This window comes from Macrotis lagotis, chromosome X, assembly GCF_037893015.1.
Source record: "Macrotis lagotis isolate mMagLag1 chromosome X, bilby.v1.9.chrom.fasta, whole genome shotgun sequence".
NCBI classification, from domain to species: domain Eukaryota; kingdom Metazoa; phylum Chordata; class Mammalia; order Peramelemorphia; family Peramelidae; genus Macrotis; species Macrotis lagotis.
In genome coordinates, this window is record NC_133666.1 from 567,190,001 (window position 1) to 567,334,179 (window position 144,179).

Sequence of the window (144,179 nt, forward strand, 5' to 3'; positions counted from 1 at the left end):
TTAACTAATTTGTATATATTTATGCCTAATGTCTCCTGCATTAGAATGTAAACTTTCTTTTGGGAATTATTCTCTGTATTTAATTTTGAGCACCTAGAATAGTAACTGGCACAAATAATAGACTGATTGATTCACTATCTAAATCAAAATGTTATGAGGATCAAATGAAACATACATAAAACACCTTATAAAGTATAAAGTACCATCCAAATATAAGATGTTTTTGTAGAATGAAGACTTTAGTAAGGATAAAAACTTTAGTATACCTTCTAAACCAGAAGTTTTCATTTTTTTTTCTCCTGATAATTTGGTTGAAATACTGAAAGTAGTATTTTGACATAATTTATTTTCTTCCTAATTCTCTATATCTTATTTTTTATATTTAAACACATTTGGAGAAAAGGTCCATCCACAGGCTTCACCAGACTACCAATGGGATCCATGACACCAAAGAAGTTAAGACTCATTCTCTTATTGACACATTTTGCATAACAATAAAACATGAGTAAATAGATTTTCATAAAAAAGGACTAGGGAGTAACCTCAATATATTTCCACTTACCTGGATTGGTGGTTGGGAATATGGTTTTTCTGATTAAATGAACATTCTGATCACTGTGTGTACCAACCATGAACTGCCAATAATCAAAGAACTAAAAATACAATAAAATATACTTTGAACCATGGAATCTCATAGCCAGAAGGAACCATATGTCCATCATTTAACACCAAAGCTGCATTGAACATAATTTAATCTTTCAGTGAGCCAGAAGGTCCTTAGGGATCTTTCAGTGCTTCAGCAGCATCATTATGATATTCATAATGTAGAATGTGGATATCAACTGTGTAGGAGATAGAGTAGTATAGGTTCTAAGCCTAGGGCATATCCTCAAAACACCTTAAAATAATAATTTACTGGCCTTAAAACTAGAATAGATTAAAACAAGACAACAAGACAAACCAAAAAACCCCAGCTAACTAACCTTTCCATTTGTTTGTGTTCTGAATAAATGGGAACTCTGATTTGTTTGCCCAGTCAGTGGCAGCTTTTAGTCTATTATTGCTTTCATCACTGAGGCTGATCTGACTCAGCAAGCAATTGTTCTTTTAAAAGCCTCAAGAAATGAATGGGGAGGGGAGATTCCTGCCTTTAAAAAAGGTCTTAGAAATGATTCCAAATTTTTCTAAATGAAAACCCACAAGGCAGAGAGAGGAACAAACCCAAGTGCTACTTAGACTGAGCAAATGATAAATGCAAATCCCAGACTTTCCCCTCACTTCCCCCAATCTCCCTTCCTCTCCCTGCCTTCAAATGTCAAAAACGCTTGGCATCTGAGTGGATTGCTGGGGTTTATGCCTTTGTTTTTTTTTTTTCCCCAAACAGCTCAGTGTGGAAAGGTCAGCCTATCCCTTTGGGAAAATTCACTTATAAATTAGAATGTTTGCACACACACGGCTCAGGAAACATTTAAAACATCCTTTCTCTCTAATGGAGTGACAGATTCTTCAGTAGTGCAAAATTCGCTATTTTTCACCCTCTTACCTTGTTTATACATTGCCATTGCTGAAATCTATGAGAGGGCAACCAGAGTGTTGTCAGAAGTACCAAATCATCCTGTCAAAACCAGCCAACGCCTAGATTTTCTGAAGGAAGGGCAATCTGTGTTCCATTCCTTATTTCCTCCATGGGATTTATTTATAGCAGCCTTTGTTCTGACTCAAAGGTTTAGTTTTCCAAGTATTGTAATAGAATCTGTAAACCCCCCGAATAAGGGAGAACAATAACTGGTCCGATATGTCTTTTCTTCTTAGCTCTATGAGTCTAAGATAGATAAGATGTGAAGTTGCCAAATCTCTTATAAGTGATTTGCTTCCATGATTGCAGGAAAAAGTTGAACTAATCATCTGTAAAATTCAGATTCTAACAAAATGTGAGAGAATATATTCCTGTTACCATTTCAATTGTGACACTGGTTTTTTTTTTCATGAATCAAAAATTTTTTCAGAATTCAAGGACAATGGCAAACTTGGCCATACCCAAGATGGTTGCAAGAAATTATTTGAAGGAGAAAAATTTGGACCTCTCATAACTGACTTTATAGGGGTTTGTGGAGAATTCTTCCCCATGAGAACCCATCTTCCTTTTCAGATTGTGCCAGGGAGATTCAACTCTAAATATGAATGATTATAATGGTTCCCATACTACTTTGCTAAGCAGAAGTCTTAGTCCAAAAGAAAAGAAAAAAACAGCTTTGATCCAGAATTGAATAGAAATAAATTCACCAAAGGAAATGTGAAAAACAGTACATTAGTTACCTCTCTGTAGATCCAGCTATTTTTCCTCCTTTGGGAAGGACAGTGACTCATTCATGGGATACTTCTAGAACCATCCAGTTTTAAGAAATTTGAAGCTGACACCAAAAAGTCTCCTGTAAAGAGGTAGATCCCTTCAAAGCTATCAGAATTATAAATTACAAATCTTTTTCCTGGAGGCAAAAGCAACTGAATAGGGTTGGTGGAGTACAGAGTAATTTTGAGGTAGAGGACAGCCTTTCCATAACAGCCTTTGACTTCATGGGATTTCAAAAAGGAGGATGCCTCTAGGAAAGAATGCCACAGTAATGGCATCTTTTATGGGGAGTTGAGAAGGTTGTCCTGGTCAAAGAAGGAAGAACACCCCACTCCCCTTGTCAGCCCACTGGGACAAAACACCTTTTTGTCTTGCTCTAATTATAATTCTAAATCTGTTAATGAGAAGTAGGGGTGTAAACATAATTGTATAAGAACAGAGATGGGCTCATTTGAAATCAGGTAGTATAGGAAAAGTTGAGCTAATCATCTGTGAAATTCAGATATTAACAAGGTATGAGAGAATATACTCCTGTTACCATTTTATTGTGGCACTTTTTTTTCTTGTGAATGAAAAGGTTTTTTAAAATTCAAGGACAATGACAAGCTTGGGCATACTCAGAGAAAGACATAGCCTCTGGCTACTTGAGTTCAGTTCTGCCTATGATGAATCATTATTCAGACTTGGGAAAGCAAGGGTGGAAAGAAAACAAAAATTTATTAAAGAAGTTACAATGCATAAGAAAATGGTAGATAAAGAAAGAGACAAAAGAGCAATCAAGCTGAGCTTGACAGGACCAGTAAGTCAGAGAAGACTGGTGGTCCTAGAGGAGTTCTACCCAGGTTTTTATGTCTTGCCTCTCATCCAGAGGGCAAAAGGTAAACTCCCTTCCCCTAACTGGACCTGGAATTAGGTAGAAGGTGAAGCCTAAGGAGATCGGGATACAAAATTTACATTAAACAATGAATCAATGACAGTTGATTTACATCAAGAATGGGGATCTCCACCCAATTTGGCAAGATTAGCAGCCTTTAAGATTACAAATTTTGTTTCTGATACAATCATAATTCTCAATATCTTTTCCATGGTAGTCAATTTACATCTCAAGAGTAGGTGGTAGTCAACTTACATCTCCTCCCAATTTCTACTTTCACAATTCCCTTCATCTTTCCCCTGTATCATTTCCCCCCTCAAAATTATTCGGGACCTAGATTCTTCTGGACCTTTCAGAGTCCATTTGGAGATGAATGCATTACAGTGAGGACTTCATTGAGGCAGGGGTCCAGAGAATGATCAGCTGGCAAACCTGGCTGGCATCCTGCAGAGGCTGGTCTCAGAGATATACAACTGGAGAAACTAAACTCAAGGAAAAAATTGAGCAAGCAAAAACCAGAGAAATTGTAACAGAGAAGGCTATTTAAAAGAGGTCCAATAATTAGGAAAAAACTAGAAGTTCTATAACAGGCAAGAATTATACTTTGTGATCCTAAGCCAGTATCAAAATACCTTTTATAAGAACATGGGTTCTAATATAACACAGATTTGTTGATGGATGTCACATAAGTTGTGAACAAAAGCTCAAAAATAGTATAAACAAATGTACTGAAAAAGTATTTTAAAACTACACATGTCCAAAAGGTAATTTGCAAAAAAATTTTTTTCTATTTTTCTTTGGTCATGTTTAGAATGAACAAAAATTCTAGTTGAAGAATGGATCTCTCCTTTAAAGCAGTTAAAAAATATACCAATAAGGCATTATCCTGATATAAACAGCCAAACTGATATTTCTTTTCCTTAAGGGAACTTGTGGTAAAAAGTCACATCCTTTGTTAAAAGGCCAAGACAAAAATCCTCACCAATTATTTAAAATTTAGAAGATAGAGTTCCAATGACTCACTCTTTCATTTAATTATAACGAACTTGGAATGATCATGACAATTTGCAGGGCTGCCAGTCTTCTCTGACTTGGACTGTTCTTTTGCCTCTGTCTTTCTTTACCTACCATTTTCTTATGTGTTGTAACTTCTTTTAATAAATTTTTGTTTTATTTCCACCCTTGCTTTCTCAAGTCTGAATAATGATTCCTCATACATAGGCAGATCTGAACTCAAGTAGCCAACGGCTACATTAAGATGGTGAGAAGACCAGACACCATATTATATGAAGATTGATTGGAGAAACAGGAAAGTTTTGACTAAAAATGAGATCTGTATTGTATTGAAATAATTGAACAATTGTCATGAGGAAGTGGCTTATTTCTGCTTGGTCTAAGAGACAAAACTAGAATCAATGAGTGGAATGTTTTAGAGGAATTTCCATTGATATAAGGAGAAGGAAGCTTCCCAGAAATTAGCATGGTTTATGTACGGAGTGATATGTCTTGGAAAAGTGAGTTATAGGCTACTGGTGAAATTAGATAGCCACTTGTCAAGGATTTATATTGTACCAGGGATTAATGCTTTAGAAAGGAATTGTCCTAAGTGAACTTTAGGTCCTGACAAAGTGACTGTTCAGGTCTTTCACTTCCAGTTAAGAACCACTGAACTTTGAAAACCAGGAAGAAAGCCTGTATACCTCTTTCTTTCAAAGAGTAACAACCAACATACAGCAGGAAACCCCAAGACTTCTGGCTCTAATGAAGCCCTGGAATTTGTGGATTTCCTCCTTTTTCTTTCTTTCCCATCTGAAGATTCAGTTCTTCACTGACTGATGTGAAATGCAATTACTTTTATGGGAGATTAGGATCCATCATTTCATTGGCATGGGTGAATCAGTACAAAACTGCCATCATGAAGGGAAATTTAATTTCCAGGGCAGTTTTAATACGTTTTCACATGACCTAATGCAACTGGGAAGTGAATGATATTTATTTTTATATAGTAATTTTTTCCAATTGATATTTTATTTTGTTTTTCCAATCACATGTTATAAAAGTTTTTTTGACATTCATCACATGCATATGCATATTTTTAAGTTATATAATTTCCTTCACCCTCCCTTCCCACTTCTTCCCCTCAGTGGTGGTCAGGTGAATATTGTACCTACATATTTGTGTTTAACATGTTTACAGATTAGTCATTTTCCATATGAGGGATTAAGATTAAAGGAAAAGAAAGAAAACTAGAATAAAAAAGAAATGTATAAGAGAAATTTTTAAAAATTTCTACACAATATCCATTCAGATTCTGAAGGGGTGTTTTTGCTTGTTTGTTTTTAATTTTTCTTCCTCAGCATGAGGATAGCATTTTTTATAATAAGTCTCCCAGGATTGTCCTAGCTCTCTGAACTGCTGAGAAGAGCTGCCTCCATCAAGGTTGTTCATCTCACAATATTGCTGATGTGTGTACATTGTTCTCTTGGTTCTACTCCCTTTGCTTAGCATCAGTTCCTGTAATTCATTCCATGCTTCTCTAGAGTCTGATCATTTATGGTTTCAATAGTATTCCATAAAATTTATATACTATAACTTGTTCAGCCATTCCCCAATTGATGGGCATACTCTCAACTTCCAATTCTTTGACACTATGAAAGGAGCTGTAATGAATATTCTGGAACATGTGGGATTTCCCCCATTTTTTATGATTTCTTATGGATAGAAACCTAGTATTGAAATTACTGGGTCAAAGGGTTTGAACAGTTTTATCGCTCTATGGGCAAACTTCTATTTTGTTCTCCAGAATGGTTGGATCAGTTCACAACTCCACCAACAATTCATTAATATTGCAATTCTCCTACAACCTCTCCAGCATTGATCACTTTCCCTTTTTGTCATCTTAGCCAATCTGATAGGTATGAGGTTGTTTTACTTTGAATTTCTTTAATCAATAATGGTTTAGAACATTTTTTCATATGATGATTATATAAAACTTTTATTTCTTTATTTGAAAACTGTCTGTTATATCCTTTGACCATTTATCAATTGAGGAATGACTTATAACCTTACAAATTTGATACAATTCTCTAGAAATGAAACCTTCATCAGAACACCAAGCTGTGAAAATTGTTTCCCAGCTTTCTGTTTTTCTTCTAATTTTGGAAGCATTGTTTTTATTGGGGCAAACTCTTTTTAATTTAATATAGGCAAAATAATTCATTTTGTAATATATAATTACTCTACTTCTTGCTTGGTCATAAATTTCTCCCCTTTTGCATATCTTACATATAGAGTATTTTTTGCTCTGTTAATTGGTCTATGGTGTCACCATTTATGTCTAAATCCCATGTGTAGAATAAACTAGGAGCATTTACAATAAGATCAGGGGTACCCAGGGTGTGAGATGTGGGTATGCCCAAATTTGCCATTGTCCTTGAATTTGCAATATTATTTTCCAACTTTCCCAACAATTTTTTGTCAAATAGTGAGTTTTTATCCCAGAAGCTAATGTTTTTGAGTTTGCAAATAGTTGATTACTGTGGTCATTTACTACTAGTTTCTTTTGAACCTATCCTAATCCACTGATTCATTATTTTATTTTATTTTATTTTTTAAATTTATTTTTATTAAAGATATTATTTGAGTTTTACAATTTTTCCCCAATCTTGCTTCCCCTCCCCCCAGAAAGCACTCTGTCAGTCTTTACTTTGTTTCCATGTTGTACCTTGATCCAAATTGGGTGTGATGAGAGAGAGAAATCATATCCTTAAAGAGAAGAGAAGTCTAAGAGGTAACAAGATCAGACAGTAAGATGTCTGTTTTTTTCTAAATTAAAGGGAATAGTCCTTGTGCTTTGTTCAAACTCCACAGCTCCTTATCTGGATACAGATGGCACTCTCCTTTGCAGACAGCCCAAAATTGTTCCCGATTGTTGCAACTGATGGAATGAGTGAGTCCTTCAAGGTTGATCATCACTCCCATGTTGCTGTTAGGGTGTACAGTGTTTTTCTGGTTCTGCTCATCTCACTCAGCATCAGTTCATGCAAATCCCTCCAGGTTTACCTGAAATCTTGTCCCTCCTAGTTTCTAATAGAACAATAGTGTTCCATAACATACATATACCACAGTTTGCTAAGCCATTCCCCAACTGAAGGACATTTACTGGATTTCCAATTCTTTGCCACCACAAACAGGGCTGCTATGAATATTTTTGTACAAGTGATGTTTTTACCATTTTTCTTCATCTCTTCAGGGTATAGACACAGTAGTGGTATTACTGGGTTGAAGGGTATGCACATTTTTGTTGCCCTTTGGGCATAGTTCCAAATAGCTCTCCAGAAGGGTTGGATGAGTTCACAGCTCCACTGACAGTGTAATAGTGTCCCATATTTCCCACAACCCTTCCAACAATGATCATTATCATTCCTGGTCATACTGGCCAATCTGAGAGGTGTGAGGTGGTACCTCAGAGAAGCTTTAATTTGCATTTCTCTAATAATTAATGATTTAGAGCATTTTTTCATATGACTGTGGATTACTTTGATCTCCTCATCTGTAAATTGCTTTTGCATATCCTTTGACCATTTGTCAATTGGGGAATGGCTTTTTGTTTTAAAAATATGACTCAGTTCTCTGTATATTTTAGAAATGAGTCCTTTGTCAGAATCATTAGTTGTAAAGATTGTTTCCCAATTTACTACATTTCTTTTGATCTTGGTTACATTGGTTTTATCTGTGCAAAAGCCTTTTAATTTAATGTAATCAAAATCATCTAATTGGTTTTTGGTGATGTTCTCCAACTCTTCCTTAGTCATAAACTGTTCCTCTTTCCATAGATCTGACAGGTAGACTAGTCCTTGATCTTCTAATTTGCTTATAGTATTGTTTTTTATGTCTATGTCCTGTAACCATTTGGATCTTATCTTGGTAAAGGGTGTGAGGTGTTGGTCTAATCTAAGTTTCTTCCATACTAACTTCCAATTATCCCAGCAATTTTTATCAAAAAGAGGGAGTTTTTATCCCAATGGCCATACTCTTTGGGTTTAACAAACAGCAGATTACTATAATCATCTCCTGCTTTTACACCTAGTCTATTCCACTGGTCCACCACTTTATTTCTTAGCCAATACCAAACAACTTTGATGACTGATGCTTTACAATATAATTTTAGATCGGGTAGGGCTAAGCCACCTTCTTTTGCACTTTTTTTCATTAAGCTCCTGGCAGTTCTTGACTTTTTATTTCTCCATATGAATTTACTTAAAATTTTTTCTAACTCATTAAAGTAATTTTTTGGAATTTTGATTGGTAGGGCACTAAACAGATAGTTTAGTTTTGGTAGAATTGTAATTTTTATTATATTAGCTCTACCTATTGAGATTAGTTGAGATTTGCCCAGTTATTTAAATCTAATTTAATTTGTGTGAGAAGTGTTTTATAATTGTTTTCAAAAAGATTCTGAGTCTGTCTTGGCAAATAGACTCCCAAGTATTTTATATTGTCTGAGCTTACTTTGAATGGGATTTCTCTTTCTAGCTCTTCCTGCTGTTTCTTGCTAGACATATATAGAAAAGTTGAGGATTTATGAGGGTTTATTTTATAACCTGCAACTTTGCTAAAATTGCTAATTGTTTCCAGTAGTTTTTTGGATGATTTCTTGAGATTCTCTAGGTAGACCATCATGTCATCTGCAAAGAGTGAGAGTTTTGTCTCTTCCTTCCCAATTCTAATTCCTTCAATTTCTTTTTCTTCTCTAATTGCCGATGCTAACATTTCTAATACAATATTGAATAGTAGTGGTGATAATGGGCACCCTTGTTTCACCCCTGATCTTATTGGGAATGCCTCTAGCCTCTCCCCATTGAATACAATGCTTGGTGATGGTTTCAGATAGATACTGCTAATTATTTTAAGGAACAGTCCATTTATTCCTACACTCTCTAGTGTTTTTAATACAAATGGATGCTGTATTTTGTCAAAAGCTTTTTCAGCATCTATTGATATGATCATATGATTTCTGATAGGTTTGTTGTTGATATAATTGAGTATACTAACAGTTTTCCTAATATTGAACCAACCCTGCATTCCTGGAATAAATGCTACTTGACCATAATGAATTATCCTAGTGATGACTTGTTGTAATCGTTTTGCTAAGATTTTATTTAGGATTTTTGCATCTATATTCATCAGGGAAATAGGTCTATAATTTTCTTTCTCTGTTTTAACTGGTTTAACTGTTTTAACTGGTTTCATTGAAAGAGTTAGGCAGAGTTCCATCTTTCCCTATTTTTCCAAAGAGTTTATATAGGATTGGAACCAATTGTTCCTTAAATGTTTGGTGGAATTCACTTGTGAATCCATCAGGCCCTGGAGATTTTTTTTAGGGAGTTCAATAATGGCTTGTTGAATTTCTTTTTCTGAGATAGGGTTGTTTAGGTATTTAATCTCTTCTTCATTTAACCTGGGCAACTTATATTTTTGTAAATATTTATCCATTTCACTTAGATTATCAAATTTATTGGCATAGAGTTGGGCAAAATAATTTTGAATTATTACTTTAATTTCCTCCTCATTGGTGGTGAGTTCACCTTTTTTATTTATGATACTAGCAATTTGGTTTTTTTCTTTCTCTTTTTAAATCAAATTGACCAGAGGTTTATCAATTTTATTGGTTTTTTCATAATAGCAGCTTTTGGTTTTATTCATTAATTCAATAGTTTTTTTTGCTTTCAATTTTATTAATTTCTCCTTTAATTTTTAGAATTTCTAATTTGGTATTTAATTGGGGATTTTTGATTTGTTCTTTCTCTAATTTTTTTAGTTGCATGCTTAGTTCATTGATTTCCTCTTTCTCCAATTTATTCATATAAACATTTAGAGCTATAATATGCCCCTGAGAGTCGCTTTGAATGAATCCCATAGGTTTTGGTATGTTGTTTCATTATTATCATTATCTAGGATAAAATGTTTAATTCTTTCTATAATTTGCTTTTTGGTCCACTCATTTTTTAAAATTAGGTTATTCAGTTTCCAGTTTGTTCTGGGTCTATATCTCCTTGGCCCAGTATGGCATATGACTTTTATTGCATTGTGATCTGAGAAAGATGTATTCACTATTTCTGCCTTTCTGCAATTGATCATTAGGTTTTATGTCCTAGTACATGGTCAATTTTTGTATAAGTTCCATGTACTGCAGAGAAAAACGTATATTCCTTTCTATCCCCATTCAGTTTCCTCCATAAATCTACCATATCTAATTTTTCCAACAATCTATTTACCTCTCTAATTTCTTTCTTGTTCGTTTTATCATTCAATTTATCTAGATTTGATAGTGGGAGGTTGAGGTCTCCCACTAGTAGAGTTTTGCTATGTCTTCCTGTAGTTCTTTCAGCTTCTCCTCTAAGAATTTGGGTGCTGTCCCACTGGGTGCATATATATTCAATATTGGAATAACTTTATTATCCATGGTACCTTTTAGGAGGATAAAGTTTCCTTCCTTATCTCTTTTAAAGCTATCTATTTTTGCTGCTTCTTTGTCTGAGATAAGGATTGCTACCCCTGCTTTTTTTTTACTTCAGCTGAAGCAAAATATATTTTGCTCCAACCTTTTACCTTTATATGTATCTCTCTGCTTCAAATGAGTTTTTTGTAAGCAGCATATTGTAGGATTCTGGTTTTTAATCCACTCTGCTATTTGCTTATGTTTTAAGGGAGAGTTCATCCCATTCTTATTCAAGGTTATGATTACTAATTCTTTATTGCCCTCTGTGCTATCTTCCCTCTGTTTGTATTTTTCCCCCTTTCCCCCCTTTTATCCATATTCCCCAGTCTTTTGTTTCTGAATACCACCCCCTTCAGTGTGTTTGCCCTCCTATATCACACCCTCCCCTTTCTTTCCCCTTTCCCTTTTTCCCTTTTCCCTTCCCTTCTTTTTGTTGTTTCCCCTTATTTTCCCACTCCCCTTCCCTTTCTCTGTCCCCCCCTCCCCTTTTCCCCTTTTAATACTTGAAAGGTTAGATGTTTTATAAGTTAACTGAGTATGTGTAGGTTGACTTTAAGCCAAGTCTGATGCGAAGAAGATTCAGGTGTTTCTCCTCTGCTCCCTTCTTCCCCACTATTACCACAGGTTTTTTGTACCTTTTAGTGTAATGAGATTTACCCCATTCAATCCCCTCCCTCCTCCCATCTCTTTCCTGTCCCCCTTTTTAGGGAGGTAGTGTTTTTTTTTAGATCATTCTATCTAAGTCATAGAAAATTCTGAGTGTCTGTCCCTTCTAGTTCAGTATATTCTTTCGAATAGAGTCAAAATTTCTGAGAGTTATTAGAGTCTTTCTCCCAAGTGGGGTTAAATCCAGTTACATTCCATTAGATAGTAGTCTCATGGATAGGTCATGAATGTCCATCATTTCTGGCTAGGTGTATTCTCTCTGTTAGAGATACATTTCTCAAGATTTATGAGAATCTTCCCCCCCACCATGCTGGGATATAGCCAGTTTCAACTTACTGGATTTTTTTCCTTTTACCACCCCCCCCCCTTTTTTTTTAACCTTTTCATGTTTCTCTTGCACCTCCTGTTTGATGTCCAAATTTTCTGTTTAGCTCTGGTCTTTTCATCAGAAATTTTTGGAATTCTTCCATTTCGTTAAATGTCCATCTTTTTCCCTGTAAGAGAATGCTCAGTTTTGCAGGAAAGTAGATTCTTGGCTGCATTCCAAGCTCCTGTGCTTTTCAAAATATCTTGTTCCAGGCCCTTCGATTCCTTAAAGCTGATGCAGCCAGGTCCTATGTGATCCTTACTGTGGCTCCTTGATTTTTAAATTGTTTCTTTCTGGCTGCTTGCAGGATTTTCTCTTTTATCTGATAGTTCTGGAGTTTGGCCACAACATTCCTTGGTGTTTTCATTTTAGGATGGTTTTCTGGTGGGGATCAATGTACTCTTTCAATAACTACTTTGCCCTCTGATTCCATGATATCAGGGCAGTTTTCCATCATTAGATCCTGTAATATGAAGTCCAGGCTTTTTTTCTCTTCAATGTTTTCAGGAAGTCCTATAATTTTCAGGTTGCCCCTCCTCGATCTATTCTCAAGGTCAGTGGTTTTGTTGATGAGGTATTTTATATTTACTTCTATTTTTTCTATTTTTTTAATTTTGTTTAACTGACTCTTGCTGTCTCATGGAGTCATTAGTTTCTGTAGACTCCATTCTTTTTTTGGGGGAGGAGTTTTCTTCATTAACCTTTTGCAACTCCTTTTCCAATTGGTCAATTCTACTTTTGAAAGAGCTTTCCATTTGACCAATTGAGGTTTTGAGAGAATTAATTTCTTTTTGCATTTGCTCATTTGAGGATCTGAGAGAATTATTCTCATTTTGTATTGGTCCAATTGATGATCTGAGAGATTTATTCTCATTTTGTAATTGTCCAGTTAATGATCTGAGAGATTCTACTTTTGTGTTTGTCTAATTGTACTTTCTAAGGTTTTGTTTTCTTGTTGCAAGGTATTAATTGTCTCTCACAAATTTTTAAGCTCCTTCCTTATTTCTTCAAGGAAGTCTTTCTGTGCTGGAGACCAGATTGTATTCTCATCAGAGTTTCCAGGTCTCTCTGAGTTGGGGTCTTTCCTTTCCAGGAATTTTTCTATGGATCCACCTTTCCACTGACCCTTGTTCAGTATGCTAAAACCTTGAGTTGGCAGAGAGGGGGGCCTGTTTCACCTGGGCTTGGGATTGCTAAAGGCTTTATTGAGTTCAGTTTCTCTGGCTGGCCAATAGGAGGTGCTGGTTGCTTTCTCCGGAGTGTCTGTGACCTTGATTGAGAGGCCTTCTCCCTTTGCTTGAAGGGAGGAGCTGGTGCTATTGAATTCTTCTGCCTTCAATCAATGGTGGGCTTTACCCTGGCCTGAGGTCATTCCCCAGCTGGGCTGGTTCCTCTGCTCACACACCTTGGCCTGAAGCAGAAGTAGTTTGCATTTGTTTATTTGGGAAGAGGCCTCTGTGCAATGGAGGCGTGGACTCAGAGTTTCTCAGACCTGAGGAGCCCAGGGATGGTGTCCGCAGCTCTCCTGCACCAGAACTCTCCCCCCGAGCCTGGTCCCCAAGCTCCAGGGGGACAGCACCAACATCAGTGCCTCTGCTTCCCTGCAGACCCAAGCCCCTTTCGGCCAGCCCCACCACTGATCCAGTAGGTCTGGCTCTCCGGCCCTTGGCCCTCAGACTCCCAGTTCCAGTTCAGCTGTTAATCTGACTGATCCGGGGTTGATCCTCCCTCTGAGCCCAGACTCACCCACCCGAATTTGGCCAAAGCTGCTGCGGGAGACAAATCCTGAGGTAGATGTTCTTTCTTCTGGCTTTTCTTTCTGGTTTTTTTTCGGTTGGATTTCTTTTAAGAGGTTTCCTTCATGTGATAGATGGGGAAGAGATCAGGAGACTTTAGAACTGTGCCTGTCTTCTCTCCGCCATCTTGGCTGGAAGTCAATTCATTATTCTATTTTTTTTTAAGGATTTTTTGTAAAGCAAATAGGGTTAAGTCCCTTGCCCAAGGCCACACAGCTAGGTAATTATTAAGTGTCTGAGATTGGATTTGAACCCAGGTACTCCTGACTCCAGGGCCGGTGCTTTATCCACTGTGCCACCTAGCTGCCCCTCATTATTCTATTTCTTAACCATAACCAGGCAGTTTTGATGCCTGCCGCTTTATAGCTTTAGATCTGGTAGAGCTAGGTCACCTTCCTTTACTTTTTTTTTTCAGTTCCCTTGCTATTCTTAACCTTTTGGTGCTCCAGATGAATTTTGTTATTATTCTTTTTAGCTGAGTAAAACAGTTATTTGGTATTGATTGGTATGGCACTGAATAAGTGATTAAATTTGGGGAAAATTGTCATTTTTAATTATATTGGCTCAACTTAACCATGAGCAATTGACATTTTTCCAATTGTTTAGCTCTGACTTTGTGTGAGAAGTGCTTTATAATCGTATTCATACATTTTCTGGATTTGCCTTGGGGGGGTAGATTCCTAAGTATTTATGTTATCTGCATCTGCTTTAAATGGAATTTCTCTTTCTACCTCTGCTCTTGGGCTTTGTTATTCATATACAGAAATGCTAATGATTTATGTGGGTTTATTTTATATTCAGCTACATTCCTGAATTTAATTGTTTTAAGTAGTTTTTTTAGATGATTTACTCCAGTTCTCTAAGTATACCATCATATCATCTGCAAAGAGTGAAAGTTTTGCTTCCTCATTGCTGAATCTGATTCCTTCAATTTCTTTTTTCCTCTCTAATTGCTAGCATTTCTAATACTATATTGAATAGTAAAGGCTATCGCCTTTACTTTCCTAGTGTTTTTAATAGGAATGGATGTTATATTTTATCAAAGGCTTTTTCAGTACCTATTGAGATAATCATATAATTTCTGTTGATTTTGCTATTGATATGTTCAATTATGTTGAGTGTTTTCCTAATTTTGCACCATTCCTGCCTTCCTGGTATAAATTCTATCTGATCACATTGCATCATCCTAGTAATAACTTGTTGTAGCCTCATTGCTAAAATTTTATTTAAGATTTTTGCATCAATGTTCATTAGGGAGATTGGTCTATAATTTTCTTGGTCTATTTTGGTTCTTCCTGGTTTAGTTATCAGCACCATGTTGGTGCCATAAAAGGAATTTGGCAGAACTCCTTCTCTTATTATTTAAAATAGTTGATGTAGAATAGGAATTAATTGTTCCTTAAATGTTTGGTAGAATTCACATGTAAATCCATCTGGATCTAGAGACTTTTTCTTCAGGAATTTATTGATGGTTTCTTCAATTTCTTTTTTTCTGAAATGGGGCTCTTTAAATATTTTATTTCCTCTTCTGTTAATCTGGGCCATTTCTATTTTTGGTACATTTTTATCCATTTCACTCAGATTATGAAATTTATTGGCATACAGTTTGGCAAAATAGCTCCAAATTATCTCTTTAATTTTTTCTTCATTGGTGGTTAGTTCACCTTTATCATTTTTGATACTGGTAATTTGATTATCTTCTTTATTTAAAATCAGATTAATCAAAGGTTTACTTATTTTATTTTATTGGTTTTTCATAATACTCTTAGTTTTATTTATTAGATCATTGGTTTTCTTGCTTTCAATTTTACTTATCTCTCCTTTGATTTTCAGAATATCTTATTTGGTATTTAATTGAGGATCTTTGTGCTTTTTTCTAGTTTTTTTAAATTGCATAATAAATTCATGGATCTCTTCTTTCTCTATTTTATTCACATAAGCATTTAGAGATATATTTCCCCTAAAAACTGCCCTGGCTGCCTCCCATAAATTTTGGTATGATAACTCATTTTTATCATTTTCTTGTAGGAAATTATTATTTCTATGATTTGCTGTTTGATCGGCTCTTTATTTAAAATTAAGTTATTGTTTCCAAATAATTTTTGGGTTATCTTTCTATAACCATTTATTACATATAATTTTTATTGCATCATGATCTGAAAAGTATGCATTTATTATTTCTGCCTTTGATTATAGGATTTTTATGCCCTAGTACATGTTTAATTTTGGTATAAGTGTTATGTACTGCAGAGAATGCAGAGAAAAAGGTATATCTATCTATCTATCTATATATATAGTATACACACACACACACACACACACACACACACACATACATATATCTTTAGTTTTTGCAAGGCAATGGAGTTAAGTGACTTGTCCAAGGCCACACAGCTAGGTAATTATTAAGAAATCAGGTATTCCTGATTCCAGGGCCATTGCTCTATCCACTGAGCCACCTAGCCACCTGTATATTCTTTTCTATTCCCAAAACATATCTAAATTATTTTTTAAGATTTTATTCACTTTCTTAACTTCCTAATTATTATCTATCTATCTATCTATCATCTCTCTGTCTATTGCAAGGCAATGGGGTTAAGTGACTTGCCCAAGGTTACACAGCTAAGTAATTATTTAGTGTCTGAGACTGGATTTGAACTCAGGTCCTCCTGGCTCCAGGGTCAGTGTTCTATCCACTGGGTCACCTAGCTACCCCCTTCTTATTTATTTTGTGGTTAGATTTATCTAGTTCTGAGAGAGGGAGGTTGAGGTCCGCCATTATTAAAGTTTTACTGTCTATGTCTTCCCATAATTCACTCAGTATTTCCTCTAGGAATTTGGATGCTATACCACTAGGTCCATGCATATCTAATAATGATAGAGCTTCGGGGCAGCTAGGTGATGCAGTGGAATCAGATCTAGTTGAGTTCAAATGTGACCTCAGACACTTAACAATTACCTAGCTCTGTGACCTTAACCCCCCCCATTGTCTTACAAAAAAAATAAATAAAAAATAATGATAGAGCTTCATTACCTCTGGTGCCTTTTAAAAAGATATATTCTCCTTCCTTATCCCTTTTAATGAGACCGATTTTTCCTTTTGCTTTATCTGAGATCTGACTCATTACCCCTGATTTTTTTTTTTTACTTCAGCTGAAGCATAATATATTTTGCTCCAGTCTTTTACATTTACCCTATGTTTATGTCTCTGATTCAGATATGCTTCTTGTAAACAACATATTCTAGGATTCTGGTTTTTAATCCCTTTTGCTAGCTGCTTCTGTTTTGTGGGAGAGTACATCACATTCACATTTACAATTAAGCTTACTAATTCTGTATTTCCCTCCATGCTATCTTTCCCCATCTATATTTTACTCTTTCCTTTCCTCTTATTCCTTCTCACTAAAGTTTTATTCCCTTTCCCCTTTAACTTTTCTTTTAAAATTTAACTTTGAATTTATTTTCACTTTACCTTTACCATCCTTTTTATTAGTCCCTTCTACTCTTTTCTTCCCCGCCCCCCCATGCCCACTTCTCTGTAGACAGGATAGATTTTTAAACCCAAGTCAGAATGTATCTTATTCCCTCTCTGGGTCAAATCTATTGAATAGAATTTACTCAGTGTTCACACTCTTCCTTTTTTCCCCTCTAATAGATCTTTGTGTCTCTTCACCTCCTGCTATTTATTGATAGAAGTACTATCAATCAACTTCTATCAACCAAGTACCATCAATTACAGATTGATAAATTGATTGCTTGATTGCTTGATAAGTTCAAAGTACTATCAAAGTACAATCACAGATTGATAGATTTTTTGATTGTTTGATAAGTGGGATTAACTCATAGTCACTAAGTACCCTCCCATTTTCTGTCTCATTAGAAATACACTTCTCATGAGTCATGAATCACACCAAATAATAACCAGTGTATACCTTATCCCCATTTTAAGTACACAGCAAGTACACACAATTCTCATGTTTCATTCAAAACCAAATCATTTCATGAACCATTTGTACTCCCTCCAAGCATACTCTCTCCCACATTCCTCCCTTTAGTTCCCCACCCAGAGTACTTAAACCCTTATTAACTGAAGTATGGATTAAGTCCAATCCTTCTAAGTAAATTTCCACTCTCTGCCCCTAAACTCATTTCTGATTTAGTCAACCATAGAGTCTCTAAGTGATGAGATACTCTGAAGGTCTCTCTTGGGAACTATACAATTGATTGTAGGGTATTGGAGACACTGGCTTCAGACTGCCCAGTATAGTATTCCCTCATCAGAGAAAGTGCTAAGCTTTATGAGCAATGCAGAATTAAAGTTAAGTCAAAAGAAATTGAGACATAAGCTTAAACACCTCTGCTTATCATCTAACTTTTGTCTCAAACATAGTAATGTCATCTTGGTCTTCCATTAAAAATGGAAAGACAAGAATCATACTCATGTCCACTAATCTCTACAATTATATTCAAACCTTTAAGTATCCTGAGAAAAATACAATTCCTCAAGAATTACAAGTTTTATGTCTTCCCTTATAGAGTTGTATACAATTTGATGTTCTTGACTAACTTGACTGTTTCCTTTTGTTTTTTTCTTCCTCTTTTTTTTACATTTTTTATGCATCGCTTGAGTCTTACATTTGGATATTGAATTCTCTGTTCAGTTCTGGTCTTTTTATCAGGAAATTTTGGAAGTCTTCCATTTCATTGAACATCCGTCTTTTCCCATATAGAATGTGCTGAATTTTACAGGGTGGTAAATTCTTAGATGTAATCCAAGGTCCCTTGTTCTCTGAAATATGGCATTCCAGGTCCTCTGGTCCTTCAGTATTGAAACTGATAAATCCTGTGTAAGTTTGATTGTGTTTGCTTTGTATTTAAATTGCTTCTTTTTTGCTGTTTGCAGTATGTTTATATAGACAGGATGCAGGAAGGAGCTGTATTAATCTATCTTCTGTGGGTTCTGCCCCTCTAAATTTTGGCTAGAGTCATCCTTTGTTTTTTGGGGGTTTGGGGTTTGGAGTTCCCAGGATATGCTACCTTCATGCCACCATCTTGGCTCCACCACCCAAACATCATACTTTTTAAGAATTACATGGGAATGATCAATCTTAATGAATTTGCTCACTCCATCAGTGCAATAATCAGGACAATTTTAAGGGATTTGTGATGGAGAATGCCATCTGTATCCAGAGAAGGAACTGTATAGTTTAAATGAAGACCAATGCTTATTATCTTCAATTTTTAAAAGTCATCTTATGTATTATGTAATTTTGCTATCTCTAACATTTTCTTTCTTCATTTTGCATGTGTTTCTTCTCACATAACACATTAAATTTTGATTCATGCATATCATAGAAGCAAATGTAAATACTATATCAGATTGTTTTCTGTTGGGGAAAGTCAGAAGGGGAGGGAGAAAAATTGTAAGACTCAAAACCTTGCAAAAATGATATATAGACACTACCATTGTGTGTAACTGGAAAACAAATAAAATATTTATATAATAAAAAATAAAAGAGTTGATTTTTTTGGTCAATTTTTCATAATTTTCCTGTATGACTCATTTCTCTCTCTTCCATTTTTTTCCTTCCTCTCTTCTTTGGTTTTTAAATTTTTTTTAAAGTTCTTCTATGATCTTTTGGATTTGAGTCCAATTCATAGACTCTCTTGAGACTTCCCTGTTGGCAATTTTTCACTGTTTTCTTCTTTTGAGGTGGCATTGTTATCTTTATCTGCATAGGAGCTTTCTATAGTGAGCACTCTTAGCTTTTTTGCTCATCTTGAAATGTCTGAGTTCTAATCCTGGGGTCTAGGAAGTATAGACCCAAACTTTTGTACTGGGCCTGTGATTTAATTCTTGGCTTGTAGATGATCAAGATGTTGCCTATGCAATCAAGACATTGTCTTTGTAGGGGTTTGTTTCCTCCTTTTTGTCTAGGTTCTGCCTATGTAGTGATTTGTTCCTGACCCTGTCCCGTCTTTTGCCCCGGTGTTTCCAGGGTTCAGATTTTTGGGGGTTGGGAACCCCTCCCTGCTGCCTTGCTTTATAGCTGCCAAGGCCTATGCTGTTGTTAAGCTTTCGGGACCTGGACTGCACTGTGGCTAAAAATCTCCCTCTGACTTCCCAGCTCTCCTGCCTCACTGGGCTTTACTTCTCCTTTTTCACTCAAAGAGACAGATCTTTACTGAAGATCCTCCATGATGTCTACTTTTGAAAACTTCTATGGATCTTGTCTTTTTTTTAGGGATGGGGAGTAGGATCTGTAGCTTTAAATTGTGCAGAGGCTTCATTCAGCTTAGTATAGGGAAAACCTCTGAGAGCATGCTAGCTTCATGCCACCATCTTGGCTTGTCCCAGGAAGGACCTATATGGTAAATTCTATGAGGCTTCTTACTAAATAGAGAGCAGAACCTTAAATGCTACTTCTGCTGATAAGAGCAACTTTAGGACAAGGTACCCATGGTAGTCCCTGTACATTTCAATCTAAACTAGATCAGAAGGCAGAATGGAGATGGAATCCTCTAAATCTGTAGTGTAACAAATAGGCAGTCTTTTTATCTTCCAATTTTATGTTTGATATACAATCTTTAATGGTATGAACTATTTTCTAAACATAATCTAGGGAGAATCCACCTCTAATAAGAGGCAGATATCTGGAATATTTTGTACCTTTTTGACCTAAGGGGGAACAGGATTGGGGTAAGCAGTATTCATTTACCTCTCTCAGCATAGACCTGCTTCTTCCCCAGTAAATAAACAAAACCTAATATATATCAAAAGTGAGCTTCTGCTCTTTTAACTTTGGAGATATCAAGTTCATTTTAAATTTATATTTAGGAAAGTGGATGAGAATGTATCCTCAGTATACTTCTTCCTTCATATATTCATAGTTAATTTGAGTATTTATAATAGTCAAAATTGCTTATTCACTCAAAGTTGTTCTTAAAACAATTTTGCTATTACTATATGTGACATTCTTTTGGTTCTGCTCATTTCACTCTTCTTATTTTATGCAAATCTACCCATATTTTTCTAAGATCATCAAGTTCATTATTTCTTATAGTGCAGTTGTATTCCATCACAATCTGTGACTTGTTCAGTCATTTCCTAATTAATGGGCATCTCCACATATCCAGTTCTTTGCTACTACATAGATTGCTGCTATAAATAAATGTGATCTATTCATATTTTGATTTCTTCATCTGAAAACTGCATGTTCACATACTTCCCCTCCCCCTCCCATTCTCTGTTTTCCTTCTAATGTTGGCTACATTTGTTTCATTTGTACAGACCCTTTTTAATATAATGATACAAATTATCCATTTTTCACCTCATTCTGCTCCCTTGTTTATTCATAAATTGTTTGCCTATCCATAAGTCTGATAATTAATATGTTTCAAGTCCTTCCAGTTTTCTTGTAATATTGTTTCATATCTAGATCTGCATCCATTTTTTTACTGTAATCTTGGTAAATATTGTTAGCTATTGATCTACTTTTTGCCATACTGTTTTATAGTTTTCCCAATAATTTTTATCAAATAATCTTTATGCTTGTCAAATTCAAGATTACTATATTTATTTCCTAATGTAAATTGTATATCTATTGTTCTAATTTATCATTTCTTAGTATCAGTTTTGATAAGAACTGACTTATAAAATAGTTTATGATCTGGTACTGCTAAGCCTTCTTCTTTTACATCTTTTTCATTAGTGCATTTAATTTTCTTGAGTTTTCTTCCAAATGAATTTTCTTATTGTTTTTTCTAATTCAGTTAAAAAATGTGATAATTTAATTGGAAGGCATTGAATATATATATATATATATATGTATGCATTAGTTTAGATAAAACTGTCATTTATATTATATTGTCCCTACCTACACATGAACATTTAATATTTTCAAGTTATTTAAATCTGATTTTATTAGTATAATTTTTTTATGATTTTGTTTATATTGTTCCTGGGTTTGTTTTGACAATTTACTTCAAGGTATTTTATACTGTCTAGAGTTATTTTAAATGGGTTACCTCTAGCTATCTCTTCTTTTGGAGTTTTGTTTGTTATATATAAGAATACCAATGACTCAAGTGGATTTACTTTATATCCTGCTAATTTGCTAAAATTATTAATTCTTAGGCTAGCTTTTCATTGAGTTTAGTATTTTCCAAATATACCATATATCATCTGTAAATTAATAGTTTTATTACCTCATTCCCCATTCTGATTCCTTCTATTTCTTTTTCTTTTCTTATTGTTAGCATTTCCAATACAATATTGAATAATAGTGGTGACAGTGGGCATCCTTGTTTCATACCTGATCTTAATGGGAAAGCTTGATTCTTATTACCTTTACAAATAATACTTACTGCTGGTTTTAGATGAATACTTTTTTAAAATAAATTTAAAGGAAAGTTCATTTATACTTATACTTTCAAATTTTTTTTATTGAAGTGAGTGTGGTACTTTATCAATTTTTTTCTGCATCAGCTTATATAGTCATATGATTAAAAAAAACTTTTTTATTGATATAATCATTTATGTTGATAATTTTACTGAATTCCTGGTATAATTCCATTCTATCATATGTATAAGTACATACATTGTTGTAATATTTTTAGCTAGTAGTTTATTTAGAATTTTCCCATCCCTGTACATTAATGGAATTGAGATATAATTTTCTCTTTTTTTTATTAGATCTATAGTTTTTCTTTTTCTGTTTTTATTCTTCCTGGTTTAGGTATCCATATCATATTTGTTTCATTAATGGAGTTTGGTAAGATCCCCTCTTTGAATGCTTTAATATTAAAATTAATTGATCTTTAAATGTTTGATAGGATTCACTTGTAAATTCATCTAGTCCTTATGCTTTTTTTTTAGGAAGCTCATTTATGGCCTATTCAATTTCTCTTTCTAAAATAGGTATCTTTAGATTTTCTATTTCCTCTTCTGCTAATCTAGGCAATTTATATTTTTATAAATATTCTTATGTTTCACTTAGATTGTTAAACTTATTGGCACATAACTGGGCAAAAGAAGTCCTTATAATTGCTCTAATTTCATCTTTGTACATTGTATGATCACCCTTTTCACTTTTAATACTAGAGATTTGGGTTTCTTCTCTCTTTTAAAAATCACATTAACCAATGGCTTATTGATTTTATAGGCTTCTAGTTTTCTTTTTTTTTTTTTTGCAAGGCAAATGGGGTTGAGTGGCTTGCCCAAGGCCACACAGCTAGGTAATTATTAAGTGTCTGAGACTGAATTTGCACGCAGGTACTCCTGACTCCAAGGCTGGTGCTTTATGCACTATGCCACCTAGCCACCCCTAGTTTTATTTTTCAATTCAATTTTTTTTTGGCTAGGCTAAGTGACTTGCCCAAGGTCACTCAGCTAGGTAATTATTAAGTGTCTGAGGTCTTATTTGAACTTAGGTGTTTAGGGTTGGTTCTCTATCCACTTTGCCACCCAGCTGCCCCACAATGGTATTTTTAACACTAAATTTTATTAATATCACTTTTAATTTTTATTATTTCCAATTTAGTATTTAATTGGAGATTATCATTTGTTCTTCATCTAGTTTTTTAATTGCATACTCAATTCATTCATTTGCTCTTTCTCTATTTTTATTGGTGTAAGCATTTAAAGATATACATTTTCCTCTCATCACTGTTTTTGCTAATCTTATGTTTTGATATGTTATCTTGCCTCTTTATTGTCATTTTCTTTAATAAAATTGTTTCTATGATTTTTTTCTTTTTTTTGACTTCTTAAATGTTATTTATTTTGAGTTTTACAATTTTCCCCTAATCTTACTCCCCCCCCCACAGAAGGCAATTTGCCAATCATTGAATATGATTTGCTTTCTAACACTCTCATTCTTTAAGTTTCAATTGTTTAACTCTGATTTTTTATTTGTTTTTATGTCTCTTGTTAAATATAACTTTTATGATATTGTTATCTGAATATAGATACTTTTAATATTTCTGCTTTTAACTCTAAAATTTTTATGTCCTAATATAGGGTCAATCTTTGTAAAGGTACTATGAGTTCTTGAGAAAAAATGCATATATTCCTTTCTATTTTCCATTATATTCTTTCCTGATTTTTGGTTAGCTTATCTAAAATTCTATTCAATTCCTTGACTTCTTTCTTATTTTTTGTTAGCCTATCTAGTTCTAAGAGGGATAGATTAAAGTCCCCCACAATTATAGTACTACATATTACCACCTTTATTCATTTAACTTTTTTTAAAAAATTAGATACTATATTATTTGGTGCATACAGGTTCAATATAGGCATTGCTTCATCATCTATGCTACCTTTTATCAGAGTGTAGTTACCTAGTTTATATTTTATTGAGTAATGAAGGTGACCTGGTGTTGATGAAGGTGACATTGTCAGTGTAACATAAGATATGGCAGGTGTTGATATAAAAGCTTCAAGTACTGATCCAGATACTGATCTTGTATACACAAGACATATATAATAAAAAATAGAATGTCATGTCAAGGGAAGGCACAGGGGATGAGGGTGCAAGAGGCTTCCTGCAGAGGATGGGATCTGAGCAGAGCTGGGTCTTGGGTTTGTCTGGGGTCTGGACATGTCTGGGGCTTGTCATCTGAATGCCAGCTAAATTCAGAAGGACTTATAACCAGTTGATTGGAAGGTAATGAACTGTTTAATTAATTTTCATTAATGGGTCTACTGTTAATACCTATTTTTTTTTTGTCACAGGACCCAAAGCAATTTCCCTTTTGTAGGTTCCAAATTTTTGGTTTTTATATATTTATGGTATCTGTAGTCCCAGAATATGATTGCCATTTCCATTAATTATTAATCCAATCGGGGTGGCTAGGTGGAGCAGTGGATAGTGCACTGACCCTGGAGTTAGGAGTACCTGAGTGCAAATTCGGCCTCAGACATTTAATAATTACCTAGCTGTGTGGCCTTGGGCAAGCCACTTAACCCCATTTGCCTTGCAAAAAAACCCCTTAAAAAAACCAATTATTTATCTGATCAACTTGCACAAGTTGATATTGATATGAATATTGGAATATTTGGAAAAATATATTTTATCTATTTCTTTATATAGAAGTTCTTAGTTTTGAATCTAAGTGGCTAGACCACTGAACCATGTTGCTTTTCTAATAATTATTCCTTCTTTTTCACATGTGGGATGACTTTCTTTTGATACCTTGCAAATGAATCTAGAAAATTAGCCAACCCACAGAAAAAAAAACCCCAACAAAAAAGACACTAACTTCTCTCACAAAGACACAGGCAGTTGTAAAGAGAGAAATATGTGAGAGGGAACATACTATTGTGGATAAAATGTTTAACTTAGTATCAGGAAGACTTGGATGTGAGTATGGTTTCCATCACTTTCTAGCTGTGTGATCCTGGGTAAGATACTCAACTTCTCTGAGAAGTCTCATAATCTGAGCATGAGAATATTAATAGAGCCTTCTTCACAAAGTTGTAAGGATTAAATGAGAAAGAGGACAATAGGTAAAGCTATCAGAATTTTTTACTGGCAACAAAAGAGCTTCATAGAAGAATTCTCTTTTGTTTGCACTTTTATTTGTCCTTAAGGGAAGTTCAAGTAGTTTACCTTATATACCTAAAGAAGAAAGAAGAAGAAATAAGGTACTTAGGCAATTTATTGATCCCTACTCATAATGAGGGTTACATCTGAAACTTCCCATATAGGGTAAATCATAAAATTCCCTTTCATTGGAATTGGGACTAGCAACTTCAAAGTGGGACTTGAAAGGGAAGGAATATATATATATATATATATATATATATATATATATATATATATATATATATATATATGGATATGCAAGGTAGCCTCAAGGAACACGGTCTTTAGAACATGGCAGGAAGAGGGAGATCTCCACAATCAAAGACTTCTTGGTCTATTTTTCCAGAGTAGCTACCATTGAGGAACCATTGCACCTCTTAGATCAGGTCTGATCTAAAACCAGATCAGAGATAGCAGCTTTTATAGGAAAAGGAGGGTCTTCCTGGGCAGAACTCCCTTGATTGGTTTTCTGTTCCCTGAGATCAAAGGAAAGAAGACACCAATTTAACCTGGAATTTGTCAAATATCTGAGTCTATATATGGGGTTTCAGGGAAGGGGTAGCACACAAGGGAGGGAGTACAAGTCATTCAATCAACAAGCATTTATTAGGCAATTATGATGTGCCAGACATTATGTTAGGTATTGGGGGGTACAAAAAAAGGGCAAAAACATGGTTCCTGCCTTCAAGAAGCTCAAATTTTAATGGAGAAGACAATATGCAAATACCTTTGTATATACAAGACATATATATATATATATATATATATATATATATATATATGTATATAATAAAAAATAGAATGTCATGTCAAGGGAAGGCACAGGGGATGAGGGTACAAGAGGCTTCCTGTAGAGGATGGGATCTGAGCAGAGCTGGGTCTTGGAGGAAGGCAGGGAAGCCAAGAGGCAGAGGTGAGAAGTGGGAGAATTCCAGGTAGAAGGAAAAAAACAAAACTGCTTCGCAAACCTTAAAGTGCTCTATAAATGTCAGGCAGCATCATTCTCATTCAAGTTGCTTGCAAGTTTGCTTTAAGATAGGGTAAAGTTTTTTCACCATGAGTTGCTATTTTAGGGAGTTATTTGAGCAAAGAGAAGCTCCCTGGAGGAAAACACCATGGATTCAGCCCATTTTCTGTTAATCTTAGCAGTTAAATCTCATATGCTATGTTAGATTGGTGTGGGACATTCTTTCTATTCTCCTAAGGGGATCAGGAGAAAATTCATTTTGCTAAATTAAAACACTAATTTGCATTTTCAACATGCTTTTAATTTGTGATTACAAACATAATTTCCAATAAAACACTATATATATATATATATAATAGGCAAAAAATAAGTTAATACATAGCAAACTAGAGTACAACTTCATTAATTAATAGGTTTAATAACAAACAGATCATTTAAGACTCTGGAATTACATTTAATATAAACTTTGTCCAATACTCACACCTTTTCAAATCTAAGTAAAACACCAAAAGAGCTATCAAGACTTCTCCAAACCAATTACAAGAATGCATTTTTATTTTTGGTTACAATCCCCTGCTATGCACAAGACCATTGAAATGCTGGGACAATCACACATTTTAAAACGGCACAAAGCAAAGCGAGGAGACACATGCCAGCCTTATGTAAGCTGCCTTGAAAGTGCAAACGTTTATTTATTTTTCCTCTTCCTGAACCACTAGTATAAGAGCTGGTACCTCAGACGACACCGCAGGATCATTAGCATGCTTTCCATACCACAGGTAAGGGACATTGACTTAAACCCGGTCAGGTCTCCATGCCTTTTGAAGATACCTCCGGTTTTTAAACAGTGAATAGGCATTCAACTATATATAGTGCAAATCAAATACCAAGAAGCAAAACGACAGGACAGAGACTGTCATTAGATAAGACACATTCTTGGACAGAGCATCACAAGAGATGCTACTCTTCTACCTGGCACAACACCACACAAAACGAACTGGCACAAGATAAAGACAACTTCTGTTTAGGTTTGAATATGGAATGGGGTTCGGCGGAGAGAATGCAGGGCGACCAGACAACAGCCCCGGAGCAATGCTCCAATATTATAGACTGGATCAATGCCTCCTCTTTGAGTACTAAATGCCCACATGACTGTAGGGATGACAGGGGCTGCTACAGCCAAAAGATCCACCAGGAAATTGTTGCTCCAGTACTGCTTCACTATTCCTGCCTGAGAGAGATGAATGACATTGCCCAACCTTTCTTCAGGGTAAGCCATGAAATCTAGTTCCCTCATGACTCGGTTTTCATGACTTCCACCTTCCATCTTGGTGTATGGTGTCTCCATAGGAGACAAAAGAATGGCAGAGTTTGGATCACTTGGTGTGAGATCAACCATTAGAGAAGATGTGGCCTCTGGGAAGTTTTCTATCAGGTCAGCTTCAGACTCATCAAGGGATGATGGACTTGAGGGACGGGGGTCTTGTAATTTGAGCATATTCTGAATGAGCTGCTCTACATCGGGGCTATATGGCACCACATCAGTCTGAATGGCCTGCTCAATCACCACATTGCCTTCCTCCTGACCCACTGGGGCCATTTCAAATACCTTTGTTTTATGCGGGGAGGAAATGGTTGTAGACTGTAAGAGGGACAGGTCACCAGCTTCTGTAGTGGTGGCCATCATAATTTCTTCAAACAAATCTGTGCTGTTCTCCATGTTTTCAATGACCAGTAACTCCTTCTCAGCTCCTTCCTCTATGATTTGGTCTTCCAAAGCCTGTGCATCTGCCATTTTGCCATAGGCAGTGCTGGGAGGTAAACTTTTCTCTGGGGAATCACAGAGATAGTCTAGACTCTGCTCATCCCTCAGAGATCCATTCTGGGCCATCTCCATACTCTGAAGTAAGGATTCTAATTTCTTATTCTGGATGTTTATATCTACAAAGTATTTCTGTATTCCCTTGTCTTTATCAGCCAGGCTGCTCCTCATCGTCTCAATGACCTGCTTCAGTTGCTTAATCTCTTTTCTTGCCTCCTTTAAGGCCAACTGAGCTTCCACTCGATGGCACTCTTCTTCAATCCAATCCTCTCGCATACGAGCTAACTGAGATTTGAGCTCTGCAATCTCTGTTTCCCTATTCAAAATTAAAAACAACCACAAATTAACAAGGTAAAAACAAAAATCTTAAATTCGATTTCTTAGATATTACACTCTCTCAGTCTATTATCATCCCTTTATTCACATAAAGGCTAATACTTTCAATTTTCTTTTTTTAAAAAATTGCAATTCACACTGAAAAATTGTTGATATATTTCAAAAATGATTATAAGATGTTCAGATTGAGTTTGTGGGATCTGAAGAGAAACAAGAGTATTAGAAGTTACTTATTTCATCTTCCAAACTCAGGTTTAATTTTAATTTAATTTAATTTTCTCCTGATTTCAGGGGAAAGATTAGGTATTCATTTTTAAAACTTTGAATTCCGGGGACAGCTAGGAGGTACAGTGGATAGAGCGCCGACCTTGGAGACAGGAGGATCTGAGTTCAAATCCAACCTCAGACACTTAATTACCTAGCTGACCTTGGGAAAGTCACTTTACCCTATTGCCTTGCAAAAAACAAAAATAATCCCCCAAAACAAAAAAATTTGAGTTTCAAATTCTCCCCCCTCCCTCCCACATCTTGAGAAAGCAAGTAATCTGACACAGGTTAAAAATGTGTAGTCATAAGATTTCCATAATAATCATGTTGTGAAAGAAAAGAAAGACACCCCCCAAAAGAAATCTCAAGAAAAATAATGAAAAAAATATATTTCAATCTATATTTAGACACCATCAGCTCTGTTTCTGAGGATGGAGAGCATTCTTTATCATGAGACCTTCAGAGTTGTCTTGGGTCAAAACACTGCTGAGAAAAGCTAAGTTATTTACAGCTGATCATCCTACATTTCACACTGTATCTGCTCATATAAGTCTTTCCAAGTTTTACTGAGAGCATCCTGTTCATCATTTCTTACAGCAGACTAGCTTTCCATCATGATCACATTCCACAATTTGTCCAACCAACCCTCAACTGATGGACCTCCCCTCAACTTCCATTTCCTTGCCATGAGAAAAGAGCTGCTGTACATATTTTTATACATTCCTTCCTGTTTTTCATCTCTTCCTTCTAAACTCTTAGGTCCAAATTTTTCCTTAGGAAGAATGGCATTTAAAGCATGGGAAAACTATCCTATTTCTCTATAACAATTTGTAGGCCATGCTTCTAAAATGAAGTATTTTTAAAAGAAAAAATATATTATAAAAATTCAGAATTTAACAGGAATAAAAAAAATCATTGATTCAAAGCCCTGACCAAAGCATGAATCTTGTCTTCAATATCCCTGCCAAGAGATCTTCCAGTATCTCTGATTGAAGAACTTGAATGATAGATAACTTATGACCTCTCTGGGTAGCATGTTACAGAGTTGATATGCTTCAGGTATATGATTTCCCCCCTTATATTGAATATAAATCAGTACCTACTGTTCCTAAATCTGTCCTCCATGGCTAGAGAGAACAAGTTTAATCACTTTGACACCCCAATGGGTAATGAATGAAGATTCTTCTACATTACAAAGATCTAAGATTTGATCACAGTGGACCTTCCTTTTATTGATACAAATTGCAAGTCCTTCCATGCTTGGGTGGATAGGCTTCATTGCAGACTATAGCTTTAAAAAAAATCATTTTCTGGACACTAGCCCTCTAAAGGTGCCTTTCAAGAACAAAAAAGGTAAAATGAAAAATTATACTCTGAGGAAAGTTTCATATGAAATATATTTAGAAAAGATATATTTAGAAAAGATATAGCTTTATTCACCCCAATATGGAAACCTCTACCAAGGTTCTGCTGCACTGATTCATAGAGGTTCTTGACGACTTACCAAGGTAGAAAGGCTTTGAGTACTGTCCCAATGATGAACATATTTCTATGGAATGAAGACCAATCTAGTCAAATTCAGAGAGGCTTAGCACAAAGTTGGTTGTCATGAATTTTGGAGATACAGCTTTCTGGATGGCTTCCAGAAATCCAAATACAAAAGAATTGTGATCTGTCTAGGCTGATTGGTTGAGGTATCTGTCATATCACTGAAATCACAGATTCTTCCAGTATTGGCATATGTCTACTTCAGAGCAGGAGATAATGCCGTTTTCCTCCTTAGAATCATAGACCTAGAGTTGGAAGGATTCTTAGACACCTTCTCATCCTTTCCTTTCAACTTAGAGTTGAGGAAACTGAGACTCAGGGAAAAAGTTAAGTGACTTGCCCAAGGTCATGAAAGCCATATCAAATGTAGGAGTTGAACCAAGAGCCTCTGATTCTAGAGTGCTCTTCCTATTGCACAGAACTACCTCTGTACTTAGGAAGAAAATATTCTTACAGTTAACCTAAATTCTTCATGCTTCAGTTTAAATACATTTATTGTCACTCTAACTGATAATGCACAACCCCTGGCCTCAATCCTCTTTATAAGTTTCCTTCTTAGGAAGACAGTGCTGAACTTTTTCTTTTCCAGGATAAATATATCCTGAGAGTAATATATCAAATCTTTCCTCACAGGCTTTACTTTCTGTCTTTAATTAAATTTGCCATGAGATGAATATTTCTAGAAAGTTGTATCTATTCCTCAGTTTCTGTGGATCAAAGATCATAGCTCTAGGACTGAAAGGGATCTCAAAGATCATCTAGTCCAATCCCTTCATATTTTTTTCAGATGAGGATAATAAGAATCAGGACAATTGATTTGCCCAAATTCAAATTGGAACATGTCCTATCAGATACAAGATTTTAACAAATCCAGAGCCAATTCTCGGGGGCGGGGCGCTACATTGAGGCAATCTAGTAAAGAGTCTAGTCTATGATGGAATGCCTTATTTTATTATAGTCATTACAAATGCAATTAAAGTGTTTAGATTGTCTATATAAAAGTTAAAAACTGACTTGGGTCCTTGCATTCAGTTTAAAATGAACCTAATTCTAAATTACCTCTCTGGTCTACAGTTCTACTAAGTCCTTTTCCCATATGTTTTAGGGAAAAAAATACTCAAGTGGGAAACAACTGGAGTGTCTAACATATCAGAGGCTTTTATTTTTAAACTTTTCCTTAGAATCTCTTAAATTTTTTTTAATCAGAAGTTTGGTAACAAATAATGAGCCTCTATTCTTTAGCAGAGAAAGAATTGACAAACCCCCAAGGGAGTCCCCAAAGATGTGCACAGGACTTAAGGTGGGCCATAATATACTCAGGCATAATATGTTCCTTTCCTAGTACAGGGTTGTTCCCTGCAGTGTTCATTTAGTTTAAAAATAGCTTTACACTAACCTATCATTTGGGGTTTGGCAATGTTACTCAGTTGTACATACCCAGAAAAAAACTGAGAATTTTCTGTAATAAACTTTTAAAAGTGGAATCAAGCAAATGATGCAATAAAGAAACGATTAAAAATTGTAGCTAATTTTAGTATTTCAATAAAAGAGAAAGTTGTTTTTGTTTATTTTTATGTTTGTGATTTGTGATTTGCCATTTATAGATTTATATAAATGATTACTGAACACTTTGCAAAATAAATGATGATCCTACTTTACCTCTCTTGCAGTCGGCTCTCAGATTCTTTCAATCTAGTTTTGAGGTGTCTCACTGTAACCTCCTTCTGCTGCAGGGGAGTCAAATATTGCTCTGGGTTTGGGGGTTTAACACCATGATTTTCTCCACAAGACATATACCTCCCTGGCCTCCTGAAATAAACCAAGTAAATATATGTTAATTTTGTCCTATTTACTTTCCTATAATTTTTTTTTACATAAAAATGTGAGCTTGAAGAAACAGATTTAGCATGTTTACCTCTTTTACTGTAATGATGATGACTTCATCTGGAAAGGTGGTATACAATTTATGCATTTAAAGGTCTTGGGACAATAAATCTTTCTACTTCCTTGGTCAATATCTACTAAATTAAGGCTTAAGAGGCAAAATAGGCTTTTCTCATACAAAGAAATGATCTCATTCAAAATAATGTACAATTGTCTCAATGCCAGCACTATCAGTTATGCTAAGTAATATGCCACTATAGTAAGAGGACAATGAGATATAAAAGAAAAGGGGTCAGAGAGGAGGATGAAGTGCTTGTGCAAAGTGTCACTTCTTAAAGATGTAATGCACTAAATTCAAATGACTCAGCAACAGTTTCTTGGGGTAGGTACATGCTGTGGTCAGAACTGATTTCTGTTAGAAATGATTTTTTTCCCCTTCTACCATGTGAATGCCCCTTTATTCTGAAGGACAGCAATGATATTTTCCTCTCACAATGGGCTGATTTTAAAAGGAAGGCATGGAGTGTCCTATGATGCATCTCTGGACTGCAAGCCAAGAATCCTCAACTCTGTTCCTATCTTCTCCATGCTTGTGGGACAGCCGTGGGTGAGTTCAGGGCCTAGATCCCAGAGCCAACACAAAGCTGAATATTTCCTTTGTGAGTTTAGTGCCCACTGAGCAGAATCGGGAATTTCAGAGGGAGAGAGACATGCTGGCTCTTGGATACTACCCATTCTACTTCTGGGAGGGAAAGTAGGTACAGGCTACTCTACTTTCATGAAAAGGAGTGGGATTCATCTGATTGTAGTGTTTTCCTGCCTCAAGTCTTTTCTCATTCAAGTCTTTTCTATATCTATGACTACCCAAAGGTTTCCTTATGTATAGATTTGATCTTATCAATCCTTTATTTAACTATAATGGGTCCCTATTGTTTCTACAATAAAAAAATAAACATTTCTGTTTGAATTTTGAAGTCTTCGTTACCTAACACCAGCCTAACTTTCTAATCACTCTGGACATTACTCCCCCTCCAACACTCTTGGTATGATCCAGTCAATCTATATCTACATCTATATTTTTATCTGTATCTCTCTCTCTATATATATATATGCTTTTTCCTTATTTCTGCCTCACAGAATTCTGTCTTCCAAGACACGACTCAAGCACTTAGCACAATGACTAATATATATTATTATATTATACTATATTATGAATCAGGAACTTCATAAATCCTCATTGACTGTTGATTGTCTCTAGGGCCACCTTTTACATGGAGGGAGCCTTTCTCGATTCCCTCAACCATTAGTACCTTCCCTTCCAAACTATATTTTACTCAACTACTTTGTATTCTCTTTACATTTCTTTTGTAGATATTTTTATATGTAATTTATTTTCTTTTCATTAGAGATCACGACTATTTCATTCTCTGTATTTGTATTCCTAGCATTCAGCCCAGTGTCAACCATATAATAGATGTTGAAAAATGTTTGTTAATTGAGTGACTATTGCTTGACATTCACAATCCTCACCTTCACTTTTCTTCCCTTTTCATTAAACATTTTGCTACCCAGGTGTTGGTTTTCATCGGCTGACCCTCCAAAACATTTCATCATGGAGAGGTAATAGATTGTGATTATTCAGCTATTTTGGTTAATATAGAGCATTTTAAAGAAATAAAACAAAGGAAAAGGAAAGTAAAAAAGAAAAAAGAAAAGAAAAAGTTCACTCAATAGGATAAATTATGAATTACAATATGGCCAAAAGAACTTACCTCATGATGGGGCTACTATCACTTCCTTTATATGAACCAGAATTACTGCTACTGGGGGATGAAGGCCCATAATTTGGATGGGCATTAGCAGGGCTCTGTTGATTCCTGCACAATACAGATATAAGATCTTTCTCACGTGAAGGTGGGCTGTTGCCAGACTTGTAAGATGTAGATCCATTATTCCGTCCATGAGAACCACGGCTACAAAAAATAATAATGAAAATATCAAGTTACTTGGACAAAATTCTGTTGTTTAATTCTTCCATTAAGGTGGAAGTTTTTCTACTTGGAAAAACAGCAACTGCTAACAATACATTGGGAATATATATCTGTCAAGTCAAACTGGCCTTCTTGGGATCCTTTTACTCATTGTGCTTTCTCCCTGAGCCTTACTCCAAGGAACTATTTATTATGTGTTCCTCCTTGAGATCAGTGTAGTGGAAAGAGAGTTAGATTTGAAATCAAAGGACCTTGGTTCAAATCCTTACTCTACCATCTTACTACTACATTACTAATGGGAAAAATAGTTACTCCTCTTCACTTCTGTTTTCTTGACTGCAAAATGAGAGGGATGAGAGTAGATAACATTGAAGATTCCTCCTACCTGTAAATCTGTAATCTGATGATCTATGATATAGTGCTTTAAATTCTACTACCTCCAAGAAACTCTGAAATGGACACTAATCCAGGGACTCTAACAAAAGGAAAAACAATGGTTCTTCTATCTGAAGAGTATATTGATATTGGGATTTTGTTCCATTCATTAGCTTCAGTAAAAGCAAAGTACATTTGAAATGGCTCAGTTTAAAATTTAGCAAATTATTGGGATACATTTTGGATTAATGGTCTTATTTTTGTTCAAATCCCTGCACAAATCCTGAATCACCTATCTTTTCAATGTCCTGTTTATAGACAAAGATTTTCTTTGCTTCTCTTGTTTCTATTTTTTTCTTTAACATGTCCATGTTTTTTGTATTTTCCAAATTGAAGTATAATGCAAACAAAAACTACATTCATGTGGTTTTTAGTCAGACCTCTCCTTGGATAAGGAAATTTGAAAATATTATTCACATTATAAAGACATGCATAAAGTGGGATTTATTCCTGAAAAAAATACTTAGGGCAGCTGCTTACATTTCTCCCCAAAGCTATCCATTTTGCAATAATCTTCCAATTCCTATGATAATCAGGGAGAGAGCCTCTATTAGCTGTTAATCTCTCTTTAACACTTGGTGGTTTCAGACTGCCCCCCCCACCAAGGAAGACTTCTAAATCTGCTAATCTTTCTTTTCTGAAACAGGACTGTGCCCTAACTTTATAAGCCTCTCCCAGAAGCAGCAAGGCGTATAAGAAGGGGGCTGGGATTGTATTGGCAGGCAGTTGATGCCATTATAGCTTGGTTGGCAGCAAAGCTTTGTATAAAATCATATAGTTCTTTATTAACTTATAAGACAAAGTACATATTGATGTATTTCTCAGTTGCTGTCATTTAGTTAAATGAGTTCTAGGAGTGCTGGAATATATCTGTATTGATCCAATGAGAAGAGTTTTTAGTAACTAATAATCAAGAAGTTCCATTTTGTTTTTTTCCTAATTTTCTAATGTGTTGATTTCAGAAGTTATCCTTTTACTTCATAAGCAGCAATACTTGAAACCACTGTGATCTTATTCATAATGTTGAAATTGTAAGAATCTCTTATGGAAATTATTTCCCAGATCATGGAATGTTAAGAGTTGAAATGGTGTTCCAGTGGTTTCCAAGCTATAGGACTCTTAAATTTTTGGAAAAGGTTCCTCTGAATTCAAAAATAAATCTATGAATAGCTGAACATGATTTGGGTGAACCGAATAAATATGTCATACACTTATATGTCTGCAGATTTTCTCAGTCCAAATCTATGATTTCATTGATGTGGGGAATTCCCATTGTAGAGACTCCCTCTAACAATGCAAAATGACAGTTTTTTCTATAGCTTATAGTCTTATTTTTGGTTTTTGATTTTTTCAAGGCAATGGGGTTAAGTGATTGCCCAAGGTTACCCAACTAGGTAATTATTAAGTATCTGAGGCTGGATTTGAACTCAGATCTTCCCAACTTCAGGGTTGCACTATCTAACAGCCTCAATATAGCTTAGTCTTAAGAGAATAGAGATAATGGTGTAATTAAAAAATAAAGTTCATTTAAAACATTACTGAATTTATAAGACTTTTTTTTGTCATTACCAATTATCTCAATCATTATACAGTAATAGTGGAACTACCAAAATGTATGTGGAAGGTGGGAGGAAAAGAAGAGGTTATAAGATTTTTATTGTAAGAAAGGATTTCAAGTACTCAAAATTGTTGGGGACCACTGAAATAGTTGAATGCTCTCATTTTATAAGTGAGAAAACTGAGATCCTGAGAGTTCAAAATACTTGTCCATAGCCATCCAGATAATGAAGTGGCAGATTTGAACTCAGGGTTCCTAACTCCATACCCAGTACCATTTGTAGTATATTATATACAAACTAATTCTGATTATGTACTGACTCTCTGAGATGGTGTCATGCGGATGAAGAAATAATAGCAACCTCTAAAGTAGAATCACAACTTCAGTCTAGCTTGCTTATTGCTTCACAATCCCCTTTCCCCATCTTGGTCACAAATTTCCCTCTATTTATAATGTGGCTTCTGTACAAATCCAGAAATAAATGTGTTAAAAGACAAAACAAAACAATTATATACTTAACTACCTAGCAATGCACAACACACATAAATGAAAATATCACCAAAAAGGAAAACAAAAAAAGCTCTGTGCTGAAATCAGTCTGAGCAAACCCCTCCTTCTTTCTCATGAGAAGGGACATTTTATCTATAACAGATGGCCTGATGGCTTTTTTACAAACTGACTTTAAGAGTTCAGTGATGGGAAGTCCTCTTCATAAGTAGCAGAGAAGAAAAGAAAAGCACACTCTGGCTTAGGTTATTATCCCTGTTTCAGTTATAATTTGGCATAAATAAGCCCAGTTCTTTCTTAACACAAACAGGATAAGTTTCCAGGCAAAATCATTTAGAGTTAGGAAAGAAAGCTGATGACGACCATGACTTTGAGTTCTGCACAACACATTATTGATGGCTTTTTTGTCCTTCATTCTCAAGGAAGACTAGAACATCAGGGAGGTGATGCCATGACAAGTACAATAATTGGATTTGAGTAGGGGGCTGTGCTAAGTCTAGCCTCACTTTCTCCTCCAGAGTCATCTGGTTCCAGTGGTCAGATATAAATCAGAATGAGTGGAGGTGACCCCGGTCATGAGGCAATCAGAGAAAAGTGACTTGCCCAAGATCACACAGCTAGTCTGAGGTCAAATTTGAACCCAGTGCCCATGTTTTCTTCCTGTTCTCCAAGGTCAGGAAGAACAAATTTGATTCATTTTCCTATCTTTCCAACTAATCCCTTCCATAAACTTCAGTCACTTGTCTGTCAGTCAACCAACATTTATTAAGCACCTACTTGTGCCAGATACTCTGTTAAACCTTGGAGATACAAAGAAAGGCATCATTAATTGTCTTAATGGACATTTCAAATTGGAAACTCCAGAGCCATCTCAAATTCAACATGTTCAAAACTGACCTCATTTTCTTTTCCCCTAAACTTACTCCTCTTTCAAATTTCCCTATTTCTGTAAAGTTCAGTCTCTCAGGTTCATAACCTTAACTTGGTTCCTCACTTTCCCTCATTCCCATATATCTGATGGGCTGCCAAATCTTGTCATTTCTAACTTCACAAAGTTTCTTGCATCTGGCCCCTTTTCTCCACACGTGTACTTACCATCTCTGTTCAGACCTCATCACCTCTCAGGTAGGTTACTACAGTAACCTCCTAATTGGTCTCTCAGCCTCAAGTCTCAACTCTCCAATCCATCCTACATATAATTGCCAAAGGGATTTTTCTTAAGCAAAGATCCAACCATATCACTCCATTCTTTAATTAACTCCAATCAACTTTATCGCTTCTAAAACAAAAGTAAACTCCTGTTTACCTTTAAAAAGTTTTTTGCTACTTGTATGTCTTTTTTATTCTCTGTGATCCATTTAAACTAACTTCATAATATCTATTTGCCATTTCTATGCCTTTCCACTGGCCATCTCATATTCCTAAAATGCATATCCTCCTTACTTCTTTCCTAACCTTCTCTCAAGCATTTGCTGTCTTCTATATGAAATTTTTTTCTGATCTCCTTCAGCTGTTAGTGACTATCCACTCTCTTAATTATCTAGTTTGAAATGACTTTCTATTTATGTATATTGTATTATATTATATATGTCATATTAATTATATTACATCACATTGTATTATAACATATCAATCATATATTATATTATGTTTATTACATTTATTATATTATATCATATCATTATATATCATATTATAGAATAGATGTATATATATCTTCCCAATTAGAATGTAAACTCCTTGTGAATAGGGATTGTTTCCTTTTTTGGACTTGCATCTCCAATGTCTAATACAGTATTGATCATGCTTAATAAATGTTCTGGCACTGACTGATTCCAAATAGCTTTTCAAATCTCAGGAAGAGCAAGTTTCATATTTCTATTACTAGGCTAACCATTCCTAATTCCTTCAGCTTAGACTCATGAGATATGAACTCAAAGCTCTTCTCTAGAGATTATCTGCTTAATCAATGTCCCGTCTAAAAATGTAGAACCCAAGTCAATACTTCAGATGTGGCCTGACCAAAATACCTCATTTCCAGCACTAAACCTCTCTCAGTGTGGCTTGGCTGCCATTGCATCATCAATCAATCAGTAAATCAATAAGTATTGATTAAGTATCAGGCACTGTGTTACATTCTAGGAATAGAGAAAGAAGTAAAAAGCAATCTCTGTCCTCAAGGCTCATATTGAGTTTTAAGTTCATTAAAATCCCCAGATTGCTTTCAGGCCATTCTCTCTGTCATGATTAGCCACATAAAAATTCAACATGTTGGAGTAGCTGGATGACTCAGTGGATAGAGTGCTGGACCTGAGTTCAAATCCAGCCTCAGATACTGACTAGCTGTGTGATCCTGGACAAGTCATTTAACCTCATTTATCTTAAATGAAGGAGGAAATGGAAAACCACTCCAGAAACTTTGTCGGAAAACCCCATGGAAAGTATGATTCATGGGTCATGAAGACTGGTCACAACTGAACAATAACAGCATTCCTTGTTAGAAATAATCTTGTATAAATCTAAACAAAATTTCCATGGTACAAAAGCTATCTTCTGTAGTTTAATAACAATAGCTGGCATTTATATAGCCCTTTAAAATTTGAAAACTGCTTTATAAATATTATCTCATTTTTATCCTCACAATAACTTAGAAGAAAAATGCTATTTTTTTCCATTTTACAGATGAGGAAACTGTGACCAAGAGAGTAAAATCCTGACTTACCTATTAAATTCAAATAGTTAACAGATGTCTAAGATTATATTTGAATTCAGGACTTCAAGTCCAATGAATTATCCAGTATATCACCTAGCTATCTTGATTCAAATTTCAAGAATCATCACTGCATGATTTGTAATGACCGGTAGAAGCAATTAGATAGTTTAAAAATGCCACATTTACCATTTGTCTTCAACTAAATACACTAAAATCTTCTATATTTATTCTTCCTACATGCACTACAGCTCATTGTAATTTATCAATTTATATATATATGTTTATATATATGTATATATATATATGTATATATATATGGGAAGAGGAATATTTTTACTTTTCCCTCTCCTTCACTCTCTAAATACAATTATTTGCCTTATTCCTCATCCCTCAAATTCATTCAGTTCTTTTAATTTTTTTTTCAGAAAGCCTTAGAAGAAAGATATATATAGATTTAGGACTCACTGCATAGAGATGATAACTGAACCTATGAGAACTGATGAGGTCACTAAATAAGAGGCTATAGAGTGTGAAAACAAGAGGGCCCCAGGCAGAGACCAGGCCCGCCCTAACTTGTGGTTTGGGGTGGGACATGTTGATCTAGCAAAGTTAGCAGAAACAGAATGGACAGGCAGCAGGCAAAACAGAAGATAGCTGGAAGGAGAAACAGAGAAGGAGAGAATGAATGAATGCATAGGAGGAAGGGGTCAATACTTAGAGCCAAGAAGAATGAAGACTGAAAAAGACTGAACCCTGTACATTTACTTATACAGTTCATCATGAAGATGATATTTTGTTCTTTGTTCTGAAAGAAGATCATGACATGAGGTGAGGCTGTGACAAGCACATGGGTTGGATTTGAGTGAGGGGATTCTGGGATAAATTACCAGCCTCACTTTCTCCTCCAGAGTCATCTGGATCCAGTGGCCAGATATGAATCAGGATGACTGGAGATGGTCCTGAAAACGAGGCAATCAGGGTTAAATGACTTGTCCAAGGTCACATAGCTAGTGAGAGTCAAATGTCTGAGGCTGGATTTAAACTCCTGTCCTTCTGACTCCAAGACCATGCTCTATCCATTGTACCACCTAGCTGCCCTACAGTCCATCATTCCTGAAATATAACTTTGTCTCCCACTTCATGTGTCTCTCCTTCCTGAAATCCCTTTTCTCCATCTACTAGCTTCCTTTTACATTTATCATGTTCTAATCTGTTTTAGTTATTTATGCACATATTTCATTATTTGAACTTCTGAGAGGTCACATAGGATGAGACTTTCCTGGACTTCACTCTCTACTCCCTCACATTCATCTAGGCCATCTCCATGCTTCCTAAGGGATCCTATCTCAGTCTATTGCACTCTTCCCAATTCTATTGTTAAAAATCTGCCTTTCATATCAGACTTTTCAGGGGGAAAATATACATATATTTACATATAAATATATTTACATACATTATATATATATTATATATATATATATATATTTACAGCCTGAGGGTACACAGGTAGTATACTTGAAAGCTGGTGAAGAGGACACCTCAGAGATAGCTAGGTGGGTGGCACATGGGACAGAACACTTGGGAGTAGAAAAGACCCAAGTTAGAAATCTATAACCTAATATATACTATGTGACCCCAAGGAAATCACTTAACTTCTTTGTGCCTCAGTTTCCATATATGGAAAATGAGAGACTTGGACATGATAACAATTAAGGTCCCATTCAGTTTTAAAGCTATGACACATATTGGAAGATATAACTTAGATATGGGAAGAGGTTTATGTCTGTTCAAAAAAAAAATCCCTTTCCTAAAACATCTACCTGTACTTACCACTTTTCTTTCCTTTGGTTCCATTTACCTCCCATAACTATCTCTTCTCCTTAGTCCTAGTCTAAAAAAACATATTGCTCTGGAATCCAATGAAAGGCAGCAGTTTTTCAAAGGAGAGATGAATTATACAAAATATTCAGCTGTGCTTTAATGGTTTAACTACAAAAATCAATCAATCAGTAAGTTAGTCACCTAGTATTTACTAAGAGCCTAGTATGTATCAAGTATTGTGCTAAGTCCTAGGTATATAAAGGCAAAGACCAGTTCGTAGTCTCAAGGGCACTGTCTAAGGCAGAGGCAGTTTGCAAGTAACTAAGTTCAAATAAGATACATACAGGATAAATTGAGGGTAGTCTCAGGACACACTAAGATGAAAGAAGTCTGGGAAAAGCTTCTTACAGAAGATGAGAGTAACTGAGATTTAAAGGAAGCCAGGGAAACTTGGTGGCTAGGTACCATTCTAAATGCTCAGAATTGGGAGATGGGAGTGAATCAGAAAAGATTTTGGTGCTTAAAACAATCTCAATGATGCTTCATTTGACTGATTTAGCCTTGACATTTAACCCAAAGTACAAATACATTTGCAAATTTTCAAAAGAATAGTAACAACAATAGCAAAAGAAGTAAGAGAAACAAGGTCTCAATGGAGATATGTGAATTTCTAGCATAAGTTAAAGTTAAGTGTTATGGTCCAAGAATAAGCTTGATTTATAAGTGACACACAGAAAAGTTTATTTTCCTGTCCTGTGACCTCAGAGGCACTCTATTTCAAAAGCATAGGGTGTTTGGGGTAGTGAGATAATGTTTTCTTCTCCTGGAGACTACAATCTCTTGTTACAGGTTTTGTCTATTCCCAGCTTTGTTTTGAACAATAATACTCTGCACTTGGGATCTTAACTTCCTTTAAAAAAATTTACCGAATTTCATAATCACCATTGGAAAACAAAAGATACAATTTTCTTACTGGGTATTGGTAACTGAAGTCTGAGAAAGTCAATCATTTCTCTACATCAAATGGAAATATTAGGATGACAGTCACAGAAAAGGAGGGCTAGAATATAAACCTTTGAGTTCTTCTATATGATGTTCCTTTTAGAATATGATATTCATGTTTAAAGTCATTACAATCATTTTACTACTTAGGTCTCTCATCATCTCTGCCTTCTGTCCCTTGCCAATTACCCCTTTTAGTGTGGTTCTGACTTCTACAGGATATTTCCATCTTATTCTTTCTGGTGGTCCACCTCTTCTGGACTACTGAATAGACAGCAATGATGCCTTAATGTTTCTAAGGTCATGTATCCAGAACTACTGAATATTAGAACTAATCTTTGCTTTATTGACTGTTTGAATCTTTTTTTGTTCTAAATCACTAAATCTCATTGTTTTAGGCAACTCTCTAAGGTTATGAGTTACACAGAAGGTGCAGATCTGTATTGGCAGAAGATGTTTCTTTATCTAGAAGATTCCTGAAATTCTTAGATCCATGAAATCGCAGTTCTAGTTCCTTTCCTATTAATATTATTGTCATTACTATTAATTATTGTCATTATAATCACATTATTATCATTACAGAGAGGACACTAAAACTCAGAGGGAATAAACAAACTCACACAACCAAACTGATGGCAATCCAGATCTTGTTCCAGTATGGTATTTTTTCCTCACTTCACTATGATGCCTTTCTCTTTATATATTCCATAAATTACTAATGGATGGTTTATAAGAACTCTGAATTAAACTCATATTTTTCAACTCATTACTTTATAATTTCTTTCAAGTTATGGGGGGTGATAATGGTGACAATGGACTTATAGCTATTTTCTACCATCAGAAAATCCCCAAAATGGAAGGGATATCAGAGAACTCTTAGTTCAGTTCCAGCACAAAGCATGAATTATTTCTACATTACCAGTTTTTACCCTAGAGTCTATGTCAATGTACACACAGACCCACACCCACACACACACCCACACCCACCCACACACACACACACACACACACACACACACATGTATATTTATTTCAGAAGAATTGACTTCCTTTTAACACAGTCCCCCTCATCTTTCACTTTTTTTTCTAGGTCATCACTGCCACCATTGGCTGCACTCTCTTTCCTTTGCACTCTTTTTCTCTTGACTGCTTGGTGAACCTTTTCAATTCTACAATATCTTCTGCACTTTAGTCTCTGACCCCCTTATTGTGTGATCAAGCCTTGCCAAGTCTTAGTCTTGGATTACTACCATCATCCACTGCCTTTGCTCCTATTCATAAATTGCTGAACAAAACTGGAGAAATCGATTTGATTAGAACCATCACAAATTTGTTACCTAATTTCAATTGAACCCTCACTGCAGCAAAGCAATTTTTAAAATACACTCCATGGACCAAAATGGCTTTTCCCAGCCTTCTTGTCCCACCTCAAGTCTCCCTTGGCACTCCTTTTCTCCAATTCTCTCAACTGAGAACCTTACCACTGCATTCTTCACTGAAAAATTTTAATCGGATCATCAAAAATTCTATCTTCTCCCCTCATTGTCATTTTACATGACTCCAGATGTCTTCATTCACTGTCTCCTTCAATTTTATCTCACATCAAGAGTTGACACTTCTCTAAATCTTAATCCTATGTTATCTCATCTTCTCCAACAAATTGCCCTTTCTATCATTTCCACTCTCTCACTAAAAGATTAGTGAACAAGTTCTCTCTGTCTGCAGGCTGTTTCCCCACAAACACACACACACACACACACACACACACACACACACACATGTTTCCAGTCATTTAAAAAACCTTGTTCTGTCCATTTTCCATTGGCTACCAAAGCTCTTCAAGAAAGCAGTCTACAATCAATTAGTACCTTCACCTTTTGTCCTTTCTCTCCTAAAGTCTTTGCAGTCTGCTTTCTAATCTCACTGAAACCACTCTTTTCAAAGTTACCAGTGATTTCTTAATTGCGAGATCTAATGACCTTTTCTCAGTCTCCATCTTTCTTGATCTCTTTAAAGCCTTAGACCCTGCTAATCACCCTCTTCTTCTTATCTCTTTGAGGAGCTTCATGTAGGTCATGATCAGTGAGTGGTGAGTATTCCTCAAGGCTCTAGCCTAGACCCTCTTCTCCCAATATATTATCTCACAGGGCAAACTCTTCAATTATCATCTCAATGCAAATGATTCTCAAATCTATTTATCTATCTATCTATTCATTCATCTATCTATCTATCCATCTATTTATTTATTTTTCAAGGTAAATGGAGTTAAGTGGTTTGCCCAAGGCCCCACAGCTAGGTAATTGGATTTGAACTCAGGTACTCCTGACTCCAGGGTTGGTGCTCTATCCACTGAGCCACCTAGTTGCTCCTCAAACCTATTTAAAAGTCCTAATCTCTCTCCTGACCTCTAGTTTCTCATCTCCAACTGTCCATTGGACATCTTAAATTCAACATGTATGAAACTTAACTCTTCTCTTTCTAATACTATGGAAGGTACTTCCATATTCCCTGTCATATAAGATCAAAACCTAGCTATCATCCTATTACTTCTTCTCTAGTTTATCCTCCATTTATTAAAGTGATCTTCCTAAAGCACAGATCTAATTATATCACATTATTCCTTTTCTGATAACTCCAGTGGCTCCTTATTAGCACTAGAATCAAATGTAAAAGTCATGGCCCCTTCCTAACTATCCTGTTGTCTTACACTGCTCTCTGTATACCTGTAGATCTAGAAACACTAGCCTTCTTCCTAGTCTTTCAACAAGATGCTTCATCTTCCACTCTGGGCACTTTCTCTGTTATGCCTAGAATACTCTTCCTTCTTATTTCTGCTTTTAGTTTCCTTTTGGTACCAGATAAAATTCCACCTTTTGCAAGAAGATCTTCAAACCCCTCTAATGCTAATGATTTTCCTCTGTTGATTATTTCCTATTCATCTTTTACCTAGCTTATTAGTAAGTAGCTGTTCTCATGTTGTCTCCTGAATTAGAAGATGAGTTCTTCAAGGGCAGAGGTTGTCTTTCCTTTCTTTGTATCCCTGGTGTTTAGTGGTGTTTAATAATACTTATTGACTTTACCTAGAACTCTCCATTTCCAGATTCTCTAACTTTTCACTGGCTTTCCCTCATGCCAGAATGCTCTCTCTTCTTCAGTCTGCCTCAGCTTCCCTGGCTTCCTTCAAGTTTCAATTGAAATCCTATCTTCTGCAATACGACATTCCAACAATGGCTTCCCTTTGAAATTATATCTAATTTATTTCCACTTTAATATATCTTGTTTATATATAGTTGTTTGCATATTGTCTCCCTGTTAGACTGTGAGCTCCTTGAAAATAGGGGCTAGTTTTTGCTTTTCCTTTGGATCTCCAGCACTTAGAAAAGTGCTTGGCTCAGGAACTTAATAAATCCTAATTAGCTTGACTTTAGATTTAATATTTGGATTTTATTTGTAGATTCGGAAAATATTATTCTGAGAAGTGATGAATAGACTTCACCAGACTGTGGGGGTGGGGGTCCATGGCACAAAAGAAGTTTAAAAATGTCTTTTCTAAAATACCCTCAAAAAGCAGGAGGTATGGAGAAAGGAAGAGAACAAACATTTTAAAACACCATCTATGTAACAAACACTGTGTTAGGCCCATTGCAAATATAATCTCATTTGAGGTAGGTGTTATTATTTTTTTCTATTTTACAGAAGGGGAAACTGAGGCATGCAGTGGGTTAAGTGGTTTGCCCAAGGTCACAGAACAACTAAGTGTCTGAGACTACATTTGAAATCAGGTCTTCCTGAAATCAGGTCTGGTGTTCTATTCACTGTGCTGTGATCAAGAGCCTCTCCCTTAGCCTTTCACCCAAAACAAATAAGAGAAGTGAGTAGAACTACTTACCTGATCTTTCTACTTGTGGTCAGCACTGACTTTCTTATTCATACTCTCATACCCTTCTCCCTACTCCCCCACCTCTCACTCCCTTACAAAGCTATATAGGTGAAAACTTGAGCCAGAAAATTCTAATAAGGGACTAAAGGAAATGAAGCATAGGAAGGCAGTGAAAAATTGAATCTATGATTAAAACAAGGTTGGTAGGAGGCAATGTATGAAGTAGCTAGCTTGCATTAAATAGAGGAATAAACAAATAAGAGAAAGAACATAGGATTCTCTGGTTGACAGTCACTGAGGGAGTAGATAGATGGAAGACAGTTATAATCCATGGATAGGAAGAATGGAGTCAAGAATGACAGTGTTTATAGTGAAATGTATATTGTTTTTCAAAAGCCCTCAGAAACCTCAGGCATCATAAGGAAAACTAAAACCCAAAATTTCAACAAGAAAATTGTCTTGATAGCTTCAGAGAGGCAGTGGCTGCTACAGGTGAGTAAACTGAGTAAAGACCCATAATAACCGAGAAAAAAAAGGGCGGGTGCCTACTTGCGTGGAAAGGAGGCTCTCTTGTTTCCGGCAGTGGAGGAGGACATATGGACCTCGGGGGCTGAGATGCTGCCAGTGCTTCCTGAAGAGCTAAAGTCAGCCTCACTACCTGAAAAACAAAAGGGAACAGGGGGGAATATGAAGGAAATTGCAATGTGAGCACACTCAGCCTGGTCTTGGCCAAAGAAACAACTCCCCAGGGCTGCCTCTCCGGAGGCCTGTCAATGGGCATTCCGTCAGTTCTTTCTTTCCCTGTTTCTGTTTCCCTGTGTTTTCAAAGTGCAAACACAGGCAAATGGCAAGAATCCAACCTCTTCCAGTCTTTCAGTATTCTGTAGAAAGCAGACAAGTCAAGAAGAGGATACAAGACGATTTCACTGTGAAAGGCGTAGCAGCTATAAAGAGGAGCGCTTGACTCATGTCCTGAATATATCGATCTTTCAAAGCTCTCACCACTGAAATCAGAATTTCCTTCTTTTACCACCCTCCCGTACTCCCCACCGAGTGTCAGAATCTCTCTCATCGCCAGCAATAAACTGCCTCCCCTCCCTTAACTAAAATGAAAAACATACTTATCGGTCAAAGAGTAAGAGATCCCCCCTTAGTTTCTCTTCAAGCTGTTATAGCCCCTGGACCATACTTTAATCTGGAACATTAGGATTTGGACACAGAGCAGATAGTTAAAAAGCAAGCCAGTAACAATGTCTGCACTCTAGATAGCTCTTCTGTTGTCAGTCCTGAAACAGCACTATCTGATTATGACTTTCCCTGACTGGTAGTGTCTTTTTTTTCCCTCTGACTGGGTTCAGTTCTTTAAAGGAAAACTGTTGCTATTTAGCCCAAATTACTACAATGAATGCAAAGTTTAGAACTAGTATAAACGAGTAAATAAAATAAAAGTGAAGTTGCTAAGTTGTTGCTGGTGGTGCTAAGTGATGGTGTTTGGGGGGAATAATGAAGGGGGATAGGGAAAAGTTAGTTGGACTTGCTTTTTTTTTTGGTGGGGTCATCAGAATTAAGTGATTTACCAAGCATCACACATTTAATAAATGTCAATAAATGTCAAGTGTCTGAGGCCATTTGTTTTTGTTTTTGTTTTTTAGCTTAAAAAATGCATTATACCTTTCTTCAAGCACTAAGCTAGTTGGGGTTAGAGATGTCTTATTGTGATGGAAATAATGTGTGGTACAATAATGAAAACTTAAGAGTCTATGGAGAACAAAGTAATTTTTTGAAATTATTATAATAAAGTTTTTTAATGGAAAATCTCTCTAGTTAAAAGTTAGGGAAAAGATATAGAAGCATGCTGAAAAGCAAATGCAATTGCCAAGACACACACAAAAAGATACTTTTTAATCTTGTATGTTTCTTTCATAGGTAGATAAATTGACATATACCTAGTACTGAGCTAATGTAACATTGTTTTTAGTACCTTGGACTTAGCTTCCTCTTCTGAAAAATGACACAACCACCTACCTCATAGTATTGTGTTGTATGTAAATAAAGTGTTTTGGAAAACTTTAAAGTGATATTCTCAACTGCCATCTGGAGGGTTATGGGTTAGGTTAGTGGGAAGGTGGGCAATGAGAGAGAGAAACAAAAGATTAATGACTCTCATAATCCAAAATTAACTAGAAAGCTCATGAATAACCAAAGCTTAGGCAGGCAAAGTTATAATTAGGCTAACTGAAAGTTGTAGAGCTGAATAAATCCTGTTGCCTTGACTTTAGATTTAATATTTGTAGTTTGTGAATTCTTAAAATATTCTGAAAGTGTTAGAAAGCAAAGTGAAGGGGACTGCACTAAGGCAAGAGAAAGAGAAATTGTTCTTCCCTTCAGTACCTTTCAGAGAGGTCCAGATGGCCCAGGAGAAAAAAGATCAAGACAGAACTGAAGCAGAGGTTAAAGTAATAGTCACAGATCACATTTTGTTGATGCTTTCAATTGACAGAGCAATTTTTGTCTCATTAACACTGGGAAGTAAAAAGTACAAAGATTATTAGCCCTATTTATAGGTAAGGAAAACGTAACTTACATAGTTTAAGTGACTTACTTGTTGGGAAAGCCAGACTAGATTCTGAATTCAAGTTTTCTAAGTATAGCTTAGGGGCAGGCCTCTGATGTTTGCCCTCTGTGTGCTCTTAGTCCTCATTTTTCTCTTCTGTAAAATGAGGCAGTTGAGTCAAATAACCCCTTTCAGCTGCAGATCTATGATAATGGGATCCCAAATACAATGTATTTCTTCTGCTACATCAAGGAACTCATAAACTCTCCTCCCATACTTCAGGAAGGGAGAAAACTAAAGTGGGAGATTACAAAGACTGGTTCTTATCTCCCAAATACCATGTCTATTCTGGTTTTGTAAAGTGTCCTTCAAGGTCCTTGCTCTTTAGGATATACTTAAAAGTTGAGATAATCAAATAATATGGAGGCAATTTATCATTTACCTATGAATAATACCTTGGCAAAAGTGAAAAATCTTATAATTTCAATGATTATAGATTTATGGCAGTGTCAGAAATCCAGCAAAGCATTCTGAACAATCTAAGTGTCCTGTGTCTTATGTTACTGAATTGATTTATTAAATGAGAGATACTGGTTCATTTGTATAAAGCAAATTCTATAGGCATAGCTAAGGAGCAGGTTTGTTATCACTTTTTTTTTTTTTAAAGAATGTCAATTAAGGATTTGGACACATAGTATTTGGCATTCACTGGCTCTTTCTCTGAAAGATCTCACAGTCTAGTAGGTTAAAAAATACAGGGAAACAAGTAATTATAATCTTGAAATATAAGTGCATTAGAAAAGTAAAGAGTGTTTAGAAGAGAAAGGGTGACCACTACTGATAGGAAAGGAAGAGATGAGATGGCAATGGGAAAGGATCAAGGAAGGCTTAATGAAGAAATAGAATTTCAAAAAGTAGATAGAGAAGGGAAGAAAACACTATAAGCATGGAGGTCATATAAGCATAGGGTAGGAAAACATGGGCTAGATCAGTGATGCCAAACTCAAAGTGAAGAGGCCATTAAAAAGAACATAAAAGTATCTCATATGTAAGTAGATTAACATTATATTTTACTGTATTTTTATTTTTTAAAGATTTCTCAATTGAATTTTAATTTGGTTTTGGAGCAACACTTGCACTCTGAAGTTTTGTGGAACATGAACCCATTGCAATAAGTTTGACAACCATAGATAATACTATATGTAGTATGGGAGAAGAATGGATAATGTAAGATGGGGCTGGAAAGGGAGACTCTATAAGGACTGGAAAGCCAAACTAAATTCTTATTCAGAAGGCCATCTAGGGCTATGATAAGTTTTTGAGCAATGGAGTAATATGACCAGAGCTATGTATCAGGAAGGTTCATTTGTGAGACTTGAAGAATGAGGAGTGAGCCATTAGAAGTAGGGAGAATATGGTAAGGAGGGAACAGTTCAGGCTGAGAGGTAATCAGGGCTTGAACATTGCTTACAATCTTAAGTAAACAGAAGTTCAAATACCATAATTTAACTGTCTGCAAGAAAATGAGAAGCCCAGTACAGGAATAGACAAGTCCTGAAAATCCATTATTACCTCATCATTCCCCTGATCTGCCATCAATTGCAAGCCCTGAGGATATAAATTGGCTCTACAACTATATTATTACTGGAACTCAACATAGCTTTACATATTTTTTTGGTCCAAGATCATTCTGTACTACTATTTTTTTAGTTTATCCTCAGAATATCTGAAAGAGATTTATAACAAAAATCAGTCAATAAACCAAGAACTAATTTTGCTATGATTTAGTAAAAGGCTGGGGAGAAATCATGCTAATTTTAAGCTACTTTAGCCTCTTGTATTAGAATAAGTGAAACATTTCCAGTTCAGAAGATAATAATTCTTTAAATTTTCATATCACCTGATAAGTTGGCAAAGCACCCTTAATATCACAAATGTCATCTTATTTGATCCTCAAAACAATTCCATAAGGTAGGTAGAATAGGTGTAATCACCACTGTACAAATGAAAGACCCAGATTGACTTTGAGTGAACATAAATAGCAATCATTTCTTATTTGACCAGAAATCCTGAGGGTCGTTCCCTTCCAGATTAATTTTTTTGACTAAGTAAAAGTGGTCACTCTTGTACCTAGCCTTAATCATTGAATGGGCATTGCTTCATTCAAACTAGTTCAAAAAGGTCAAGGATGCAAAATGGACCTTGCTAAGTGAGAGCCCTCTCTTGGTTTCAGCTGAGATCCTGGTTAAACTCGTTCAACCTTCTATATTCCTGGGTATATTTTAATTTGTATAACTTCTCAGGTTTCTATTTGCAGTTTTCTTGGTTAAATGGATTTATTAAATATCCACTATCTGTCATGGTCTTTTATGTAACCATTATTAGGTGGAAAAGAACTAAGCTGAAGGGTAAAATCCATCTTTATCTTTAAGATTAACCAGGGAAGTGGTTTGCCTTCTGGATCAAACTCATAACCTTAGACTAGACCAGCAATATTTGAGGAGACAAAGAGATAAAATCTTGGACTGATACTCCTTTGGGAGATAGGTGAAGGAAAGAATAAGGACCTAGCTATGGCCTTTCATAGGGTTATTTCAAGATGGAAATTATAGTCTCCTTTGGAGAGGAGTGTGCCAGATTCCAGAGGCATCTATTTACATCACCCATGAACTATTTCTACATATTTAGATAATCCAAGGAATACACCATCTTACATGATTATACACATATTGCAAATATTAATAGTAAAAAAGGATCTTTTTAGTCATGGGAGAAAGTTGATGTTATTTAAAACAACACGTCATTTCCCAAAGGTGTTCCAGACCCCTCTCTTCCTCCTGCTCAGTTCTATGATTTATTGTTCATGTTCACTATTTGGGGCAGCTAGGTGGAATAGGGGATAGAGTACCAGGCCTGGAGTCAAGAAAACTCATCTTCCTTAGTGACCTCAGATTCTTGTTAGCTGTATGACTCTGGGTAAGTCATTTAACTTATTTTCTTCGGTTCTGAATCTATAAAATGATCTGGAAAAGGAAATGGCAAGCTACTCCAGTATCTTTGATGAGAAAACCCCCAAAATGGGGTCACAAAGAGTTAAACATGACTGAACAACAACAACAACAACAACAAAAATACTCTCTTCCCAAATATATGGATCAGTTCTATGGTTTGTCCATTTAAATTGCATTCAGTTCCGCCTGACCTTTGTCTCTTGAGCACCCCATTTCACACTTTGGGTCAATGAGTTCACAGTAGAGAATTTAGGTAGTTTGCTCATCTAAGGTGCAGTATAATTTTCAATGGAAAGTATTTGTCTAGGTGATCTCTAAAGTCACTTTTAATACAAGGTGCTTTTTAAAGCACAGAGTAGAATAGTTTCCTGGCCTTCTGGGGAATCAAGGTAGGTATCCCCCCTCTAATTTAGCAGCTTCCCCTTGGGGTCCCAGTGCAAGATAAAGACATAAACAAATAAAATTATCTAGAATATGAAACACTGTGTGCTCAGTGCAATTCTGTTCTGACACATAGTAGGTCCTTAATAATGTTTCTTACTTAACTGTGTGGTACATTTGGCAAAAAAAAGTAATGCATGGTCCATAAATTCAATTTGCAGGTTGGAGAGGCTTCCTCATGAGAATATTATCACATCTGCCACTTTATATTCTGTCTTCTGGATAGAAGAACCTGACTCTTGCTCATCAATCTCCTAAATAATTAAGGTGCTTTATAAAAAATTCTAAACCCTTCCTTTCCCAAGGTCTTAGTTAAGGCCATCAGATTCATCTAGGGTAGCTATACAACTTCAGGAAGAAAGAACATAAAACAACCCAGTTTTCTGCTGATCCCTTATTTAAGGGTCTCTAGGGAGGAGATAGGACCCATTTGCATTGAAAGATTCAAGAATAACCCATTAAGGAGCAGCTGGAGTGGTGGTCAGACTCGTAATTATCAGTGGATGTTGCTATAATGATTTGATTTTAATGTAGATTCAATAGTCACTCTTAGCTACAAAGGGTTCTGGGTAGCATTCTGAGATTCTGATTAATGTTTTGCAGCATAAAGAGCTGTTATTTGCTGTCTCTCTTTGAATCCTCTCTTTATGAATACAGACTTGAAAGGGAATATTTGAACAAAAGATCAGTGAAACATAGGAAAAGAGAGATATCATTAAATAAAGGCATAGAGGTATATTTGCTCTACGGAACAGATATACCTTCCTGAAAAACTATATTTGTAGCTAAAAATTTTCCTTCCTTTTAAATGAGCATATTAGATACTTAATGCCACATTGCTCCTCTCTCTCTTTTAAAGCCTGAGTTTTTCTGACTTCATGTCCAGGAGGCCCTTCCAACTTCCCTGTACTTCTACTTGATAAAATTCTAGCAATATATCAAACTTCAATGGAATAATGTCCTTAGAAAATCTTTTCCCACCAATCAGAAATTATTTTCCCTTCCTTTTGTTGCTTACTTGTTTTCAGTTGTGTCTTACTCTTCATGACCCCATTTGAAGTTTTCTTGGCAAAGATACGGGGGTCATTTGCCATTTCCTTCTGCAGCCCATTTCATAGATGAGAAAATAGGGGTAAACAAGGTTAAGTGGCTTGCCCAGGGTCACATAACTAATAAATGTCAGGCCAGATTTGAACTCTGGAAGATGATTCCAGGCCAAACACCCTATCTATTGCACCAATTAACTACCATTTTCCTTCCTTGAACTTTGCATTTTACTCAGGAACTAATTATGCTTTACTCTTATTAAAATAAATCAAGTCTACACTTCAATTTTGTCTCTTTCTGAGCATCTTGTTCTCTGTTTCTGTATGTTACACCCACACACAAACACTGCACCTGTGATATCATTGGATTAAGGAGTGCCAGAGGAACAGGATTATCAATTCAAACCAACACCTGCTCTGCAATTAACCTAAGGTGTTAGAGCATTTCCTGGGGCCTTGAGAAGTTGTGATACACCAATATGTGTTAGAGAAGGGATTTGAAATCACAGATTGGACTTGAACTCATGTCATACTGATTTGGAGATGGGTTCTTCATCCCCTATGCCAGACTATTTCTTCCTATTTCCTTTACTAAAGTATGCAGTTCTGGAAGACAGGCAATTTTATTTATTTCCAAATCTTGAAACACCAGCACCAAACCCCTGAGCACAGTGGATATTTAATAAAAGTTTGATGGATTGATAAAAACCCTTTAGCTTGAAGTTTCTTTGGAGAGCTCCTAATCTGCAAAAAAATGCATGAAAATAAAGGAGTGCAGCTTATTTCAACTATTTAAAAGTGATCTTTAAAAAATAATGCAAATTACTATCTCCAAATTGATATATACAGAAAGTTAATTTTCTAGTTTTCCCCTTGCCCAGTGAAGGTAGATCAAGCACATGTAACTTCATAATATTCATTTCCATCTCATAATAATAAATGTATTTTCTGATTACAAGATAACTGCTTATTTATCCAATGAATGAAAAAATAGCTAAAGGTACAATAGTATATAGATGTATTAGAATATTAAGGAACTGGGCCTATGATTTAATTGTACAGAGAATTGCCATTACCAATAGCATTGAGGAGTTAAGTGACTTGCTCCCAGATTCTCCTGGCTTTGACTACACTGGAATAAAATGGAGTATTAAGAATGATAAGATATGAAGAACACATGGAAATATGCAAATTAATTAACATGAAGTTAATAAGATCAAGTACCTACTCGATACCAGATACTGTGCAAGACACAGTGAATATAAATTAAAAAAAATGAGACAGTTCTTACCCTCATATTCTACTGCCCTTACATTCTACTGAATACAAAATGGGACCAACAGAACTAAAACTATTATACAAACTAATAAATAATGTAATGACTTTTGTAGTTGTTTGAAAGAGTTGCTACAATAATATTCAAAAATGAAAGCATAACAAAGATAATAATGGCATTTGAAATGGAACATCATAAATGTATTGTTTGTTGCTTATTAATAGACAAATTTATTGCTCTTTTGTCTGGATGCTCATTTGATTTTTGTTGTTGATTCAACACTTTTTTTAAAGAAATAAAATTCTACCAATTTTATTTAAAGAAATAATTTTTCATTATTGTTTGTAGAAGATTACTGTCTCTGATCAAATGGAAATAATAAAAGAATTTGAGGATGGGAAGGAACCTTAAAGAGAATTTGGTTTTGACTATTCATTTTACATGTGGAAGAAAAGGGAGTGGCAGGGGAGAGGGGATTTGCATATGATTACACAGACAAGTAATAGCAAATTTGAGACTAGATTTCCCTTGCAATAATCTCAAAGGGACCTCTAATTCCTCTGGAGTTATTGAAATGTTTTCAGACTGACAGTGCCTTGATTTTGTTTTTCTTCAGGTTGTCCCTAAGTTTTCCAAATGCATATATACCTAATGATGAACATTAATTTAATCTTTCATTCTGGGCTGATTCAGAATCATAAATTGAACATTAAATCTCAACATATAATACCATATAGATATAAAAGTAAAAGATATAGGAGTGGGGTTCAGAATGTGTTGAACTGAGGAAACATTAGAAAATTTTGTTATATCTGATTTTCTTAAAAATCAAATCTCTTTTATGAATTAAAAATGATTTGGCCTTTTTAACAAAGTAGAGTGAAGAACTCTCTCTCTCTCTCTGTCTCTTTGTCTCTGTCTCTCATCTCTGACTCTCAAACACATGCAACATACTTACAGACACAAGCATACAGCGTCAAAAGTGACAGAAGGAAAGTAAACCAAACTAGTTAAACCCCAAATAATCAAAGATCAACTGTATTCATTTATGTAACAATAAATTTCATAATGAGGACTTGAAGATACAAAAGAATAGACTTAATTCTCTTCCCAGTCTTTATCAAGTTGCAGGATGCAGAATGGGGGCAAAAAAAGTCTGTTAGAGCATTCAGCTTAATTTATAAATGGAAATTCTCATAGAGATTTCCTACCTTTCCACAGCTGCTCTGGGACAATAGCTTCTAGGAACTGCAGGGTAGAGGAAAAGTTTTTGGAATAAAGTAGAACAGGGGAAGAAGTATCCATTCTTTCCAAGGCTAACTTTTTCACCTCAACTCCATTCCTTCTCTTGGTGCTTACCCTCCCCCCCTTCTCATTATTTGTATTTCCCTCCTTTGGCTTGTTCCATTGCCTCTCTTCTGACCTCCTCTGAGATCTGTATTACTTCTTAATGTGAGATAAAGTCTGAAGTTTTGAGCTTTATTCTGGGCTCCACCCTTTAAAAGGAACAATGACAAACTGGCATATAGCCAATGGGAAGTGACGGGGAGACTGGGTCATATGAGGAACTTGAAGAAACTGGAATACTGGTATTGAAGAAGATAAGACTATTGTATGCTGAGGAGTGGAGAGGGGAGGAAACCAGAAAGAAGAAAGCAGAGGGAGAAAGAGGAGGAAGAAGGGAAAGAATGATAGAAGTATTTTACAATGTGGACAACTTAAGGAAAGGACTAGACCTTATATTGTGTTACTCAGGAGATCAGAATAAAACCAATGGGTAGATACCATAGGGAAACAAACTAATGAAATTCTAACAACAAATGGAATGAACTGTTTTGTAAGGTAGTGAACTTGGATTGCTATCTGAAGATGTTAGATGATCACCTATTGAGGGATAATAAAGAGGAATTGCTGCATGTATGGAAGATTGGGCTAGACCAAGGTCTTTGCTTTCAACTCTTGTGATTTTCTCATGCCTTTCCTTCTGCCAGTGTTCCAGTTCAAGTTCTCAAGGTCTCATGCCTGAATGCCTACAGTAAGTCTCCTGAATGTTCCCCTGCCTGTAGATTCCTTTCCATCCCAGTACACATCACATACATCATATACCCATGATAATTCATTTTTCTTAAAGCACTCCTTTGATCAACACCATTAATAACTTCTTATAGTTTACCAAATAAAGTGGAGTCCTCAGAGCAGCATTTAAGCTTCTTGTGCCCAAGCTATTTTGGCTACAATTCTCAGTTATCTAGGAAAACCAAAGTGTTTACTTTTAAAGCACTCAGAAACAATTTGCTTTTCCTCTATTTTTTTGCCTTTGGTTATGCTGTCTCCTCCTTTAAGAATTTCCTTTTCTTACATTTTTACTATATCTACATGTTGAAATCTGCCATAATTCAAGTCCCAGTTTAAATATTACTTTTCCCACAAAGTCATCCTTGATCATTTAATCTAGAAAGCCTTTCTCTGAATTCCTGCATATTTCAGTTATATGAGGCATTCATCACATTCTGCCTTGAACTTGTTACTAGTTGCTATTGTTATAGATCTTTTCCCCCATATCTAAGTGTCTCAAGGATTAAAAACTGTTGGTTATAAACCTTTGTACTGACTGCACCTATCACAGTGCCCTGAGGAGATAATCAATAAATATTTGTCCAATGAATGAATGAATTCATAAAATATTAATGAAATAGCATGCTAATTGACAAGGGCTCTCAGTCTACAGTCTCATTCTAAAATGGTAAGACAAACTCTCCACTTTATGAAGCCAGGCACCCAACAAAACTGTAACATGTTTAGGACTGGAAAAGAAATCAGAACCAACATTGACCAACAGCTGATAATGGCAGATATCTGTAGGTCATATCAAAGAACAAGTTAGCATGTTTAAAATTTGAGTAGAAACAAGAAGAGGTAGAAATCCCCCCTCCCTCATCCAAATTCCTTTGGAATATATATCAGCAAGTAAGCATGCTTAGTGATTGATAGCACATAAGATTTCCAGCTCAGCAGGGAGACTGTGAAGTATATTAAATAATGGACATCAGATATTTAAAATTTACTTTGGGGGCTTTGTGAGTCACACAGAAAGAAAAGCTCTAACTTTGGTAAATATGATTTCCATGTGGGTAAGAGCTGTAGGTTAAGTACTAATTTAAAACCCCTTCTTAGGCTCATGCTTCAAAACTTAAGGATTATCAATCAATCAATCAATATTAAAGATTCTCCCAAACCAACTATAACTCTTCACCTTGGCACTAGATAGTTGTTAGAGTAATCCATAGCAGAGAAAAGGAAATATAATTATTTTAGGTCAAAAAAGGACAAGTTTATAATCTTGTGCTAGTATATATATATATATATATATATGAAATGCATGATTTTATCTAATATTCTATTTACACTATTGGTTTTAGTTCATGAGCTTGGTTTATTTTATTTTCATTTTTTAATACATGCAAAGGTAGTTTTCAACATTTATCTGTTTTGCAAACTTTTGAGTTCCACATTTTTCCACTACTCTTCCTTCATTTTTCCTCATGGCAGAAAACAATCTGATATAGGATGTATATGTACAATCACATTTAACATAGCTCCATGTTGTGAAAGAAGAATTAGAACTAAGGGGGAAAACTATGAGAAAGAAAAAATTTCAAAGAAGTTTTAAAAGATGAACATAGTATGCTTTGCTCAGCGTTCAAACTCCATAATTTTTTTCTGGATATGACTGGCATAGAACAATAGTACTCCATCACATTCATATACCGTAATATATTCAACCATTCCCAATTGATGGGTATCCCATGAATTTGTTTTTAAAATATTTTGAAAATTGCATTTCAAACTAACTGGTTTCCTTTTTAATTCTATGTATTGAATTATATACACATACATATATATGTACATATATATATATATTTAAAACAGAATTCTGAGAAGACTTTACCAGATTGTCAAAGGATCTATATATAATGCAGAAAAAGGTAAAGAACCCTTGATATAGGAATAAAAGAGAGTGAGCTCCTCAGAGCACTTCTGTTTGTAACCAGGCATCAATTTTGAAGGGTAGTTTGAGAAGCATATTGCATTATGCTAGTTCATCATAACCTCCTTTGTTCATTCAAGAACCCTTCTATAACCCAAGGGGATATATTCTCAACTTTTCCCCTGATTTTCTTGGAAGTGTGTTTTCCAACTGTTTCTCTCTGTGCCCCCACAAATTTTACACACAAGAAACTGCTGATATGTTTGCTTTTCTTTCCTGGCAGTCTTTCTTTAGTGTGTTTCAGAACGTTCAGATTAGTTTGGAAACTTTATGCAACGTCAATGAAAAGTCTTTCTAAGGATTCATTTGATGATTTATAATCCAAAGGGAACAATAAGAAAATATTTTTGGTGAAGTTTTAGACTCTGAACCAGTAGTCTCCTGCTGTCCATCACACCCCAGAATTGCCTTCCTCTTCAGGTAAATTGATAAAGCTTTGAGTATATTTTACATGTAGATCACTGTGTTACATTTTGCAGGCAGATGAGATCCCCAGAGGAGACCAGAAAGTAAGATTCCATCCTGCTCTCTGACACATACTGATCATGTGATCCTGATAAATCACACTTGGTGCCCTCCCCCAAAACTCTCTGAGACTATAAATTCTAAAGCAAGTAAAGATTTGCATTTGGCAGTGAGAGTTTCTTTCATCAGTCATTTCCTACTAAGGAAATCACAAGTTTAGTCCAAAATTAAAAAAAAAACCTCAGAAAAATATAAATATGAACATAAAAATAAATAGTAACTCTTGGAGATAGGTAGTAATAATGTTATTCCCATTTTGTAGATGACAAAAATGAAGCTTAGAGAAGATAAGCAAATTCTTCATGAAAAAAGAAATATGACTAGAGGTGACTTCTAATTAGGCTCAATGAAAGGAGGCTTGCTTCAGTTCAGAAGTCAGCTAAGGAGATAAATAGGTGGCTCAGTGGATAGAATGATGGGTTTGAGGCAGAAAAACCTAAATTCAAATTTAAACTCAGATACTTAATAGCTATATGACCCTGGGCAAGTCACTAACCACTGTTTACCTCAGTTTCCTCATCTATAAAATGGGAATAATAACACATCTTCCTCCCAGAATTGTGAAGCTCAAATGAGATTGTCTGACACATAGGAAGTACCATATAGATGTTAATATTTTCTCCATTTTCTCATTTGTAAAATGGAATGGCTGGACTTGGGGACCTCTCAGTTGTGTTTTCATGTCCCATTTACAATCTCATGTAGAGAATCCAAGCTTAAAATACAGGGTTGACCTAAAAAGTGGAGGAAATAAGTTGAATCATAAAGTTACCACATCTGAAGAGAGTTAAGTCACACTGAAAAAATTTGACAATGCAAAAATCCTTATCTAGAGACATTGTGAAATAAAAAGAAAAGTAGCTGCTTTCATAACTTTTGTGAAAACATTTATTTTAGAGCTGACTTTTTCATTTCAGCCAGTTGCTGAGAAGTGGAACAACTCAGCTCAGGTCAAAATGCCATCGTAAGCTAGCCTACATGTCTCTTTGCTTCCTAAATTTACCATTACATGTTCTTACTCGTCTTTTATAGTCTGACCTAAAGGTACAATTCAACAACTTTGTGACTGACTAGCTGCCTTCCAGACCTCAATACTTTTGGTCTTGAATATAATCAGAAATACATGGACACCCATTAATGGCATACCTTCTAGATGCTTGATTCTCAGTAGGCATATTTCAAATGTAATATAATCATGTATTTTCAGGTAGTAATATTCCCCAGGTCACTTAATCACCTTCTTTGCCTCTGGAATGTAAGATATCAGACTACTGTTGAATAACTACTTACAAGAGAGGAGACTCTGATTTAAACTGATTTTCAGTGTTGCCATATGGGTTTTTAGCAATTATAAATTATGAACTTTTAAAAATATTATAAAAATCAAGACATGCCACCAGTCTTTTCATTATTAACCAAGAAGGGATGACTGAATTCAATTCAATTAACATTTATTTGATTCTCCTTAAATGCTGATCTCTAAGGATAAAAAAAGGCAAAACTCAAACAATCCCTGTCCTCAAGGAGCTGACATTCCAAGCAAATCTTGACTTTGTAAGAAAATCAGTCTATGCATGATATGTCCAACACCATGAACTTTTAGGGAATTGATACCTCAATACTTTGCTTTTTTTGTTCTTTTGGGTTTTTTCTTGCAAGGCAATGGTGTTAAGTGACTTACCCAAGATTACACAACTAGGTAATTATTAGGTGCCTGAGGTCGGATTTGAACTCAGTTCCTCCTGACTCCAGGGTTGGTGCTCTATACACTGTACCACCTAGCTGTCCTGATACCTCAATATTTCACGGTTCCATGGTTTCAGTGACATGAGCCCTCCCTTTTTGATACTAATGGAACCTCTCCATGTCTAAACAGTTTTCATGATCAGTTGAGAAAAATCAACTGTGGGTAGTTAGTCTTTTGGGGACCTTTCATAATAAAATTACTGAAAAACAACATGGACCATTGTTGGGTTCATATTGGAAGCTTTTCAGCTTGGAAGACCTTTTAAACCTTTTTTTTAGGATTAACTTCACTCCACAATTAAAGAGGAGTAGTCCATTGGTAGTAAATTTATAAATCAAGATATTTCAGATGGAGATAGAAGAGTACAATAGAAAGAAAAACTGGATTTAGAATCAATGGACCTGGTTTCAAGTCCTTTCTCAATGATCTATGATCTATGTGACCTAGGGCAAACACTCAGTAAGAATTTATTAACTACCATTTGCCATTCTTAGACAATGGTACAAAATAAAAATAACAGATCCTTACTTTTTAAGGAATATCTTACTCACCCCTCTCCAACTACCTTGTATCTAACTACTTTATATTTATCCTGTATACTTGTCTCTTAGGATAACATATAAGTTCATTGAGGGAAGGAATTGTTTTATTCTTTCTTTTTTTGTATATAGCAGGGTCTGAATAAATACTTGTTGACCAATAAAAATGATATAAATGATGTAAATTCTATCAAGTCACTCAATATCTCAGCCTCAATTGCCTCTTCTATAAAAGGTGCAGTTTAAGGTCTTTTCCAGCTTTAAATCTATGATTCTTTGGAGATCAAATAAAATATCCTATGCTGTTTACATTTCAAGTATTGATATCCATGAAGACTTAAGGAAGTGGGCAGACTCTGTTCTTTCTTTGAAGATATTGGTTACTAAATGTGTTAAATACAAAACTTTATCATATGGTTATATATTAACAACATGAATAAGTTATAATGTTAATTTCCACGATTTATTTCAGTAAATAAGATGTAGAAAAGATATACAATGGGCAATACAACTTTGAAGCAAATAAACGAAGCCAACACAGAATTCTAAAAACAATATTTTCATTCTCCCCAGTGGTATTTACTGTCATGCTCTTGCAAAAGATATTCTGAACCCATCGAAAAACTGCTTTTAAACATGTTTCAGAAATAGATTACTTTCTCTTATTTTGTTTCTGTTCAAAATATTAACAAATTAATATATACTCAGAAATGAGATTAAAACCAAGATCATGCTAGTACAGTAGAAGGTTGAGGACCTGAGTTATATCACTAGCATCACAGAAAAGAATAGCTTCTTGAGAATAAAGAATTGTCTCATTCTTTTCTCTATATCCCTAGCATATAGCACTTAATAAATACTTTGCTAATTGGTTGATTAAAATCTAAATTCTCAAAAAGCTTAATATATCACTGGCTACATTTCAAAGAAGTGATGTTATTATCAACTATTAAATAGTGGAAGATCTTGACTACAAATTAATCATAAATACAAATTAAGGGAAGCTATCCATATTGTGATGACTATTTCAAGTTGAGAGATTCCTCTGTCTATCTATTGATAAATTTTAGCAGCAAATTCCTGGAGTAATTTTAATAAAGTTTCATTAAAAAGGTACTTCTCTTTCTCCTCTATTCTCAGAAAATATTTTTCTAAAAGAATTAATTCTGGATATAATATCAAACCTCTTGTTTAAGTCCAGAAAAATCTCTGGTCTAAGGGTCTACCTTTTCTTGTAATAGGTTGATTCTTCTGTAGACCAGCTTTCTTCTCCCACATGATATCTCATCCCTGCCTGATCTTTTGTTGAAATCACTCTTATCTAGAATTTGCCTTATTAGAAGCTTCATCTTCTTGATTAATTTATTTGTGTCATATCAGAAGTAGAAAACTGACTTCTTTTTAATTTCTCAGTGACTCTGTTATTTGGTCATGACTCTGGTTGACATGTGCTCATATGAGGATTTATGAGAGCCTGACATTCCCTGGGCATCTCAATGAATTCAAAATCCAGCTTTTCCTTTTAACATTTTAATGATTTTAGGTCAAATCCCAAACCTCAATGGGTCTCAATCTCCTCATGTGAAAAATGAAGAGATTGAACTAGATCAGTTCTGAAGTATTTTCTACATCTACATCTATGATCCCATGATCATCTTCTCCATCATATCTCAAGCAAGATCAACAAGACCATCACCACCACCATAATCAACTATCTCCTATCACACTTCTCCCCATCAGAAGTAGCTGGTAATGATCCTCTAAGTATTATTGGTCTTGCCTCTGGATCCATCCCCTCCCCCTAGGTTTTTGTCCCAATGTGGACACCAGAACTATCATTGCTAACACCAACTGCTCATTAAATATCACCATCAAACAGGCAATCCTGCTAAGCAGAGGCAATTGTCTAGGATACCAAACATAAATTACTAATGAATAGTAATGCTACCAGACCAGGATTCTAGTGTGAAAATAGCTTCAGTGAATATAAGGATGTGCAAAGGTCTTTTCTGTAGACACCAGGGGCCAAGAGATAAAAATTCTCAGTGTCAAATTCATTGTTAACACCAGATGGTTCAATATCATAAATGGATATACCCCTATATACATATACACTAATGTAGCAGAAGTATATATGCATATATAGACTATATTCACACATACACAAACACTCATAAAAACACATGATTTCTTGTTGTGCGCTAAGAACCATCCTTTCCATTTGCTCTGTAGCTCAATTCTTCTATGTGTTTTGTTTCCATTATTAGAATGTGTGGTTCATGTGAATAGGAACTGTCTATATTCCCAGATCTTTACATTCATAATTAATAAATGATTTTTCATTAATGGCCTGATGATCATCCCACCCAAGATCTGAACATTCCCCCAAAATATATCATTATATTCTGAGTGAAAATGATCTTAATGTATCCTCATCCCCCATACATAGAAGGGAAGGGAGAAAGTATTTATTTTATATACCTATTGTGTGCTTTACAAATATCTAATTTACATTAAGCTGGAAAGGATTTAAGCATGCAGTCCCCAATGGACTGTTATCCGCAAAAATTTCTTCTATTCAGGAACATAATCCATTATTGCTTCCCTAATCTGTACAACTCTCATATGTGACTTAACTAAATTTTTCTTTTTTTAAAAAAATTATTTATTTAAGGCAATAGGCTTAAGGGACTTGTTCAAGGCCACATAGCTAGGCAATTGTTAAGTGTCTGAGACCGGATTTGAACTCAGGTACTCCAGACTCCAGGACTGGTGTTCTATCCACTGTGCCATCTAGCTTCCTCTAACTAAATTTTTCAAGGAGGGCAAGGAATAGTTTATCCAAAATTGCATTTTCATAAGATATGTCACAATGGAATTCTAGAAGTGCTTAGCACAGTGTTTAGCATATAGTAGTTTCCATGTAAATACTAGTCATCATCATCATCATCATTGTCATTTCTATTAGTAATAATGATCCTGACACTGAAATGATATCAATGGAGCACACTACTCCACTTTTTAAATTTTTTTGTCACATATTTCTCAGCAATATTCTCCACCACTTCTGTATAGTTTATTCATCATTTGTGATATACTAGAGCCTGCTCATGCCCATCATATTCATTGCCCTTCACAAAAGTAAGAGATACTTTGAATAAATTTGATTATCTTGTCAACCTTCAGGATTTATATGGTAATTATTAAATATATTTTAGCAAACAAAAAAAGAAAACCATGAGAATATAGAGTTTTAGAATGAGAAGGGGCCTCAGAGGCCACCAACTATAACCAGTACTCAAATAAGAATCATTTCTGCAAACCTGGCACAGTAGAAAAAATTTGACATTTGAGAATGGTAGAGTTAGGTTCAAATCTTGTGTCAGTTACTTTTATTTTGATTGAACTTGGACAAATCACATACACTCAATTCTTCATTACTGATGACCTATATGATCTCTAAGATTCTTTCCAGCTCTAAATCAATGAATTATGATCCCTTTAGTGAAGGACTTTCCTGTAGGGAGGGAAAAACTCTCCTAAAACAGTTCATTCCACTTGCAGTTTTTTTTTGTTTTGTCACCACTGCCCAATTCCATTCCTAATTTGTGATAAGAGAACTAAATGACTTCCAAGATCCCTTCCAGGTTTAAACTGATGATCCTGTCTCTGATTAAGTAACAGTGATTTTTGAGGTGTATCGGAGTATTTTCCCATCTGCAAATTTGATGAGCATGCTACCTATGCCTTCAACTAGTGATGGATAAAATTTTCAAAAAGCACAGGACCAATGTTATAGAAAAATTTGATCAGTCAATAAGCATTTATTAAGTCATTAAGTAAATATCCAGACACTGTAGTAGGCACTTGGGAAGAAAAATTGAATAAGCAGTTTTTAGACTTAAAGAGATTACATTTTGGTGGGAGAGGGTACAACATATATGAATAGATGCAAAATAAAAGTATTTTGGGGGTGCAAAGAAGAGACAATATCTAATTGGGGGACTGGCACAGGGATTGTTTTTGTTTCTGTCTATATTTTCAGTGCCAGGTACAGTGCCTTGCTCATAAAAGGAACTTTAAAAGGCTTGTTGAATTGAATCAAGATATATTTTCATTCAGATATATATTCAGGGAATTGAACCACAAGAGGATAGGTAAATAATACTGGGTAAAATGTTTAATAGCAAAAAATGCCAGGTAGCTAGGCAATACTGAGTGTGATAAGGTGTTCCACTCCCAAAAAAGCAATTATAAGACAATATATATTGTACTTTAGTATGATGTATAATTTGGAACATTTTGTACAGTAGCAGGAAAGCACAGACAGAACTCAGCAAATTGTTCACCTAGAGCACTGTAGTATTGTGGCAGGGGTGGGGTGGGATGCTGAAAGAGAAAGAATGGCTGGAATTCAGCAAGGTTTTATTTCTACAACTTTGATCATAATTTTTTTTTGGATTTTTCATCCCAAATCTCACTTATCATTTGAGAAAATTTTGATGCTCTTTAAATTCTAAATTGAAAAATCAAAATGTTATGCATTTTCCCCTAAATTAAAAAAGTTTGTCCTTGGCATTGAAGTCTAATTATGAAATGTAAAGGAAGCAAAATATCTTAGTCATAGAAAAGACCTGAGAGGTCAACTATTCTCTAACTGAAACAGTAACCTTCAACAAATGGTTGTCTAAATCCCAAGTATTGATAGGAAACTCACTAAGGGAGAAGGTGGTCCATTCCCTTTCTTAGCTGCTTAACTTAATGACTATTCCTTATATTGAAACAATTTCTGCCTCCATGCAGTTTCCACTTAAAGCTCCTTTGAAGCTATATAGAATAAATATAATTTCTTTTTTACATATTTTAAAAATTCTTTCTCCTCAGGTTATTTCCACATGCTTTTCTAGTCTAATTCTCCAGACTAAGAATTCCCCTTATAGGAAAATAAGTTTTAGAGCTAGAAGGATCTTAGAAGCTCTCTATTGCAGTTCATTTATTTTAGATATAAAAAAATGAGAGCCTTAGAAATTAAGAGATCTCAAATAACTCAGAATTTGGTCCCAGGTACCCTAACAAATTCCACAAATTGTCTATGGTACTTCAGTGATTCTTAATATGACAATATCCTTATCATTGCAGTCACTGTGCTCTGAATGATTACAGATCTTAATGCATACATTCCAGAACTGAACATAGTTTTGAGCTGAGGGGAACTATCATCTTTTTTGTTCTAGAGGTAAGTTTCTATGAATGTAGCCTATACAAATATTGTGCTTTTTTGTTTGTTCTGTTTTTTTTGGTGGCTAAGTCACATTGTTGATACATGAACTTCCTAAAATCTGTCTTTTGCCACATGTTTGTTGCCTTGCCAAGTATCTCTCCTAAACAGTATTTGTCCAGTTACACTTTTATATTTTTCCCTATTCAATTTCATGTTAAATTTTACCTACTGACTGTCAGGCCATTTTCTGGTATTTGAGAGGCATCATAGCATGTGGTAAATTGGACTTAAAGTTAAAAATCCTCAGTTCAATATTTAACTTTGTCACTTTCTAGTTGTGATTTTTAGTTTATTTGTAAAATGAAATGGTTTGATCAGATGACTCTAAGATTCCATCCAGTTCTAGTATACTATAAACTTTTCCATGTATATTAAAATGTATATAATATATTGTAATATAATATAAAATAATACATCTATTAGCATATTGAATTATATGCACCAAATTGGTAGATTATTATATTGATATATTATAAATATTTATTATATTCAACAAATGCTTGTGGATGATATATCTAGAAAGTTAATTTTTGAATCTCTGTAAAGGACTTAACAATTATCTCATTTTAGTTTAATTAATTTGGTTCAATGTTCTAACCAGTCAAGACATGTGTGTGTATGGGGGGGGGTGTATTTTTTGTCAAGTAAATAAAGGTTCAATGATTTACCCAGTGTCACACATCTAGTAAGTGTCAAATGTCTGAGACCACATTTGAACCCAAGACTTCCTAATTCTAGGGATGATGGTCTATCCACTGTGCTACTTAGTATATATATATATATATATATATATATACACACACATATATATATATATTGCATGAAGACCTTTAAGAAGCAGTGTAGAGTCATGCCATAAGTAAGGTATGATTTGTGACTGGAGAAGTCTAGGAGTTAGCTACTAGTTCTTCCACATGCAAGTTCTGTGACCTTGAGCAAGCCTGAACCTCAATTTCCTTATTAAAATGAAGTTAATATCATCTTTAACAATAATAAAGTAATAATAACTTAGTCTTCAAAGTATATTGCAAATATTATTTCATTTTATCTTCACAACACCCTTGAGAAGTTGATGATATTATGATACCTATTTTGTAAATGAGGCAGAAATTGCTAGTAAGTGCCTGACACCACATTTTAACATGTGTTCCTGTTTCCAAGGCAAGCACTCTATTCCATACCATCAAGCTGCTTGTGTTACATCATAGAGTTTTCCTGAGATTGATTCAAGTAGGATAAAATATGTACAGAATTTTGTCACCTCAAAACAATGAAATAATGTTCATCAATATCTATTAATGCATCAGGCAAGTTGTTAAGTGCTAGGTGTAAGAATACAAAAGCACAAATAGCTAACAAATTTAGAGTCCTTATTAAACACTAAGTCTTGTGCTAAGAGCTTTAATATTATTATCTTATTGGATCCAATTATATCTTGTATGGCTGGGAAGGTGGGGCTGATTACTGCCAATGCCATTTTACAGATAAGAAAATCGAGGCAAATGGGTTAAATGACTTGGTCAGGGTCACACAACTACTAAGTTATCTGAAGCCAACTTTGAATCCAGGTCTTCCTGTAGGTCCAGCACTCTGTCTGCTGGACCTTAGGTACCCCTTGTGCAATCTATCCCTAAGAAACTTATATTCCATTGTTGAGAGACACATAAAATCATAGATAAATATAGAATTTGTGCAAATAATACCAAATGTTTGGAGCTGGATGAGTTGGGAAAGATGTAGACTTTGAGTTGAGCACAGAAGATGGGTAGAGGCTCTAGAATGTGGATGTGAAGAGGGAGAGAGCCAGGTCTGGGTGACAGTCACACCTGTAAAGTATGGTGATCCCATCTACTACTTAATAAACATGTCATTTATGTTTCTCAAAGGACCTGATCAAATGAATAATACTTTGCCCTTCCATGGAATTTTTTTTCCTACGAATAAATATCTTATCCAGGGAAGCTTACCAAAAAGTTTAAGGGGTCACAGAGTTTGGGAATTATAAGGACCTTTGAGGCTATGTAATTGAATCCAAAACACAGGATCATATATATTTACAACTTAAGGGAACATTTGAAATCATGTAGTTCAACCTTCCTCACTTTATAGAGACAGAGTGACCTGCCCTGTGTTCCATAGCTGCTAAGTATTTGAGGTGAATTTGAAATCCAGCTCTTTCTGTCTCCGAGTCCAGATTTCTATACATTATACTACAAAGTATCTTATATATATTGCACATATCCTACTAAACATATTGGTCTCCCAACAACCTTCTATCCAGAGGCAACTAGCTGGCCCAGTAGTTAGAGATTTGAGCCTGGAATAAGGAAGACCTGAGTTAATATCCACCCTCAGGTACTTACTTTGGACAAGTCATTTAACCTCTGTATGTCTCAGTTTCTTTAATTATGAAATAGGGATAAAAATTTAGAACCTATTTCCCAGAGTTTTTGTGAAGATCAAATGAGAGATTTATAAAGCACTTAATAGTGCTGGCACAAAATAGGCATTGAATAAAGGTTTGTTTTTGTTCCTTCCACATATCTATTTTCTCCATTTTATACTATAGCCTTTGTAGACACCCCAAGGTTCATATTTTCCATATTGCCAAATGAAGAGAATGATACAATTTACCTGTATCACACACACACACACACATACATATACATACATACACATGCACACATAGTTTTAATTTTATTTCCCACTCAAACCCCAGCCAAATATAAATTCCACAGAATTAAAGAATCTTAAGAGATGAAAGCAATCTTAGATATCTTTTGCTCCAAGTTCCCTCATGAAATCCAAAAGATAGAAGAAAAGTGAAATGAGCTATATTAAAATTTTAGTTTAAATATATCCATGCCTGCCATGTTTCTCTCCTTGAACCCCTATTTTAGTAGAACCTTCAGTTACTTGGACCTTCTCTTGAGCAGGGATGATAGTAATGAACACTCTGAATCCCCTGGGTTACTGCTTTAAGTTGGGCTAAGATCTATCAATGGCTGAGGTTAGGAGTATTGGGGTGGGGAACCCAAGTAAAATGATCCTTTAGCAACCTAAGAATTAACAAACAAATCCCTCTAAGTCATCATCATCATCATCATCCTCATTCATAATGAGGATGATGAAGATGAAAGATGAGAATGAGATAATAGCATTTGTGGTCACTTAAAAATATAAAATGTGATAGCCATGCAAGACATAATTATCCCTATTTTATGAAAAAGAAAAGTAAATGTCAAATTTAAAGGCTTTCCAAGGTCACCTAGATGTTTATTTAAGTACTAGCACTAGTATCTGAAACTAAGTCTCTCCTGTTTCCAAGTCTTGTACTCTTACCATTGATCCAAGATTCCTGTAGTATGGAATGATATTTCCTAATCACTTTAATTAACTAGTATTTTAAAGTTCTGACATACATTTTTGCTTCCTCCTCCCACAATTTCTAATGAGAATCACAAAATCAAAAAAAAAATCTGAGTACAAGGGAGGATCTCAGGCCATTGAGCTCTAGATATTTTTCAAACACAATTTCCCTATGGAATAGACCAAAATACCCTCCTAACAACATATGAAAGAATATCCCTTACAGCACAGTTGTTTCCAATAGGTCATCCAATGTCCAGGCCTTCAATCTGTGCCATGAAAGAGGCTAACCTGCTGGTGGCCTATGCAGTAACTAGGTCTTCCAAGGAAATGGACAGGTGCCTACTCCACCCAATTTGTCTTTTGCTCCCTAGGTTGTTCAGTTACACAATTGTGCAGAAGGGGCCAAAAGAGATGGCCCAGTTTCCAGCACAGTGTCTCTGTTAACAATACAAGAAGGGTGACTCTCCCTACTGTAGCAGTTGCCAACTCCTTCAAGTGATAAGGATTGATTACCAGTAAAGTCATTTATTGATTCCTCAAAATTATGTTCATATAGCATCACAAAGGACAGGACAATCACCCCTTAATAGCAACACCGAGACTATGACAAGTATGTGGCAAATGACACATGACTAATTACATCACTGACATCACACATATATGCAAGATAATTACAGGGCAAACAAAATTGAGATGTGCTTAGTCACAAACTTATTGTATGAACCCCAAAGGGTAAGGTGTCAGGGGAGGAATGTGAGGTATGTTTAAGCTTTTACCAAAAATATTTCGGTGACTTTATTCAAAATGATCTGACAATCATTTTCACATGGAATTTGACTTAGCAGAAAATATACATATATTTATGAATACACACAAACATATCTATCTATATCTATAATATGTTTGTACCTATATATAAGTTACAGATATCAATATATTTGTAGACAGATAGATGATAGATAGATCTGTGTATATTATAAACTTAATCCAAGTCTCCAAGCTGAAGGGTTTTAATTCAAAACACATTGCTAAAATGCCTTTGGTGTCTCAGAGCCAATATAGCCCTGGATACTTCAAGCTTTGTGTTCCTCTTCCCCAGGCAGGCAGATGGAAGGCACAGATGATGCCAGTAGGGAGAAATGGGAAATGGAAATGAAGTTTAAAAAAATTGCAAAAGATAATCTAGGTCAACTTTTCATGTATTTTTAAACCAATACCAGCAGGCTCTGTACATATGGTGTGGATTTCATATTTTTTTCTGGGCTCAGATATCATCCTGAATGGATGCAAAGGCAGGGGGCTCAGAAGGGAGGGGTAGCTGTGTGAAGCAATGGTATTTCACCTATTGATAATCATTCCTTTCTATTCTTCATTTCCTATTTTCTCAGACTTTTTGCTTAATTAAAGAGACATTCCCTTCACAACAAGCCTTTTGCTACCTTTGATGGCAGAAATCCTTTTTGGAGAAGATGTAAGCTTAAAAGTTTAACTGAGAATCCAGCTGTCAGATTGTGAGGGCAAGTTAATAATATTAACCCCATGTTCTATTATTACCTAAATCCCTTTTTTTTCTTTTTTCATCCACTGAAAGATCATTCTAGGAAGTTCATATAAGGGCAAACATTTTATTAAATGTATAATCCACATGCCTTGGTAAATATCCCCTTAATACACATTGTATATACATATATACATATATATTTAATTGTTTTAAATTTAAGGCAATGGAGTTAATTGACATGCCCAAGGTCACATAACTAGACAATTATAAAGTGTCTGAGGCCGGATTTGAACTCAGATACTCCTGACTCCAGGGCTGGTGCTCTATCCACTGTGCCACCTAGCTGCCCCCAATACACATTATATATTAAGGGGATATTTACCAAGGCATGAAGTCACACAAATGAGGGGAAAGAAAGAACAAGCTGTGACTATTCACTTTTTTCTATGTATGCATGTCTTAATGTTGGCATAGCTGGGTCTGGAATCAGAAAGACCCATCTTGAGTCCAAATTTGACCTCAAATACTTACTAGATATGTGACCCTAAGCAAGTCATTTAACCTTGTTTGCTTCAGGTTCCATATCTTTTAAATGAGTTGGAGAATGAAATGGCAAACCACTCCAGTACCTGCCAAGAAACCCCCAAATGGAGTCATGACATGACTGAAAATAGCTAAACAGCTAAACAGCAAGGGGAAAACATTTGGCAAAATGTGCTATTGAACTAATTTTCGGGGTTGCAGCAATGTTGCTACAAGTCAATAAGCACAATAATTCCTATTTACATAGTATTTTTTTTATTAGAAAGCATTTTCGACTCAGAACTCCATTTGTTCCTCACAATAACCTTATGTAGCCTATTTTGAGTCTTATATACATCGTGCAGATGAAGAAACAGTATTGATAAAATGAAATGAACCACCTGAAGTCACATAGCAAATAAATTGTGGAGCTAGTATTTGAATTCAGGATTCATGACTATACAAGACTTGTATTCTTTCCACTATATCATATTGTCATGGCATAGATGCTGTGTTAAATGCTGTTTTTTTCTTTTCAAGAAAATCTCCCCTACTGATCATTGTTGGAAGGGTAGTGGGAAATCTGGGACACTATTACATTGTTGGTGGAGCTGTGAACCCATTCAACCTTTCTGGAGAGAAATTTGGAACTATGCCCAAAGGGCAATAAAAATGTGCATACCCTTTGATCCAGCAATACCACTACTGGGTCTATATCCTGAAGAGACGATGAAAAAAAGGTAAAAACATCACTCATACAAAAATATTCATAGCAGCCCTGTTTGTGGTAGCAAAGAATTGGAAAGTAAATGTCCTTCAATTGGGGAATGGCTTAGCAAACTGTGGTATATGCATGTCATGGAGCACTATTGTTCTATTAGAAACCAGGAGGGATGGAAATTCAGAGAAGCCTGGAGGCTGAGTGACATGAGCAGAACCAGAAAAACACTGTACACACTAACAGCAACATGGGGGTGATGATCAACCTTGATGGACTCGCTCATTCCATCAGTGCAACAATCAGGGACACTTTTAGGCTGTCTGCAAGAGAATACCATCTGTATCCAGATAAAGAACTGTGGAGTTTGAACACAGTTCAATTTGATTTAGAAAGTTTAATTTAGAAAAAAATGATATCTTATTGTCTGATCTTGTCATTTCTTACACTTTATGTTTCTTCCTTAAGGATATGATTTCTCTCTCATCACACTCAATTCGGATCAATGTACAACATGGAAACAATTGTAAAGACTGACAAATTGCTTTCTGTGGGGGTGGGGTGGGGGAGGTAAGTAAGATTGGGGGAAAAAATTGTAAAACTCAAAATAAATAAAATCTTTAATTAAAAATGTCTCCTTTAGCTAAGTTTACTTGTCAGTAACCAGATTAAATTTTCTTAGGGCATAGGATATAGGAGATGTTAAACACTATAGTGGAACATATTAGGGAAAAAGACAAGAAACACTGGTAAAGGCAGTTAAGATTCCTGGATAATATGGAAGAAAGGCATACCATTTCCCTTCCTTCTCTTCCTTATCTATCATTGAAATTTCTGATTAGATATAAAGTTGCTGGCAGTTAATTTAGCACTATTTTTTAGGAAGACCTGTCTTTGTGAGTTCAAATTCAGCCTCAGTCACTTACTATGTGATCCTGGGTAAGTCATTTAACCCTATTTGCCTTAGTTTTCTCATCTATTAAAAGAGCTAGAGAAGAAAATGGCATACCATCCAGTATTTCTTTTTTTTTAGCTTTTTTTTGCAAGGCAATGGGGTTAACTGGCTTGCCCAAGGTCACACAGCTAGGTAATTATTAAGTGTCTGAGGCTGGATTTGAACTCAGGTACTCCTGACTCCAGGGCCGGTGCTCTATCCACTGTGCCACCTAGCTGCCCCCCCCCACTCTAGTATTTTTGCCAAGAAAACACCAACTGGGATCATGAAGAGATGGACAAGAACTGAAAAACAATTAACCACAACAATATGATACTTTAAGAATTATAGAGTACATATGTATACTACCTAATGTCTCTTCATCCATCACAACTGGACTTTTTAAGGATGAAGAAATTGAGGTTCAGAGAAGTATTTTGCTTAAGTTCCCAACACTTACGAAAAGCAGGATTAGAACCCCAAACTCCCCTGATTCTAGGCCTACCACTCTCCTTGTCATACTATAATGTGTATAGGCAATATCACATTTTTAAACTTCTTATGTAAGCTTGTCCCAATGTAATATTTATATAGTCCTTTAAGGTTTGCAGAGTGAAATTCAAAAAGCATACATAGACATAGATGATACACACACACACACACACACACACATATTTTATCTCATTGGTTCCCCATGACAATCAATCATTATCATAAAGAAATTGAAGTTAAGAGAGTCAAGTGAATTGTCCAAAGTCACATAGTTAATAAGCATTTGAGGGCTTAAAACTCAGGTCTTCTTGACTTCAAGTCTAGTCTATCTATCTGTCTATCTGTCTATCTATCTATCTATCTATCTATCTATCTATCTATCTATCTATCTATAATCTATAATGTATCATCTATCTATCTATCTATCATCTATCTATCTATCTATCTATCTATCTATCATCTATCTATCTATCTATCTATCTATCTATCTATCTATCATCTATCTAATCTACTAGGTCATAGTGGGCAGCTAGGCAGCACAGTGGATACACTACATGGGGAATCAGAAAGACTCATCTTGAGTTCAGATCTGACCTCAGACATTTTCTAGCTGTGTGATTCTGGACAAGTCACATATCTATGTTTGCCTCAATTTCCTCATCTGTAAAATGAGCTGGAGAACAAAATGTATCTTTGCAAAGAAAATTCCAAATGGGGTCATGAGGAATGGAACACAATTGAAAAATGACTGAATATCAAGGTCATACTATCTTTTACCAAATCTTCATCAGGTTTATTATCAATATAATTTTATTGCCAAAATTAAAGTTTTGTTCCTTGTTTCCACTGCAGGAAATTAAAGGCAAGGGTGAAAGATGACATCATACTCTAATCCTACCCCCTTTTGTATGACTGTGACTATATATATATTTATTAAAAATGCAGTTTGGAAAACAACTCCATTCCCAGTTTCTTTAAATGCTACTGAAATAGTGTTCTCTCATATATAGTTCAACAAGCAATTAATAGATTCCTACTGTATGAAGGACACTGTGCTGGACTGGGATCTAAGGGAAATAGAATTTAGATAATGCATGATTCCTGTCCTCATGAAGCCAACAGTCTCTTAGAAAATAACAGAAAAGATGCTGCATATTTAATTGATTTACTATAATATACTGTCTGTCACCGACAGGTTAAATCCAAACATTTTTATCATGAAATCCTAAAATAGAGTAGCAGGCTAGGATATCAGCCTTTTGTTTCGATTAATGAGTTTGAATGCCCTTGGGATTCAACATTTGCCTAGCAGATGAAAAACACTTTATGACTCATTTGTTTTAGACAACATTTGCAATCCAACCTCACACATTTGGGAGAGCCAGGCCAGAGAAGTGAATAGTCAAAGAGGAAGTGTGCTGTTGAATGCAATATATCAAATCAGTAAGTAAATCCCATGGGCCATAAAAGACTTTCAGGAATTCTACTGGCTGTACCAGAAGATTGGCAGGACATTAGAATTTAAATCAGCCAAAAAGATGTCAGGCTAATTTTGCTTTGAATAAATTTCCTACAGAATTGAAGACCATGTTTATGCCTTCTCCTCATCACATGACTTGGCTATTCTCTAATAATGAGTGTGAAGCTTCTCGATTTACTTAGGAGCCATTTCCCTTAGGTGAACTATTTGCACACATAATGCCAAATAGAATTCCTTATGGCTGTTCTCCGTAGTCCCCATGGTATGCATACTACTGGGTGATGGCTGACTTTGGTTTTGCAAACACATGAGGTACAAATCTCAGAAATAGAGTTAGAAAATGTTAAGCACTCAACCTCTCCTTAAAAAAAGATTAGGATTGCACAAAAGATATTCCCATGTAATTAAAAAAAGCCCGATTTCTTTTAAAGTTAGTTATGGAATATTGCTAACAGGCTTTCTTGAAAGACAGGAAGAAACTGGCTTTGTAAGCTTCATTCTTCCCCTTCCAATTATGGATTTTTAACCCAGGGTGTTGCCCATAGAAATGAATAATCTGTGACAAGCATCGTTACTTACTTAAAAGGTGAGCTTCAGAGACTGTCATTGCAAACATGGTCACTGCAAACAAGTCCTTGTGGCCACTTCTGATGCTTTGTCTTTGGCAGGGACAAACCATGTGCATTTTCATCTCTCCGTGGAGTGGAGTTTCAAAGTGGTGTATCCATGGAGACAGAGCCTCCTTGCATTTGCAGGTCAAGTAAGCAAATCTGCCCGGCACCATAGCAACAGGAGGCAGAGTAAGATTGGGCCTATCAGTAAAAAGTATTTTCTCTCCCACCCACCTAGGAGAATGCAGCATTCTGCATGAAATGCTTGCTTTCATGAATGGAACACAACCATTTTGTAACAAAGTGCCAGAAAGCAAATGCTGCATTGGCAAAGGGAGAGACCAACATTTTTCAGGATTTTAGTGGATGTTTTCCCAAGCTGACAGTTACAGCAGAAGTTACAGTAAACAAAGGTAAGAATATAATCCCCCAAAATAAAACCATTTGAAATCCTATATTAAGTTTGTTGCATTTTTCATGACCCTTCTTAGTTTACAAAATGAGTTTCATCATTTATATCTTTAAAGAATCTCAATAAACAAGGGTAAAAGTACATACCAAAAATCAAAACCCTTTGAAATCCTATAGCAAGTTTGTTGCATTTTTAATGCTACTTTTTAGTTCACATAGTGATTTTCATGATTCATATCCTTATAGAATCTCATTCAAGGACCAGGATAGACTGATTCATTCACTGGATAAACATTTTCCAGCGACTGCTCCCTGTAAAACACTGTACTTACTCTACACTAATGGAAGTAAAAAAACCAAACTAAAAAAGACGCAATCACCTTAATCTGGTTGGGGTGAAGAGAGCAATGCTAAAGAGAAATTATATATATATATATATATATACATGCATATATGCATGTATATATAAACATGATACTAACTAGTGTCCTAAATACTAAAGAAAATAAGAAGTATCAGAGTTTATAAGGGAGAATATTAATTATGTCTGTAGAATCAGAGAAAACTTCAGGTTCAGAGGTAGCATTTCAGTCAAGTTTGAAGCATGGGTAGGATTTCAATTGAATGATATGGGAGAGAAAATTCTAGATATTAAATCAAAACTGTTGAGGAAGAAGAGCATGCTTTGGATAGACTGTAGGGTTTATTAAAGGAGAATAGTGTGAAATGTGGCCATTAAAATTCACTAGAGTAAGACAGTTGCAGACCTTAGGAAACTGGACTTTATTCAATAGACACTAGTTAGCTACTTAAGGCTTTAGGGCAGCTAGAAAGGTACAATAAATATAGCTCCAGTCCTGGAGTAAGGAGGACTACATACTAAAAAATATTTGCTTATTAATTACCTATGATACATGAATAGCTCCTAAATTATTCCTCCCCAGTTGAATGGAGATTACCACTTGTGGTTTTGCAGATATTTTTGCTTCAGTGGTATACATGCTAAAAACTATACAGTATTTAGACACCTGTTATATCTTAGGAGCACTGAGGATACAAAGGTAATATGAAAAATAGCCCCTTGATCTCATACTCTCCTATTTTAATTTCAGCCAGAAAGGCTTTCCCAATTAGTAGTCAAAAAAGAATCCACCACCTGCAGATAGCTTCATATAGTAATCATCTTGCTTGTAAGGAACATATTCATGTAGTATAACAAATAAGAAGCAAAATTGAAGACAAAAACAAAAACTGAGTCAAGGACAAAAATAAAAGGTGATCTTTATGCACATACAACCCCTATCCCAATACCTTTCTCACTATAGTCACCAGCAATACCATGAACTTTTCTAGACTTTTCAAACAAATTAATTTTTAATTTCATCTATCCTTTAATCTCAACACCAAATTTACCTTATGTGTTACAAATTTTTCTTCCATATTATCTCATCGTCATCCTATTCTCTTCATTTTCAGAATCACCAATAACAATACTTAATTCCTGATTTCTTATTACTCCCTAATGAGACCTTTTGGTTTTATTTAATTGGCTAGTTAACTTTTTAATTAGACAAATATGAACAAGTATATTTGAGATTTATTTAATAATCAAATATTAATTCATAGAATCATAGGATCATAGATTTGTAACAGAAGTGATCTTAGAAATCATCTGGTCTAATAGAGATCAAAGAAATAGTTAAGGGACCTATATATGTAGTATAATACTCATAGCAGCTCTTTTTGTGGTGGCAAAGGGGGTGCTCATCAATTGGGAAATAGCTGAATAAATTGGGCACAATAATGTACCACAATATTAAACTGTTCAGAGAACCAGTGATAAAATATGCCACTCACTTTACAGAAATGTGGAAAAAGATAAAGAATGAGCTAAATATTTTTGGATATGACCAATGGAGAAATTTATTTTGCTTAACTGTGAGCATTTGTTATAATAATTTTTCCTTTCTTTTCTTACCCTTCCTTTTTTCTCCCAATGGAATGTGAGGGAGAGAAAATAAATATTGAAAATTGAATAAAATTAATTTTTTAAAAAATCCATATCCCTCCCCCATCCTCCTTCCCCTATAGTTTGAAGATAAAAAACCCTAAAGATTAGAGATGTAGTTACCTGTCCAAGGTCACTTAGGTACCAAGAACTACAATCTGAACTCAGGTCCCATGACTTCAAATGAAGAATTCTATCCTCTGCTTCTTTTGGTGAACTTTATTTTTCTGAAACTCAAATAACTCTTTATTTGAATGTCAGAACCCTTTGGGGGCCATATTAACAAATTCTGAGGGATTTGAGGAGATAATAGTCATTACATAAAGGCAAATCTCTGGGGACAAGAGACTTGTATGCTAAAGCAGCAACTTAATAAACAGCATCCTGAATTACTATTACTCACATTGATGCCTAATGCTAACAGGTAGTTGCTTAATAGACACTAGGGAGAATTACCTCATCAAATAATTAACTGTTTATCTTGTCAGGAATTCTAGAACAGACCAAACCCTTTCTTTCTAGAAGAACTTGACATTTCCAAAATAACAGCATTTGCAGAAAAATTCCTAAAAGAATCTTTCCCCCAAACTGTTTGACCTAGAAAAATGCAACTTCACAATAACACTGCTAATAATAGATATTTACAAATGAGTGGTATGTAAAAGTGCAGACTCGGGCCCTTTCAGGATAATCTATGGTGCTGACAGCAGCTAAATCCATTGGATTATTTCTGAATATTGTATACCTCTGCACGACTTTTATATAGGTAATTCATTCTTCTCAGTCCTTAAAACATTAATTCCCTTAACAAGCATTTGGCCAATCTCTAGTTTGGTGCTTTAAAATAAATGTTAATACAGCCTTCAAGTTCTGGAATTTTAAAGATGTATAACTCTAGGAACATGAGAATTGAAAAATATAGTTTGTACCATTAATTTTTTTTGCAAGGCAATGGGGTTAAGTAACTTGCCCAAGGTCACACAGCTAGTACCCATTAAATTCATTGGGAGCTTTAGAGGAACAGGGAAATATCAGAGTTGTGATCAGATATTGAAAACTCTATATGTTGATTATTTGTGACACACCATATTCCACAAATCATAATTGCACCTTATTGTGGAGATTTGAGCTCTATACCATAACTGTTCCTTATTTCCTAAATTTGTGAAAAAGTTATAAATTATTAAATAAGTAACATCCTTCCTATGCCTCAGAAGGAAATTATTGAAGTTTTAGGGAACAATATGAATGGAAATATAAAACTACTCCTTAGCATTTATACTGAAAATACATAATGAGCCTAGATCAGCATGTATCAAAAACATTCAAAATACCTTTGGATTCAAACAGAAATATGGTATACTGTGAGATAATTTTCTCTTTGCTTCAGACTTCTTCATCCTCCCAGCCTCTATCAACTCTGCTACCACAGTGATTTTCCTAAAGATCTATCCAGGTCTGCCTATGCCACCTCACCCTCCACAAGATAAATTCAAATGGTTCCCTATTACTTCCAGAATCAAATATAAAGTTCTCTGATCTTTAAAGCCTGTCACAAATTAGCCCTTATCTACTGCTCCAATCTTCTACAATATACTTTCAGTCTCTGTGCCTTTTTACTATCTGATTCCCATACCCATATAGTTCTCTCTCCTCACTGCTACCTCCTGGCTTGCGTGGCTTCTTTCAAGATTCAGCTTAAGTTTTCTCTCTTCTTATGGAGGCCCTTCCTAGTCCCCTTCCTGCAATAGTATCCATTTATTCTGCTTTTAAATCTTATAAACATAGTTTTTTTCATGCATCCTTCATTAGATCATGAATTCCTTGAGACTAGGACCCACTTTTTACCTTCATATTCCTAGCACTTAATACAGTACATCACATGGTAAGAAAGTTAATAAATGTTTGTTAACCTACTCAAAATATAGAACTCTTGCCAATCCCCCACCCCCTAAAATCAATTAGGTTCAAGTTATGTTGCTTGTTTTGTGTCCAAACAGTCATATATATTCCTGGTTTTCTAAATGTGGGATCTAACAGCAAAATAGTCAGAAATAGACAAGCAACCCAAATGTGAATGGCATTTGTTTTATACATAAATCTTGGGGCACTCTGTGCTCTTCGAACATAAAATGAGAAGGTCCATTTTAGAAATTATTCTCTCTCAATTGTCATAGTTTCCATTGGGGATTATAAATTTCTCCTTTGGAGTTAGGCCATAATTTTGCTATATACAATGAGGAAGTGTTTATTAATATTAGATTTCAGTGTTTTATCTAGATCTACTATTAGCTCCCTACAAACAGACACTGGATTTTTATCAGTTTTTTTCCAAGTAAATATATGATACAATTGCAATTAAACTTAAGTATTAAGTGACTACTACATGCCAGGCACTATGCTAATGTAGGCACATGATTGCTTATATTTTTATACCATCCTAGATACTCCCAATCAATAAGTGCAAATACAGCAACATTATCCAACATCATTAAGGGAATATGGTATTCTATATAAGTGACCTTTCCATACAACTGAAATTTACCCCTTTAGAAGTCAAAACTTTGTTTTAACTACTTTTGGTGGAAATATTTTTAAGATACATTCTACAGAATCCTGCTTTCCCCTCCAAGTGACCTTATCTGACTTGCTGTTCCTCACAAAGTATCTCCTGACTGTGCATTTTTACTGGCTGTTCTGCATACCTAGAATATTCTCCCCCATCACCTTGGATACCTAGTTCCCTGGTTTGTTTCAAGATACATCTCAAATTCCACCTTCTACTGGAGATTTTTTTTTTTTGGGGGGCCTCTTTCAGTCCTGATAGTACCTTTCTCCTTTAATATACATATGTATACAGTATATATGTGAATACACATACACACATTTCTCAAGCCTTCATATGGAATCTAATTATTTATATTTACTATATCCAATTCAGCCAAGCTTGGTTATTTTGTATCTCCCAAGATCTTTCTTTCTCTCTCTCCTGTCTCTCTCCTTGTTTCTCTTTCTCTATAACTCTCTTTGTCTCTGCTTTTTATTTCTCTCTCTCTCTCACTCTCTCTCTCTCTCTCTCTCTCTCTTTATTCCTCTCTTTCTGTCTTTTTCTGTTTCTGTCTCTCTTTGTTTCTTTCTGTTTCTCTGTCTCTCTGTGTGTCTGATTCTCTGTCTCTCTCTTTTTCTTCCTCCCTTCTTCTTTTCAGTCAACACCATTAGAAAATGAGCTCCTTGAGGGCAGAAACTGTTATTGCTTTTCTTTCACTCCATTCCAATAAACATTTATAAAGCCCCCATCATATGCCAGGCACTATGCTAATTTTGCTGATACATTAAAGAAAAAAGACAGTCCCTGCCCTCAAAGAATTGGCAATCTAATAGGAGATGGGGGAAGAGACTAAATTCAGTGAGTCAGAAAAGCAGGGCAGGAGGATAATACTCAGACTGGAGATATCTTGCTTCCTGAAGCAGAAACTGGGAAGAGCAGTAGATGTAGATTGTAGTGCTTATTCTTATAATGTTTGTTGACAAATGGATGACTATAGTAAAAGTGTGCAACTGTTCTTGGATAGCTCAGGATTATAATAATCATGATGAGATAAGGTCATGATACCTTCTGTGCCTACTTAGATCTATTGGACTGTCAAAGGCAGCAAGACACTAAATGGCAATTGAATACTCAGTTTTTTGAATGAATTGTGATGCTTGCTTTTCAATTCAATTCAACAATTACATTTATTATATGTGTATCATGTGGAAAGGACTGTGAAGCTATAAATCAAGCAAGCCCTTTGGTACAATAACTTCTAATGGTGTTTTTTGCTTGTTTGTTTGCTTTATCCTAATTCCTTTTCAGAATGGGAGCTAGTCTTCCTCTTTGCTATGTGACAGTAGGCTTGACCTCAGTCCCTCACAGTTCTCCTCTTTTTTCAGATTTTTATTTCTGAGTTACTGTGGCCTGAGGAGCCACATAACCAAGTTTGAATGCATTGAGTTTAATATAAGTGTAACTAGGTGTGTAAGGGTCTTCCTCATGAATAAATGCATAAAAATTAGTGCACTGACTTTGTGATTTCTGTTCTGGTTGTTTAGAAGTTTAATTTAGTTGTTAAAAGCCCTGATGCTCTATTCTGAATAGCTAAGCTGCTGGGTAAAGTATCATCTGAATTGAGTGAAGCATCATTACTTTTATTTCACATGAATCAGCCCCAACCGATGTGGCAAAGATATTAATGATGGAAATCTGGCATATGGGCACTAGGATCACTGCTCATTTTTTGCAATGTGTGAAATTGCTTGTAATTATTTAAGGAAATAGGGTTGATGAATCACAGCATTAGTTAGGATTTTCTGAGGCTTCTTGCAAAAGTCCTGTGAAACGTGGGAAATAATGTGAAAGGATTATATCTTAAGCTATTGTAAGCTAGGTGTTGTTGGGCCAAGTGCAGTCTCCAATTTCAGTAAGAGAAGTGGTATCTGATGACAAGGAATTACAGACTGCTTAAATGGAAAAGAGTTAGAATATTGCCATTTAAATGGAGATTTCAACTTTTTTCTCTGGATGTTCTTTAAACACACACACACACACACACACACACACACACGGCCTAAGCAAAACTACTTACTTTTCAACAATTTTCTTCCATATTTCCTAAATACTTATTTCTTAATGTATGTGCCTACTTCCACCTCTCCGTATAACCAAGCCAGTAGATATCTGATATAGTACATGTATTTGTTAAACTGTATTGAGTTTTCAGGGTCTTTGGGGATAAGACACTCCAGGATAGTAAGTAGTTGCTCAGGGAAGTCTAACAATCTTAGGCCAATGCAGTATTATTTATTTTACTAAATTAGCTATGCAGGTTACAGTATTAATTTCTATATTTTAAAAACTTCATCATGAAAATGTATCCGTGACCTCACCATAAACCAAGCAAGTAGAATAACAGACAGAAAATATGCAAACATTAGGGGACTGTAAAATTGCTTATATCTTTGTTTGGGGGGGGTGATTGTATTTATTAACTCTACAGGATGTCAAAATTATGAACACCAAAATATTAGAAGACTCATCAGAGGGGCAAGAGGACTGTGTATGTAGACAGGTGGGAGAGGAAATCCTAATGTGAGATCTCTGTACAGCTGGCATGGTGCTAATTTTAGCTTTAGCTTTTTTGTCACTTCCTACCAAAAACACAACAAACAGCTTTCTTTCTTATTCTATACACGATCAACAAAATGAAGTAATCCTGTTTGATTACAAATTTTGTAGATAATAATAGTGCTTTTATATAACATTCATATAGTTCTTTAAAGTTTACAATAGCCTTTACAAAGTTTTTATCTTCACAATAACCCTGGGAAGAAGGGACTATTATTATTCCCAGTTTATAAATGAGGGACCTGAGGCAGACAGAGGTTAAATGACTTAGAGTGTTATAGCTCGTAAGTGTCTAAGGTTAAATTTGAACTTGTCTTCCTAATTCAGGACTAGCACTCTATTACATTGCACTACACTCATGCCTCCATCTAAAGATTCAAACACTATTAGACTTTTTTCTCATCCATTCAAGGTACAATGTCTTGGAAAACCAAATGTTTAATAAAATACATTTAGAATTATCTAATGCTTATATTAATGAGTTATCAGACATGTAGATATCTAGGGAATTCTAAATACATGATGTTATAGAGAACAAATGTCAATTATAATATACAGTATATCTTCAAAAATAAACAAAACCTGGTCCATAGAAAGTTCATTTTTGGCTGACCTTGAAGGCCCATTGCACTGACTATTTTGGCTCTTAGTCAGGGGAGGCAGAAAGCTAAGGACATAGATTTCTGCTTTTTCCTGGAGTTGAATGATTGACCTCTCAGTAACCTCTGTCCTAATGCCATTTATATGCCCCACTTCCATGATTTCCCCTACACCTGATGAGATAAATTTGACAGATTCATTTTATTGAACTTTTAGAGAACTCTAGGTCAGCAAGCACATTTTTCTCAAATACTAATAGTTTCCTTTCAAAATGTCACATTTTTTAAAAATGAAACTTGATTCTTGAGCTTCACAAATAGTTATGTATACCTGTCTTTTTCCTAATTAAAAAAAGTCAGGAAAGATATAGACTGTGTGACCTAGGATGAATCATGTTACATCTCAGTGCTCCAGGAACTTCTTTAATACTACAAACTGCAGAAAGGATGATAATCTGCATTAATTGAATCTCCTGACCTGTGAACTCCCAATATTAATGAAATAGGAGGTATAGCCCATATCCCTATACCCACCACATTTTATTTCACTTAATTATTCATTTTGTTGCCACATAATTTGACAGTTTCTAATAATCTGCTTTATTTCTTCTTCATTTGCTGTGATTTTCTTTTTTTAAATATTTTAAATACTTTGCTTTTGACTATTTCCTCCTTAAATCAATCCTTCCTCTTAAATTCGTATCTCCCTCTTTTCCTCTTGGTTAAATTAATGTATTTCAGCACTTATCTCAATTTGAGTGTTTAAACCTCTTTTTTCTAGTTCAGTTAAACTTCAGATAAACTTCATCCCTTCCTCCATGCTTCTATGCTCTTCTTCTCATGTGCCCCACTTACGAGATATAAGTTCTTTTTTTTCATTTCTTCCCTAATTTATTCATTTTCCATCTTTTTCTTTTTTCAGTTCATTAAAAAAGAAATAAAACACACCCAGACCCCAGTTTATTTTATCTCTGTGCCTGTTCAATACATTAAGGATTCTGAAGGGACACTTGTCTTTTCATCTCCAATAAGAAAGTTTTTCAATATGATTTAGCCTCTTTATTTCTGTGTTTTGTATTGTATATTGTATATCACAATTTCTATCCAATTTCAGTATTTCCTTCAAAAATGTTTAAAAGCTCTTTCTTCTCAATAAAAATTCTATTTGTAGAGTTATATTCTGGCAGGCTAAGATATTCTTGGCTGTATACCATTATCTTTCGCCTTTTAAAATTCTGTATGCCAAAGTTTTCTTTTTATTGCAGTAGTTGCCAAGTCTTATGTGACACTTACTGTGTTTCCTTGGCATCTTAAGTATATCCAACTGATTTTGGTATTTTTCTTTGACTTGGAAGTTCCAAATTTTGTTCGTAACATTCCTGGGAGTTTTAATTTATTGAATTTTATTCATCAGATAGCTAAAGGCTACAGTTTATAGAGCTATGAGTTGAAGTCAAGAAGACATAATTTCAAATTTAATCTTTAGGCACTTGCTAGCTATGTGACCCTAGACAAGTCATTTAGCCTTGATCAGCCTCTGTCTCCTTAACAATAAAATGGGGATTAAAAAAAGGGTGGTACTTTTCTCTCAGGGTTGTTATGAAAATTTATGAAAATTATATGAGATAATATTTAAAAAACACTTTGCACAATGCCTGCCTCAAATATAGCAGGCACAAGGTAAATGCTTATTCCCTCCTTTTTCTTCCTCATTTTGAGGTTCCTTGTAGGAGGCAACTGGTGGATTATTTTCATTTTTAATTTGTATGTTTGTTTGTAATAAACTGGGGAAATTTTCATTTGTTACTTCTTGAAAGTTGATATTTAATATTTGGACAGTTTTAATTTTCATGGAGTCCAGTGATTATTAATTTATTTCATGTTTCTAATAGTAGATACTTACAATGTCTTCTGTTTTTCCAGTTTTTTGATTTTAATCAAATATTTCTTGCTGTCTCAGGAAGTCATTAAATTTAATTTGATGTATTCTTTTTTAATGTAGTCTGTTTTTCTACTTTTCTGTGCTAAACCTCTTATTCTTCCAATAATTTCCTCCAGATATGGAGAGGACCTTAGAGATCTTCTAGTCTTAATTCATTTATTTTTATATGCAAGGAAATTGAAACCCACAGAAGTTAAATGATTTGTCCATGTTCACAAAGGCAAAAAGTAGAGAATGTATATCATAAAAATTCTTCTGCCTTGTAATCCATTGCTTTTTCTATTACATCTTTTTTTTTCTGAAGTGAAGAGTACTTCAGGCAATGCATGAATATGGACAGAGAATATTCCGATTTGAGATAGTGGAATACAGAAAGTCAGAGGCATAATTTGAGATAAAGATGGAAATGTGGCATATGGGCAGATTGTAGAGGTTCTCCAATGCCAGACAAAGGAGTTTGAATCTTATTTAGTATGTGATAGGGAGCCACTGAAGATTTCTTCTTTTTTTTTAAACTGAAGATTTCTGAGTAGAGGAATGATGTGAATAGTAACATTTGCTTTTCTTTTAGGTAATCTAAATCATTGAACATATACGTTCCCTCCCCCCCACCCATTCCCCTTCCACATACAATAACAATTTTTTCCTTTTTGGTATTGTTTCATGTGCTTCTTTGACTCATTTCCATTGTTCTACCTGAAGATTATAGGCTTCCTAAACTGTTTTGACCAAGTCTTTCTCTCATACTGACATCTTTTTCTTTTCAACCAATCATTATACAAGTATTCCTTTTCCTTTTATCTCTTCACAAACATCAGATTTTAATTAATTCAACTCAATTAACATTTGGTATGCCCTCCCTTGAAGCACTAATGCTGTGCTAGAAGTTGCAAATTTTTTCAATAATTGCTTTCATTCAAATATTGAAAAAACAAGTAAAGTTTCATACAAGACACTAAATTACCTTCTTTTCTGAGTATCTAAAAGAATTTTGAAGGAGAATTGAAAGTTAGTTTAGCATAGACATCAATTACTTAGGAATGACCAAAGCAGACCATAGACATTATATAGTTACAGATAATATTTTGTTTTGGCCCTAATAAAATGAAGATGCTTGGAGTTTAAACCATGAATGGGTATGGTCAGAGACAATAACATCATCATTAACCAAAAAAGTCAGGGGAATGGTCTATAACTGATGAAGATAAGTGTAAGCCATATATCAGATTTTTTCTGACTGAGAATCAAACAAGTAATGGAAATAATTTTTGACACCAAAGACAAAGTCTAAAATATTTCATTTGCTCCTTTGAGTCCTAATATTAAGATCCATGATCTTTACCTTTAAATTAGAAATAATATATATTTGACATTCCATACAATCATTAATTAATGAAATGAAAATGAATATTGCTGACAATTGACTTTTTTTACATTTTTGCAAGGCAGTGGGGTTAAGTGACTTGCCCACAGACACATAGCTAGGTAATTATTAAGTGTCTGAGGTAAAATTTGAATTCAGGTCCTCCTGACTCCAGGGCTGGTGCTCTATTCACTGCACCACCTAGCTGTCCCCCAATTGCCTTTTTTTTGGTAATTATTGCATTCTCTTCTGCATTCTCTATCACTATCTTGTAACTTAAAGGAACAGGGAAAATAATCAGACAGCAAATGCACTCTGATCTACTGATGTACATTGAGATAGCTGATCATATCCACTTTAATTGGTGCCATGAGCTTCAGCTCCTTAGACAGTGCTTCTTCCCCCAACCCCCTAGCCACCCAACCCTTCATAATGGGAATTTACTTTTTTTTTGCTGCGTGGAGTAAATTTGGAAATTCAACACTGAATTGTCTTTAAGCAAAAAGAAATCATTTATGATCTCTACATGGTTTCTATTATCTGGGGTTAGAATGTATATTCACTGCTTAATTAGAATCAATTACCATGCTTGGACTGTGAAATATATACACACACACATATAAAACATACATATGTGTATTATGTATGCAAGAATGTATAATATAGTGTGCACATACCTGGCTTGGTGAGACATGTTTTTGATTCTTTCTTATAACGGGATGACTGTGTATTTCCCTCAACAACCATCCCAATATTAAATTTCTTTCTGGTAAAATCTTCATCACTTCCAGGACAAAAGCTGACTGGACTGTTTCCAGCATCTGAGGGAGTCTTCACAGGAGATACTGACTGACTACTTGGGCATCCAGTATCATCTACAAGAAGACAAAATAAAGTGCTGACAATTAATCAAGGAATACAATGGAAATAGTAAGCAATGAAATGAGGTAAAGACACATAAAGAATGAATGCATCCAGTTTTATTGTAACCCTGGGCACATTTTGGAGAATGCCCATCTCTGTTTTGTTTTCTTTTTAAATATTTTCTTCCTTGCTTTCCCTGAAAATCTTTTTTTTTTTTTAGGATTTTTGCAAGGCAAATGGGGTTAAGTGGCTTGCCCAAGGCCACACAGCTAGGTAATTATTGTCTAAGGCTGGATTTGAACTCAGGTACTCCTGACTCCAGGGCCAGTGCTCTATCCACTACACCACCTAGCCACTCTGAAAATCTTAAACCATTACATAAATGGAAGCATCAATTATTTTTCACAAAGTAAAATGAAAGGTAGTACAAGGGAAGAGGAGACAAGAAAATATTTGAACAGTGGTTATGCAGAAAGTGATGTCAATAGGCAAGAGAGATACAGTAAAAGTTTATAATAAAGCAATAACAATCCACTAAAGTTAGAAAGAAAATGTATGCATTGTTTTTAAATTTTTTTATATTTATTGAAGGCAGAGGCGTTAAGTGACTTGCCCAAAGTCACTTTTTTGTCTTTCTTTGTATATCCCCCCCCCAGTGTCCTGCCACTAGTACACAGAAGGCACTTCTTTCCTAAGAGGAAGATGAAGTAGTTCCTTATTATCTATCTATCTATCTATTCATTTATTATTTGTTTATTTATTTATATATCTATTTACAGATAAGGAAACTGAGAATGAGAGACTTTCCTGAGAAAGTCACTCTTTCTCAGTGTCTAAATGTCACTCTTCCGGAGACCAAGTCCTGTATTCCCATTGCCTAGACACTTGTTAAGCCAGGTGAGCCAGCAGAAGATATGATCATTTGTTTGTTATTTGAGTATTGAAAGACATTGCCTTTAAATCCTCTGCTATTTTTTAGACTAAGCATACTGAATCCTCTGTAGACCACAGGCCAGCTGTTTTTTTTTGCTTATGCCTCATGCATATGGACACACACACACACACAGACACACACACAAACAGGGACAATGCCATCTGGATTAAATAAGCATGATGAAGCTTATATTCAACTTAAAAAGCTTTTCTTATTTTCTCAGTTGTATGTTATTACCACATTCATGATTGGAAATTAATGCATGTAATGACTAAAGACCTCTTCAAACACAAGCAAAGTCAAAAGGAGGATTACATTTTTGGCCTATAAATGTCTTCTGTATAGTTACTCAACTAATTGCATTTGTGATTATAGAGTACTATATTTATATTTTGATAAAGCAGGGTATTTTAAAATAACTTACAAAAACAAACAACTGGAAAATGCTTACTTATCTTAGAAGAGGCTTATTTACTATCAAAAGGCTATTAATTCCATAGGATTCTTTTAAACACTGAGCTCTTTTTTATAAATATTTTATGTGTTTTTCATTTATATACAATAGTAGTTTCTACCTATTTTTTGGTAATGTTTTGAATTTTACAATTTTTCCCCCACCCTCCCTTCCCTCCCCTGCCCTGCCCCACCCCCGACAGAAGGCAGTCTGATAATCTTTACATTGTTTCCATGCTATAAATTGATCAAAATTGAAAGATCATATTCTTAAAGAAAAAATAAAATATTAGAGATAGCAAAATTATGTAGTCCATAAGACAACCTTTTTTTTTTTTAAATTGAAGGTAATAATCTTTGGTCTTTGTTTAAACTCAACAGTTCTTTCTCTGGATATTCTAAAATTTTCCCTGATTATTGTACTGATGGAATGAGCAAGTCCATTAAGGTTGATCATCACCCAAACATTGAGTTCTTCTACTGGATTTAATAGAATATTTAACTTAAATATCTTCAAATCGAACACTTCTCTATTTTATAAAACTGTAACTCCTGATCAGCAGACTATGTACACCTCATTTTTCAAGGGTTATAGTAATCTCTAATTTTCATGAAATGTTTATTAATAGTTCAACCATTACCATTTGAAAGCACAGAAAATTATTTTGTCAATCAACCAACCAATCAGACAACCTTTTTTTAAGGGCTGTTTACGTGCCAGAAAGTGGGAATGAAAAACAGGGGTCTTCATACTCAGAAAGTTTGGAAACTACCAGCATAAAGCATGATATAACCATATAGTTAATCTTTAACAAATAACATCACAAAAGCTCAAATTATGTATTATCTATTTTGATTGGTCCTCTGACAAATATTTAGTATAGTTCAATCTAATTGTTTCCTTTGTTTTTTATACTGTTTTGAGTTCTTTGTGTAATATACTGTTATTTTCTATGATGGTATCTGAATTTTTATACTTTTTAGTCTAAATAATATTTTTATTTTTTCAGGTGTTATCAAGGCCTTATTATTTTAAAATGCAATTTTCAGATGAACATTTTTGAAAAATGATCACTCTTCTGACATGTTCTCAAAATGCATGGTTTATTGTGCTAAAGCAAAATACCTTTCAAAATGTTTCAAATATCTCCAGAGGTTTCAATAAAGAAGGGGGGCTTGGATTAGATTTTCTCTATGATTCCTTCTAGCTCTTACATGCTATAATTTTATCTTTTTAAGGATTTTATTCTTATACATGAGAAAATGCAGTTAATATACCAAACTTGCCAAGGAAACAAGTATATTCGGTGATGATGTTTGTCCTTTTTTTCTTGAAGAAGATCATGTTATCAGGGAGGTGATGTCATGTCAAACAAGTGAATTAGATTTGAGTGGGGGTGCTGTGCTAACTCATATTAGTCTCACTTTCTCCTCTGGAGTCATCTGGGTCCAGTGACCAGTTATGAATCAGGATGACTTCAATGCAAGGCACACAGGGTTAAATGACTTGTCCAATGTCACAAAGCTACCAAGGTGTCAAGTATTTGAGGCTGGATTTAAACTCAGGTTCTTCAAACTCCAGGGTGTTTTATATACTGTATTGCCCAACTGTCCCTGATATACTTTCATATTTACTTCAGATAATAAGTATACAAGTATGTCAGGTAAATTTCATGTTGTAAAAACTTAAAATGCATAATTTATGACTATTGTTCCATGCTCCAATTTGGTAGAAATTCCAATCTGGTAGGTATTCTAGTTTTGACATGTACAGTAGGACTTGGTTTGAGTTCCTAAGAAATTCCTTTAAAAATACAGTAATAACTAACAAAGGTACAGTTATAATCCAAATTCTTAGGATCTTAGATTTAGGGTGGTTTCTAACCTTTCATTTCCAATAATGCTTCCTCTCCAAATAACAATAATGATAACAGTCAAAATTTATATAGGAACTTAAGATTTGTATATTAACTCATAGGATTTTCATACCAAACCTGTAGTCACATTTAACAGATGAACAAACTGAGGATGAAAAGTTAATTGTCATGGTTATGCAGCTAGTATGTATCTGAAGAAGGATTAATATTCTATTTCCCCCAATTCAAAATCTGGAAACTTCCATGTCATTCTCAATTTCTCCCAATCATCTCAACCAAAATACTAATTTTTGGAGATTCCAACTCTAAACTATAATTTGAATTCCTCCTTTTCTTTTCATTCCTATGATTCAAGATATAATTAATTCTCTGATTACAACTTAACTGGCTATAAAAGCCTTCTAGGTGATCTTTCTACTTTCTCTCTCTATTCCATTCCATTCTACTACCACTGAGCAATACATAACTCTTATTTTTTCTCTGTACAAAAATTGTCAGTGAGTCCACACTATTCACTAATGCTCAAACATCTGAGCATAGCATTCAAGGTTTTTCACAGTGTTTCCAAAAATAGCTTTCCAAACTCCCTTCCACATTGTAATTTTCTCCACTCATTTTTCTTCTTGAAAACTTCTACAGTAATTCCAAAGGATGAAACAATGAACAAATTTAACTATTTTAGATGATTATCAGAATTTCATTTTTAAAAGTTATACAGGAAAGAAAAGTTATCACTCATTTCAATTAACTATTCAGGTTACATAGAACCATGAGAGAAATAAGAAATCATGATTTTAATAATCATGTGTTAAATAATTGTTAAAATTTAGTTTCTACTTAATAAAGGACTATTTGTTAATAACTTTATTTATGAAAAGCATAATATCAGAAATTTACCTGAATGAAAATAGTTCTATTTATAACAATGGTGATCAAATAATATCATAATTTCCTCAATGTGACCATTTCTGATCTCATATTCTAAACTTGAAACAGAGTTCATTTCTATCTGTAATACTTATTTGAGATCTATCTACAGTAACAGCATCTCTCTCTCTCTCTCTCTCTCTCTCTCTCTCTCTCTCTCTCTCACTTATCAACTCTGTTTGATTCTGGGCAAGTCACTTAACCTGTCTGCCTCAGTTCCTTATCTAGAAAATGGGGATAATGATAATAATAGTTCTTACCTACCAGAGTTATTGTGAGGATAAAATGATATTTGCAAAGCACTTTGCAAGCCTTAATATGGTTAAAAGGTTAAGTATATCTATTTATCTATATAGGCAGTATATGCCTGTATATCTCTCTATGGTAGATCAACCAGAAAGACAAAGAAGACCCCCTAACATTCGTCACCAGACCAGGGATATAACTTAAAGACATCTGGGACTTGTCATCTGCACCATAACTGCCCCTTTAGAACTTCTGGACCTTTCTATCTATAATGAAGCCAAACTTTATTTTTTTTATATGTTCTATCTCCCTCAGAGTGTGGCCACTCATAGTGACTTTTCAAATCCTTTGGGAGATAATGACTCAAGGAGATGAACTCAGCATATGGGAAAAGTTTTAAAGATAAAAGAATTTTACATGTGCAATAATTTTGAGTATAATTTTGGACTATACCTTCTAGACTCCCACTGAACTTGGGAACTAGATTAATGGCTGGCTGGTCAAGAAGATGGGATGGCACTGCTAGAGAAATGATGGGATTGTGGCGGGGACGAGGGGAACTTCTTAAAGACAACTGGAGTGTCATCTGGTGGCCAAAAAATGCACTTCACTTCATTCAGATAAGTAATTAACAGACCTCAAAATAGCCAGATAGTAAGGGAATGAGACCAAGGATGGTCATAGTTGTCAAGAGAACATTTTGAAACTTTGGGTAGAACTAATCATCAATCAACCTAACATTCAAATTTATTCTCTTTTTCACACACACACACACACACACACACACACACACACACACAGGTGTCAATGATCTATCAGCCTAATTGGGAGCATAAATGCATTCATCCTTTTTGTTTTTCCCATGTGAATGGTTAGTGGATTTCTCTAAAGGGATGTTGAAATGTTCTATTAACTTGCATGACATAATCTGGGAAGAGAACCATTTAAATAACTTTACCATCCAAAGAGAAGCCTTTTCTTTACTTTTTTACTTTTTTTTCAATATTTATGCAAGTCATCTTCCAAAACTGATGAATACATTTATCACTCTCTCTGATGCTTTGATTGATAGAAAATTGTACATTATTTTTTGGCAAGGCAATGGGGATAAGTGACTTGCCCAAGGTCACATAACTAGGTAATTATTAAGTGTCTAAGACCAGATTAAATTCCTGATTCTAGGGTTGGTGCTCTATTCACTACACCACATAGCTGCCCAAATTGTACAGTTTTAAAATATTACAAATAGCTCTCTACTGGAAAAACTCAAATAATAGCACTGTTCTAATGATACTATATGACTGTGAATCACAGAATATCATGATCCCAAAACAATTCAAATTACAAATGACTCAAAGTATAAAAAGTCACATGGTAGACTACAATGTATTATTTTCGACATCAATTTGTGAAGTGGCATAAAAGCCATTATTGAGAATGCAGATGACTGAAAAAGGAAATGGTTTAGTTATCATCTTTGACATTCTTGTTAAAAATATGAGCAGTCCTAGTGGTACAGTGGTACTCCATTGTTCTTTATAAAAAAAATAGGGGAAAATCTCTAGGAGATATAATGTGGTTGCTCTATGGAGGAGTTGTGGTTAAAAACTGACAACCATAATAGGTAAGACTTTTAAAGGATAAATGGAAATTCCCACTTAGTGAAATAATGGATTGACAAAAGTATAGAAATAATAAGACTCTATTTTAAGTAAATGTTCATTATTGATTCATTGGTTTAGTTTACATTAATCAAGTGACCATAGATTTTATTTTTATTATGAAGCATTTATTATGGAAATAAGGTGACCCTGACATCAATAGAAATGGAACTTTTCTAATATCTTTTTTAAGGTTTTTGCAAGGGAATGGGGTTAAGTGACTTGCCAAAGGCCACACAGCTAGGTAATTATTAAGTATCTGAGGCCAGATTTGAATTCAGGTACTCCTGACTCCAGGGCCAGTGCTCTATCCACTGCACCACCTAGCTGCTCCATCTAATATCTTTTTGAAATAACTTTAGTTCCATTAGTAAATAAGAAATCTACTAATTACTGTAGGAAATGAATGACATTGTTTTCACTCTGATTATTTTTATAACCTTCTTTAAAAGGATGAAGTAAAAATACTTACTATGTGTCTGACACTATGCTTTATAAATATTTATCTTTTATCTTCATAATAGCCCTAGGAGGTAGGCACTATTATTAATCTAATTTTACAATTGAGGAAACTGAGGTAGAAAGATTAAGTGACTTGCTCAGGGTCAAATAGACTATCATGGCAAGTTTGGGTAGTTCTTTCTTAATGATGAAGATATGTCACCTAGTACAAGTGAACTGTGTTCCATACACATTGTTCCATCAATATGTGCCTACTGATAAAGACTTGTCACTTAGCATGAGGGATGTATCCTCTTGGATGAGTATCCAATGAAGTGAAACTGCCATTTGTGGAACTTTGGTTGAATATCACTAAGTCAAACCTTTAAGCCTGATGATTAAGGCAAGCCAAGGTGTCTCAGTGATATGGAACAGACCTACATCTAAAAAAGTCAAGGCCTCCCATGTATTCAAGTCAACATCAGTTGTTTTATTTCTACTATATTAGGTCACTGGGTTCAGATGGTTCTGGAAGAGATAATGAGAATGGTGTCTTTGCACAGCAGCCCCTCACTTTAATCCAAATTATGTCCCTGTCATGATATCACTTACATGATGATATAGTCTTTTTCAAAGGACAGCAACAAATGACTTGTTCATGTTCACACATCTAATAAATAGCATGAAAACACAGATCTTTCTAACTTAAGACCCAAGCACTCTATCCACATTCTTAGGTCTTAGCAAAGATAGAGATCAAGCAAATAGCCTAAGCTGCCTTAAGGACAGTGGCAGAAATAGAACTCTAGCTTTTTCTCTCTTATTCCTCTATGCATTGAAAAACAAATAGGACCACTTCTGCACACTTGTTTTGGGACTCATTATTTACTATGTTACTTCTATAGAACAAAACTTATTTTTCTATTGGAAAGTTAAATATTATCACCTCTTTAAAACTTAATTTAGTTATTTACCTCTACCCTTATGTACATGAATGACTGCCTTCCAAACAAGAGACTCAAAGTACCACCAAAATGCTTTCTTGTCTATAAAGGTTTTTTTCCCACAAATTTACCCATGTTTCACATTATCTGTCATCAGCATGCATAATTACTTAAAGGTAGTCACGCTAATCAATTCAAGTTTGAATTAATCATTTATTAAGTCTAGTACTGTACTGTACTCATATGCTGGGGAGGAGATAAAGGAGGGAACAGACCACAAAAAGGGTTTTGATGATTCACTGGCTTTGTGATTCAGTCCTTGACAATCCTCCCCACCATGCCAGCAATGATGGCATAGCAGCACGTTTCTTGCCAAAGAGGATCTGTCAAGACCATTACTCAAGAGTCTTCTGACATTTGCCTGTTTTGGCCACAGCTCAACTTGCAAAAAGCAATCAAGCTTGAGAAAAGGCAAAGACAGTTATTTTCCTTGTAGTGGGAGAAGATCCGAGTCTATGCAAGCTAAAGTCACAGAAAAGAAAAAGAGGCCAATTTCATCAGGGTGTCACTTAGTCGTGTGCTTGGTGTGGCTTCCTTCTGTGCAGTTATGAACAATTGGACTTTGCCTGTCAGTTGGCTTTTCTTCAGCATCCGGTACCATTGCTGGAAGCAGAATGTTAGACCAGATGGACCAGGGAGTGTTCTTATTCAATATGGCATAGTCTCTGGGGCCTTGAAACCTTACAATAAATGTCCTCAAGTTATGATGCTGGAATGGCTCTCTGGAGTACTGAGGCAGTTAGACTAATCACAAGTAATCTGATACCATGTCAAATAGCCCATGGACAGATTACAAGGTCTTCATAGATTACATGAAATCACATTATAGGCTAATTAACTGTAAACTGATCATAGAAAACTTTTAACCAATATAATACAGAGAACACAGGATTTATGTCATGATATTTTCTTTCGGACAAAAATGCTTTTCTATAATACTAATTTGTTATGAACAAAACAACCACTCAATTAATTATATTAACTGAAAGTAATGGTCAGAAATGGAGTCATAAAAAGAGGATAGAGGAAAAAAGTGTTTGGGCTCCAGGGGTACCAGATATATCTTGCCCTATGCTTCTTTTCTGACACTTTTTCTCAACTTCAGGTACCTTGCTTGCTGCCTCTACCATTTTTCTCTCATCCCTGGGGTTGGGGATCATCAGCAGTGTTGCAGTTGTCTCAGGCTGAGTTGTTATCTGCTCCCTTCTCTCCTTCTTATTGCCCTTTTCCTCACACTCCCTGTGTACTAGATGATGACTTAGGCATGAAAATTCTTAGTTATGACTTTGGCTATATGCAATTGCTAATTTTCTCTCTGCATCAAAAATAACGGGAACATTTCAAACCCATGGCTCTTTGATATAGGAAAAAAATTCTCTAGTAAAATAACTCCACTTTAAAATTATGACCATAGGATTAATATGTGTTTGTAAATAGAAACATAAATATATTCACCTGTCAATATAGTATGGGTATATATATTATATATGAATATATTTATATCTAGAGAGAATGTGTATATATTTACATATATGTATATATAATTACATATATAGTGGAAAGAGAATATATAGATATATAGTATGCTACAGCCATGAAACCTCAAATATGTGTAGTGTGAGATCCAAATTCAAACACTGTCAATGCCAAGAATTATTTATATAGCTACATTATTCTGCATAAATTGACAGCTGAAGGAATTATACAGAACACCTTAAACTCTGAGGTACTAAAATTCATGTAATATACTCCATCCATGGGCTTGGAAATCAAAACATTCTGTTAGCTTCTACTGTGATGTTTTGTGGTTTATTTCCCTCCCAAGAATAATTTCAACTGAGTTGAGGAAAAACTTCATAGCATTAAAAAATATCCCTGTCAGATTACCCCAATTCGTGCAATTCTAGTTTTTAACAGATCACATTATGAATAAATGCCAAGGAGAAATCATTTTAATGACACTGAAGAAATAGTTCCTAATCAGAAAATGGGAAAGATACCAAAATACCATAGACAGGTTGAAAAAGTCTAGTTTGAAAAACAAAAAATTTGGGTGTGATTGTTCTAATTTCTAGAGGAATGTCTGGAAATATAAATTTCAGGCTGAATTTGACATAAGGGGAGATTCTGAGACCTTAGGAAAAGGGTGTGTGGGACTTGTCAGTATAAAGGAAAGGGAGGGTACAGTTTCTTTAAAAAACTCACAAAGCTAAGGATTTTCCTGCCATCAAGTTACATTTATAGCTCCTTTTCTTCTGCCAAGGATACTAAGTGCTACAGACTCTGATTTCATTTTATTCTTAGGAGAAACAGGGTAGGATTAAAACAAAATGAAACAAAAGCAATTGAGTTGTTCTCTCCCTCCACTTCCCCTTCCCTCCCCCCACCAAACAAGCTGACTGATTCTGTGGCTGGTTACATTCCCAACCTCTAAATGTTTTGAAGCATGTTGCTTGGTGCAATCCACTTGAAAGTAAGCATGTGCTCCTTCCTGGGCCAAAGATTTGGTGCTCTGCCCATATTAGAATCCTTCTTTCTAGCCGTGGGCTATGTCAATGAGGCCAGAAAGCCAGTAAGCTATAGGTTATAGCAACATTCATTTAAAAAGCTACCTTTTCCCAAAGGTCAGTTCTGGTAGGTGAGAGGTCTGATATTCACTACCCTAAATAAATGTGCCTTTCTACCTGTTTCCAGAATTTTTTTCTTCCTTTCTGATAATCAATAGAGTCTAGTTGATATAACAGAAGAGTTCTAATGACCAGAGTCAGGGGACTTGAGTTCAATGCCACCTTGGCCACTAACTGAATGTGTGGCCTTGGGCAAATATTATCTCTCTCTGTGACTAAGTTTCCTCATTTGTAAAACCAGGAAAATTGAACTGAGTAATATCTCTAAGCAGGCTCTCACCCCTAATTGTCTCTGATTGTTATGATTCTAGGTTTATATAATTAGTTTAGTTGAGATTACAAAAAAGTAAAAAGATGAGACTAAATAAATTGGGGTGGGGGGGATGATGTGTGGAGGAATGTCTCCAGTGGCCTTGGTCTACTTCAGATATAGACAGGGCTTAAAACTGATTTTATTGCTATGGAGATCTGCTGGAAATTTACTATGACAATTCAGGGTAGTTACCCAAGAGTCTGATTTGCCCAGGATTCCAGTGAGGAAACTTCCTTGCCCAAAGAAAACTGTAATTGCTTTACAGATAGCTGTTTTAGAGAATTGCCTGAAGCACTGAGAGGGTAAAGGACTTGCCCTTTGTCAAAGGGCCAGTATTTGAGAGAGGTTAAACTTGAAAGTAAATTCTAAGATCAGATCTTTATCAGTTACCTCCTTGCTGTTTCTCTCTTTCTGTTCTGTCTTTTTCTCCATAAATATTATATGTGTGTATATATGTTTTATATACATATATGTTATATGTGTATGTATATATGAATGTGTGTGTGTGTGTGTGTGTGTGTGTGTGTGTGTAAGTTAGTTGTCATCCTTTGATCTCAAAGAGGACTAAAGTTGCAGAGTGTCCAATTATGGCTGAAGAAACCAATCTCAGATGAGACCAATCTCAGATCAGATCTCAGAATGCTCTGTTCACAGGTTGGGCACAAATAGTCCATGTGAACTTTATATATATATATATATATATATATATATATATATATATATATATATATGTATATGACATTTTCTTCCACAAAGAATAGTACATATGAACTGTATATATATGTATATATATACATATACATATACATACATGTATATATATATATATATATATATATATATATATATATATATATAACATTTATACATATGACTTTTTCTTCCACAAAGCCCAGAGACCTTAAGGACATTCTCATAGCTAGATGGGTGAACAGAAACTTCTGTATTTTCAAGTCTTGATCGATGTTTTATTTTCTACTTTAAAACTTGCTTAGGACTCACCCATACTAAAACTATTTTCCCCTTATACTACTGTGTCTTACTTATTGCTAAATTTCTCAAAAGAGTTGTCTGAATTCATTGCCTTTATTTTCCTTCCACTCAGTCACTCCTTAATCCTTTGCAGTCTGACTTCAGCTCTTTTAAAGTCATTGAAAATGATCTCTCAAATGGTAACAGTGACTTCTAATTTAAACACCCTTCTCTTACACCAATCCTATTTGATCTCTCTTCAGTATCTAAAGTGGTGAGCAACCTATTGACCATCCCTCCTTTCCTGAGACTTTCACTTCTCTTGGTTTCCAGAATCCTGTTCTATGCTTGTTCTACTCCTGCTTTTCTTGCTGCCCTAAATACTGGAGACCACAAAATAGCTTTGCCAGTAGTGATTCAGTGACAGTTTCTCCACAACTATTTCCATTCTACTTTACAACAAATAATTTTTAAAGTAAATAATCACCTTTTGAATTAATCACTTTTCACTGTATTTACTTCAATTATTTAGATTTAATTTAGTTATGCAGTTATTTGCATATCTCCTTACATAAGGTGCCTGATTCCTTAATGCCTGGTCCATCAGATCCCCACCCCCACTCCAATTGACTATTCTTTCCACCTTTTAAATGTTATTTCTTTTTTCTTTTTCTCTTTCAATTTTTTTTATGGTTTGAATTTGGACTTCTATATCAAATATAAATCTTTAACTATGATCTCTCTCCTGAGAACTACAACAGCAAGTTTTAATTATCCTTTCATTTTGTGGGAAATAAAATGTCCCACCAGCATCTCAAGCTTACCAAGTTCAAAACTGAATTTACTATTTTCCCTTGTTTCTGACCATGGCATCACCCGCACTCTCCCAGTCTCTTTTCCTTGAAGCTTCATAATCAACTTTGCCTACTCTCCCCACTGAATAGAGCTGTTCCTTCCTCTAAAATATATCCCATTCTTTCCACCCTGGCTTGGACTATTGCAATAATTTTCCAGTTGGTCTCTCTGTTTCCTGATTTGTTTTTAATCTACATAAATTAATCATTTTAAAGAGTGATCATGTCATCCTCTTATCTTTAAAAAGACTAGTTTTTATATTTGGAATTAAGTCAAGAGTCTCTCTTCTGTCATTTAAGGCACTTTTAATTTGGTCCCAACAAATTTCTAGCACTATCTTCCACTACTCCCCTTTATAAACATTAAGCTTTAGCCAAAACAGATTACTTGCTGTTTCCAGGACACACCCCAGGCTTTTCTACTTCAGTGTCTTTTCTATAGCTGTTTCTTCCAAAAAGAAAATCCTTTTTGCTCCTACCTCCCCACACTTTTCCAACTCTTACCCATTTTCAGGTCTTAATTCAAACAGCATTTCCTCTGTGAAGTCTTTCTTGTTTTCAGTCAAGAACTACCTCCTTCCTCCTCAGAGCTCTCTTTGCACTGGGGATCTCTAGTATTGCATGTTTATACTCTGCTTCGTAATATAACTATTGTACACTTGGTATATCACATGGTGTGCAGATGGTTACTAAACCTGGGGCAAGTCATTAAACTTCCTTGGATCTGTTCCTTCATCAAATGAGTAATATATAAAGTCCTTTGCAAACCTTAAATTGCTATATAAATTTTAACAAACTGTCATTTTCATATATGACACTTGCTTAAAGTAATAGACATAGATAGTTCTTTCTATGGAATTTCCTGGTTATGAAGCTGTCCTGTATTAATAGTGGATCCTGTTTCCTGATGTGAAGTTCTATTCTTCTACCTATGTAGTCATTTAATAATATTTTAGATTTAAAAATGCTTCACATTTCTCCAGAAACCTAGATATACATATAAATAAAACTCATACACCAAAGCAGAGTTCAACTGGTTTTCAGTAAGATCATGTTAAGGATTAGAACAAGGTAATAACAGAATTCACTCTCAACTCTCCATCACACATAAAATTGAGGGAAAAGGTTTTTGTTTTTGTTTTTTCCTTTCTTGACCAGAAAACCTTGAAACACCCATCTATGACTAGATGTTGAATACTTGGTTTTAAAAAAAAGGGCTGAACATTCAAAACCATTTTAGCAAAAGTATAACTTGGCATGTTCAAAAATCATGCTTCATTTGAAGTTCACTGGCTCTCATTTATGTCTGCTGAACTGTTGTTGGAACATTCAGTACAGACAGTTGCTATATGAGGTCTCTACTCATACTATTTCAAATATATGTACTCTGAAGGCTAATGATAGCTGCCATTCACCAGGAAAAGGAAAAGATCCAGCAGCCAAATGAAAAGGTTAATCTGATCTATGGATTTCCTTTCTGATTCATAGACTCCTAAAATGTCTTGGCTAGTTGCTCAACAAAACAGGAAACAGTAGCCATGTTGAAACTCCAAAATTTAAAAACTATCAAAAAAATCCTTGAGGAAATTGCAAACATTTTGGAGGAGGTAAAAGAAAACTGAGCAATTTACTTTCCAGCCCTTTCTTTATCCATTCATACCCTCTAGCCAACATCTGTATAAAATGCTAACCATTCTGATATCTTTAATTCTAGACATTACTGGAAAAATTCCTAGCTTGCCTTCCTACCCAGATGCATCATCTATTTTTTCAAACAATGAAAATTCACAAACTGATAATTATAGTGGAAACTGTGGTTGTTCTAGGGACAGAGGACTGGGCTTTGAATCCCAACTTTGCTACATATTATCTGTGTGTTCTTAGACACCTAACTTCTAAGCCATATTGTCTACCATCTCAATGTCATCAAATGCAAAATGAAAGTTTTGATATTGGTGATCCCTGAGGTTATTTCCTGCTCTAAAACTCTGGTCCTCTGACAAGGTGCTATTAACATAAAATCATGAGAGGAACAAAAATGAAATATAGGAATTTAAACTCCTTATTTTAAATAATTTCTCTAAAAAAAATCCACCAATCTACACTACTGATATATAACTGAACAATTTGGTGAATGACTCTCTTGTTCCTTGAAGAAGAGATACATTCTTGTACTTTCTGAATTTTATTCAGGGTGTTATAGACTTGGTTTAAAATCATCAAGCTAAGATTTAATAAAAATGGTAAGGTTAGATAAATCTTCAGTTCCTCATTTGCCTTAGTTCCTCCTCTAAAAAAATGTACATAGTAACACAGGATCTAGGACAGGAAGGGACCTTAGGGAAAATAGTCCAAACACCTCATTTTACAGAAATTAATTATGGTCCAGAAATTATGGCCCCAAAATGACTTTCTTCAGGTCACACAGAGAGTAAGCTTAAAGAACTGGTTTTTGAACTGAGGTTTTCTGATCCAAGGTCAGTACTATTTCCATTGGCCTTGATAACTATCACATAGCATTACAAATGGGTACACCACTTCATCCTTAAACTCCAAATCAGGAGGTGAGAATAGAATCAAGATAAGAGGTGAAGAAGGACAAGAAAATAACTGAGAATGTGAATAGTGATCAATAGTCTGAAGTGACTTGGGTTCAAATCCTAGCTCCACTATTTATGTGCTGTATTAACTTATTTTTTTGTGCCTCAGTTTCTTCATTTGTAGAGTGGGATAAGAATATTTATATTACTTCCCCATAATGGGATTGTTCTGAGAATCATTGGCATAATTTATGGTTTTATAAAATGTAATTTTTTTCAATTAGCAAAAGTTAATTTTCTCTCCCTTCCTCCTTCCCTTCCCATTAAGAGAAAAAATTGTACAATATGCATAGTCAGGGGACCTGCTAGGTGGTGTAGTGGATAAAGCACCGGCCCTGGAGTCAGGAGTACCTGGGTTCAAATCTGGTCTCAGACACTTAATAATTACCTAGCTGTGTGGCCTTGGGCAAGCCACTTAACCCTGTTTGCCTTGTAAAAAAACCAAAAACAAACCTAAAAAAATATGCATAGTCAGACAGAACAAATCTCCACATTGACCATTTCCAAAAATTAAATTATAATATATGTAAAACACTTTGGTAACTGTAAATGCCTGAAAGCATATGTTTATGTTAATTTGTATATACTCATAAATAATACATGTATATTATTGTATATACACATAAATAATACCTGCTATTAATATTATATCAAAACTTTGGTTAGTTGCAGGAAAGAATACTATATCAATATGAAAACAACTTAAAATTTTGTTCTTTTGAAAAAAATGTGTGGAAAAAAGTTCAATGATTTTTTTATAGCACAAAGCTGTTTTTTAAAACTAACAGGAAAACTGGTAGCCATCTTTAACAATCATGAAACAAATGAGAAAATATTTGTCTCCCACTAAAAAAAGGAGAGTTTTCAATTGTATAATTGCATATATAGCCAGCCATTGGAAGTCAAAGGAATGCTGAGAAAGGGAAAGTTAGCTTAAGCAGAATCTGGTATTAAAGACAGGTGCCAAAGGCCACAAGTAAAACATTAAGCTAAAACAAACACTTAATAGCCTCACTCATATATCGATTATTATGCTGATTCATTATTTCCTTCCTTTCACTTCTACAGATTAAAACAAAGAGGGAGACCTACTATGTACAAGATTTTATATTAACCCTAGGATACAACTTTGAAGGAAAACAAGGATTCTGAGATATGTCAAGGAGGAGGAGGGAGGAAATTCCAGACATGGGGGAAGCATATGTGATTGTATGATAACAGGAATTAGAATACCAGAATGAAAAGGAATAGTACAAAATGCAAGAAGAAGAAACAGAAAATAAAATTGTAAAGTTAATTTGGAGCCAGATTGAGGAGGGCCAGATATGCTGTAGAAAATATTTATGTAGGGACTACTTGGCACAGTGGATAGAGCACCTGGCCCTGGAGTCAGAAGGACCTGAGTTCAAATCCTGCCTCAGACCATTAATAATCACCTAGCTGTGTGACCTTGCACAAGTCACTTAACCTTATTACCTTGCAACCCCCTCCCCCCAAAAAAGCAATATGCATTTTTGTCCTATAGATCACCTGTAATGATGGTTTTTCAGCAAGGGGATGATGTGGTCAATCTTGTGCCTTAGGAAGATTACTTTGGCATCCAAGTAGAGGAAGATTTGGACAGAGGAGAGGTTAAAATGAAGGAGATGGATTAGAAGACTCTTATGGTAGTCCAGGGCAGACATGCTAAGGGCCTATTCGAGTAGTGGCTCTAAAATGGAGAGGAGAAAAATGATGAGAGATCTTCTGAACATAGAATCAATCAGAATTTGGTGCCTGATTAGATATGACAAGTCAAAGAAAGAAAAGAGCTAACAATTATTCTGAGGTTATAAAACCAGATCAATGGAAGAATGGTATATTACTCAACAAAAATACGGAAATTTGGAGAATGGACAGGGTTTGAAGGGAAGATGATAAGTTCTGTTTTGAGCATGTTGATTATGAGATGCCTATAGAACATCCAAGTGGAGGTGAACCATTGAGTAGTTGGTGACATGAGGCTGGAGTTCAAGAGAGATTCTTCAGGCTATTCTTCAGATTTGTGAGTCATCTCTACTTTCCTGAACCCAAGAAAATCAAGGGAGAGAGTATAAAAGAGGCAAGAAAGGGGTTAGAAAATAAGAGAGAAGAGGTTCCTGAACATAGCCTTTAGAGATACCCAGGATTGGGGGCAGGGGATAGAAAATGATACAACTAAGGAAGCTGAGAACTAGGCAAATAGCTAGGAAGAAAACTAGGAGAGAGTTGTGTTGTAGAAACCCAGGGAAGACAGAGTATCAAGAAGGGAAGGACTAGTCATTGGTATCAAAACCTGCAGAAAAGTCAAAGAGAATGAGAACTGAAAAAAGGTCTCAGAATTTAGAAGTGACATCATGGGTAAACTTGGACAGAAGAATATCCATTAAGTGTTGAAATTAGAAGTCAAATTGCAAAGGCTTGTGAAATGGGTGTTGGGGAAATAGAGCTAGTGAGTTCAGGCAAATCTTTTTTTTTGCAAGGTAATGAGGTTAAGTGACTTACCCAAGGTCACACAACTAGGTAATTATTAAGTGTCTGAGATCAAATTTGACTCCAGGGTCAATGCTCTATTCACTGCACCACCTAGCTGCCCCATTAGGTAGGACTTTTTATGATTTTGGCAATTAAAAATGAAAATGAGAGAAAGGAAAAAAGGAATAATCTATAAAGCAAACTCTCAGAGGAGAGCAGAAAAGGATGAGATTAAGGATATAGGAAGAGAGAGATTGAATTTGGGGAGGCCCAGCATTCTTCAGAGATCTTCACTTTAAAGAAGATGAAAATGGGCAAAGACATAGAGGATTTGTTTTAATCAATCAATCAATCAATCAATTAATTATTTTTTTGAGGCAATAGGGTTAAGTGACTTGCCAAAGGTCACACAGGTAGGTAATTAAGTATTTGAGGCTGGATTTGAATTCAGGCACTTCTGACTCAAGGGCCAGTGCTCTATCCACTGCACAACCTAGCTGCCCTGATATAGAATTTTTGTAAAGCAGTAGGGGAGAAGAGGGAGATTTTCTTTTCTCAGGCAAGTGGAAGGCAAGGATGTGTATTGAAAAAGAATCATGCAGAAACTGAGGACTTAGAGAGAGAAAGTGGAGTTTTGGAATAGCTACTGAAGAATGAAGATAGTCAAAGGAAGAATAAGGGTTTTTTTTTTAAACTACATAGCAATAAGAGGCCATCTAAGATTTTAAATTCATAGAGGACTCAGGTGGTATGATTGATTATTTCTTCCAGTGGTTTTTGGTAGTTCAGAGGCAGGAGTGAAGGCAGTTAGAGTTATCTGAAACTGAGAATTGGTTGCCTATTGATCGTATTAGGAAAAAGGGTTGGGGAGGAAGAGGACAATGTATAATTGAATTGCTGTTAAGGGATTAAGGTAAAAAATTTTATAGAAGGAGAGTAGGATGACCTAAGGAGAATGCAGAAGGATAGAGAATTTGGTGGTTTTAGTTAGGATAAAGAAATTAGAAGTTAGGAGCAAGTAAGGGTTTGAAGTGCACCATAGAGACATTTGGAATGACTAGTAATTATCAGAGAAGAACTTCATTATTTAAAATACTAAATCTGATCCATAGGTAATGTATGAGGTTGAGGTGTAGTCATCTTTGTGTTTGAGAAAAGAAGAAAGCTGCCTTTCCTGACATGAGGTATTGAGAACTGAGGAGTTTAATAAATTGTAAGGACAGAATGTTTGAGGGGACATCTTTGAGACCCTGAGCTTAATAGTAGGGATTGAGTTTGAGAGAAAGATTCTGAACTAGGGACTGAACTTCATGAAAAAGCAAGTAGAATGACCTGCATCTTGGTAGATTATGCAACAAAGCTAAAGACTGAATGAAATAAAAATATTGAGACTATTTGTAAAGAGAGAAGAGGTTGCTGACTGATGGGGGCCAAGACAGTATCAGGAAGTAGCAAATAAGGAAAAAAGTAAAAATCTCTACTATGCTCCTTGAACCAGTATTTTAGAAGACATGAGAGAAAACAGCCAGCAATGAAAAGGGTACCTAGAGATGCACTATCTTCTGAAGAAAATAAGTTTTCCAAGAGTGCAAATTCAAAGAATGTGAAAAGAGATCAAGGATAAAGGATAGTTTATTAAATGAGTGGGGCCTCCAGAGTGCAATATGGAAATAGGAATTAGAAGCGAATAGGGATGGAGGAAAAACAATTCTAATGTTCAGTCTTTCTTTATCTACTCATTCCTTTCCTGCCACATATAAACATGCCCAGATCTTTCCCCATACTTTTCTTGATTTTACTAAGGTTCCTTAATTTTTTATCCTATATCTCTTTAGATTCAGCTGCCCTCTCTCTCCCTGAGGTTCTGCACATGGGGCTTTTTTATCCACGCAATATCCTTCCATTATGCTGACCTTATACTCTTACTGGTGAATTCTACATTTTGGACATCAGTCCAGGCTAGACAGGCTTCATTCCCTTCCCAGCTGTATTTCTGACTATTAAGGACTTTGCTACCATCCCCTAGAGTAGTTCCACCTTTTTTTTAATTCCCTTCCTTCAACTTGCCTTTTATATGTTGCTTTTCACTATTAGAATGTAATTTCCTTGGGGGCAAAAATTGCCTTTTTTTGTTTGTTTGAATATCCACAGCACTTATATTAGTACTGGTACATAGTAAGTGCCCAACAAATACTAGTATCTTTTATCCATTTCATAGCACAACTCCTAGGAGGAAAAAACCTGACTATTGCTACCTTCACTCCCACATTAACCATTTATTTCTCAGCACATGGTTTATGCTCATTATTTAATCTTCTCTTTGCAACGTCAATGGTGATCTCCTTATTGAAAAAGCTAATGTACTTTTCTCAAAAAAGCTTAATATACTTTTCTCAATTTTCTTTCTTTTTTTAACCTCTCTGAGTTATTTGACACTGTTGATAACCCATTTCCTTCTGCATACCCTCTCCTCCATAGATTTTCATATCACTGATCCCTCATGGTTCTCCTGCCTATCTGACTGGTCCTTTTCATGTTTTCTGTAGGATCATCCTCAATGTCCCAATCCCATTCATAAACATACCCAAGAGTTCCATGCTTTGATATTTCCTCTTCTATCTCAATATTACATCCTTTCCCATGGATTTAATTATCATTGTTGTGCTCGAATCTATATAGAAAGCTTTGAAATCTCTCTTGAGATCTAGTTCTGCATCTCCAACTGCCTGCTGGATATCTCTACCTAGGCATCTCAAATTCAATATGCCCAAAGATAAAATCACCTTTTGCCCCTCCTCCCAACTTCTCTATTTCTGTTAAAGGCATAATTCTTCTTTCAGTCATTGAGCATCAGAATCTAGGACTTATTCTAGATTTTCAATCACCCTCTCTCCCCTCACCCCTCTTCCCCTCCTCCCCTATAATAATCATTCGCTAAGTATTGTTGATTCCTTTATGAAATTGAAATAGCTTCCTAATTGGTCTTGAAATCAATCCCTCTCCCCTTTCATTTATCTTCCAAAAAGCTGCCAAATTGATATTAAGGTACAGACCTGACCATTTCATCACTAACTCAAGAAACTTCAGTAGCTACCCTTTGCTTTTAAGATCAAATACACTTCTTTTTCAGACACTTAGAATTTCACAATTTGGTTTTGGTCTACCTCTCTTGACTGATTTTTCAAAACTAAACTGTCCACTTGTCCAGCCTATTTCTTTGTACAAGCTGTTCTCTATGTCTAGAATGCTTTCCCTCTTCTCCTCCATTTCTGGGAACTCCTAATTCCTTTTTCCTTAAGTACCACTTCCTTCATGAAGCTTTTCCTTATTCCCCAAGTTGTTAGTCACCATAACTTAATTTTGTATGTATCCTGCATTTACTCTTCTGTGGAATGAGATATGCTCCACAGTATAATTTCAGCTTCTTGAGTGAAGGTTTTCTCAGTTTTACATCTATATCTGATCTTTTCACACAGTGCACACAATTATGAACTAGTCTCATTATTTGCAGATGATAGGAAAAATCAGTTATGACAATGTATTTTCTATGCTTATTTCTTACTTTAATCACCTGATACATAGTTCACTTTTAGGTGCATAGCTCATTACAAACATTACAGCTAGATGTTTACTACAATCCAACGTCCAACTTCCTCAATTGGACAAAAGGAAAAACATGCCAGGAATACTTTTAGTGAGTATGTGCCAGACAAATTTTTGTAGGCATCATCATGTCATGGCAGGTCACCAATCAGGTTTTAATTTCCTTTAATTGGTCTTCCCTCCACAGTGGTGGTGCAAGCAGAAAGGAAAAAAAATTCTTTCCTGCCATTAAACATACAATATAAAATTCAAAATATTCTGAGATCATTTCACATAAAACCTTTGATTAGACAGATTCACAGAATCTTAACTAATCTATAATATTCTCTTTATTGATTTGGTGCCACTTTTAAAAGCACTCAGTATTCCACAATACTAAGATTTTTCATTTGTACCATGCTTTATGTGCTTACATAGAGCTTTTGCATATATTATCTCATTTATTCCTCATATAAACACTCTGAGGTAGGTGATGCAGGTATTATTATCTCTTTTGCAGAAAAAGAAACAGGGTCAGAGAGATTAAGGTTCTGACTCAGGGTCATATAGTTATTTAGTGGCAGAGTCAATATAAGTCCTCAAATCCCTAATTTAGGGGGTAGCTGTGTGGTATAATGGATAGGGTGCCAGACCTGGAGTCAAGAAGACCTGTTTTCTTGAATTCAAACTTGGCCTCAGGGTCTTACTAACTGGGTGATCCTGGGCAAGTCACTTAACCCTATTTGCCTCAGTATCCTCATCTGTAAAATGAACAGGAGCAGGAAATGGCAAACTACTTAAGTACTTTTGCCACGAAAACCCCAGATGGGGTCAAGGAGCACCTCCCACAACAAGAAAACAACAGCCATCTTAAACCACTAGATGAAACTATCAGGAATGAAAGGATACCTGCCATCTTTTATCTCTTTTGCTGTTAGGTCCTGAAAGTAAAATAAATTTATTTCTGAAAGGGAAGAATTTATCATTGCAGCCTAAATATTTCTTTCAACTTATCTATTGCAAGAAAACCAAATACATGCTAAGAGATTTGTTTCATCTGTCATGTTTACAAAGCACTCCCAAGGAGAATTAGCTATTACCTAACAATCCATATGCCTCATTGTTTTGGAGAGTTATTATTCTCCATAGTAAGGAAAGAGGAATGCACAACATGCTGTAAATTTGTATAAGATGAATGATGATATGCAACCTCCAAATGCAAACAGGTCATCAGCTTCCATAATTTATAGCCGTCTTAAAAATAAAGCAATAAAGAAATTTAAACAATTGAAAATATGAGAGTTGGAGCCCCACATAATATAGGTTATAAAATCAATCAAAAATAATGTCATTGTTTCTTATGGATATATTAAATGAAAGAAGACTGAAAAAAGAATAAAAAAGACTTTATAAAGAAAAACTGGAATTTTAAAAGCCTGAATACATTTTGAAAAAACCTTGTAAAAACACTTACTATCAAGGTAGTTAGCCCTCTTTTTCTTAATCATTGAGAAACTTTGGTCCCCAAAGCATTTATTTTTCTCATGCTAAGTGCTGACAGTGCACTAAATACTATGTACATTTTTTCTGAATCAGAAAACAAAAGCCTCCAAATCAACACAAATTTAAATGTATCCATTTTCAGAGATGAATATTGAAGCAAAAAACATCACTTCTACCCCAAAGAGTAACATATTACAATAAATAAATAAAATTGCTCCGAAATTTTAGGACAAGAAAGGACAATAGAAATAGAAAAAAAATACACCAATCACTATCTGAAAGAGATCCCAGGATAAAAACCTATCAAGCCAAATTTCAAAACCTCCAAGTTAAGGAAAAAATATTTTAAGTAACAAGGAAAAAAAAAACAAATCATATACTACATAGCCACAATTAGAAGTATAAAAGAAGACCTAGAATCTGCTACATTTAAGGACTGCAGGTCTTAGAATGCTATATATCAAGGAGCAAAAGAACTGGGATTTTAGCCAAAAATTATTTACCCAGAAAAGTTAAGTATAATCTTAATTGAAAAAAAAAAGACTTCCAATGAATTGACAGACTGTTGACATATGAGATCCAGGAGAGAGAAAAAGTAACATCAAAGACCAATTACAATGGATTCAATAATTACATTTCCTTTTTATATATGTGAAAATGCAAACCATTTTCTTAAGCTTGTCATTTGTAATTGCTTAGTTTATTTTCTTATTTTATTTTTTAATTGCTTAGTTTAAAACAAAGATTGAGGGTGAGCTGAATAAAACCAGAAAGTGGTATTATGAAAAAAAAATCAATACCCTACTTTTAAAAGTTTTTATTGAAGCAATAGACATATTTTTTGATTTCCCATTTTAGAGCTCTGCAGGAATTATGACTTCATTTACTAAAACATTTAGTAAACCCACAGGCAGGCCACATAAAATCGCCCTGTGGGTCAGCCTGCAATTCAGACATCTCTGCTTTAGATAAATCATTGGTTAATATGATTAAAAAGAAAGAGAAGAAAATCAAATTAATAGTATCAAATAAAAAGAGTGAATGTACCACTAATGAAGATGAAATCAAAGCAATTATAAGGAGTTCTTTTGCCCAATTATGTGCCAATAAATTTAACAAATTAAGTGAAATGGAAAAACATTTACAAAAATACAAAGTGCTTAGTTTACAGAATGGGAAATAGAATATCTAAATAGACCCATTTTAGAAAAAAGAAATTAAACAGACCATAAATGAACTTACCAAGAAAAAAGACTAGATGAATTTATAGCAGGGCTATATGGATTTCAAATGAATTCTATCAAATTTTTAAAATCAACTCATTCCAATATTAAATAAATTGTTCGGAATAATAGGCAAAGAGGGGGTCTTTCAAACTCCTTTTATTAAACAAATATGATACTGATACTTAAATATGATACCAGGAAAAGTAAAAACAGAAAGAAAATTATAGGCCAATTTTGATAATGAATGCAAAAGTTCTAAATAAAATACTAGCTAAAAGGTTACAACAGTATAAGGAAATCTATTAACATAACTCTTTTGATAATATCAATAGATGTAGAAAATCCCAAATCTCCAAAATGATTGGATCAACTCACAGATCCACCAAAAATGAAATAGTATTTCAGTTTTTCCAAAATCTATCCAACATTGATCATTTCCTTCTATCATTTTAGCCAAACTGGTAAGTGTATAATTATAGCTCAAGGTTGCTTTAATTTGCATTTTTAAGGTTTTTGCAAGACAATGGGGTTAAGTGACTTGCACAAGGCCACATAGCTTAAGTGTCTGAGGTCGCATTTGAACTCAGGTCCTCCTGACTCCAAGGCTGGTGCTCTATACACTGTGCCACCTAGCGACCCCAAATTTGCATTTTTTCTAAAAAAATGGTTGCAAGTACTTTTTATATAGTCATAAATTGTTTTGATTTCCTAAAACTGATTGTTCATATCCTTTGAACATTTATCATAAGTGGAATGACTTGTACTCTTAGATATTTGACAACATTCTTTATAATATCTGAGATTTGAGGCTTTTAGCTTTGAAACTGCCTATAAAATTTTCCCAAGTTTTTTACTTTCCTCCTCTTCTTGGCTACATTTGATTTATTCGTACAAACCCTTTTTTAATTTAATGTAATCAAAATGATCCCTTTTACATCTCTCACAATGCTATCTTTTTTGTTCATAAATTGTTCACCTATCCACAAGTTTGAAAGGTAGAATGTTTCATGTTCTTCAAGTTTTCATGTAGTATTTCCCTTTATATTTATTTAGGACATGTATTCATTTTGATTTTATCTTGGTAAACTGTAAGATACTATTTTTATGTCTAATTTATGCCATACTTCCCAAAAATTTTCCAACAATTTTTACCAAATAATGAATTCTTATCCCCTAAACTTAAGTCTATACACTTGTCAAACTCTGGGTTACTATAATTGTTTTTTTTGTTGTAGATTGCATATTTGTTCTGTTCCACTGATCTACCTTTCCATTACTTAGTCGGTTCCAGATGGTTTTGATAATTACTGTCTGATAATATCATTTAAGGTTTGGTACTGATAAACCTCCTTCCTTTACAATTTTATTCCCAGTTTGTTCCTTTGAAACTCTTGACTTTTTGTTCTTCCAAAAGAATTTTGTTATTATTTTTCATAGCTCCATAAAATATTTTTTAAAGTAATTTATTTGAGATGACATTGAATTTATAAATTTATTTTGGTAAAATTGGCATTTTTATTATATTGACCCTGCCTACCCATGAACAATATTTATCCACTTATTTCAATCTGATTTTATTTTGTGCAAAATTTTTTTATGGTTTTGTTCTTTTAGATTCTGGGTTTGATTTAGTAGGTGTATTGCCAGATTTTATTCTGTTTAGAATTATTTTAAATGGATATCTCCAGCTATCTCTTTCTTCAGGATGCTATTGGTTATGATGATTTATATGGGTTTGCTTTATATGCTGTTACTTTGCTGAAATCATTATTTCAATTAACTTTTTAGTTGTCTTTAGAATTTTCCAACTCTATCATCTTGACATCTGCAAAAAGAGATAGTTTTTATTACCTCGTTGCTCATTCTGATTCCTCCTATTTATTTTTCTTCTTATTGCTATTTTCAGGATTTCCAAAACAATATTGAATATTACTAGTGACTAGTGGGCATCCTTGTTTCACACCTAATCTTACTGGGAAGGCTTGTAGCTTATCCCTATAACAAATAATGCTTGCTAATGGTTTTTGGTAAATCAAAATAATCTATATTCCTATGAAAAATACTCTAAAGCATTATTGATTAGAGAAATGAAAATTAAAGCAACTTTAAGATGTCATTTTAGATCTAAATGATTGAAGGGGAAAGCAACAAATTTTGGAGAGGATTTGAAAAAAATGGGACACTACTTCACTGTTGGCAGAATTGTGATCCCATTCAGCCATTTTGGAGAGCAATTTGGAATTATGCCCAAAGAGTTATTAAATTGTCTGTACCTTAGACCAAGTAATTCTACTATTAGGTCTGTTTCCCAAGATGATTATGGAGAATGGAAAGTAACCTATATGCTCTAAAATTTTATAGCAGTTTTCTTTGTGGTGGCGAAAGAACAGGAAATTATATGGATTCCCCTCAATTGTGGAATTATTGTGGTTTATGATTGCCATGGGAGACTAGGGTTCTGTATGAAATGATGATTTCAATGATCTCAATGAGCAAAATGAGCAGAACTAAGAGAATGTTGTATAGTAACAGCATTATTGTTTTAAGAATAACTTTGAATTATGAAGACTTTTGACCATAACAAATACCCAAATTAGCTATAAAGGACCTTTGAAGGAACATTCTGTCTGCATCCAGAGAAAGAACTCATAAATAGTAGTATGGATAATACATTTTTCTCCCCTCACTTGGGGAATGGTTAAACTTGTGGTTTATGAATGTGATGGATTTCTACAATGCTGAAAGAAATGATGAGTTTGATGAACTAAGAAAAGCATGAAGAAACTTCCTTGAAATAATGGAGTAAAATGAGCAGAACCAAGAGAATATTATAAAAGTAGCAGCAGTATTGTTTTAAGAACAGCTTCAAGCAAACAAGTCATTCTAGTGTAAAAAAAATCCAAAGTAATTACATATGAAGAAATATGCTGTTTGAAACCAGAAAAAAGACATGTTTTTATATAACTATAACAATATAAATCTAAAGCATGAATATATACACATATAGATGTGTGTCTAATGGCAGTCATCTCAAAGGGGCATGGGGAGGGGAAAAAAGTTACAAGATAACTTTATTGTATATATGAAAGGAATAGCAAGTTGTACCTTAATGGATCTGTAATTTCCTCTGTTTTGGAATTTCCTGTTTTATTTTTTTGAGTTCATTTTTTAAAATACATTTTTAAATAAAGGAATGAACAAGGATCTACTTGTACACTTAAGCCTTTTACAAAAGAAAACTCTTTAGGAATACACACAGAATGAGTTTAGAAGTAACTTAGAAAATAGTTTAGGGGAAAAAAGCAAAAAATAGAGGTGAGGATGATATAGAACTCAGGAAAGAAGATAACCAGACAACCTTTTTCAAGCATGAAGAATGCAATAGGGAAAGAAGAAAAATGGAGTGAGGAGTAGGTAGCACAGAGAAAACAAAGAAATCAATTTAAGTATATGATATATGGATAAGGCTAAAAAAATCTCTTTGGGTTAGGTACTATCTTTGACAGTGACTCTCATTGACAGAAATATAAGAAAGAATTCTGTAGGCTACTCTTCTGGAACCCTTATTATTATTAAGCAACATATTTCTATAGCTAAATATTTAGGAATGGTACTTTCCACCAATATGGAAGTTCACTGTGATCTCAGCACTTCCACATAAGGGCATGCTTGCACACTTAGTCTCACTATCAAAGTAGGCTTTAGAAATAAAATATATATGTATACACATACATTGTGGTTTTGGAAACAATGGCTTGCTTCCAAATCAGAGGAGAAAACAGGTAAAAAGACTGCTATATAACCCCCAACTCCCCCAAATCCTCTAACATAACCATGTCTTTTTGCTTTTTATTAGTGAATACAATGATTTGCAAATTAGAAAAGTCAGTGTAGAATAAGCATGGTGCATCCTAAAATATAGACTAAGTTATGGGACAATGTAATTGTAAATTGTAATATTATTATTTCATTAGTAGTGACTGCTATACTCATTTTTATGTACCATATTTTCTGACAACTATTATGATTGGGTGATGAGGTCATTTTTTATCTTCCTATGCTGAGGTTGAAGGAATTTTTTAAAAAAGCTACTGTTTTTTCCCTTTGCTGTGAATATGTTTTATATTTTCTATTTCACTGCCTGCAGCTCTTCATTGCACTCAACCCATTTACTTTCTGTGTACCATCTGACCTCCTTAAGCATTATTATTATATTAATAATAACCCAGGATGCTCTGCTTCTGCCAATTTTAGTAAGAAAAGTACTAGAAGTCTTCTTGGGTCAAATGAGGAGTGGTAACAGGAAAATGGAACAAGAAATATACATAATTGGGGAATCAATGTGAGAGATACAGACAGAATGGGGCCCAAAGATAGGCAATAATCCTGTTTGGAGACATTAGGCAAAATTTGATAAAGACTTCAGAGGCAAGGCCAAAGATGAAGAAGTGAATTTGTGAATCTCCTGTCACTCCATTTTCAGCAAGTTAATAATAAAAGGATCAATTTCTCCTTTTGACTTTTCTGTACAACATTATAATGTAAGTGGAAGACAGATTCATAAGTAGTGAATGACAATTCTGGAAATGAATCTTGGGATAGAGTAATTCATGAACAATATTTGCCATTTTATGGATTTGCCTTTTTTAAAATTGAAAACATAGCTGACTTTTTCAAATTGAATGTAGAACTGAAGTCTAACCTAGAGAAATTAACTTATTTGGAGTATATATCATGAATAAATTTAAATTTCACTCCAGTGATTTAGTCATGTGAACAAATGCATAGTAAAGGAGGGCCCATTCGGCCAATTTGGAAAACTGATGCTAGAGTTCTTTCTCACACAATCAGAATGCTGAAGACCAAACACAGCTAAAGTAAACAATAGCATTTTGTAAATACTACCCAGGTCCCCAGGAAACTTGTTTTCTCCTTCCTACTGTGGGAACATCATGTCAAGTGATTAGGTTATCCATTTGAGTTCACTTCAGACATATTCCAGTAAGAAAAGTAATCTTCAGTAAGTAAATATTTTTAGGATGAAGCAGAGAATCTGAAGATGCTCAATTAGCATACCTTAAATAGCTAGGAAAATAAAGTATATTCTTTTTTTTAATGAAGAGCTGAGAAAGAAACAGATAATTCTTGTGATATCAATGTAATGCTATACCAGTAAAATCTCCCACCAAAACTTCTTTTAGATTATTTTCATTATATGAATATATATGGTTGCTGTTGTTCTTTTCTTGAAGAAGAACATGATGTCAGGGAGGTAAAGCCAGGACTTGCAAATGAATTGGATTTAAATGAGGGGGTGCTGTGTAAAGTCACCAGCCTCCTTTTCCCCTCTGGAACCAATCTGGGTCCAGCAGCCAGATGTGAGTCAGAACAGCTAGAAACAGTGCTGTGGAGGCAGTGCCTTTTTGAGCTAAGATCTTTATCAGTTTATTAGTTAAACTGAGGCAATGCCCATTCAGAGGAAAGAATGTTCATTTTAAGCTAGTACAAAAAAATCAAACTTGGAGGTCAAGGGTTTTCTCTGAGATTAATATAGGTAAGAAAGAAATGAAGCAAAGAATAGCCTTTTTTGCATAATCAAAAACAGTGTGGATTTGAAAGAGGGACACATTAAGGTCAGGAGGTCAGGAGAGAGGTAGTTAACTTGCCACACAGGACAGAATTCTGACCCTGAAATTAGCAAGACCTGGGTCCTCATCGTGCCTCAATCCTATAGTAGCTCTGTATCACTGGGAAAAGTCTCTAAAACTCTCTGAGACAGTTACTTTATTTGTAAATTGAGGGGTTTGAACTAGATGACCACTAAAATTCATTCAAGATCAAATCTATGTTACAGTTATTATTTTGTGAGCAGTAAAGTGGATATAAATAATAATACCTATCCTTTAGGGTGATTGTGAGGATCACATGAAACCTAATTTCTAAAAAGTATTTTGCAAATTTAAATGAATCCAAGACATTATTATGAATGGAATAGACTTTTCCATTCTCTCTCCTCTGGATCTCTTCCACCATTTGGTTTGCCTCTTTTACATATCTTTATTATGCTCTCATTTGTATGTCAGTTATTTTACTTATCTCCCTTACTTATCTTAAGTTTCTATTGGACAGAGACTGGATCTTTCATTTTTTGATGACTATTATGGTGCCTTGAAAATAAAGTAAGTGCTTAATAAGTACTTATTTGAAGTGTATTTTGAATCCTGTTTAATTAAGGCTGTGCTTTAGGTGTATAGTACTGATTCATCTGACTTCTTGATAGAGGTTCATCTTCTTAATTCAGTTTTCTCAAGTTCTAATAAATGAATTGCAATGAAATATTCCTCTTAAACCACAAAGGTGGACCATATAGAAGTTACTCCTTCATTTCTTATACAGTATAGTCTTTCTCTAAAAAGATGACATAGTCCTTAGGATACTTCTCGAGTAGAAATGAAATCATGAAATTATAGACTCAGAAATGGAAGGGACCTGAGTATGTATATATATATATATATATATATATATATATCACCAATTTGCTCACCTTGTAAGTGAGGAAAGTGAGCACCAGAGAGAGTGACTTTTTTTTTTTTAACATCATACAGGTTGTAAGTCACAGAGTCAAGATTTGCAAACAGGGTCTCTGACTCCAAATCTTAACATTATTTCCCCTGTATCATACTCTATTCAACAATGATTCATCAGGCATCTATGATACAATAACTTCAAGTTGCTTTCATAATGATCAAAACCACTTTCTGGAGCATCTAGGTGGCACAGTGGATAGAACCTTGGCCCTGGAGTCAGGAGGACCTGAGTTCAAATCAGACCTCAGACACTCAAGAATTGCCTAGCCATGTGACCTTGGGCAAGTCAATGAGATTAATCCATTGCCTTGAAAAAAGAAACAAACCCAAACACTTTCTTCATTAGGTTTAACATTAACATATGTCATAATATGTCTCCTTCTAGAATCTTGGCCACAATGAATGTGGATTTTGGGTTTTCATAAATTTTTGGAGCACACAAAATTATAGGGATTTCTAGCTAACATGATTCCTAGGAATAGGATAGCATTTGTTCAAGTATTTATAGAAGAAACAATAAAATACTTTAAAATTCCAAAGTATATTGTCAAGGACAGAAATTCATATTAAAGCAAAAGCAGAATTCCAGGGGAAAATGGGAGTTGGTATCTTAAGCCAATTCATAGTTCATTCAGTCTGTGTTTATTGTACATATATTTGCTTTAGTAGGGTGTAATCAAAAATTATATGAGTACCTGAGCAGAAGCTGTTGCTACTAATAGTTCTTGCAGAACGTCCAGAGCTGCTGGGATTGAATTCTCTGCTCTCCTCTTCAGAGAAGGGAGATTCAGATGCTGGAGACACTTTTTGCTGCTGCTGGGGTAGATGAGGCCGAAGGATCAAACGGGGAATACGGCTTCGGGAAATCTCCTTCTCATGATGCTGCCCTCTGTGTGCCTTCTCAAAATTGGATATAAAAATGAAAACAAAAAGAAGATGGTTTCCCCCCAGAGAGATCTTGACCCTTTTGAAAAGTGACATTTCTGAACAAGGAATCATCTGAAGAAGGAAATTATTGCTTCTTATATCAGTTATTCAAGAAAAGCATCAACTTCAACTTATTCCAACCTCAACAACCAGTTATTCCCAACAACCAACTATCCCTACTAATTGTTCATGTGGAATATTTCCATTATATCTTGCTAAGAAGATATTCTACTTTATGCCTTTCTCCCCTGTCATTTATATGACATACAAGCTTTTCCCACTTCCTATACTCTTTACACTGCTTTATCATTTTACTTTTCTCTCATTTGCTTGTCTTGCCTTAACTATGTCATCTGCTTTCTCTCTTCTCAATTTTCTCTCCACATATTTTCCCAAACTGCTATGCCCCCCCCCCCCACCAACTCGCCTCCCTCACCTGATCTATAATGCAACATTATCTTTCAAATCCCCCTTCTTCTGGCTAGTCTTTCAATTATTCATTAATATCCTAGTACTCAAGGCTCTGGGCCAAGATGAGAACAAAACAAAACAAAAATCCAATACCCAGGGAGATTATTCTATTTTTTCATCTCAGGTTTAGGATTATTTTCTTCATATTATGCTCTTGAGAAGTGAATTTAACCTCTGCTTTCTTTCCTAACTGGACCAAATACATAGCTACAGATGACTCAAAAATATCAATTATAAAAGCTTCACAACCTAAACAGGACCATAACTAGACTGGGGCATTTGGGAGCACTGTCCCCATTTGGGGTTGCCTAGGCACCAGCTGGATTCTCCCCCAGTTACTTATGAGATAGCCTATTTTCAAGTGTTCCATATTTCTGGAGCTTCATTTGTACAAAATTCCTGTAACCATCTCTGGTCCTATGGTCCTATAAAGATTTTTTTTAAGGGAAAACTCCACTGATTTCCTTCAACCATTGCACTGAAAGGTAAAAATAAATAAATCAGATTAGGAAATCAACAGCATTTCACAACATGACCTCCTGCTCATTTCCAACATGGGCTTACTAGGGTCAATGCCAAGATAAACAAGGGGCAGCCTTGGGAGCTTTATACAAAGTCGGAATTCAAAGGAAAGTCCCAGTCCTCAATAAGCTCCTGATCCCTCCTACGCATGCCATCCCATACTGTGCCAAATCACCCACTTCTGAGACTGTAGTCTCTGGATCAGGCCTCCATATCAGCTTGACAATCAAATGTTTGCATTCTGCAGGATGCCTAGCACACTCTGTGAACGTGAACTGTCAATAATGTTCTTAATCCTTATTCCCCGGTATTTTATCTATCTGGTATCTTATATTCAGCCAGAGAGATATTCCTACAAACCATTACAATGAGTAATAGGGCTTTGAAAAACCTCTTATTTTGGGTCACCAACAAATCTTCCTCAATGCTATGAGACTTTTCGAATGTCAAGCCCCAAATCTCTTCCTGTCCCTACCTGGCCTTACCTCAAGTTTCAACACCTGAAAATAGACTTTCTTCATTCCTCTCTTGAAGCCTATTGCCTCTCATCTCTGATCATTGCTCACTGCCGCTCACCTTCCCTATCCGCCCCTTCCCCAGACTCCGCCTCTTACTCTGCAGGGCCTCACCTGGGCCCCCTCCCATCTGCCCTGCCAGGTGACCCCCTGGCTCTTTGCCCACTCCCTGCCGCCTCGGATACCTCCTACCTTGGTCTCCCGGAGGGGCCCCATCCCGCCGCTGGCACAGCTCGTCCTGGCTCCTACAGCTCTGTCGCCGAGGAAGAGACACCTGAGGACATCAGAGAGGAGGAGACTGACAAGGGGAGCCGGTCTTCAGCTGAGGCTGCGGCGGGGAGGATTGGCGGCGATGCCGCCGCTGGTCTGGCACCCCTGCCAGTGACTGAGCGCCCAGCCCGCGCCTACCCCCGCTTGCCCGCCCCGAGTCGGACACGTGGTGCCACCGCTGCCACCACCGCCGCCGCCCGGGAGCGCCCAGGCTCCTCCCGCAGTTGCTGTCCCCGCGGCCGCCTGCGGACCCGGACCCGGCACGCCCCGGGCAGCGGGGAGCCGGCCCCACCTGGCAGAGCCCGGGCTCCGCGGAGCTGCCCACAGGGCAAGGAACTTCCTCCACTCCTCAGCCCCGCGCCCTGCCAGACAGGGGCGTTTGGCAGCAGCAGCAGCAGCAGCAGCAGCAGCAGCAGGCTGCCAGGGCTGCCTCTCTCCCGCTGGGGCCGGTGCCCAAGTTGAAATGGGAGGCGTGATGGAGAGGAGTAGCTCCTCGGAAGAAGTGTTATTCTCTATCCCTCGCGTCTCTCAGTATTTCTTTTTTGGGAAGAGGCAGAAAGATGGGTGAGAGGAGGAGGGGCAAGATCAATGCTGCAGCAACACTCCTAGTTGCAGTGTGGAAAGGGAGAGATGAAAACGCTCTCTTCTCTCTCCCTTCACATCGTTCCTACCCTCCCTCCTCTGCTCTGTGCTCCTCCTTCTCCCTCCCCCTTTCTAGCTTCTCCCCAATCTCGTCCCTCTTCTCTACTGCCTTTTTTCTTCCTCTCCCATCTCTCTGCTTTTACTGTTTATTCACTTTGGGTGATCTCTTCATCCAAAAAGAGGGTAAGGAATCTTTTCCTGCCTAAATACTTGCTCCCACCCAAATCTGTGCGGCAGGCAGGCTTGACAACAGCTCAGTTCCCTTCTCCCCACAAATCTCTTTTGAATCTAATGGTTCTAGGATCCTTGGTCATGTTTCCTGAAGTGCTAGTTGTTTCTAGGGATGAGAAAACAGGGCTAACTGAAGGGCCAGGCTAGATGGCCTATCCCATTCAAGTCTACAGTTATGTAGTCTACAACATTGACAAGGCCCAGGCCTTCTCTTCTGCATCAATTTAAACTGTCAAACTAGTTCAGCACTTTGGTTTAAACGTTTTGTAAAAGGTGGATAAAGTGAGGTAAGGTTAAAACGATGTCAACTCCCTTTCCAAGACAATGTCTAAAGGTTCACTAAATGAAAAACAAGGGAGATATGAAATACTGAATGAAGTTCTGTGGACCATTTAATGGTTTAGTTACAGTGGAATTTTCTTATTATAAATTCTTTTTCCACAACTGACAGTGGGATAGGGTAGGAGGGGTAGGTTTGTATGTGGAGAGAGGTGTAAATTTTCCATTCTTACCAAATTTCAGGATGATGATGATTATTACTATCATTATCATGGATGGACTTGCTTATACTTGTTTTAGCAAATGAATTGAGAGTTTCAGGTGATTTTTGTCACAGATAGATGGTAGGCACACATGGTTTTTTGATCTTTAACTTCCTTGTGTCCATTGAAGCATTCAATCTTTTTATTTTTTTCAAGAATAATTATGTTTCTCCCCATTTTTTCAATTAAAAGCTCAATTAAGGCATTAGAGGCAGAAACATATAGAGAAAAGGGAGAAAGGGGAAAAGAGAACTGCCCTGTCTAATCTCTTATGACTAACCTTTAGCAATGTCTCTACTGTCCCATTTATTTGGGTTTCCTGATGTGTGGTTAAGGAGAAGCATAATGAATTTTGACAATAAGATCATGAATTTGGACCTGGAAAAGACTTTAGAGATCATCTCATCTAATCCCCTTATTGGGATTGGAAGAGAAAACTGAGGCCTTGAGAAGTAGAGACTTGTATAAGGCCGCACAGATACTGGCAGAGTTGGAATTCAAACCCAAGTCTTCTAATTCTAAATTAGTATCTTTTCCACTGTGAATTTAAATCTTGATTGTGTTACAACAATTATATACCTGTGTGACCTTAGGCAAATAACTTTTGAGGTCTCATTGCTTATCTGTCTAAAAGAGGGCATTGGATTAGATAATCTCTAAAGTCTTTTTTGAAATCTAAATCTGACTTGTTATCTAGAATTTTTGTCATTGTATATATATATATATATATATATATATATATATATATATATATATAATTGATATTACAATACTATGTCAGAAAATAATTTAAGAAAAAATAGTAGCCTAACAGGAATCATAGGATTCAGTATTTCCAAAAATGATAACCTGTAGATTTATTTTTAACCATGATTTCATCACCAAAGCAGATGACAACTCATCTCTAATTTATAGTCTTAGACAGTTCCTAGACTGCTTTACAGGCATGACTAGAAGCCAGGTCTTCCTGACACTAAAGTAAGAAGCAGTTAAGTAGCCTAGTGAATAGAGTAACTAGGAGTAAGGAATCTCTGAGTACAAATTCACCCTCAGTAACTTACTAACTGTAGGGCAAATCATTTAACCTCTGTGTCAGTCTCCTCCACTACAAAATGAGGACAATAACAAGGTTACATGAGGACAATGTAATGTACCATGGTTTTTGTAAAGTGCTTAGCATGTTTCCTGGCACAAAGTAGGTACTTAAAAATTCTTATTTCTTTTCTTCCAAGACTACTATCTACTATACAATAGTGTCCCTCCCAAGCCTGGAGCTAATTACTATAAAATTGGCAAAACTCCAAGGTGGAGTTTGTGAGCACAGTGGCATAAACATGTTTAAGGAGTAGAAAAATCAGCATCTGGAGTTGAGAGTTACTAAGTTAAAAATAACAACAGTAATAATGGGATATTAGATTTAGGGTTGGAAGAGATGTTCCATGTCATCTTTATGCAGTGACCTGCCCAAGGTCACACAGGTAGTAAGAGACAGACCCAGGATTCAAATCCAGTTCCTCAGACCCTAAATACAGTGTTCTTTTCACTTCATCAGAATATTCTCAGCTTATATATCTGTGAAATGGAGAGAATGATGTCAGGCCAGAGAATAGAATAGACTAGATGATTTCTAAGGTGCTGTCCAATTCTAATAATCTGTGAGAGACACACTGACAATTATTTTGGCAATTTGGAGAGTTTTAAAACAAAATGCAAAAGGAAATCTGAAATTTCCTCAGAGGTTAAATAGAGTAAATCCTCAAAATGTAAAAAAATTCAAGAAGGAAAAATTGAGACAACTGATGTGGTAACACACACAGGCTTAATTTCCATTTTGAAAATGAATCAAATATGCCTTTCTATTTGATGATGGGGTGTGTATACCCAGCAAATAACATGTGTTCAGTAGAAGCTTTTACTGCAGAAGTGCAGGCATCAGAGAGGCTTTGCAGCAGCGGACTTGTCACCATAGCAACCCTGCCAAGGAAAAGGGACATGATTCAGTAGTCAGAGGCTTCTTCGTGCTGTAGTTTGGGAACCTATACCTGCTTTTTCCTAAAGTGCAAATTGGACATATAATAGTAGCTTTTTGGTCTTGATACTCATTCAAAAATTCCTTATATCACTAGATAAATGTCCAACAGTTATTAGAACTATAACCATAAAAATTATAATCTAGTATTGAAATCAGATTCATATTTTCCATAAATCTTTATGAAGAATATTGTCTAGAATCTTTCTGTATGCGATGGCTGTTTTTACCAAACAGGTTATGATTTTAAGAATCATTTTTAAGTCAGATTAATTTTTCATTTGAGGAAACACAAAAGATCAGCTGCTGCAGAGGAATAGCTCTCTTAAATTTTGCTAAAGAGAAAAATTAACTAAAACCAAATCCTGGGAAGCTTTAGAGGTTGTAGAATCTTGGGACTTGGGTGTGACAAATACAATGCAGTTCCAGATTCTTGGAGCATTTGGTGATTTACATTTGTAGGTTTATCAGTTATTATTAATAGCACATCCCTTATATGAATATAGGTAACACAGTTTTCATATTCAGTACTTTATTTGAGCTTTGCAATAACTCTGGGAGGTATAGTTTGAAGGCATATTAAAGTCAATTGAGTAAGAAAAAGCAATTATTGTTAGAATACCCCTAGAATTCCGACTTTCCAGAAGAAAGAAGACAAAATGTTCAGCAAAACAAATATAAAACCTGTTCATCATAAAACTTAAAGGTATTCTTGCTCTCCCATCTTCCCTTCTGCCCCACCCAAGCACACATATTTCCCCATCAAATCTTACCTGCTTGTGATGAAGTCTCTTCCTGTACTCTCTTAGCTCTGATGAAATACTGGCTCTCTCTCTCTCTCTCTCTCTCTCTCTCTCTCTCTCTCTCTCTCTCTCTCTCTCTCTCTCTGTGTGTGTGTGTGTGTGTGTACTGTCTCTGTATTTAACCTGCTGTTGGCACAGCAGCACAGATCAGCTGACAGGGTTTACATCATCGAGATGAAAAGTATTGCAATCTAAGCCATGCTGGGTGTTTTTTCTTTGTAGTAGATTGAGTTTTTCTTCTATTTTTTAAAAGTCAGACTATTCATAAGTGTCCATCTTTTGCCAGTCAATCCAACAATATTTATTAATCACCAATTGTATGCAGAGTCTTGGGAGAAATAGTGACTGTGGTAAAAGGTTTAGATAAGATACAGACCTTATTTCTTTGAAGCTACACTTAGAAATAGTTACAGGAGCTATTTGAAAAAAATACATAAATATATGAGAAGAGCAAACAGATACTAGAAGAGACAATCTGCTAGGATTGAAAGAATAAGGAAGAATTTTTGGAGATGACACTGTTTTTAATTGGGCTTTAAAGGATACATGGATATTCAATAAATGAAGGGGGAAGTGTAGAGAGCATTCTGGTACATACATAGACCATCTCAAATAAAGGAGAAAAAATACATGACAGATGAGCACAAAGTTCTATGTGGATGTAGTACAGGGTACATGGTAGGGAGAAGTATGAGGAAAAGTTGGAAAGTAAACTGTGCCATGGAGTGACAGTACAGATTAATGGAGAGGAAATTTAAAAAGACATTTTCTTGGGAATCTGAGAACTGTGGTTTTAATTCCAGTTCTGCTCTTTACTGCTTTGTGCAAAGCCCTTAAACTTCCTGGGTCTCAGTCTCCTCAACTGTTAAAAGAGGGATAGCAAGGTTCATAGAAAAGAGCATGGACTTTGTAGGCAGAGATTCCCTACTCTGTCAGAGGGTTAAGTTGATACAAGTGTGCAGGCAATTTTTTTCAAGCACTTAACACTAGAAAGTACATAAATAATCACTAGATTCACATATAGGAACATTAGATCTGGCTGTAATTTGTCTTTTGTTCTTGAAGAAGACCAAGACATCAGGGAGAAGATGCCATGACTTGCAAGTGACTTGAATATAAGTGAGGTCATGCTGGGTAAAGTTACCAGTCTCATTTCCTCCTTTGTAGCATCTGGATCCAGTGGCCAGATATGAATTTGGACGACTGATGCCCTACTTGCAGTGGAAGACCTTGGTTCCCCCCCAGGTCACAGTTTGACTGGGGGCAATGCCCATTCAGTTATTAAGTTAGTTAAGAGAAAGACGAGGCAATGAGATCAAGAATTACCACTTTTGGGGGCGGCTAGGTGGAGCAGTGGATGGAGCAACAGCCCTGGAGTCAGGAGGACCTGAGTTCAAATGTGACCTCAGACACTTAATAATTACCTAGCTGTGTGGCCTTGGGCAAGCCACTTAACCCCATTGCCTTGCAAGAACCTAAAAAAAAAAAGAATGACTACTTCCAAAAAAGAAGAAGAAAATAATTGGAAGCATAAGACTCTTAAGATATCTCAGTGAATTAAGGCAGTAATGTGAAAAATGATTTGAAGCAGGAAGGAAGTTAAGTCAGAATGACTTTTATGTTATCTACTGCAATAGTCTGGGGTGGGGGGTGAACTTAAGGACCTTACTAGGGTGATGGTAGTGCTAACAGATATGAGTAGATGAATGCAAGAGAAGTTGTATAAGTGGAATCCACAGGACTTGTTAATTTGCCCATCCTCTTTGAGAAGCATGGTATATGTAATGGAAGAAAGTAGCAAAGAAGAGAACTGGCTGGGCTCAGATGAACTTATTATGGCTACATTGTAATGAAGGGGGTTTTATTTCTCATCTCCCAAAGTGTTGTAGTATGTGGGCCTAATTGGTATGAGATAGAGCAAAATCAAAGATAAATGGGGGCAGCTGGGTGGTGCAGTAGATAGAGCACTGGCTCTGGAGTCAGGAGTACCTCAGTTCAAATCCAACCTCAAACACTTAATAATTAGCTAGCTGTGTGGCCTTGGGCGAGCCATTTAACCCCATTGCCTTGCCAAAAAAACCTCAAAAAAAGATAAATGGCAAGTTGTTTTTTGTTTTGTTTTTAAACATGGGAAATCAAATGAAAGTTAGTGGTATCACAAAGAGAAATAGTAAGAGAGCTGGTTGGGAGGAAAAAATAAATCAATTTAAGACCTACTGTTGAGTCAGATGTTGTGTAATATATCCAAGTAGTGCTTATCAATAGGAATTTGAAGACAGGTGCTTAATAGAAAAAATATTGAATGAGATATGAATGCATACGTGTGAGAATTGAAGCTATGGGAGTGAATATTACAAAGAAAAAAAGCATAGAGGAGAGAAGAAAATCAAAGAGAATTAAAAAAAACTGAGAGGAAAAGATAGAGGGTCACCAAAGAAATAGAGATGTAGTAAGATACTTAAGAGGAGAAATATGGGAGCAGAAATCAAGATAAGCAAGAATAACCAGAAGGAAGGGATGGTCAGCAGTGCTATCTGTTACAAAGAGATAAAAAAAGAATGAGGGCTAGGAAAACCATTAGAATTTATGATTTGGTTGGTTGGTTCTTGTCCTTTGCTATTGCAGAAGACCAAAATGATATCACTGTGTTTGAGACAAATTACAGTGTGTCCAACTGTGGCTGATCAGAACAATACAAGCTCAGAATGCTCCACCACAGGTTGAGCACAAATAGTGCATGTGAACACCTAGTGTAGGTACTCTAAACTTACATATGTCACATATCCTCTGAGCTGCTTCAATTCTGCCTTCCTCTTAGAGTGCAACACCCTCACTGATGAGGGCACACCATGCTGGGTGGCATGTGCCAGTGTCTCTCATGCTGTACAATCAATTATAAAGTTCTTCAATGAGACCTTCAGGGTGTCTCCATATCACTTCTTCTGACCCCCTTGTGAGTGTTTGCCCTGTGGGTTCTCTATAAAATACTTTTTTTTTTTTTTGGCATGCGCATGTCCACCCCATCATTGTGCTAGTTCTAACACCTCAGTGTCTGGTGTCTTCTCCTCTCAGGTGATCTTCAGGATCTTCCTAAGACAATTTAAATGGAAATGATTCAGTTTCCTGAGAAGGTGCTGGTAGATTATCCAGGTTTCACAGGCATGTATAGCAATGAGGCCAGCACAAAGGCTTTGTAGACCTTCGATTTGATAAACAGTCTAATATCTCTTCTCTCCCACGCTTTTCTTCAGAGTCTCCCAAATACTGAGCTATCTCTGGCAATGCGAGTATCAACCTCATTGTCAATATAACCTCCTTGGAAAGAACACTGCCAAGGTAAGTGAACTTGTCCACAGTACTTATAACTTCTGCATTTGCTATAATGGATGGTTCCACATAAGAATGTTGTGGTGCTGGCTGATGGAGCACCTGTATTTCTTGGTATCTATATCATCTATATCTAATCTATATCTAATCTATATTTAATTTATATCTATATCTATATCTATATCTATATCTATATCTATATCTATATCTATATCTATATCTATATCTATATCTATATCTATATATCATCTATCTATATCATCTATCTCTATCTCTATCATCTCTATCTCTATCTCTATCTCTATCTCTATCTCTATCTACATCTACATCTATATCATCTACATCTACATCTACATCTACATCTACATCTACATCTACATCTATATCTATATCTATATCTATATCTATATCTATATCTATATCTATATCTATATCTATATCTATATCTATATCTATATCTATATCTATATCTATATCTACGTCTATATCTATATCTATATCTATATCTACATCTATAGCATCTATATCTATCTATGTCTATGTCTATGTCTATGTCTATGTCTATGTCTATGTCTATGTCTATGTCTATGTCTATCTCTATCTACATCTATAGCATCTATAGCATCTATATCTATCTATCTCTATCTCTATCTCTATCTCTATCTCTATCTCTATCTCTATCTCTATCTCTATCTCTCTCTATCTATATCTCTGTCTATATCTATATCTCTGTCTATATCTCTATCTATATCATCTATATCTACATCTACATCTACATCTACCTCATCTCCATCTCTATCTCTATCTCTATCTCTATCTCTATCTCTATCTCTATCTCTCTCTATCTATATCTCTGTCTATATCATCTATATCTACATCTACATCTACCTCATCTCTATCTCTATCATCTCTATCTCTATCTCTATCTATCTCTATCTCTATCTCTATCTCTATCTCTATCTCTATCTCTATCTCTATCTCTATCTCTATCTCTATCTCTATCTCTATATCTCTATCTCCTCTATCTCTATCTCTATCTATCTCTATCTACATCTATATCCATATCCATATCCATATCTATATCATCTCTCTCTCTCTCTCTATCCCTATCCCTATCCCTATCCCTATCCCTATCCATATCCATATCCATATCCATATCCATATCCATATCCATATCCATATCCATATCCATATCCATATCCATATCCATATCTATCTATATCGGTATCGGTATCAGTATATAAATCTATATCTATATATCTATCTCTATCTCTATCTCTATCTCTATCTCATCTATTCTCTCTCTATTTTTTTTTGGTGATGATTTAGTAGGATATTGGTGAGAAAATAATTTCAATAGAGTGGTAGAGAAGTCAGATAGCAATAGATAGGGTAAGCAAAGGATCAGTCCAGTTGTCATAGTAGGTGTTAGAGAGTAGGAAAATATATGGTAGGTGAAATTCAAATAATTTTGCAATGGTTGACTTTGGTGAATTGGGGTTTGCTTTCCCATATTCCACAGTATTGTGATATGTGAGCTGGACTGTCAATTCTCCAAGGAAGCCAGTCAGGAAATCATCTTATGAGATAAATTTTTATTTCTATCTATTTTTTAACTCAAATTTCTTTACTCTTTGAAAGCAAGAAACCAATGTATAACTTAATAGAATGATAAATGCTGTAGGTTCATACAATTGATTCTTCACATTCTAGTTTAGTGTAGCAATGACAAACTTTCTCATAAATTATTGCAACAACATAAGTGTTGATAATACTCTCTACACCTTTTCTACTTACCTTGAGGGTAAAACACTATTATAGGTTGGGATAACAGTTACAAGAATTGTTTTTGTAATGTAGCATCAAGAATGACCTTTACAGATGACTGTAATGGTACTTCCAGTTGAGTTGTTGCTTCCCTTATTGTATAAGCATCTTTATCAGAGATACAATTTTTTTGGTAATCATGAATTGTTTTTTAAGAAGTAGCCCTCCAGGGCCAGCTCAATGGTGCAGTGGATAAAGCACTGACCCTGGAGGCAGGAGGACCTGAGTTCACATTGACCTCAGACAAAATACTTAGTTGTGTGACCTTGGGCAAATCACTTAACCCTATTGCCTTGCAAAAATTAAAAAAAGAGAAGTTGCCCTCCATCTTTGTAGAAGATAAGTTTTGAATGATATTTCTTATTGGGAGAATTGGGATAATTCATACTTGATTGGACAATACTGCCAATGAATTGGGGCAGCTCTTGTAATGATGATAGTGAGAGTTCAGTGTATTGACAGAAGACAAGTGATTATCTTTTTTCTTCTTTAGAAGATGGGGGGAAAGAATGTTGTGTACAATAATAGCAAAATTATTTTAAAGAAAACTTTAAGAGACTAACTCATTTTGACTATTATAAATACCCAAACTACAAAGGACTTATGAAGGAAGATGCTATCTGCATCCTGAGAAAGATCAGATAAATAGAAGTATATATAAAATGATTTTAAATATACATACATATGTATTTATGTCTAATGATAGCCATGGGGGGAAAAGAGAAAGGTTCATGATAATTCTATTATATATTTAAAAGGAATAACACATTGTACAAAATAGAATTGCAGTTTCCTGTGCATTTATTTTCTCTCACCCCTTCCCTATCTTCTATGTTATGGAGATGCTTATTTTATTTTTTAAGATCAGAATAAATTTTGAAAAAAGAATGTTGGAAATTTTTTGTTACTGATCTGATTCTCAAAAATCATGAGTTATTGATTGTTGGGACAGAAACGTTGGCAAACTTGTAAGGAAGTACAGAGACTTCTTACTCAGTTACCATAATACCCTAAGGGTAGGGAACCTGATCATTTGTTTATTCCCCCATATTATGATGGTCAAATGCTTAGGTACTGCTACCCTTAACTCTACAAAAATACTTTTTTCCCCCTTTCTAATTCTTTCTTCCTTTCATATCTATCAACTATGATCCTTCTGTTTTATGGATCATATTTTCCGTTGAATTTCCATGCCATTGTATCCCCTAGAACCAATTATTCTCTTGTTAATGGCATCCTCTCTCCCTAAACAAGGCTTTCTGAATGTTTTTTACTTTTCACTGGTCACACACTTCCTTATATGCTTATATTTGCATATATGTGCATATAAATATATGTACCTATACACAATACATATAGACATACATATATTTATGCACACATTCATATCTATATGTATATGTGTATACACACACACATATTTGCATTGACAGGTATTTGACTTTCTTTGTAAGACACTGAATATTATGCAGGCAAGCTCTTTTGCTCCCTAATACATTGGGCTAGGATGATGAATATGGATTGTCCCTGTGCCTCACAGCCACTTCTAGATTATCCCTTTGCAATCACTACTGTGCAACCTCTTTGACATTAAGCTTCAATCCCTTAGTCTTTGATAGTTCAGAGCCTTGTCAGAGTCATATTTCAGCCTCTAGATCATTCTTTTCATTTCAAGGAGTTCAATATTCATTTCGGTGTTCCCTTGAACTACCCTACTTCCCAATTCATCAAAGCCAGTTCCCAAACCTACATCTTCACTCTATTTTAGTCAGCCCATAGGGATAATCCTAACATTAAGCTGACCATCACTCATAATTGCTTCTTTCTTTATAAGATCACGAAACCAGAAGCATAAAACTGGAAAGTTACCATAGAGGTCATCTAATCCAACCTCACATTTTTTAAATCAGGAAACTGCTTCAGGGACTTTTTTCTCAAGGTCACACAGATAGCATTGAGCTAGAATTTGAGTCCAAATCCTCTAACTTCAAATTCAAATACTATTGGGTCTAAATTTCCGAAATTCCTTTCCCTGATCATAGTAGGCTATACACTTCCATTTCTCTCTCTTACTGTAAACTTTTTGTGTGACTGGATTTCTTTCCCAGACCAATAATAGTTATGGTCACATATAGGAGTGGAAATCTCCTAAAAAGGAATTTCTTTTGTGGGATACCTGTGGGAAAGGAAATAATTTCTTTCTTTCCTCCCCTTTTACTCATCTGAAGGTGATAACCTTCAAAGAGTTACATAAGAACTGCAGTTCCTTCTGGTAGGTAGCAATGTCCCCAGAGTGAATTCTGGTTCCTGGAAGCATCAGTGTTAGTATAGACATAGTAATAGCAGTTTCATGTAGTTTGATCCTTTGGGACCCAGAGAAATATAGGTTATAGATTCTACCCAGGCACTATCCTTGGAATGGAATAGAGAGTGACTCTTAAAGAGAACTTCATGAGGACTCTAAGGTGAAAATGATTCCCAGGAGCTGTGAGTTACCCCTTTGTCTAATGGTTCCCTACATGTAATTCTTCCCATTTCCCTACAAATTTGAGACCAGGGATGTTGTGTGTGAAAAGGGAAAGTATATCCATTTTTTTAGGGATTGTAATAATTGTTCTTAGCAGATATTCGTTCTAAAAGCTAATTAAGTTTAACTGATAATCAATGGGAATTGATGGGGTTCATGAACAAAAGAACTAGAAAATTCATCCCTTTGGGGCTATAATCAGTCATTTTTCAGGAATTGACCCATCAGTTTGAGTGGCAATTGGGGAAGGAGCCTTGGAGGATGTTCTACACTATTTTACATCTTTTTCATGACCTCTACTCTTCCCTGTTCTCATATTCAGTCATCAATGCTCTAGCATTGATTTTTCTTCCTTCTCATTTGGGGTTTAGTTCAACTATATACTCCCTTTCTATTTTTGAACACCTTGCCCCTTTATTCTCATGTTTGTCACACCCTACAAAATTCCATCTCTGTGCTGATGGAAAAGGTTAAGTAGACTAGGTCCAATGCAAATTTATGTTTTCTAATCTTAACTGGGTTCATATTCTCAAATAGCAATTTATAATAATAATAATAATAATAATAATTATTATTATTATTGTTATATATTTGGCTATAACACTTTTCATGACTGCTCTTCCAAACATTTTTTTTTCTGAAAGCCTTCACCTCCTCCCTCTCAGTAAAGGACTTCATGTCATTCTTTATTGAAAAATAAAGTTATTCATTATAAATTCTCTCATCTCCTAATCTACTTCTCCAAAGTCATTTATATGCTCCCATTTTTTTTTCTTTCTTCTGGACTATAAGGAAGAGGTGCCCCTTCTCCTTAGGCTATTATTGTGTAACTCTTCTTCCTTTTACAAGCATTGTCTGAGAAAAGGTTGTTTATCTACATTTAATACTTCTATTTCTTCACTTCTTGTGATGTGATTTTATATTCTACACATAAATTGAGACTACTTGATATGTTAGCAATGTTACATTCTTTAAATTCAGTCTATGTAACTTCTCAGCAGTTTTTGTTAGTCAATTCCCCCACAAATTCTCTTTTCCCTTGATTCTGTGGGGAGAAAAAAAAGAAAAGATACACGAAAGGGACTAAATCCTTCATCTTTGAGAGGAACAAATATTTATGTTGTTGTGGAATCATTACTGAAATTATTTGGTATGCACTTATTTTTTTGTATCTCATACCTCCAGTAAAATGTAAGCTCCCTGAGGGCAGGTACTTTCTTTTTGTCTTTGTATATGCCTAACATAACATCTTACTGATAGTCTGTACTAAATAAATGCTTGTTGTATTGAATTGAATGACAAGAGTGAAGATACTCTAAGAACTTGCCCCTAGATCTCAACAAGTCAGTACTTTGGACTTAATAATATTAGGGAAAAAGGAGGGAAAGAGGAAAGGCAGCAACTACTATGTGTTATGCACTGTGCTATTTTTACAAATACTGTCTCATGGTTATTTGATTTGAAAGGATAAAATTTAATAATAAATACTTAGTAAAATTGGCTTTCAAAAAATCAACTTGGAGGGGCAGCTAGGTGGTGCAGTAGACAGAGCACTGGCCCTGGAGTCAGGAGAACCTGAGTTTAAATCCAGCTTCAGACAATTATTACTTATTTAGCTGTGTGAACTTGGGTAAGTAACTTAACATTGCCTTCAAAAAAATCAACTTTGATAGTATTGGCTATGGGATATATGTCTAGAGGATAGTTCTTCAGAAAACAAATCTAGGGGTTTAATGGATTGTAAGCTTAAAATGAATTACTAGTATGACATGACAAGCTAAAGTTAATGGAACCTTAAGAGTATATATTAAGAAAGGGTTCTAGCTTTAGCCAAATCTTTTCTGGAGTGCTGTTTGCTCCTGGGCATCAGATTCTAAGAAGCACTTTGATAACTTGGAAAGAGTGCCATGGAGGGCATTAGGATGATGCAGAGGTCACCATGTGAATATTAGACTAAGGGAGTTGGGATATTTAACTTACAGAAGAAAAGACATGGGGAGGACATGATGGCTGTCTTAAAACCATGAAAGGATATCCCTTGGATAAGGGATTAGACTATTTTTTCTTGAAGTGGGTTGAAAAAATATAGAAGTAGAAACAATAGATAGAAGTTGCCAAGAGCAAATTCATTCTTGATATAAGGAAAACCTTTATAAAAATTAGAACTATACAAAAGTGTCATAGACCACTGTGAGAGCAGGGGTAAATGTAAGATTCACATCAACTATTGGTTGGATCCTGTCCTTCATTACAGAAGAAGACTAAAATGACAACACTATGTTTGAGACAAATTACAGTGTATCCGACTGTGGACCACATTAACTGTAGTCTTCAAGCAAAGGCTGAATAATGACTTTTTGAGGTTATCATAGTAGGGACTCCTCTCTCAGGTATGGATGGGTTAGATGGTCTCTTAGGCCCTCTCCAAATTTGACATTATAATTCTGATTTAGTAATAATTCTTACTACATTTAAGGGCAGATTAAGAAAAGGGAGCATGCTATTTAATTGAATACATCAGTGAATTTCTGGGGTGTCATTATTCAGGCTAGGAGAAGGTAGTGCTAATCAAGATGTTCAGGATTTAAAGTGTTGATCTCAAGGATAAATTAACATGTGAAATCCTGGGATTTAGCAGAACTAATTGATTTGCTGGGGAAGACTAGTGATGGATAGAAGGCAATGTTAGGAAGACGGCAGTTTTTCCAAAAAAGTTCAGAAATAAATCACAGAAAGGATAAGCTATCTGGAAACCCATGGAACTGGGGATGCAGTGTGAGTCATTAGTCATTTTGGTGACAGGAATGTGACCCTATGGATGGAGACATCCCATAGACTTCCCCTAAAGTGTTCTAACATCTCAGAGAAAATTAATCCATTTGACTTTGGCACTCATTCTAGAGTAGAGAAGAGCTGAATTTTATACAAACCTTAAAACCTTAACTTCCTAATCTCAGCTCAAAGTATTAGCTGGCTACTCTCAATCAGGCTTCATCTAATCCAACCATGCAGAAGTACCCTTTGAGACTGTTAACTTTCTATCTGTAGTGGCAACATAAGCACTTCCCATCCCCAATCCTTTCTATCTTTTATTTAGGGAATAATAATAAAATCAATATTAACATTGCTACTGGGAAGAACACCCAAGCTACTTCTCTATGGTTCTACTTACAACAACTGTGACTCCTTAGACAAAAGGACCCTTCTTGACCAAATATATTTTGTATAGTCTTAGTAGAATACAAGGTCAATTTTTTTTTACTTCCAATTTTCAGAATTGTCCATCTAGTTAGGGAGTTTGATAAAGTCAAAATGAGCTGAATAAGACACATTGTTCTGGATATTTCTGGTTTCTAGCCACCTAATTGTTCCCTTTTCTGTTTCGGGCAATTATGTGGCTCAGTGGATAGAGTTAGGGGCTTTGTGTGGAGAACACGAGTTCAAATTCTGCCTTAAGCACTTACTAACTGTATTAGGGTGGGCAAGCAGAGCATCTCTCTATGTCTAAGTTTCTTTATAAAATGGGATGTTGTGAGGAGCAAGTGAGATAATTTTGCAAACCTTAAGTTCTATATAAATGTAAGCTATTATTATGAAAATTCCAGTTGATTGCTTAATTGCTTTGATTGCTTATATTTGGCAAAGGGAGACTGAATCAGAAGTAACTCCATTAAGATGATTATGAATTACATGGACAAAATAATAGGAGAACTTTTGTTTGGCAACTGGACGGGAAACATGTCTCTTTTAAAAAGCATTAATTCTGTAGGCTGGCCCAAACTAAAAACCATAGTTCAATAAAAACCATTGATGTCTTTCATTTTACCAGACTGTCAGAGATCACAATGGTTCAAAGACATTTGTCAAAAGATATTTAATCACACTGCATCCAGAAAAAGGCCCTTCATGACAAAATAGGGTAACAATTATTACACTACCAATGGGAAAGGATTCATGATCAAAGACTTTGTGTAACTAAAGAACATACCTAAAGGTATATTCATAGGGAACCTATGAGCCATGGAGCACATATTACCAAAATAATTCCCATGTAAGACATGGCAGAGTATCCACTGGTGTTGTCATCATGCAGTTTTCTATTTCTTTCCCACTTTCTGCTGTGTGTCACATTTCCATTGTCAACTGGATAGAATGCCATCTTGTCCTGTCATGTTATCTTTGTTGGGCATTTCTGTTGATTTGTTATTCATTATTCATTCTCTACTACCATCTTCTGGTCTTCAGTTCTCTATTCTTGTCCACTGAGAATTATTGCTAAGAAAATATCTCCCTGGCAAAATGGGTCTATCATATTCACAAGCCATTACATGTGGAAAAAGTGAACAAAAATCTATCATTCTTTCCCAGGTTAGGATTATCTAATCTTTGGACTGCCCATTGGAACTGATTTGGAGCCCAAGTACCCAGACAACTATTAAAATTTTATGTGTAACACCAATTTAATTCTTTATTATAAATCTTTGACTCCAAAACCCATTTCAAAATCTCCAGCTACTCCCCCAATTAAGGCCTACAGTAGCTGTGTAAAGTCTGTTCTAATTTACTCCCAAGATTATCTTTGATTGCAAATAAAGTTAGGTGAAGCTTTCTGGAACTATGTATCATCTAGCAGAGGTTAAATCCAGTGAAGCACCTCACAGATTGTAAAAAGTTTTTCTTTTTAATTAAAAAAATTCAGACATGTTTCTTGTTCAGTTTCTAGGCATGGCAGCTATATCTAGCCTCTTGATTCCCTCTCCCACATGTAAATAATTTATAATGGATCAAGAATGAATAGTGTGAATCTAAAAGTTGGAAGATGCATTCAAATCTCTCCTCAGATACATCCTAGCTGTGTAACTCTGAGCACATCCTTTAACTTCTGCTTCATCCTTATCAACTGTAAATTGGGAATAAAAGTACTACTTCTGAGGGTAGTTGTGAGTATCAAATGAGTTAATATTTGCAAATATTTGCAAAAGGGCTTGGTACATAGAACTTAGCTAATAAATATTTGTTTCCTTCCCTTTGCATATTGTCTCAGAGAAAAATTTGGTGAAGGAAGAAAATGCAGAGAATATTTTCACATTAATGAGTTGTGCATATAAAAGACCTGGAAAAATTGAAGATTTGATATTTCTGTGAATGAGTAGTAGTACTCCTTAGTTCCCAGGGGAAGTAATGTGGGTTTGGTACTACAATCTAATAATAATAGAATAGATGGGGGATGATTAGACAGGAATTAATCCATTGGTACTAATGATGCATGCTATAATATCTGGTACTTAGGAAGAACTTTTATAGGTAATAGTATACCAAGAAACTCCACTAAAAATCATGGTATTTGCTCTCAGTCAACAATCATTTATTAAGTAATTACTATGTGCCATGCAAAGAAAGACAAAAAGAAGGTCTTTCCTCTCAAGGAATTCAAATTCTAATGGGAGAGACAATGTGCAAACAATTAAGTTCAAATAAGATATTTGCAATGTCCATGAGAGGTAAACTCAGAAGGAAGGCACTAATAGTGCCTCTTGCAAAATTTTCAGGTGAGTGTTGCTACAACCTTTACTGGTCATAGCACTTTGATTCAGACTAGGAGTAGATTCTGTAACTGATAAAACTCTGTCCTTTGGTTTGCAACCATTTATGGTAAAGGCAGATGGGAATCAACTGATCAAGCAATGACCAATCCTTTTTCTTTGCTAGTCATCATGCTAGACCCTGAAGATGCAAATATAAAAATCTTCAAGAAAGTTTTGTTCTTCTAGAAGAATATAACATGTCTACAGATGGGTCAAGATATGCCAAATACAACATTTGTAAAAATATGATTGCAAGGCAGAGAGGACACTAATAATTAGGAGAATTGCAGGTTTGCCCTTGAACTGAATTTCAAGAGGAGCTAGGAGTTTCAAGAATCAATCAACTTTGTACTTTCTAAAGAATGTAATTGGGCCACATGTATTTTCTTTCTTTTTTTAAATGGATATTTTATTTTTCAAAAAACATGTTATGAAGATTTTTAACATTCATCCATATGAATGTGTATATTTTTAACTTACAAAATTTCCTTCCACCCTCCCTTTCTACACCCCCCCAGTGGTGAATAATCAAATTAATAGTGTCCATACACATTTGTATTAAACATGTTTACAGATTAGTCATTTTAGGTTTGAGGAATTAAGATTAGGGGAAAGAAATCCATGAGATATTTTTTAAAAAAAGTGAATGTAGGGGCGATTAGGTGGCACAGTGGATAGAGCACTGGCCCTGGAGTCAGGAGTACCTGAGTTCAATTCAGGCCTCAGACACTTAATAATTACCTAGCTATGTAGTCTTGGGCAAGCCACTTAACCCCATTGCCTTTCAAAAACCTAAAAAAAGTGAATGTAGTGTTCATCAGATTCTGAAGGATTTTTGTTTTGTTTTTCTTCCTCTGGGATTAACATTGTCCATAGCCAGTCTAATATGGTTGTCCTAGCTCTCTGAAGTGCTGAGAGGAGTTGCTTCCATCAGGGCTGATCATCTCACAATGTTGTTAATGTGTACATTGTTCTTTTGGTTCTGCTCCCTTTCCTCAGCATCAGATCCTGTAATTCATTCCATGCTTCTCTAGAGTCTGACCATTTATGGTTTCTTATAGAACAATAATATTCCATAGTATTCATGTACCATAACTTTTTTGGCCATTCCCCAATTAACTATTCCTTAATTTCCAATTCTTTGCCACTACAAAAAGAGCTACTATGAATATTATGGAACATATGGGACTTTTCCATTTTTTATGATTTCTTCTGGATATAGGCCAAGAATTGAAATTGCTGGGTCAAAGGGTATAAACAATTTATTTGTTCTTTGGGCATAGTTCCCTTATTGCTCTCCAGAATGGCTGGATCAGTCCACAACTCCACTAGCAATGCATTATTGTCCCAATTCTCCCACAACCTCTCCAACATTGATCATTTTCCCTTTTTGTCATAGTCATTCTGATAGGTGTGAGGTGATACCTTAGAGTTGTTTTAATTTGCATTTCTCTAATAAATAATTATTTGGAGCATTTTTTCATATGATTTATATAACTTTAATTTCTTCATTTGAAAGATGTCTATTCATGTCCTTTGATACATGCACTTTCAATATAAATTATTATCAGATGTAAGGTGGGATAAAGTTTAAAGGAAAATTCTATATCATCTATTTGTAAGGGAGTTTGAGGATGGGGGTAGAGAAGAATATTATTTAAGAGCTTTGCCTATTGGGGAATAGAACATAACTTGGAGACTTAAAAGATGTCATCAATAAGGATCTGGATAGGATAGAGAATTGATCCTAAAGAGAGAGAGGTAATTGCTGTGTGAGGTAGTTAGAGGGAGTGAGAGTCCTTATAGAAGAAGGAATTTGTCAATTCTTCCAACTAGTTCTTTGTATCAGGGAATGTGAAAGAAGCCTTGGAGAGGGAAACATGGGATGTGGTGCCCCCACAACAAAAATAAATTTCAGTGGGTGAACACAGAAGATGTTAATGAGAGAAGGGTTTCAGATTGCCCAGTGGAAAAGGAATGTAGAGCAAGATAGGGACTGGGGAGGACTAGGAATGAGTTGAACTGGAAAGAGAGTGTGGGCAGGGAGTAGCCAAGCAAAGGGGTGTTCACCTAATCATAAAGCAGATTTGAATCACAGATTAAAGGAATAACAGATAGGATTTTGCAAGTCAAAGCTAGTTCCAAGGTACTAATTAGAATATATTATATATGAATATACATAATATGCCCCAGAACAAATAAACTTGAATAATTTCAAGAATATTAAAAATAAACTATAGCACCACTCCCAGGGTGATAGCGGATAAAGAGTTCTCAACAGAGAGAGTTAATCATGTCAGCATTGGGCCTAGAGTCTGAGAAGATCAGTTTAGGTTACACCCAGAGTTAAGTTTTAGGGATGCTACTCATACTTAATTACTGTTAATGATAAAATTAATTTGGGGTGGGGGAAAAGGCACCTTCTAAGTATTGGGAATGGCAGTAGGGCTGCTACAGTGTCAAGTAAGGAAGAAGCAGGCATTTTAATCCAATCTTCAAGGTTAGTATTTAGTAATCTAACTCATATTTTGTAGGAATTCCTATGTGGTGGGTGACAGAGTAGTGAATTAGACATCTCACTAATTTACTCATTTGTTCAATAAAATTAGATTAGATTAGATCTGTTGGGGTGAGAGGGAGCAACATGAACTTAGGTAAATAAAAATTCATAAAAATGATGTCTGGGGAAAGGGCACTAACTACTAAGGGGAGCAGAAGAGGCCTCTTCCCAATAGGAGATGATATTTGAATTTAGCCTGGATTAGAAGCTAAGGATTCTGAGGAATGTCATATACAGAAAGCAATAAGGAGGCCACTTAGGCAGAATGGAAGAGTAGAAAGGATAGAAATAAACATTTATTGAGTGCCTATTATATGCCACAAATCTGATTTTATAGTTGAGGAAACTGAGGCAGAGATAGGTTAAATGACTTGTCCAAGGTCATATAACTTGGAAGTTTCTAGTAGGTAGTTAGAAAATAAAAGACTGGGACTGAGGAGATACTTATATTGGATATATAGGATTTGAGAGACATCTGCAAAGAAATAATATAAAATGAATGAATCAGTTTAGAGAGAAAAAGAGAAGAGAAGCCAGGAAAGAGGATTGAAGTATACTGTGGTTCGAATTGGATCATGTGCAATACAGGAGACTGGTCATTCTAGGATGAGGAGGCAAGGAGAGAGCAATATAATAGAGAATTGAGGAGGAGAGTATTCACAAGGAGAGAAAAGACAATAGTGTGAAATGCTATATAAATGTCAAGAAAGAAGATAACTGAGAAGTCAGTTAACTGATCATTGACCAACCTTGGAGAGAACAGTTTCAGTTAAATGATGAAGTGAGAAGATGGATTATAAGGGATTGAGAAGTCAATGAGTAAGAAACAGAGGCAACTAGTATACACAGTCTTTTCTAGGAATTTGGCTATGACAGGGAGGAGAAATTATTATTGCTATTGGTAATGATAATAACATTTATACATAACTTTAAATGTGTCCCAGTATTATTTCATTGCTTCATCACAACAACCCTGGGAGATAGTTACTATTATTATCCTCATTTTATAGATGAGAAAACTGAGACTTAAGATTAAGCTTAAGTGAATTGATCACATAGTTATAAATATCTGAGGATGAATTTGAATTCAGTTCTACCTTGCTCTAGGTCTAGGGCTCTAATCACTGTGCTACCTAGTTGCCTGATAAATGTTCTCTCTCTCTCTCTCTCTCTCTCTCTCTCTAGCTCTATCTCTATCTCTATCTCTATCTCTATCTCTATCTCTATCTCTAATTTCTATCTCTATATATGACAATAGCTTATGGGAATGGTAGATTCAAGAGAAAAGCATACAGTAGTTCATCTAGGGTGGCTTTGAAGTTAGGCTTTTATTTCCATCTTTCTAGGTGTTGTGAATTGTGCTCTGGCTGCTGTAATTCTGGGGAAGGAAATGGTTTGTCTGTGTTTTTCTGAGAATCCTGTATGTTCCATAGTTAGACTTTACTATTTAGGACCTAGGATAACATGTAAATCTAAGAGGGGATTTGAGCAATGATGACATGTGATATAGATTTGGTTTCATTAGATAAGTATCTTTTCCTTTATGACATGCTGCTGTTATGTGGGAAGATGCTCACTGCTCAGTGGGCATCTTTGTGAAACTGCTGAGTAGGAGGCATTTTCAGGGACAAATGATAATAACAATTTTGTTATGTAGTTAATTAGAAAAAACTGTATCATTATAGATATGAGGGAATCAAATTCCATATAAAATATATTACCTTTAGCATTCTCAAACCTATTTTTAGATATCCGGGGTGGGCATATGTTTTCATTCTTTATGGAATTGTTCACTTTTTTTTTGTACTTTGATTGTTCAGAAAATGTTTATGATAACAATGACAGTCACTAATCAGTTCTGCTTGGCATTACTGCCACTATTATCATATTTAGAATCAAGCTGTCAGTAAAGTATAGCTAGTAGTATTAGGGGTTGTTTTCTGGGTCACAGACTCTAAAGGGAACCACAGCTAAAGCTGTAACTAGGACAGGAAAATTGACATTCTCCCCCAAAGCACTGGAACTGAGGGGACACCAACAGTAATCACATTCTCTCAGTATTTAGAAACAACTAAGTTTGAGTATATAGTTAGAATAACTTGTTAAAATTGGAAGCTAATAAATGGCTTGACTTCTGTTTTGGTGACTTTCCACACTCCAGGGGAGCCCCTTTTAAGTCCTAATCTATCTTGTCCCTTCCACACTAATCTAGAAGCCAACAGTAACCTTGGGGTATCCTTCATTTTTGATTCTCAGAGGGTGGTATGATAGGGTCTCTGTGTACACCCATTAAACTGAATTTATCTAAATTAATTCTTCTATTATTTTTTTATCAGGAATTTTTTTCTTTTTTTCACATCGGGGAATATTTTGTTGCACTGAGTTCTAAAATTTTGAGTTGAGGATTTAACCTGCAGTAAATAGGCTTAACTAGGAGTCAGCAGAATAAATTATCCTAATTCACAAGTAGGGATATAAACTGTGTAACCTCTCAACATTTAGGGAACCACTGCCACTGTTTAATAACTATTTTATAAACATACAGCATTTAGAACTGGAAGATTATCTAGTTTAATCTTACTGTTTTACAGATAAGGAAATTTGAGACCCAGGAATGTGAAATAACTTGCCTAAAGTCTCAAAGATAATAGTAGTAGAACTAGTCTTCAAAGCAGAGAACTCGGAGACTCGGTCTATACTTTTTTCTTCTAGACTGTACTGACTTTTCTCTTTTTTTCAGTGACTCTAATTTAAGGTTTAGATAGAAGAAAATTGAATT

The 144,179-nt window shown here is 35.3% G+C and overlaps 1 protein-coding gene and 1 non-coding gene across 9 annotated transcripts; one reads left to right on the top strand and one right to left on the bottom strand.

Moving 5' to 3' along the window:
• Positions 1-25,937: 25,937 nt before the first annotated feature.
• On the bottom strand, positions 25,938-121,448 carry SYBU (syntabulin). Of its 8 annotated transcripts, none has more exons than XM_074201215.1 (7): positions 121,250-121,448; positions 119,318-119,519; positions 88,136-88,333; positions 46,423-46,531; positions 33,739-33,939; positions 31,742-31,891; positions 25,938-28,247 (listed from the first exon to the last, which is right to left on the bottom strand). In XM_074201215.1, the coding sequence occupies exons 1-7, from the start codon at positions 121,271-121,273 to the stop codon at positions 27,134-27,136; spliced, it is 1,998 nt and encodes a 665-aa protein (XP_074057316.1). In that variant the 5' UTR covers positions 121,274-121,448; the 3' UTR covers positions 25,938-27,133. The 8 variants fall into 8 exon arrangements, with proteins under 8 accessions (XP_074057316.1, XP_074057315.1, XP_074057314.1 ...); XM_074201214.1 differs by having other exon boundaries at positions 119,318-119,522; XM_074201213.1 differs by lacking the exon at positions 121,250-121,448 and having other exon boundaries at positions 119,318-121,241.
• Positions 48,595-48,739, top strand: LOC141503817 (small nucleolar RNA SNORA5). The gene has a single exon (XR_012473120.1). It is a non-coding gene; the product is annotated as a small nucleolar RNA SNORA5 (small nucleolar RNA).
• Positions 121,449-144,179: the final 22,731 nt, after the last annotated feature.

Bases quoted from the DNA above. Each gene is read 5' to 3' on its own strand.
- SYBU (XM_074201213.1), bottom strand. From the start codon at position 119,621: ATGATTCCTTGTTCAGAAATGTCACTTTTCAAAAGGGTCAAGATCTCT. The intron at 33,940-46,422 runs GTAGGCACCCGC...TATTTTTTGTAG, and splicing joins AGAGCCTCCTTTCCACGCAA to CCGTGGTTCTCATGGACGGA. The intron at 28,248-31,741 runs GTAAAGTAGGAT...AATTTTGAATAG, and splicing joins GAGAGCCGACTGCAAGAGAG to GGAAACAGAGATTGCAGAGC.